This window comes from Meles meles, chromosome 8, assembly GCF_922984935.1.
Source record: "Meles meles chromosome 8, mMelMel3.1 paternal haplotype, whole genome shotgun sequence".
Taxonomy (NCBI): Eukaryota; Metazoa; Chordata; class Mammalia; order Carnivora; family Mustelidae; genus Meles; species Meles meles.
The window spans coordinates 11000817-11144995 of record NC_060073.1 but is presented as its reverse complement, the minus strand read 5'-3'; the positions used below and the strand labels follow the sequence as shown (position 1 = coordinate 11144995).

Here is a 144179-nt window from a genome sequence, read left to right as displayed (position 1 = left end):
TCCCCTTATTATGATGTTAAGAATCCCAGTCTCTGGTATACATGCAATTTTTGAGTAGTAAGTGATTTTAATTGAGTAATTTCTGAGTAAATAAAAGTCTTCTCAGGATGTCATGGAGGCAGAAGACTACTCAGGAAAAGCAAAACCTATCACCTCCTATTCTTTTAGAGGTCGAGCTTTAAGCAGGATCACTAACAATAATCGGGTTAATGGAATCTCCAACTAATTTCTTATACATGCTTCTCCCTGTCAGTCTGTTTGGTCTGTCTTTCCTAAATCCCAATCATATAAGGAATGGATAGAGGAAGACATCCTAATGAGGAGAACCAAGGCAAGAGAAACATCAATAAGATTAAATTTCCTTACTACCTATAGCCCACTGATAAATGCCTGAGACACACAGAGTGTGACATTCTTCAAGGAATTCACAGCTGCCTGAATGTTAGTGCTTTGCTGGAGAATAAAAGCGATCTTATCTTGATGACAAACAGGACTCCAGGGTCCTGTAAGTCTTCTTTAACATAGGGAAATCCCTTTAGAGACTTCCAATAGCTCCAACCACCCCCCCCACCCCGAGTTAGAAATAATAATCAGTTGCGTCTCGTAATCCCAGTACAGATCTTTCTGCCCACGGGCACTGTCCTCATGCTATCATAAAAAGCACCTTTTTGCACCAAAAAAATCTCAAAAATTTTTTCTTATGCATCCTGCTCAATGACCCCACATCAGTCCCACCATCCAATTCCCATCGTGTCTGTTCACCCTGTTCTTGCCTTTTTATTATAAAATTGTACCACCTCTCTTGAAAACTGATTAGTGGTTTCTTTTTCTTTTTAAGAATTTATTTTATTTTATTTATTTGCCAGGGGGCAGAAGGAAGAGAGAGAGAGTGCACAAGCAGGGGAAGTGGCAGGCAGAGGGAGAATTGGGCTCTCTGCTGATCAAGGAACCCGATATGGGACTTGAACCCAGCACCCGGGGTCATGACCTGAGCTGAAGGCAAGTGCTTAACCTACTGAGCCAACCAGGTGTCCCTGATTTCATGGTTTCTAATAAAGCTGAACATGTGCTTTCTGAGATAGATGTCTAGATAAAGAGAGAATTTTTGATGACGAAGAAAATTTTAAATCCTGCCAACTCAGAATCCTTTCAACAAAATGTGGAAAAGACAGAAATCAGGTTTACATCTTTTTTAATGCTAGCAAATTTATTCACAGTTGTATTGCCAGGTCTACAATATCTACAAATATTGCCCTTTTTAAAAAATCAAGGTAAACCATGAGAGACTATGGACTCTGAAAAACAATCTGAGGTCTTGAAGGGGTGGGGGGTGGGAGGTTGGGGGACCCTGGTGGTGGGTACTAGGGAGGGCACGTATTGCATGGAGCACTGGGTGTGGTGCATAAACAATGAATTCTGTTACACTGAAAAGAAATTAAATTTAAAAGATGGGGAAAAAAAGAGTTGTATGAAATATAAATCAACTGAATAAAAGGTATTGTGAAAAAAAAATCAAGGTAAAGTTGACACACAATGTTATCTTCTATTTTGTAGAATTTTGTACCCCAGGTGTACAACCTAGTGATTAGACACATCTGCAAGTTGTGGGGAAGGAAAATTTCTTCCTCTGCCATCCAAGGTCTTCCAGCTGAACTAAGAATTAAATTTACATGACACAGATAAACAGGAGGAAAAAACATGGTTGAATTATGGGTGCACAGAGGTCCACTAATAAAGTTGAGACCCCAAGAAATGGCCAAGGCAAACAGTTGTTATATATTTAGACAAAGAGGCTACCCATTTGGGATGAATTTACAGGAAAAGGAAAAAGGGCATTTCAGAGCTTTAATGAGTAAGGAATTCTAAGCAGAATTTGGGCTGAGGTAGTAGATTTGTAAAAATGTAACAAGGTTTATTTCTATAGCTTCTTCACCTTTAAAGTCCCTTTCTCAGGTGATAAGGGTGTCCTTTTACTTCTTAGGACAAGCAGGGTAGGTTTCCATATGGGAGATTTGTTCTCCACTTTCAGAGGGACAGAGGAAGTTCTGGGTGTCCTGGAAACAAGTGTTTAACAAGTTGGTTTGATTCAGAATGATCAATATGCCATTGTGGTACATTTTGAGGTGACTTGGCCTTGACCCCTATAATTTTAAGCAGACCTCACCACATGCATAACTACCACCTGTCGTAGTACAAGATTACACCACCATTGACTATATTCCCTATGCTGTGCCTTTCACTACTGTGACTTATTCATGCCAGAACTGGAAGCCTATAACTCCCACACGTCTTCACACATTTTTCAATGTTACTTTGAATAAGCATAAGCCAGTGTACCAAGTACATCTGTAAGAGCAAATACAAGTTAAAAATAGAAGGATTAATTTACCCTTTTGAAAATCAGGGAAAAGACTTCCCTCTCCCTCTCTTTCTTGTAACATTTACTTTAGAAAACTGATAAAGTCTTTCTCTGTCTCATTGAAATGTATGTACATCTTTTTTGAGACAGGGAAACCGAAGGACTCCATAAAATTCTGCTTTTTGCTCCTTTTCCTGCTTCTATTCTTGCTAGGACCTGCACCTCCACCCCACTCTGTACACACCTCAGAATGCAAATAACATATGTCCTCCTGGTAAGGGATAAGGAGTTAATGATTTCTCTAAAAGAGACTATATCTAAGGAAGGACCAGGTGAGAATGACCGGACAAACCCTTCATATGTGTATTCCAAGCCAATGGCACTAGACATCTTGACACCCAGACCCCCTGTCTTTAAGGAAAGACACCTGGACCCTCATCTTTGCTCTCACCAGTTCCTGGATACCTGAGAAGACACGTATGCCAGACCTCCATCCTCAGTAAAACACCCCAGAGCCTGAAGAAAGATGAGACTCATGCTCCTTTTATTTCTGAGTCTCCCAGATGCTCTCTTTATCTGCTCTCCTACGTCTTCAGTAAACTCTTCTCTCACTTCCTGCTGGCTCACATTTGATTTCCACCCTTCAAGAAGCCAAAGACCTTCTTGGCTGGTCTTGCAGAACCCAGTCTGGGTCCCTGTACCCAGACTTCCAGCATCATTTGAAAAACTAAATACATTTCTTGTCAGTTTTAAGACCCAGGAATGTCCTTCTCGGTGACCTGGGACCATCTTTTTGAAATACAGTCATGAAGAGAGTGCCCCTACCTCCCAGTTTCTCTGAAGGGTAAGAGTCTCACTCCAACAGGAAGCTCTCACTAGGTTGCAAAACTGCCTCCTGACAGACGAGATGACAGCCATGTGTGTCTTTGTATCTTGCATCTGAGAAACATTATTTGGAAAGATGTAAAAATTGTTGTAAGGCCTCCATTGTCATATAAATGTGATATGACTTGTCTGATTGGCAGGAACTCAGGAAAAATTTATTAATCACATCACCTTCTGATTTAATGCTTATCCAATGATGAAATGGTTCTGTTTCTCTTTTTCCTTTGTGGAGAGGTTTTCTGGGTTGGGAGCAGATTTTGTTTTTAATTATATTTCCCCAACAAGTCATAACGAATCCACAAAAGGGATTTTTAAACAGCTAAGCAGATACAATCTTTTAGATACATGCTCCCAAGAATAATGGCAACTGACCTCACGGCAGACCATTTGATAGCATGTGCATTCTTTTATATTTCACCCTAAATTTATATAGCCATAGAAATAGCCATTTAGGGGCGCCTGGGTGGCTCAGTGGATTAAGCCGCTGCCTTCGGCTCAGGTCATGATCTCGGGATCCTGGGATCGAGCCCCGCATCGGGCTCTCTGCTCCGCGGGGGGCCTGCTTCCTCCTCTCTCTCTGCCTGCCTCTCTGCCTACTTGTGATCTTCTCTCTGTCAAATAAATAAATAAAATCTTTAAAAAAAAAAAAAGAAAAGAAATAGCCATTTAGGCTAGCTAACTGCCTTTGCATGAAGGAATAAAACATCTGGTATCCCTATGACAAGCAGATGGTTACAGTTTGGAGCAAGGTACTAAGCCAAACTCCAACAGCAAAAAAATGGCGATGTTATCTTTCTTATTGCTTACATTTCAAAGAGATGGCTTTAGGGCCTCAAGAAAAATATTCCTGAGTTTTAATGCTAGCAAGAGGTCCATTTAGCCAGGAAAAAAAAATCACATACATATCAAAGGAACATAGGAAAGATTCACAAATACTAGGTTTCTCAAGGACATGATTTAAAAAAGAGATGGGAGTGGGGAAGAGAGAGGTCTATTTCCATTGGCAACAGGGAAAATTCTAAATGTTTTTATTCACCATTTTAATAGTCCTGAAGTAAGCAGAGAAGTAACATCAGGAGTGAAAACTTGGGGTAAAAATTTGAGTACCTCAGTTTTGGCCAGGGAACAGTGGAGGCTATTTCAGAGAAATGTGGAACCTACAGCTGATAATATGATACTGCCATCCAAAAAACCCTATGCTCTTTCTTGGTAGTTGGTTGAGAAAAAGTAGATGCCCCATTAGTGGTCTGTTGATATCTGCTTGTTTTGGAGATGTCATGCCCCAGATAAACCTAATATTAGAAAAAGTTGTGAATTTGGAATCAGAGTAAGCTTTTGGGGTAAGTTTAGATGTAGATAAAGAGAGCCTTCTAGTGACAATTTTCTGGAGGAGGAGCAAAAGAGTAAATCATCCATATATAGGAAAAGAGTAGGATTTACCTCAAATTATGGTTCAAGTCCTGTTACTCTACCTCATGTAGATTGCATTCTTAGTCCAGCTGGAAGAATCTGAAGGGTAGAGGAAGAATATTTCCTTCCTTATAACTGATAAAACTGCAAACTATACATTTTGTTTGAATTATCCTCTGTGTTACCTATGGTTTCCTGAGGATGTTCAGCACATTGCTTTAATGGTAGTTAGGAGTGGTTGTGTTCTGATATTCTGTCTTTTCTCCTATCCTTGCTAGTGAGCTCCCATACATCCAATTGTGTGCTCAGTTTTTAAAAATTCTTCCTTTCTTTTTGTATTCTCAGACAGAACAGTTTGAAGAAAATATACTTTTCTGTATAAGATCATCACCATTCTCTCTTGAAAACACTCATATTTGCAGCTTTCAAATTGCCTTGATCTTAGTATTTTGAACTCCTCACAATTCAACAATGAAGCAACAGACATGATTTTGCTGTTCCTTTTGTAGAACTCGACCAGAGGTTTCTGGGTGTAAAGTCTGTATTCTTTTCATTCTCTTGCACTAATTCCACAATTGCCAGACACAATTATTAGAACAATCTTCCTGTACAACAAGGGTAGTGAAAATACACAGACACTAATTCTTGAATTTTTCTCCCTCTTTGATGAAAGGTCTTAAATCAGTACAAGAATTACAAACTAGTTATCTTTCTACAAATACTGAGGGAGACTGAAAAAGGGAAAATCACACATTAGCTAACAAGCATAAGTACCCCTGAGATTCATACTTGTCTCAGAACGATCCCCTGGGATGCTTATCTTGGTTACCTAAATGGCTATGAGGCAAATATCTAGGTCAGTTTTCTATTGTGTATATGGAAAAGGTCTAATGTTAATTCGAAATAAGTGAGATCTTTTTAAAACACAGTTTAGAATAATTTTTTGTAACTTTAAGCTTGCAACATTAAATCTGCAGTAAGATAGTAACATTAGTTTTCTCTACAAAATTAGAAACGTTTCCAAAAAGGGTATAACCTTCTCAATTTATGCTCTCAATGCAGTAATCTTTACTTAAAGGAATAATATGTTCCTAAGTATTTTTGAAATTACAGTTCAAAAAAGAGAATTTGGATAAGTCCCAGAAATTGGCCTGGGGCCAAACTTATTTTCTAACAGTAGCAAATGCAGAAGATTTGCCATATGTGTAGGACAACAAGAGAGGGATTCGTGCTTTGGCCCATAGACATCATCCCATTCCACCACAGTCACAGGATGATAGCTCTGTAAGGCACTGGTTTAGATTCCATCACAGAACTTTCCCCAAGAAGCAGTACCTTCGGTTCTTTGGGACACTATACAGTAAGGTAGCTGGGTATTTCTTTCATTTATGCTAGGTTTTTTCTTTGAAACTGAGTTCCCCTGTTGTGTAAAGAAATAATTATGCAACACACTCACGAGCACCCTCCAGCCTCTACTTCCTCCCGATAAGGTGTTAAGATGGGTTAAGATGTGGACTCTGAGATAGTCTTTATCTTTTATTTTGAAACATTCAGACCTTATCACAACCTACAAATGTTGATCCCCAGAGCCTGACACACATTTTCCTCCCTCTGTCTACTGGTTATCCAAGAAGTCAGCAATGGGTTACGTGAGGGAAAATATCAGTATTAGAAAAATTGACATTTGAGAATCAAAAGCCAATTTTTCCACAGAAGAATCATGACATGAGAAGAATATAGGAGAATATAGGCGTTACATTGTCTTAGGAATTCTCAGTCTTTTAGAACTCCATTTCGCATCATCAACAATGACATAATTCCAGGCACCCTTCTCAAAAACCTGTTATTCTTCTGGAGAAGAATCTACAGGAAAGGAACACCTAATGAACCCTCGAAAGAAAATCATGGCTGGCAATTACCTGTCATTCGTCTCTGGTCTTCCCTTTTCTAATGTTCTAAGGAGGGCATGTCATATTTTACTCCTGTTGAAGAAATATAGTTGAAATCAAGATTTTCTCCCAACCATGAAAATCTCTCCACAAAAGCAGAACTAGAAGGAAAACATTTTGCATAACAGATGTTTCAATTCTTCAATTGTTCATACTCATTTCACAATCTGAGGTTGATAAGAAATACAGTTGGTCAGTATAACACTTAACCACCTTGTCAATTATTTTCCATAAGTAACATTAAAATATACACCTGACCAGCATCAATGTATCCACAGTACCTAACTGATCAAGAATTCATTGTTCCTATTCATTAATTCTATGTATCAGGTTGCTCCTTTTATAAGACACGGAAGTCAAGAGTAGAACGGGTGTCAGTCCTAGTTAACACCCATTCTTAGTTCTCAGGGAAGACCAAGAGGGGTTCAACATAGCTCCCTTGCCTTTCTATTACACTGGAAGGGAATGTATCATCGCTCTGGCTGTTGATTAGAATACAGGGGGTGATGCCCTAGTCTGATGCAGAGATTCATAAAATGAAAGGCTATGGGTGCACAGTCATGCACCAACAGCTAGCTGCTGCTTTTGTTGTTTTGTTATATTTTCTTGGGGAGGGGGGCATTGCACCTATATGAACCAAGCCAATTCTTCCTCTAAATTTCCATAAGTTTCTATAACTGAGTGCCGCACATGGGAATGCTCTTTATTGTCTAACCATCTGGGGCTAATATTCCTGATCACCTAGAAATCCTGGCTGCTAACCCCCATTCCTACCCTACACACCCCTATGATTCATGAGTAAAACTTGCCTTCTACTGCTAAATAAGTTACTAGCACCTCTGAAATACTCTGTCTAATCCATCCAGATTTTATTGTCATCCAAACAGCAGTGGAGTCATTAAATCAGGAATTCCCATTAGTAAACTAAGTGACCTGCTTTGCCATTGATAGGAGAAACTCTTAGGATTCAGATCACAACATTGGGACAAGGAGGTTCTCAGAGGACTCCTTCCTTTCCTATGTTACAAAGCAATCTGATCACTTCATGGAATGACCTTTTTTTGTGCTGCTTCCTCTCTGTTTAACTGTCTGTCTGGAATCATCAAATATTTCTCTTTTTAAAAAAATATTTTATTTATTTATTTGTCAAAGAGAGAGAGAGAGAGAGAAAGAGCACAAGCTGGGGGAGCAGCAGCCAGAAGGAGAAGCAGGCTCCCGTTGAGCAAGGAGCCCAACACAGGACTAGATCCCAGGACCCTGGGATCATAACCTGAGCTGAAGGGAGTTGCTTTACCAATTAAGCTACCCAGGTGCCCTATATATTGTATTCTTATAGTAAAGTATGATTGAGAAAAAAGAATGTTCAGAAAATCCTAAGGAAGATGAAATTCATTTTCAGTACTGTACTGTATTTGTACAAAACAAATCTGGGTACAGGTGGACGCATGCAGTTCAAACCTGTTCAAGAGTCCACTGTGCTTCAGTGTCTTCTTGTAGGGATTTGAGGAGATAGTGTTCCTAAAGTTCTCAGTGTAAAACCTATTTCACTAAGAGTTTCTACTATTCCATCTGTCCATATTTATTTCTGTAAATTCCTTCTGAAGCCCAGAAAGGAGACACGGGGCCAGGGTGACCACTATGGTTGTCAATGCTCATTGGTACCCTGGTCCTTCTCAGGTGTGTCTGAAGAGGTGTTCTAGCTGAGGTATAGAAAGACGCTGAGATGACTGAAGAGGGACCCATTTTAATGACTGATGATGGGACAATGAAGAGAACTTTAGTCAGAAAACTGGAAGGACAGGGAATTAGAGGGAGTGGCAAATAAAGCTATCAGCTAGGATAAGGAGTAGGCTAGAATTCTCCTAATTATCAGCCGTGAAGTTTGATAAGTATCACCCGTTAGGAGCATTTGCCAAAACACATCACAACCCCTTGATGTGGAAGTACAGCAAATGAGGAGCCTCCGAAAGATCAGAGTGTAGATCTTTTCCTCCACGTGGTGGCTCTGTGTGTGCCAGACACGGAAGAGAAGCAACACCTCAGGAGAACCTGGACCCCCATCTCCGTGCGCTGGAACAAACCAGGTATGCATCCCTCTTCACTCTTCTTCATGATCTGGGGCCTCTGAGGGGGTCCTTGGGTAAATGTTGGGATGTGGAGACAGATCCTGACTCTGGAGATAGACACTGGGCAGAGTGGGGCTCTCAGGGGCTAGCTCTGAGATGGGCTCTGAGCCACTGTTCTTCCTCTCCCAGCTGCTCTGCCTCCCTTCCTTGTATCCTCACTCTTGCTTTCATGAGGGTAAATTTCACGAGATAAATTTTTTTGCTTTCATGAGATAAATTGCCCTTTATCATAAATAAGCTTTCTTCTGGCTATGCTTCCCTGGGGATCCTTGCAGTAGAGCTATTTGTTTTTAAAGATTTTATTTATTTATTTGACAAAGAGATAGAGGGAGCCAGAGAGCACAAGGTGGGGGTGGGGCGCAGAGGGAGAAGGAAAAGCAGATTCCCAGCTGAGCAGGGAGCGCAATGTGAGGCGGGCTAAATCCCAGGATCCAAGTTCATGACCTGAGCTGAAGGCAGATGCTGAACAGATTGAGCCACATTCGCACTCCCAGCAGGGCTATTTGTGATAAAATTGATTATGGGAAAGTTTTCATCTCATCGAACTATTGAGTAAGAAATAGACTTTGTGTAGTTGTGTACTCTGCAGGATGGCAGAAGGGGGGAGGGTTGCTGCAGTAACATATTTTTGGACCACAAACTGGGGAGCATTAGTGTTTTTAAAGAACGAGACTCCCAGTCCTTCAATGGTAAGGAGCCATTTTAGTTACTGCACTGTATGGAAAGACCAAGATCAAATCTGGCAATTATTAGAAGCCTGGTGTGCATGCGGAGCAAATGAGTGATGAATGAAGTCAGCAGAGAGAAGTGCTCCAGGGAGGGGATAAAAATCTCCCATTAGATCCAGGAGCAAGCAAGCAAACAGCCATAAGTGTGTCCCTAGACCCTTCAAGTGGGCTAACTTGCTGTACTCTGTTCTTTTTACCAAAAGTGAATTCAGAATGTAGGCAATCATGCTTGCTTTCGATTATTTAAAATAGAGTGTCTCAAACTGTCTTTACACCTTAACTTGTCACTGAGGCTGCAGTGACATACATAAAACCGTAGAACGTTGGCACCAGAGTGATGAGCACCGTCTGTCCTCCCTCACCCTTCCCTCCTTCCCTCCCTCTCTCCTTCCTTCCTTCCTTCCCTCCCTCTTTCCTTCTTCCCTTCCTTCCTCCCTCCCTTCCTTTTTCCTTCCTTCCCACTTCATCTTTCCTTAATCTTTCTTTACTCCTTTCCTTTAAAAAAACTGACAAGAAATTTAAAGACCCGTGATGTTATACTTCCACTTAATTTCAGTAATTACTTACTTGGAAATGTGTCCTCCAAGTTTCACTCAACAAAACTGGAGAGCTGAGCACAACAAGGTTTATTTTTAGAACAGTGCTTAAGGCTGTGGATGCTGAAGCCAGAGGGCTATGCTCACCTCGCATTAGTTTTGTGACATGGAATGTGTTACTTGTCTGTACCTCAGGGTGCACGTTTATTCAATTAAAAAAGGAAAATTTGATCAAAAGTTACAAAGTAGGGTTGTTGAGATTCAATGAATTATTCACTTAATGAATTTAATGAGATTTAATATAAAATATACCAAGAGTAATAGCATGTTATTAGTATTTAACAAATATTATCATAGTATAAATGAGTAAGAGATAGGTGGGGCTAGACAGGGGACTACGTGGCTAGGTTTACACAGGGGACAAGGTGATCAGGCTCAATGAAAATCCCAGAAATTCCGAGTCATAAGGAAATCAGAGATAAGGGAACAAACCTGACCATCCTGTCCTGGGTGTCAGAGGTGGGGTCTTTTAATGGCAGTCACATAGGAACCAGGCCCCAAAGAAGAAGTAAGCCATTAAAGATGTTATTGCCAGTCCTTCCACAAACCAAGATATCACAAGAATGTTAAGGCCTCAAGCTCCCTGGTCAGTTCTAAATAAAAGACCATCAGTGGAGGCCTGCCTTGGCAACCCAGTGGGGACCCCTCTCACTCCTGAGAGCTGTACCTGCATCCTTGCTTAATAAAACTCTCTCACTTTACTCTCCTTTGTCCACAAGATTCATTCTTCAACCCCATGAGACAAGAACCTCACTCGCCTGCTTCATAAACACAAGATCAACAAAATACATAATGGTAGTGAAATTCTATGCAAAAGATGGTTTGAAGTTTCTACTTCCAGCCTGACGGGATGAGGAGGTTTACAGAGCTATCCTCAGGCAAACTGGTAAAAATTCTAAAAAAGCATTTAATATATCTATAAATGGGCATAGAGTCAATGAATAGTATTTATTGAAGGCAAATCAATGAAAACACAGGAAAAAACAAGAATCTGTGGTATTTATATCTAGACCTACTTGTTCTGTCAACCTTCCCCCAGCTGCCACTCAGAGGGCCATCTTCCTGAGAGGGACAAGATTATCAACACTTCTTATCCTGCCCCCACTACCTGTTGTGAGGCTAAGTTCCAGGTAAGTGTATCTGAAATGGGCTCCTTCTTCCTTCTCACTCCCTTGCTTGTGGCTCTTCCTTGGGCACAGCATTACTGAGAATATGGGAGTCCTGACTGCCCTACTCCAGCTCAAGAGTTGGGTTCCATACCATGAGAGGCAAGCTGAGGGAACCTGGGTTGTTACCCTACTTCATTGAGCATTTAGCTCCTAAGGTAGTGTAAGGGCCTATTTAGCCAGAGTGATTCCATCTTGGTTAAAAGGTGATTTTGTTGTTTATGCAGTAAAATTTAAACTGACCCTGCCCCCCTCCCCCACGGAACTTACTTAAAAGCAAATCCGGGAAACAAGGACAAGTCAGGCCAGGTGGAGACATCCAATCAGTAAAGCACACATACTATCTCCCTAACTACCAAAGAATGTGGGACCCGCCTTTTGGATGCCAATTCTGACCAAGGTGATAGGCTAGTTCAAATAGCTACTATAGGGTGAATTGTAATTCAATTGGCCACCCGTGTGTGACTGACCTAGCATGACTGTGCAACTTTCTCTGTGTGTTGCAAACTCATTGGCCACCTGTGTGTGGCCAGGCCCAACCGCATGGCCTTTGCTCCATATAAGTTAGTCTGTGAGGCCATGAGTGGTCGCTCTCTCTGTAAGAGGCGGCCCCCACCGGTCGGTTTGATTCTTGATACTGGCTCGAAATAAAGCTTTGCTTAAGCTTCGCTTTGTATCAGTCTCGTTCCTTTGATCACGGACCCTAACAGTAGCAGTGTCACACACCAAGAAATGTGTCATTGTTCCCACAGCACCAGAGCTATGATTTAGAGATTTTTGTTTTATTTTATTTTAGTTTATTTTTATTTTATTTTATTTTATTTTATTTTATTTTATTTTATTTTGCCTGGGGATGGGGTGTAGCTGACCTGAAAACAGAGGTCTCCAAATCCAAAGGAATTACTTCCTTTGAAGCAGAGTATGGGGAAGTTCAAGCCTAAGGGTTCTCTCAAAACCGGTGTAGGTTGTAGTGAAAGGCATCAATAGAATAACTGGAATTATATGCTGAGCTATATACTGGCTAGTTCACAGGGAAAAAATGGAAACAGACAGAAGAAGCCTGCCGGGGGCCAGAAAAAATTTCAAACACTGACAGGAAACTATCTTTTCAAAGGAGCTTGATTATGATTGCATCCGTTTGTGGAACAATTTAAAAGGCACTGTAAAGGCACTGTTCAAAACAATAGAGCAATCAGCATGCAATTAGTGGAGACTAATAGTTGGTTGAGGGCAGGGAAGGAAACATTCCCAGCAAGTCAGAAGGAAACCATGGTCATCCCAGGGTGACTGTGGGCATTCCCAATGCTGTGTTCCCTGAGGAGAAACATGGGAAGCTTCACACTAGAGGGGGAGAAATAGGCTTACTAAAATAGTCCAGCCAGTGAATGTAAAAGTAAACAAAGAAATAAAAATAGAAAGCCCGGGAGCAGTACTGTTTCCAGAAATGCATAGCATATTATATCAAATGTCCAATTTCTAACAAAAAGTTATGAGACATGCAAAGAGGCAGGAACATGTTATTATAGATAAAGAGGAGCATTTTATAGTGAAAAAAGGGTCAGTCCACCAAAAAACCACAATTATAAACATATATGCACCTAACAATAGAACATTAAGATATAAGTAGCAAAACCAACAGAAATTAAGGGGGAAATAGATAATTCAACCACCACAGTTAGAGACTCAGTGCCTCAGCCCAATAAGGGATAGAACAGCTCTCAACAGAAGAAACTTCACATAACCAACTCAACTGATGCAGAAAAGCATCTGACAAAATCCAACACCCTTTCATTATAAAAGCACTGAATAATTAGGAATAGAAGGGGGCTTTCTTAAAGGACAGCTATGAAAAGCCCATAGCTAATACCATACTTAATGGTGAAAGAGTAGATGCTTTCTCTCCAAGAGTAGGAATAAGACAAAATTGTTATCACTACTCCTGTTACGAACATTGTACTGAAAATTCTAATTAGGCAATTAGGAAATGAAAAAGAAAAAAAAAAGAAAGAAGGAAAGAAATGAAAATAAGAGACATTCAAAATAGAAAGGAAGAAGTAAAACTGTCTCTACTGGTGCATAACCTCATTATGTATCTCGGAAATCCTAAGGAATCCACTAAAAAATCTATTAGAATGAACAAACATGTTCAGCAAGGTGCAGGATACAAAATCAATATACAAAAATCACTGCAAGTCCATGCACTTGCAATGAACAAGCTGAAAATTAGATTAACAACACTATTTACAATAACATCCAAAAGAATAAAATATTTAGGAATACATTTAAAAAAAGGAGCCTAAAAGTCAATGTTGCAAAGGCAACATTCAAATGAATAAGGCATAGTTAAATGAAACATATCCTGTGTTCATGAATTATAATGTTTATATGGCTATAGCCGATGCAATACTCTCTCTCTTATAATCCCAGTTGGCTACTTTTTATTTTATTTTAAGTTTTATTTATTTATTTGTCAGAGAGAAACAGAGAGAATGCATAAGCAGGGAGAGCAGCAGGCAGAGGGAGAAGCAGACTCCCTACTGAGCAGGGAGCCCTATGCGGGGCTCGATTCCTGGACCCTGGGATCATGACCTGAGCCAAAGGCAGATACTTACCTGACTTAGCCACCCCGGCATCTCTGAGCTGGTTACTTTTTAAAAAGTTAATACACTGATTTTAAAATTCATATGGAATTGCGAGGGACCCAGAATAGCAAAACATTTCATAAAAGAACAAAGTGTAGGGCTCACACTTCAGTTTCAAAGCAATAATACAAAGCAGTGATAATCAGGACAACATGGTATTGACATAAGGATAGACATGCACACCAACAGAATAAAGTTGAGAGTCCAGAAGTGAGTTCATGTGTCTGTTCACAGTCAATTTATCTGTGACAAGAGTGCCTAAACCATTCAATGTGGGAGGAATAGCCTTTTCAACAAATAGCATTGGAAAAAATGAGAAAGTCCTGTGCAAAATAATGAATTTGGACCCTTAGCTCATACTGTAAATAAAAATGAATCCAAAATGGATTAAAAATCTAAATTTAAAAGCTGAAATTACAACACTCTTAGAAAAATGTAGGAGTAAATCTTCATGACCTTGGGCTTAACAACGGATTCTTAGAGATACAATAAGATATGACAAAAAAAAAAAATGTGAAACAGAAGAAAATAGATCAAGTGGACTTCATCACAATCAAAGCTAGGCTTTAGAAGGGACCATCAAGAAAGTGAAAAGTCACCCACAGAATAGGAAAGAAATATTTGCAAACCATATATCAGATAAGGGAATTGTATATGGGATATATAAGGAATTCTTGTATGTCAAGACTAAAAAGACAAATGACACAATTTTTAAATGTGCAAAGGAGTGGAATATACATTTCTCCAAAGAAGATATACAAATGGCCATAAACATATGAAAATATGTTCAAAATCATTAGTCACAGGGAAATGCAGATCAAGACCACGAAGCAATACAACTTTCCATCCTCTAGAATGGTTACAATCAAAAGGTTAGCGAATGTGGAGAAACCGGAATTGTCACACGCTGCTGGTGGGAATGGAAAATGGCTGACCCACTCTGGAAAATGGTTTGGCAGTTCCTGACATGGTTAAATACAGAATCATCTTATGGTCAGCAATTCTTCTCCATGTCTACACCCAAGAGAATTAAAATCATAGGGACATATAAAAATTTGCACATTAATCTTTATAGCAGCATGATTCATAATCACCAAAAAGTGGAAACAACCAAAATGCCCATTGAATGATGTGGATAAACAAAATGTAATATATCCTTAAAATGGAATATTCCTTGGTCTCACACACACACACACAAAGTCAGCACTATGCATGCTACAACATGAAATAGTTCTTTCAGGGCCATCTTGCTGCCTAATCCACACAGAACTCTTTTTCAAACCGGACACAAGAGTGACATAGTTTTATAACCTGGAAAATTTCCCAGACTCCCGATAAATGACATTTCTATGGCTCCATCATTTTCTTTCTCCTTATTTTCCCTACTTTTGCTACTAGGGGCCTAGCGTGGGCATCGTGTTGGGATCTGCTATCTTAGACAAACATGGCTTGACTTAAGACTCCTTTGATTTGTGAGCTATGAAGTCTGCAGAAACAGGAACACTATCGTCTACTTCCCTACTAATATTTCTCATGGAAGAACACAGAGTATTATGAATAGTGAGCAGTGAGTAGTGAGTAGTGAATCCAGTGCTGCTAACAGATGGTTTCTTTACAGAATGAGAGAAACTGTGGGTTCCAATGGGATAACTGTGGATATTTCCTCAAATGAAATCCAAGGTACCCAGTTAAGGAGGTCAGTAACACTTGACACCTCAGAACACACACCAAACAAACTGCAGAGATTTTTGAAGGAAAATCTCAAACAACAGGGGGTAAGTGAGGTTCAGCCAGGTGGAAGTTTTTGCTGAGGAGAGACTGGAAGTTTTGTTTAATCCTGGGTGGTCGTGGTGGCTGGGTTGCTTGGAGGTGGTAGAGTAGAGTGCTGGGAATCCCACTGAGAAGGCCATGATGGACGCCAGCATATGCCCAGAAAGAGAAGGAAATGGGTCACAGTGATGCTATTTTAGCTGTTGCCACTAGAGGAAGCAGATGCCTCTGTACTGGGCTTTACTTAAGAGCTCTTTTTTTTTTTTTTAATTTTTTATTTGCATTCAATTTAGTTAACATAGAGTGTATTATTAGTTTCAGGGGTAGAATTAGTGACCTCTGATGGTCCAGTCCACGGGTGACCTCTATGTTTGAACAAAGAATTCTCTCTTGGAATGTTCACTGATGTCTATTTTATTCTGTTCTGTCTTTAATCCAGGTGGCTCAGATTCTGATTGGTGTGACCTTCATCTTCAGTGGGATCACTGGAATTATGGTTCTCCATTACACGAGACAAAAAATCAGTTTCTACTCATTTAAGATAGGCTTTCCCATATGGGCAGCTTTATCTGTAAGCAATCTCAGCTATTCTAGAACTTTCATTGTAATGTGAGCTTTAAGGTCTATGTGTTGCAGATTCTTCTTAGATTCTAGGTGTGCAATCAGAATGGCTAAAATTAACAAGTCAGGAAGTGACAGATGCTGGCGAGGATGCAGAGAAAGGGGAACCCTCTTACACTGTTGGTGGGAATGCAAGCTGGTGCAACCACTCTGGAAAACAGCATGGAGTTTCCTCAAAATGTTGAAAATAGAGCTACCTTACGACCCAGCAATTGCACTACTGGTATTTACCCTAAAGATACAAATGTAGTGACCCGAAGGGGCATGTGCACCCAAATGTTTATAGCAGCAATGTCCACAGTAGCCAAATTATGGAAAGAACCTAGATGTCCATCAACAGATGAATGGATAAAGAAGAGGTGGTATATATACACAATGGAATACTATACAGCCAACAAAAGAAATGAAATCTTGCCATTTGTGATAACGTGGATTGAACTAGAGGGTATTATGCTTAGTGAAATAAGTCAATTGGAGAAAGACAACTATCATATGATCTCCCTGATATGAGGAAGTGGAGATGCAATGTGGGGGCCTTGGGGAGTAGGAAAAGAATAAAATAACAAGATGGGATCAGGAGGGAGATGAATCATAAGAGATTCTTAATGTCACAAAACAAACTGAGGGGGGCTGGGAAGAGAAGGGTAGGGAGAGGGTAGTTGTGTTATGGACATTGGGGAGCATGTGTGATATGGTGAGTGCTGTGAAGTGTGTAAACCTGGCCATCACAGACCTGTACCCCTGGGGTTAATTATACATTACATGTTTATAAAAATTATAAAAAAAATTATAGGTGTGTGGCATAAAGCCATACAGTAAAATCCTGATCACTTGCTTTAGGGAACTGTATTGGGTTGGGTTATTAGATAATCCCTGGTTCATCCACAGACTTACATTCAAATGTGCAAGAAGCATTGAAATGTTGAAGATGATGGTGAGGTGGTGAAATTCTTGTTTCAACTTCTCTGTTTTCCTGGACGAAATTACTGAGATGAATATCATGTTGTATGAGTGCATATGGTCCCTTGTCTGAAACTCAAAGTAACTTTATATCTAGCTCTCTCTTCCATTTTTCTCCATCTTCGATTAAAATGCTCACAAGTTTCCTTTGATTTCACCCCTCTATTTTAGATAAGGATTTTTTACCTTTAAATATTGTCAGTTATTTTCATAAGGATGTGAAGACAGCCAGGAAAATTTAGTCATGTACTATATACAATTCAATAATATGCTCTATTCAAAGCTTTGAAGGGATTTTCATAGGGAAAAAAGACCCACTAAGGATAAAGTTGGTCCTTTAGGGATGGACAATGTCCAGGAAGCAGTGCTAATATGCCCATTTCTCTCTCATGAGCAGTTTATCTTTTCTGAATCAGTGACAGTTGTGTCTCCAAAGAAGCGAACAAAATCTCTGGTAAAGTATCCATTAATTCATATTTCATTCATTAATAGTGTGTAGCCATCTCACACTCTGATACCTTATTCAAAGCCCGGTGAGCCAGAAGTTCCATGTTTTTCAGTACATTTGAGGACAAATACAAAAGTCTTTTCTTTCCACTACCTCAGATCACCTCAGGTGTGGACACAATCAGAAGCTCTCTCCGGTTTAGATAAGATATATTTTCCCCTGGAGTTTCAGAATACAGTTCTCAGGAGTAAAACTGGAGATTGACCTCAGGGTCATGAATGATGTTGATACAGAGAAAGGGATGCCTTTAGGTTTGGTGGGGGTAGACTTCTATTTGGGCCCACCCAGAGCAGGGAAGGGAAGTAACAAAGACCCACAACTCGTGATGTTGTCTATTGCACATTTTATTCAGTTGTCAATTGCCTCCGACTTCCCTTTGCTCCTTTGTAGGTTTCCATTTAATTTAAGCGGGAGGAAGAGGTATTATGAATGCTTCGTGAATATCTCTCCTGGGAAAGGGTTATGAAGGCCTGTAAGAAAGGGGAAATAGGAGTATCTGGGTGGCTCAGTCGATAAAGCATCTGATTTTAGATTTAGGCTCAGGCTCTGATCTCAGGGTTGTGGGATAGAGTCCCACGTGGGGTTCTGCTCTCAGCACACCTATTTGAGATTCTCTCCCTCTCCCTCTGCCCCTCCCTGCCCTCAGTCACGAGCTCACTCTCCGTCTCTAGAATAAATACATAAATCTTTATTAAAAAGAATGTGGAAGTAAAGGGTCCTGAATATTTTTGGTGAATGGACTTTTGTTTTGTATTTCAGATGAGAGGAAATGTGAGGGCTAACACTCTTAGCACAACTGTTTCCGGCATTGGAATTCTTCTTCTCTCCAACAGCTTAATAAAATCATCTTCCTGGACTGTAACAGAGAATTATGTCCTGGTATCAAATCAGTTGCAACTGTAAGTATTTTTCTTCTGAATGCTGAAAAGCCTGACAACTTCTGAGGCCCAGGATCAGGAGATCGGATAGTACAGGCACAAGTCTTAAAAAAAAAAAAATTCCTACACTTGAGTTTTTTTCATAATTTCTACCTAAATTTGATGTCCTTTTAACAAGAGGCAAAATATTTCCATTCCATACGAGCATTGCCAGGGCAGAAAGCCCAATATTTCTTTATCCCAGTTGGATACCTTCAGGAAAAATGGCCAACAAATGGACTGACGTTATTTATTTCTTGGTCCATGACTGTGGTGATTTCCATTGTTTACTTTACATTATTTCTTCCACAAATTTTCTATATAAATATGCATTACTTACACAATTAAAAACAATAAGTAGAGTAATATTGCCTCCAGAGTTTATATTTTATCTGCATTACCAGTACCCATGAGCAGGTCTTCTACTATACAGCCATTGTAAGGGCCTATTCAGCCAGAGCAGCCCCACCCCGACTGAACTGCCATTTTGTTGTAAAACTTAAATTGACTTTGCCCACCCCCCCACCCCCAGAGGAACTTACTTAAAAACAAGTCCCGGAAACCAGTCCCAGGTAACAAAGTCCAAATACAAGGGTGGGTCAGGCCAGGTGGAGATATCTGATCAGTGGGGGCACACACTGGCTCCCTAGCTACCAAGGAGTATGGGTCCTGCCCTTTAGGCACCTTTTGGGTGCCAATTCTGAACTAGGTGATAGGTTGGTTGAAATGTCTACTAGGGTAAATTGTCATTCAATTGGTCACCTAGCATGACTGTGCAGCTTTCTCTGTGTGTTACAATTTCAATGGCCACCTGTGTGTGGCCAGGTCCAACCACATGGCCTTTGCTCTATAAAAGTTGGTCTAGAAAGCAGGGAGGGGTCGCCCTCTCTGTAAGAGGTGCAGCCCTGGCCGGCCAGTTTGATCCTGATGCTTGGCACGAAATAAAGCTTTGCTTGACCTTCTCTTTGTATCAGTCTCGCTCCTTTAATCATGGACCCATTATTGGGGTACCATTTTGGGGCACCCAACACCATGTGAAAGAAAGGGAGATTGACTATCTAAGGAAGAAGAGAAATATTTATTATACTTGGGGAAATGTCTTTTTAACAAAAATAAGAAGATTGGAGGATTACTGGTTCTGGACAAGTTGGAATAATAGGGACTGGAAACACTACCACCAACAAAACTCAAAAAACATATGAAATATATGAATATAAAAACTCAGGAAATAGATGAAATATATGAAATAATGATTTTCAAGACACTGGACATTGACAATGACAAAGAATTTGATTCCTGGGGATGATATACAAATGAAGCAAGCCTAATGACTGTTCTCATGTACTGACTTATGAGTGTTTCTGGCCACAGCACAGGGTTGGAGAATCCAGGTGGAAGCAGGAAAACTCTCTGAGTTGAGGAGATGGGGGAAGCTGAGAAGCAGGAGAAACCAAAGCATCTGGAGTTTGTAGAACAAGCCCTGGAGAAGAGAGATCTGCAAACAGAGATAAGTCCAGATATATACAGTAGCTGCCTGTAAGGGCCTGCTTAGCCAGAGTGAGCCATTTTGTTATTTATGCAGTAAACTTAGATTGACCCTTTCCCCCCGAGAGGAACTTACTTAGAAACAAGTCTGGGAAACTAGTAAAATATGACTGACCAGCCCCTGATAACAGAGCCCATATACCAGGACGTGTCAGGTCAGGAGGAGGTAACAGAGCCCAGAATACAAGAATGAGTCAAACCAGGCAGAGACATTCAATCAGGAAAGCACCTCCCTAGCCACCCAAGAATGTGGGCCCTGCCTTTTGGGTACCAATTCTGACCAGAGTGATAGGCTAGTTCAAATAGCTACTATAGGGTGAATTGTAATTCAATTGGCCAGCTGTGTGTGGCCAGGCTCAACCACATGGCCTTTACTCTATAAAAGTTAGTCTGTGAGACTGGAGGGGTCACCTTTTTGCAAGAGACCGCCCTGGCCGGTCAGTTTGATTCCTGATGCTTGGTGCGAAATAAAGCTTTGTTTGACCTTCGCTTTGTATCAGTCTCGCTCCTTTGACCATGGACCCAACACTGCCCTTTAAATATTAATTGCAGTACTTATCAGTGCATGCTCATGAAAGAATACCTGAGAGCAGAGAAAGGAAAACCCCAAATGATTAGTGGGAACAGTACCCAACATTCACGTAAGGCCAGGTACAATGTCTGTTTCTACCTGTCAGCCTGTAAAAAAATCCTATATCCAACATGCCAACACAATAAAAGTACGTCTCACATCTAATAAAAAAATTGCCAGACATACAAAGAACCAGAATACTATGTTCCATAACAAAATAAATCAATTGAAACAGACTTACAAAGGACACAGATGTTACAATTAGCAGACAATGATGTTAAGAGTTACATTATGCTGCATTACATACTTCCAACAGTTAGGTACAGACATGGAAAATATTTTCTTAGAAGCCCCATATCAAACTTCTAGAGAAGAAAACTACTGTGTATGGGGAACCAGTTGGTGGCGCATCAAACTCTTCATCTTAGCTCAGGTCTGGATCTCAGGGTTGTAGGTTCAAGTCCCACACTGGGCCCCACACTGGGCAGGGAGCCTACTTAAAACAAACAAACAAAAAAGTAAGAAAACTATTGGGTGTTTGAAAAGAAACACTGGCTGATAGGATTGATGACAGAATAAACATTCAAGAAAATAAATACTAATAAAATACCATTAATGACCTTGAAGAAATAATATCAAAAACTTTCCAAAGTGAAAAAGATAGACATAAAATAAATGTGAATATATTTAAAAGAGCATCAATGAACAATGAAATAACTACAAGTTATTAAAGAGACATGTAATTGGGGTTCCCCACAGAAAGGGAATGTGGGACAGAAAAAAATATTTGAAGAAGTGTTGGGTAAATTTTTCCAAAATTTCTTAAAACTTGTATACTCACAGAACCCAAGAAACTGAATGAACTATGAGCATAAGAAAACAAACAAACAAGGGGCACCTGGGTAGCTCAGTAGGTTAAAGTCTCTGCCTTCCGCTCAGGTCGTGATCCCAGGGTCATGGGATTGAGCCCCGCATCAGGCTCTCTGCTCAGTGGGGAGCCTTCTTCCTCCTCTCTGCCTGCCTCTCTGCCTACTTGTGATCTCTGCCTGTCAAATAAATAAATAAAATCTTAAAAAAAAAAGAAAACAAACTATATCAAGGCACATCATAGTGAAATTTCTCAAAACCAATGATTGAAAGAAAATCTGAAAAGCAGCAGGGTGGGGGAAAAATACCCATCATACATTCAATGACAGCAGATTTCATATCAGAAACAACACAAAGGAGAACAGAGTGAAGCAAAAATTTTAAAATACTGAAAGAAAAAAAATTTGTCAATCTCAAATTCCATGTCCAGTGAAAATATCTTTCAACGTGATGGCCCAGTAAACATGTTTGAAGACATGCAAAGGCAAAAATAATTTATCACCAGAGACCTACATTACAAAAAAAGTGTTAAGTTCTTCAAGAAGAAGAAAAATATATCCAGATGGAGATGAGCATCTAAGGCACAAACACCATAAATAGTGACGATGTGAGTAAATTTATAAGAATTTTGTGTTATTTAAATATCTTTCAAAGGTAATTGACCCTTTAAACAAAAATAATAGCAATGTATTTAAGGGACTTAAAAATATGTGTAAGTCATATCTAAAAATAACAAAAGCATCCAGTCCAAGAGGGTAGAAATGAAAATATGTGATTATAGGGGTCTTAGATTACAGATAAAGTGTTATAATATAGATTGAATATAGATTATTATTTTTAATTATGTTAAAATTAAAATTTAAAAATAAAATTAATTTATGTTTAAATATATATATTATAAATCCTAAAGCAACCACGATAATAGCACAAAGAATTATATCTAATAAGCAAAAATAGGAGATCGCATGAGATCACAAAAATTTGTAATTAATCCAAAAGAAGTCAGCAAGCGGAGAAAGGGAAATAAAAATAAAGATAGGATAAATTAAATAATAAGTTGAAAGTCTCAAGGCTAACCATATAAGTGATCACAGTAAATCTAAGTAGCCAAAATGAAAGCCAGAGATGGACAGATTGGATTAAAAAAAAAAAAAAAAAAGACCAAGCTCTGTGTTCCCTATAAGAAATATACTATAAATATACAGAGACAGGTATATTGAAGTAAAGGAAAGAAAAAGACATATCATGAAAAGAAAGTGGGTCTGTAAACTACTATCACAGTAGATTTTAGAATGAAGTATACAACTAGGGATAATGAAGGTGACTTATAATGATAAAGATGATTTTGGAGAAAAAAACGAACAAAATAGGATTGAACTCATAAAATAAAAATGAAAAGAAAAATGAACTGGAACAAAATGGTTGCAAAACACATGTTTGACAAAGGACTGGCCCCTGGAGCATACATCTGAAATACAGAAAGAATTCACAAGAACAAAACACCAACAATCCAATTCAAAACTGGGCAAACGATATGAAAAGACGCTTTGCAGAGGAAAATATGGACATAGGTCAAATTGGACATGGAAAGACATTTAACGTGACTGTTCTTTAGGTAAATGCACATTAAGACCGTGACAAGGTATGACTACCTCCCTAACACAATATATAAAATTTTTAAAAAATAGTGATAATACTGAATGCAGAAAAGCTGGAGCCTTTATTCCACTGCCGGTAGAGAGATAAAATGGCACTCTGGAAAATAACCCTCAGGAAAAGAGTTTATCAATTTTCTAAAAAAGCGAAGGTACACAGTCTCACACCTGGGCATGAATCTCAGAAGAATAAAAACTGAATTCCACACGTAATCTGTACTTGGTTCTTCAGAGCAGCTTCATGTCCTCAGAGCAGCTACGTACAAAGACTGGTAACAAGCAAGTGTTCTCCAGACACTTGGAGATCAATGATTTAATCATGATACACTCATACAACAGAACACGACTCCGTAAATAGAAGGAAGGAACCACTCATTCATAAAAACAACTTCTTGGATCTCAAGAGCAGGATGCTGAGTGAAAAGCCAGTCTCCAAATGTCACATACTGTATGATTCCGTTTGCATGACATTCTCAGGATGGCAACATTATAGACATAGACAACAGATTCGTGGTGAACAGGGGTTAGCGATGGCGGAAAGAAAGAGGGATATCTTTGTGGAGATGGAATAATATTATGCCTTAATCATGGTGGTGGTTACCACAAATCCACACATGTTATACAGTCTCACAGAACCACACACACACATTACACCAATGTGAATTTCCTGGTTTTGATGTTGCACCACGGACACGTGGGCTACTGCCATTGGGGGAGCGAGGGTAAGGGTAAATGGAACCACCTTGTGCTCTCTTAGCAACTGCCTATAGCTTCCTATAATTATTTCTACATAAAAGTCGAAAAAAATGAGAAAAAGATGGAAAACACACTTTGACAAAGATAGATTGCAAATAAGTACATGGGAAGATGCCCCTGGTCTAAGTAAAAGCAGATTAAGATCACAGTTGCCAGCTACCATACATCTGCTAAAAAGGACTGACAACATTTTTGAGACACCATTTTTGGCTTTATGGACAATTTCACATCTTTCAGATGAATGACAAAAAAGCCTTCGACTCTATGAAACTTCTGGTTTTAGTAGGAGACCAGATTCAGGAGGGGCGTTTGGATCCCTTACCGTTTCTCCTTGAATCCCCTACCCACTGAAAAGATTTGCCCTTGTCAACTTTGCGTATTTTTTACTATCTGAGAATAAACAATATTAAAATAGTAACTTATAAAATGATCATTGTGGACACAGGAAAGTAACCAAGGTGATTTTTTTTAAATGCAGTCACTGTTCTGTTAAAATTCATAGGAACACTGACTTTTTAAAATTTTTTCCTCTGAAATTCAGTTCTTCTTCAAAAGCACATTATATTTTTTAAATTCAGATCCAACCTGGTGTCACCATTTTATAAAATGCGAAGATGGTCCCCTCCAAAATCCTAAGGGGAGGTCCAGGAAAGAGGTTCTCCTAAGGCCATGGGAGTAAAACCCAGCTCAATCGAATTTTATTCTCTTTAACAGGGTCTCGTGGTTATACTCATAATACTAAACTGTCTGCAATTTTCAATTGCACTTTCCTTGTCCATACTCACCTATAATGCAGATGGCGAGAGTAAGTAGCTGTTTTTGAGAGAATGAAGGTGCAGTTGATTATTGAGGGGTTTGGGCTGAGATTATTTGTATAATTTTGGAGTGGAACAAAGATGAAACAGGTGCTGTAGAATTTCTGAGGACCTCTCTGTATAGGCTGACCACACTTCCCAGCACACTGATGGATGCCTAGGATAACCAGAAACTTCCACCCATGTTGACACCATTTTTTGGTTTGTTTATGGATTCAATGATTTGTGTATTTAACACACACAGCATCCCTACTTGTGTATTGCACTGTGTAACATGGCAAGGAGACAAAAACCAGTCCTTCCCTTAAATAACTCAAAGCATGATTAGTAGTATTACCCTATGAAGAGATCGATGATACTATTGTGGTGTTTGTGCTATAAACTCAGACTACCTCCAAAATGCCTTAAAATTGTCATTTGATTTTCCTTTCCTGTAACAGATCACAAGTAGGCAGACAGTCCACACCTCCTGAGTTGTGTGGCTTTCCTTTCTGGGTAGAAGTTGCTTCTCCGGCTCCAGCTCTTTCCTTTGTGTCTGCAACATACACCCAGATCTTTGTCATGTGACCACACACAATTACAAGGGAAATTGCATAATTTAGTCGTTAGCTGGGCAGTTGTTTGTGTAAGTTAAACCGAGTTCTGCTATTCAAGGAGGCAGATGATATTTCCTATCACATTGTGTTTCCTGGCCACCCAAATGTCATGCTCAGCTTTCCTCCCCCAAACTGAATGCACTGCTTCACTCATCGAGGTGGAAAATGCTTGGAAAAATGAAAGTCTCATGCATTCTTTTTAAATTTTATTTATTTATTTTGGCAGGCAGAGATCACAAGTAGGCAGAGAGGCAGGCAGAGAGAGAAGGGGAAGCAGGCTCCCCGCTGAGCAGAGAGCCCGATGCGGGACTCAATCCCAGGACCCTGAGATCATGACATGAGCTAAATGCAGAGACTTAACGCACTGAGCCACACAGGCGCCCCTCATGCATTTTTATACTTGGCTCAAAGTCCAGGATTTTTGAGTGATTTGCCCTTTTCCCCTAAAATTCTGGAACTACTTATCTGTTAAGAAGTTATGAAGGGGAAGTCCTGTTAACTTCATTTGCTTCCATTCCAAGCTAAAATGTAGGAGTATTAAAAACAATAACAATCAATCAGTCGCACCTCACAATCCCCCTGCAACTCTTTCTGCCCATGGGGCCCATTCCTGTGCTAAAATAAAATCACTTTTTTCGGGCGGCTGGGTGACTCAGATGGTTAAGCGTCTGCCTTCGACTGGGGTTGTGATCCCCAGGTCCTGGGATAGAGCCCCGTGTTGGGCTCTCTGCTCAGCAGGGAGTCCTCCCTCTTCCTCTATTGTTCCCCCTGCTTGTGCTCTCACTCTGTCAAATAAACAAATAAATAAATAAAGTCTTTTTTCTTTTTTTTAAAAAAAGCATCTTTTGCACTAAGATAAAATTTAATAATAACAGTCTCCACTTTCAAAAACAAGTCATTGATAACCTTAGTGTTACCCATCCATAGGAATTCTCTGATTCTGAGAAGTCCAAGCAATGGTGTGGCTTTATCCTCTGCTCACTTATGAAACAGCCCTTTATTTACTATCCTCTGGGTATCGAGGAGTTTTCCCTCTTTGGGGAGTTGCTTGATTTTTGTACCTCACTTCCTGAGGGTGCAGGGAGATCTGGGAATTGTTTCAGATGTCAAGCAATTCTGGGTTTTGCAGTGATAGCCTTTGAGCTTATGAAAAGAAAATGTCTTTAGAAAATCAGGGATGGTTGAACAGTCTTACTCTCATCAGCCTGTGAATTTCATGTCTGTATCCTTGCCTGCTATTTCAATTCCAGTCCCTGTGTGTGCATTCTAAGCAGAGGAAAAGAAGAAAAGAAACAGACACACATTTATTTTAAGTGAGTCATTCAGGAGTGGTTCACAGTAATTTTTCTTACTTTGACTTGACCAAGTCTCAGAATCTGGCCGCGCAGAGATGAAAATAACCTTGAAAAATAAAGTCACAACCCTATGTTAATCAATTGAATTTAAATAAAATAAAATTTTTTTAAAAAGAAAGAAAAATAAAGTCACAAATCGACAACGGTTTGCTCAGATAAATACAAATGATTTTTTTAAAGCAGTAAGAGAGAAAATGTAGACTTAAACTCACAGAAGTATCTTTAAAAAGAGTGCTAAATACATTTTTGGAAAACACAATGATCCCCCCCTCATACATGTAGAAAATCTTAGGTATATTCGCTTGTGAAATCTTCTTTACACATTTATGTGTAGACAGACATAAAATCACACACATACAAATACATATTACATGTCTAACAGGCACAGATTAAATTTCTAGACCCTCATGAGTAGCTAAGTTCTCAGAAATAGCCAGGCTAATTCTTCCACATTCAAGACAGAAAAGAAAAGCCACAAACTCATATCTCTCCATAGTTTGTGTCATCCTGGATATCTTTTAACGGATAGATTTTCTTTTCCTTTACCTTCTATAAATTCTCTGCAAAATAAGCTGGAAAATGTTCACACACACCATGACACATATCTGGATTCCTGGATAACTTGGCAATGTAGGGACTGACATTGACTTCTACGGTGCCCACTCTGGGGCCTATGTATTAAATAACAGCAACTTGGTAATGTGGGATAGACTTTGGAGGCCAGAATATACCTTTAGGAATAGGATGGGAATAAAACTCTGAGGATTTAGGTGAAATGATTCCGAATGATGTTTTGGCTTACTTACAGCTTTCTGCATTATTTTTCCTGAAATAGGTTTCAGGAGGTCCTTACCAAGGTTTGCTGTCTCAGCTCTCATTCTACAAAAATCTTAAGAAGAAGGACGCTGTCTTATACTATAACACCTGAGACAGAAGTACAGATGTGAGGATATGCTTCTGTAACCAGCAGGCATGCAGATGGAAACTGGAAAAATAAAACAATGTAAGGTCAAAGGCTTGTTTGGATCTTCTTTTGTTGTCTACTGTTGTATCGGTCCACATAGACGATGATGCCATAATGAGATCTGATCCCTGAAATACTTCTTGTGTTTATCATAATTTTATCACATTAGTTGCATATTCCCTGTGACCACCCAGGTGGCCCACTTTCTTTTAAATGTAGTGCACACACATGTATAATCATTTGTCAGTTTAAAGACTGTGACCTAAGAGTGGGTTTTCTGAGTCTTTTGCCGACGTATGTCAGCCTAGGATAAATACTGTGAGTGCCACATGAGCAGACGTACGGCTAATCATCTTTGCAGTCAGTTTGGACAGATTCATTTATGACACAGAAAACAGATGACTCTCTCATTGTTGCAAGGATTTCCAGATCCAGTGAAAAGAGCTCCTGATCTTTATCTACATATACAAAATGACTTCCAGAATTTATTCTCAATGCAGGTAGCAGAAATGCAGAGATTATCACTGAAAGACCAGTTGAAGGAAGAAGGTCAGGACCTTGATCCTGACTGCACACCTTTCTCTAGGCTATAAGTTACTGGCCATGTGAAGACATGGGTATCAGGTGAAGCTAACTAAAACCTTTATTTAGGCAGAGAAGAATGGATGCCAATGATTTCATTCAATGAATTTGATTCCTGTCTCCATAAGGTAAGAAATGCAAAGTCTACGTGTTGATGAAGTCCAAGATTCTCTCCACAGATATCACGCAGCACCTATCCTGCACTGATAGACTGAGACAAAGTCAAGATTGCTATGAAGTCTGAAAGGGTTGATAAGATATTCCAAATCACGTAAGCTTCAATAAAGCAATGTTTTGCTAATCAACAATTTTTCATGTTAGTGGTATCAGGAAAAACACAGATAATAGGAGCTCACGTCATTGTGTAAATATAACTGCAGATTTGAGCATCTGTATAATATGTGGTTAATTTTGCTGCACATTGACTTGTATTTGATCTGTCGAGGAAGCTAGGATGAGACATTTTATCACCATTGAGAAATGCCAATCACTTATGAAGGACAGCAAGCAGTGCCAATGGAAGAAACTCACTTTGCTTAATCCTACAATCTTTCCTTTATACATGATTTTAGTTTATTTTTTAAGAGTTATTTACATTGTTTTAAAATTGTATTTAAGTTGTCTCTACACCCAACATCAGGCTCAAACTCAAGATCCTGAGATCAAGAGTCTCGTGCTCTTCCGACTGAGCCTGCCAGGCATCCCTGTATACATGATTTTAATTGGCAGGGGATTATGATTTTGAGGCCCATCCTCTTTGTGCTTAGACTTGCCCACTCAGTGTCTCTGCATTTAGATGCAAGTGCTGTCTGCTGTGATGTGATCTCAGTGAGTGTCTGCGGTCTAGAAGACTTGGAATGTGTTCTGGGACATTCTCTGCCATTTTTACATTTACCTCTTCATTGTTATTAAGCAGTACAAAACATATAAAAGTCCCCTGCTTCAGGTTAAACATCTGTAGTAGAAGCCCCTGGTGCTCAGTTTTGCCCCTACGATCCATACGCACAAGATTGGACTGGGCACAAATTGAGGAGGTGCTTAAGTAAGTGTAGATGTTTGGATGAGAAGAAGACAAAAGTAGCCTGAAGGATCCATAGGACATCAGGAGACCTAAGGCCATGAGCGAAAGAAACACCATATGCTCACCTGTTGTGTGTCCCGATTTCTCCACAGCTGGTCGCTGACTTATCTTCCAACAAGTGTGGACTTTCCATAACTTCTGTATATCATGATTGTGATGGCGTGGCTTCCCAACCTATTTAAGTTGTTTAATATACCCCTTCAATGAGCAGCTCCTAGATTTATTCTAGTTTGTGCTCTTGAAAATATATCAGTGTCTACATAGCAAAGGGGGGGCTAAACTGTCCTCAACAATATGAAGGTCATAGTTCTGTTAATGTTGGCTTTGGTGGGGCGACTAGTCTTTCCATCAATGTATTACTTTTGAATATAATGAATTAAGCATACAATGCTTATGTCATCGGGACTATCATCATGTCAAAATCTTCTTAGCATGAAGAAAGAGACACATCAGGAAGCCTGTTGAAGATTTAGGACAATGGTCTGCTCCTGTAAAACATGTCTCAGGACCACTGATCTGTACAATTTCTGGGAAGTCATTCATTGCAGACCATACTGTGACTGCTACTTGGAGTTATGCAATAGGCCACCTGTGCAGGAGTGTGATTTTTTCTGATGCATTCGCCACAAAATATACATAACAATGAAATGTAAATAATTAAAAATAAACCCTGTCCTTAACACCTTACCTTGTAGTAGGCTCTCCTGTTACTTAGGTCTTTGGATTTGGACCCGAACTACACATTGGATCTCTGGTCTCCTAGTTGCTGATTGCAGAACTTGGGACTTTTCAGCCTCCACAATCACACATACCAAGTCTTTGTAATAAATTTCATTGTCCATATTGGTGCATCTTATTAGTTCTATTTCTCTGGAGGACTCTGATTAATAAAATAGACCTGTATGATGAAAAGAAATTGAATTCATAATTGAAGGGCTTGTCACACAGAGAAGATTGGGTGGGTATGGCTTTGATGGGCAATTCTATCAAACATCCAATGAAGAAATAATACTAATTGGGGCACCTGGGTGGCTCAGTGGGTTAAAACCTCTGCCTTCAGCTCAGGTCATGATCTCAGGGTCCTGGGATGGAGCCCTGCATCGGGCTCTCTGTTTGTCAGGGAACCTGCTCCCTCCTCTCTCTCTGCCTGCCTCTCTGCCTACTTGTGATCTCTGTCTGTCAAATAAATAAATAAAATCATTTAAAAAAAAAGAAATAATACCAATAATATGCAAACACTTTCTGAAAATCTAAGAGGAAGAAAAACAGAGCTTATTTTTGAGGCAAGCAGTAACCAGGTCTCCCCCTCCCAGCCAAAACAGATCAAAATATCATAAGAAAATAAAATACATTTACATGAACTTCGATCCTTACCAATATTAATAAATTAAACCAAGAACATATTTAAAAAAGCATGTCCTAACCATGCCAGTCTATCCCGGCTGTGCAAGGTTGTTTTACAGCTCTGAGTAAAGGGCAGAAACCATATGGTCCTCCCCATAGGTGGAGAAAAAGTTGTTGAAAGAGGTCAAACTCCTTGCATAACAGAACTTTTCAGTGAATTAAAGAATACGGTACTGAAAATTCTTCCAGTTAAGAAAAGGCAGAGCAGGGCTTGCTTCAGGAGCACATATACTAAAATTGGAACAATCCAAGAAGATTTGCGTGACCTCTGCACAAGGAGGACACTCAGGTTTGTGAAGAAAAGGCAGAGCCCTCCTTTTGACAGATTTTAAGCACAAGATAACAAGAACAGGAACATTTTGTACAGTTGTAGACAGACACCAGGAGAGGAAGAGAACATCCTTTTCCCTATTAGAAGCTTTACCTCAGGTTATGATGCCTTGAAGGACGGCAAGGGTGGTGGTACAGAGATTCTCCATAATTCATGATGGTAACCATAAGTACTGCAAAAGAACCCAGAGGAGTCACAGAGTGGAGGGGATGACAGATTTCTACTTTCTTTCTAAGTTAAAGGATAATTTAGCCAAGACTATAGAACATGCAAAGGCTCCCTTATACTTTTGGAGAATATAACTCCAGAGATGTGGACAAATAACACATTACTCCCATCTTTGGATTTCCTGACATGGGCTCTATAAATATTGTGTGCTATTTTTCTATTATTATTTGTCAAGGAAGCTAACATTATCACAGAGGAACCAGTGTTGTTAGCAAAACATATGAAGTATAATTTGGGAGGCAAGAAAGTAAAAACCCCATATTTATGAAAAAATCCCATATTTTCTATTAAAGGTGAGGATTTCTATGGGCAAATCAAGGTTTTATTATAAGTCAAAATATTTCCCCAAACAGTAAGCATGTGTTTCATTAGTGAGGTCTTTGGGGAGTGGTAGGTAAATAGGAATTAAGATTTGCCCTCACACTGAGAAAAGAGTGTGCAAAGCTTTGGCACTCAAGACTGTGGCTATCTGAAGCATAGAGATAAATGATTATCTCTGTCAGCATCATGCATTTTACCCCATCGTAGAAACCCATCTGCAAGAAACACAGAGCAAAAAGATGTCTTTTAGGGTGGTGTATCATTATCTCTTCATTCTGTCTTATTGAACAAAACCTACATATACCAAATTCCCACAGCCTATAGTGTCTGATAGAGACACAGATCGTATACTGCTTGCCGCTTTGGGGGAATTTCACTGAAAAGCCTCTGAGATCGATCCTAAGGTACTGGTGTTCCCAGGTCCTGTACAGATACCGAGTTAAGACCGAATGTTGTTTTCGGACAAAGGTGTGTATTTTTCTTTTATTCTTATTTACATGGCTGTTCCTCTGGCCTGTGAGAGGGCATGTCAGTTCCATGCCAGGCCCTAAGACTCATACTACTTTTCCTGAAATTATTCTTAGGAGGAAACCATAGCCGTAGAATAATCTTATAAAAACTACTTTTTATAAAACTAGTTATTTGAGAAGGACATAAATGTCTAAGGGGATTTTTTTTTCATTAAAAAAATGCTTGACTCTCTAGTAGCAAACTTAATGTTACAATTTTAAAGATTTATAGAACCATTCCAGATTGTTCTCTAAAACCATCTCAGCCATGTAGTCATTTTCAAAAGACAGAAAAGAATTGGCCTAAAAATCATATACTATCTAGAATTTACAACACAGAGTAGCTTTCTACTAGTCTGTAAGTCTGGCTTGCTAGTATTTTTTAGTGCTGCTTTATTCAATTTTATGTAATGACATTTGACTTTTTTTTTTTTTTTTTTGGTCAATGAAAGTACTTTGATCCAAAAGGAGGATGGTCTTGATCTGGAATTATATGCTTTGAATGATCATTACTCTTGTTGAAAAAAATTATATGGCATTGAGTGGACTCTCAGTTCCAAAGACTGCTTTGTTTATCAGGTATCAATGAAAAAAAATATTTTTTAGGATGTTGATTCTACCATCATGAAAAGTGAGTTACAGTTTGTTCAGAGAAAAGTATTTTTGCTTCAGATATGACTAATAATAAGGAACAGGATTAAAGATTTAAAAAAAAACTAAATTAGATAGTAAGGGCAGTATCATACTAATTACAATGTTATCAAGAAATAAGAAAAAATACACATTTATTTTCATACTTAAGGTAGATTCTCTGTTGGTAATAAAAACAGAGATTTTGAGTATGAGAAGGCAGTAACTGTCATTGAAACAAGGGTAGGAATAAAGTCAGAACATCATGAATAATTCTATAGAAAGGATCACTGGTCTGCATTAAACAAATTCAACATTTAAATACTAGCTTTCGGGGCGCCTGGGTGGCTCAGTGGTTTAAGCCGCTGCCTTCGGCTCGGGTCATGATCTCAGGGTCCTGGGATCGAGTCCCGCATCGGACTCTCTGCTCAGCAGGGAGCCTGCTTCCCTCTCACTCTCTCTCTCCCTGCCTCTCTGTCTACTTGTGATCTCTCTCTGTCAAATAAATTTAAAAAAAAAATTAAATACTAGCTTTCAAATATGCATGATTTTTTCCATCCCATTTTCCATTTGAAAGTAATTACTACTGACCCTTGAACAACACAGGGGGGTTCTGGGCACCCTCCCTCCCCAGAGTAGAAAATCCGATATAACTTTGGACTCCCCCAAAACTTAACTGTTAATAGCCCAGTGTCGACTGGAAGCCCTGCCAGGAACATGAAGAGTCAATTAACACATACATTTTATGTTATATGTATTATATACTATATTCTTACAATAAAGTAAACTAAGGAAAAGAAAATGTTACTAAGAAAATCATAAGGAAGAGAAAATATATTTTTAGTACTGTACTATCATACTGTAAAAATCCACATATAAGTGGACTTGCAAGGTTCAAAACTGTGTTGTTCAAGGTTCAACTGTATAATGTTTCCTTTCTTTTCCTTTTTGTTTGGCCAATCTCCTCAGAATAAAAGGCTTTAATTTCTGTAGAAGAACCATCAGATTTTACAGAATTTAATAAAGGTAGGTAGAAGAAATATTTGTTTTATTGCTATTATTTTAATATACTTTCTGATAAATTTGAACATACCAGTACACCATAAAGCTAGAAATTTTTACAGTTCTAGAGGAAAAGTGAAATTCTAGCTCCATGGACTCTACCAAGTTTCCTATGATTTCACTTCAAAGAGAAATGTACACGAAATAGTATCCATTGCCATCATGATGAAGACAGAAAAGGCTATACTATTTTTTGTTTATACTCAGGATGGTCCATGTGTTCAAATAATAAAACAGATTTCTTGCTGTCAGAGAAGAAAAGCACTCCTAATATGTGGGTATTTTGCTTAACATTTCTGTAGGCAGATCATGAGTAGAAAAACAAAGATTTGAAGGCTCAGACAGATGTGGTACCGAGCCACCAACCCAGCTATGCGAGTGCAAAGATGTGTGGCGAGTTGTGTGCAGTTTGTGTGGTGAGTCAGTTGTGTGTAGTTCATGTGGTGAGCCAGTCAGGAGTGTCAAGAGGGAGCAAACTCTGAGTCTAAGAGCATGCATGTTACATTGTTGCTTGTTGAGTCAAATGCTGTTAGTTCTTAAACTTCAGAAGAAGCCTGAATCTAGAGACAGAACAAAAATAACTATGCCAGATACTACCTAGGAACAGAAGTGTAAATGAAAGAATTCTATACAGCAAAACACAGAAACAAAGTAACAAATACTTTGTTGTCTCTCCATGGGGCAGGAATACCAGGACTAGAGGGCAATATTAATTTTCAGCTGCATGGCCAAGATGGTCAACATTATTTCAAGACAAAAAGATCCATAAGACACATGCACTAAGGCTAAGATCCTCAGCTTTCCTATAATGTAAGTCTAGATTCCTTACATAGCCTTTCTGGAACTCAAGATAAGAGAGAATATGCCATTTGGACCTGCTTGAAGTACATTGCTAAATAATAAATGTTAGCTTTCCCACTCTTAAGCCTGGTGGTGGGTATTATGGAGGGTAAGTATTGCATGGAGCACTGGGTTTGGTGCATAAACAATGCACTGGAACACTGAAACACTGAAAAGAAATAAAATGAAGAAAAAAAGAATTGAAACAATTACATGGCCTAATTTCTTACATTTAGCACAGTACCTACCTTTTACTTTGAAATATTTGCGAACACTATTGCATGGAACCAAAGAGACTAATCCTTTTACCTGATCTTTCTGGTCAGCACATGCCAATCATGTGTTGTGACTCAACACCACCTGTGACTCAACATCACAACCCACAGGCTGTGAAGACCAACGGCATCAAGGGGCATAACTATGGATCTTCAACAAAGAGACCAAGCCATTCGCCAGGGCCAGTCTGGACCAATGCCTTTCCCTCAGGAGGCACAGAGCAACCTACAGAATTTCCAAAAGGGGAAGCCAGTTATTCTTGGGGTAAGTACAATGAAAGTTCTCTAGGGATTTTGAGGTGGCTCATATTCCCTTAAATTTTCTCTGGATCAAAGCTACATGATGACCTGAGAGGAGAATTTGGAGTGTTTGCAAATAATTCCCAAATCAAGAGAAAAATAGGAATTTCAAATAAGAAATCACATATGCCATTTAGCCAGATCAACAAACTGTTTTATATTTGGGAACACTGCATGAAAATTTAAGCACTGGTCATGGAATTCTCCAAATTAAAGGAATGCTGAATTATTTACAACCTCCAAATGTGGGGCAAATAATTCTAAAGCTTATTCCTCCTAACTCAAAGGCATTTTCTCATTTTCTAGGTGAGCCAAATCATGATCGGCCTAATGAATATTTATCTGTGGATTATGGTACAAGTCTTCCTTTCATTCTATGAATGATATCTAGGCCCAGGGAACACTGCATATGCCTTCATTTTCCTTTTGGGACCAATTTTCGTAAGTCAGTTGGAATCACTTTGATTTCTGTATTACTTAGGATATATGTAAAATCCTTAATAGTTATCATTTATAAGTACAAAATTCAGGGAAAAGGATTGAGAGGTATTTGGTGTCAGGAAAAAAGATTACAGAATGATGTATTCACAGACTAACTCATTGAACTTCAACATTTTACAGTTAATCATATCCGGAACTGTGTCTATTGTGTCTGGAAAGAAGACAACAAAACAAATGGTACATTTATCTACAGTTTCAGAAAATTAAGACAGGCATAGCGTACACCAACCTTTGTCTCCAAAATGATCAAGCTGTCTCCAATTCCCAGGTTTCTCTTTGCCTTGAGTTGAGATCCCAGAATGATTCCTTCCCTATTCCCCACAGGTCATGTTGTCTCTGTCCGGCTCAGATGAGAAATTACCCAGTAGCAGATAGCAACCCTGTGCATAAGTTTTATGAATTTCAATTTTATTTGAACTTTAAATAAAATGTACACATATGTACAATCACTTGCCAGTTTCAAGCGTAGAAGAACAGGTTCTGATTCTTTTTCAGATCTGTGTCAGCGTTGGAGCAAACACTGTGGCGGCCGTATCAACAGGACTGTCACTAAAAATCCTTGCACTCAGAGTGATCCTATCCCATTACTTCTTCTTAAACATATCAGCTCATTATCTCGTGACTGTAAGTATTGACAGATCCAGTGAAAAAAATCTCCTGGTACTTATCCATATATATATGTAATTCCTTGCAGACGTCTTTCTCATCACAAGTGGGCAATTGGGCACTGCTTAAAACTGACAAATCACTTGGAGAAAAAAGTCAGGGCCTCGACCCTGAGTGAGTAAATATCTCTGAACTATAAATTATTGGTAATGTTAGGACTTAAGTACATCAGGTGAGCTAAATAAAACCCTTATTTGAGATGAGACCAGAATGGTCTCAACAACAGAAAGGCCTCAGCCACCTGATCAGCATCATAAAAGATGACTTAGAAGACATCAAGTTGGTAGAACATGGATTGAACGAAACCATCCACATCAGAGGTGGGGGCTTTAGCTGACAGTGCACAGACCTCCGCCAGTGGCTTGTGAAACTGTCCTCTGCTACGGCAGACCTTCCGCCAATGAATTCACTCAATAATTGTAATTGCTGTCTTTATTAAGGTAAAGAGAAATCTAGATGTTTAGTCCATTCAGCATAATTATAGACATAATTATAGACAAAGTCCAGGATCCTTTCTAGAAAGTATCTGTTTAATAAAACCGACACTGATCTCCTTGATTATATGGTGAAAAGTACTGTAGAATATAAAGGGATCCTAAAACGTTTTAATTTTTAGACACCTCAGTAAAGCATGACTTGCAAATGTGCAGGCTCTTTACCAATGGGTTATGCCGAGAAAAAAAATTGGTTAAGAGAATCTCACTTCTTCCATGTGAAAATTATAAATGAATGAAATTGCAAATTTGGGAGTCTATAAATTAGAGTAATTATGTGTATCTCTGCCCAGATTTTATCTGAAGGTGGCCAGAGTGGGATATTTTACTGCCATTGACAATCTGTCAATTAGTTACGAAGGAGAACCCGCAGGATCCATGCCAGGCGTTCCCTTGCTCAGTCCTTCCATCTTTCCTCCCTGCGTGATTTTAATTTGCAGGGGATTTTTTTTTATGACACTCACCCTCATCATCTTGGGATTCATCATCTCGGTGTTGCTGTCTGCATTTGGATGCAGTGCTGTCTGCTGTGATATGACCTCAGTGAGTGTCTTTGATCCAGAGGACCCAGAATGCGTTCTAGGATATTCTTTGCCACTTTTACATTTACCTCTTTAAGTTTTACTGAACCGTTCAAAGCATACAAAACATCCAAGACCCTCTGTCAGGTTAGGAGCCCCTTGAAATCTGTTTTGCCACTAGCAGCCACATTTTCCACATGTACAATTATATCTTCAATAGGGACATTTACATTTCTTAATTTCCAAGCTGTAGGTCTTTTGTTCTTTTCTTGTCATATTATATTGGCCGTGACTTCCAGTAGATGTTGAACAGGAGTGGAGAGGGCAGACACAGTAGTACTGGGGGACAAGGGAGTACATTCAGTAGGTCAGTATTGGGTATGTTGTAACTGTAGGTTTTGGTATATGGCTTTTTTCAGATAATAGGAATTCCCATCTATTCCTAGTTTTTTGAGTTTTTTCTTTATCATGAATAAATAAGTTTTGTCAAATACATTTTCTGTATGTTGAGAAGATCATACGGGCTTTCATATTTATTCTGACAATATGGTGAATTGTATACATTGATTTTTTTTTTTTTGTTAAACCAGTGTTGCTTTCTTGAAATAAACCCCATCAATTCTGGTGTATTATCCTTTGATATACTTTTGGATTTGATTTGATAAGATTTTGTTAATGATTTTTGCATCTATATTGAAAGTTATTTCTATGTGTTTCTTATGATATATTTGTCTTGTTTTGGTATTGGAGTAATGCTGACCTCATAAAATAGAAAGGATTATGCTGAATTACTTTTTTCCTTAAGTATTTGGTGGAATTAGCCAGTGATATGGCTAACCAGGTGGAGTTGGTTTTGCTATTGTCATTGTAATGGTTTTGTCTATACATTAGATTTCTTTAATAGATATTAAACTATTGAGGTTATCTATTTTTGAGTCAATGTTCATAATTTGTGTCTTTCAAGTAATTCCATTTCCTTCCAGATGTTAAATTTATTTCATAAATATGTTCAAAGTGTTTCTTTATTTCCTTTTAACATCTCTGCATTCTGCAGTGATATCCCTTCTTTCATTCCTTACATTGATAACTTTTGTCTTCTATCTTTTTCCCTTGGTCATTCTCAATGAAGTTTAATCCACTTTGTTGATTTTTATTGTAACATCATCTTAATACAGTTATTTGTTAATACTTTGTTTGGTATACTTGAGCCTGATCATTGAGTTGGTAGATAATAGGTAGGTAGGTAGATAGATAGATATTCCTGAAATTTAACTATCATTGGAAATATTTTTATTTTTTGTTTTGTTTATACTTATTTTATTTTAGCGACATATAGTTAATAAGGTACTAAAGCAAAGACCAAGAGAAGTTGGTTGGAACTATGAATTTCCTAGAAATTGCTCTGAAGGAAATAATTTTATTTAGTGAGTTAAAAGAACAAATACAGTCTTTGTCAGATTAATAGAAAGAGAATGTATGGAAATAAAACTATCAGTATTGAGGATTATGGTCATAATGCTTTTGATTTTGTGGAACAAAACATTATGTATATCAACTTTGTCTGAAAACATCAGAACTGCTTATCAGGAGTTCTAGGTGTGGAAATACAGCAAATGAGGAAACGCAGAGATCAAAACATAAATTTTCCTCCCCCACACATACGTACAGTCCTTGATAGTCACAGAAGAGACATAAGCTTAAGAAGACTACAGGCTCCCACATCCCTGTGGTGGAACAAACCTAGGTAGGTTGAACTTTTTTTTTTTTCCATTATCCAGAGCACCAGAATGTACTTTTGTCTATGTTCTGAGAGGCGCAGATGTAGAACCTGACAGACACACTGGACAGAATGTGGGCTCAAAGCAGAAACAGTTCTTCCTTTCTTTCCATTATTGGTAGATACTCAGTGCCGAATATTTCAGGAATTTTTTTTTTTGTAGATAATGCAGAAAGTTTCAGTGGCTTAGACACATTTGATCTTGTCTTCATTCCTGCTTTCTGACTTCCTGATTATGCAAGCACCCTTTATGCATCAGCAGATAGATAGTAAGGCTCAACATTAAGAAGGAAGTTTGTCTCCAGTCCTATTTTCTAGCAGACCCAATTTATGATCCAGGGGAATAACTTGGTTAGAATTGTGACATTGAAATTTTTTGTTTACAGTCTGCAAGTGCAATTCAGAACTTCAAGCCTGGACATGGTGAGCCAGCTAAGTTCACGATAGTATTCTTGGTGAGAATCATGAAAGTTTTATAACTAATTTTGTAGAGGTAGAATAGAGAGGATTAGGTGGGTTTGAAGCTGTGTTAACTTATAAAAGGTAATAGGGCTTTGAAGTTAATGTTTAAGTTGAGAGCAATGTGGTAAACAAAGCTAGTTTTTGTACTGTGGAGTAACCAAGAAATACTTCACTGTCCTTCTCTAACTAGGCAACAGGTGAAAGAGCAGCATTTGTTAGAAAGATGATGACTGTAAATGTGAAAATCCTGCTCAAAATATTGAACAGTTGGGTCATCTGGGTGGTTCAGTGGTTAAGAAACTGCCTTCGGCTCAGGTCATGATCCTGGGGTGCTGGGATCGAGTTCCGCATCAGGCCCCTTGCTCAGTGGAGAGCCTGCTTCTCCCTCTCTCTTTGCCTACCTCTCTGCCTACTTGTGCACTCCCTCTCTCCCTCTTTCTCTTTGTCAAATAAATAAAGGAAATCTTTTATAAAATATATTGAAAGTTGAATGGTAGCTTAAAAAGGAAAGGCTGAATGACAGGCTTAAGATTTGATAGACTATTACAGTATATAATAACATATCTGTAATAAAAATCATTAAAGTGAATTGTAGTGAGTAAAGTAAATATTATGGTCAATATTTTGAACCTAAAATACATATTTGTTGAGTGAATGGATGAGTAAATAATGACATTTGCAGTGAGGAGTGACAGGAGATACTTTTTGGAGTCACAGTTCATTTTCCCCCAACATAGTTACTCTGAAATTTATGGCTTTCAAACACTCAAACCTGTTATGTGTGGGCTTCAGAAGGCTAAGTAAGGGATGTGTTAGTCTGCACCAGGCTTTATCTGAAAAGCAGATTCTTACTTATCAGAGCTCTGGCTCTTTGGTCCCACATCTGTAAATATGCCTGTGAATTTGGGTAAGTTATTTACCATCTTTGGATATAGGAGTCACATTTTAAGAAAATATAATAACGGATTGATGAGATACTCTTTATTTATGAAATATTAATGGACAAGACTCATCCACTAAAGAAATAGGAAAAAAAATGTTCTTGTTAGCACTTCTAGTTGTGATCACATAAGATAAATTCCTGTTTCAACTGCTTAATTGAGAGCAACTACTGTGACTAGAAAAATTGAATACTTAGGATTAATTTTAAGTGTCCCATAAGCATTCCATGTCATGATATTTTAATTTTTTCACTAGAACTGCAAAGAAATTTATACATACAAACATAATTGGGACCAGTGTACACTGCTACCTCTTTTTTTTTTTTTAAGAAATGTGGCATGGATCTCAAGAGTCAGAAGCTATGTTTTCACTTTGATCCAGGAATTTTATACATAAGCAGTTATATGATGGGTCTAATTCCATGTAATTAAAATAACAGGAAGAGAAAACATAAGAAGAAATTGTATAAAGTATTATCAAAATTAAGTTAAAACATAATAGGGAGAGTGATAGAATTCATAAATACCAATGCAATAAGGAATAAAGTCTGCCCTATTTTCCAAACTTAATTTAATGTTAACAAATATTCATAAAATTGATATAGTAGAAGATGATAAAGAAATAACAAGCTGAGGGTTTTGAAGGGGCGGGGGGGGTTGGGAAGTTGAGGAACCAGGTGGTGGGTAATAGGGAGGGCACGTACTGCATGGAGCACTGGGTGTGATGCTAAAACAATGAACACTGTTATGCTGTAAATAAACAAATAAAAATAAATTAATTAATTAAAAAAAAAGAAATAACAAGCTAATATTTTCGGGAAAAAAAGGTTAAAGGTGAGTTAGTTTTCAAGGGTGGCCATTCTGGGGTTTGCTCTACCATGGAAATTCATCATTGTTTTTGACAACAAGGGTGCATCCTAACTCCGTAAGAAGATAATTGAGAATTTACGTCACATTTATTATATCTCTGATGGTACTAGGAAAATTGGATGCGTCATTTCTAGTATCACACCTATTAGGCATAAGCATGATTATATTTTATGTTGACAAACCTGGGGCTTCAACTAATTATAGCATTCATTGTCACACAGAAATTAAAGGTAAGGTGACTTTTATATAATGTATTACCAGGTATCTCCAATTTTCCTAGCATAATTATGGATACTACTCCTATTCTCTTTCATGCTCAAAACTAACTTGGATTGGATGATAAATTACATGATACATTTAATTAAATTCAAGGGAAATGTCTTTAATTCAGATCTATTTGGCTTTATTTTTTTAAGGTTTGATTTATTTGTGTAAGAGAGAGAGAGTACAACCAGGGAGAACAGCAGGCAGAGGGAGAAGCAGGCTCCCTGCTGAGCACGGAGCTCAACTTTGTCCCAGAACCCTGGGATCATGACCTGAGCCAAACAAAGGCAGACACCCAACCAACTGAGGCACCCAGGTATCCCTCTATTGGCCTCTAAATCCCAGATTATTTTCACTCCACCATGGATATATCACTTAGATATATCACACCTCCCATGATGGGTAATTTCTTACAAGTCTGTGGCCACATGCAACTTAAAAACAAAAACAAAAACAATAGCATTCCTTAACCTGGGAGGATATCTTATAGTTACATGGGTTTTGATATTCAACCTCTGTCATCTCTCTCCTTAATTTGCGCTGTTGTTTATCACATTAGTGATATGAGTCAGCAGCAGAGACATATGAACATCACTTGGCCAGTGACTTCTCTTCATATATGATAAAGACCTCAGATAAAAAAAGCCCAGTATCTACTTCCATTATAATAAGATTAACAGTATTTGGCATATGATGGTGCATCTCTGCCGCAAATAACAGATGACCATCTATTACAGAATGAACAAGACTTTGGCTTCTGATAGGATGCCTGTGGACATTCCTCCAAACCAAAACCAAAGTACCCTCTTGGGAAAGACAGAAATATCTAGTACCCTGAAATATCTACTAGACAAGGTGGAGAAATTCCTGAAGGAGAATCTCGAAGCACTGGGGGTAAGTAAGTAGACCACTAATAAAGAATTTTGAACCAGAAGAAACTGGGGGATATATTGGGGGAGAAGGATTATTCTGGCTAATTAAGTGGTTGGGATAGAGACCCTAGGTTATGACCTGTGTCAACCATTCTGTGGGGTAGAAGAAAGACACTTTGATTAAAAGAAAGGGACCATGTTTATATGGGCATGGGAGGGGTGCATTAAAAGGAGACTATAAAAGTCCTAAGCTCTTGGGTGAGCCTCATTGTGACTGTATCTTATTAAAGAAAGTTGACCCATATGGACTGGCCTCTGGCGGGGGGGGGGGGGGGGACACACACTCTCCAGGATCTGACTCTTCTTAGCACATCTTTAATAAGATTCAAGGGTGTCAATCCTATGGATGACCATGATGTTTGGACCAAGTGATTCTCTTGCCTGAAAAATGCTCACCATTATCTTTAAAACAGATTTTGTTTGTTTTGTTAATTTTGATGGTTGGTAATTTGTTTTGTTTTGTCCCTTATCCAGATGGCTCAGCTTATGATTGGTGTGAAATGCTTCTTTTATGGGATAATTGGATTTCTTCCTCCTAATTCTGAAATGCACAGAATCATTTTCTTCTCAATTTACACAGGCTTCTCCTTCTGGGGGGCATTGTCTGTGAGTATCTCACATCCCAAATTATAATTAATCAATCATGTATTCATTCATTCATCAACTCAGCACACAACTTGTATGGCATCTTGTCAATTCTAGGATACTTGCAACAATACTTAGTGAAGACTGAATTTCCAACCTGAACTTTAATATACATCCCAATGAAACAATGCCCTGAAATTCTATTCATTGCTCTATACTATGAAGCTATTCAGTATAATCTTGTTGTTTTGCTTGAGAAAATCCTGTGTTTGACACATGGAAGAAGTGTCTCTGATAATATATAATAATATATATAATATTATAATATATAATAATATTTGTAATATTATTTGTAATAATATTTGAATCAGAGAAGCTGCTGGGGTTTGGGACATGGTACTCTTCTTAAGTCATCACGCTTTTTGGCCAAATACATTGAGAAAAATGCCATGTAATCTGAGCTCACATTCTCCCTTTTCTGCACCCCAAAGTGTGTCTTTGAATTACAGTTACTCTACTTATTTTATTTCCTCCACATTGAAGAAGTAATTTTCCCTCTGGTTTTTAATGTCCACTTCTCTTATTTAGCTAAAGGAATTTCACTGGTCATAAGAATTAAAGTATACCTATTTTACTTTAATTGTGTTATGCACACACTTTAACTGGGTCTGCTATCTTCCAAATTCTGAAGGGATGGCCTGGGAGGTGGGGGGCACTAGATAAGAAGATAGATATGAATCTGACAATGGGGTGGGAGGGTGAGTTGGAAGAAGCTGCTACCGTCCAGACACCTTTCTTATTTTATAAACAGTTTATCATTTCTGGAATTCTGACTGTTGTGTCTGCCAAGAAGCAAACAAAACCACTGGTAAGCCAACAAGTTTTCCATTTGTCATTCAGGGAGAAAATGAGAACTTCTATAACATTCTGACTTTCCCATGTGACTCCCAGTCACACAGGGGATTCATCGTTTTGTAGTACATTTATTTCATCATATAACTGTTCAGTTGGCCCAATGACTCATGTGATCATCTTATGGCTAGATACAGACAAGCGGGATCTCCTGGGATTTTAGAAATTCCGATCCCCACATCTTGTCACCATAAGAAGAATGAGTAAAGTTTTATCTAGCTATTTAAGCCTTTTTTTTATGGTATGGGGTAGCGCAATGTTAATAAAGAAAAAAGCGTGGCTTAGGCTTGAGCAAGTGGAGGGAGGAGCTAATGCAGGGTCAGAAACTAGAGATGCTAAAATGTCCCTAATGTTTTTATCCTATCCATGGCATCTCCCGATTGTGATTTGCCATTGAACCGAACTGACGATACAGGGATGATGAATGCTTCTAGATCCCAGGGCTAAGTTAAGTCAGAATTCTCTTTATAGGGTCTAGAAACCCCTGGTCTTTAATTTATAAGCTAGTAATTTCCCTTTTTTCTTTTTCAGCTGAGAGGGAATCTAGGTGCTAACACTCTTAGCACCTTGGTCTCCTTTGTTGGGATCTGTATTCTGTCATGCAATTTAACAAAAAATGGCCACTATGATTGCAAGAAGGTAACTCTCTGTTTGGACATCAAATCAGTTGCAACTGTAAGTATTATCCTCCTGAATTCTGGGAAGACTGAATGCTTATCTGAGAATGATGAAGATGAGATATGATCATTGGTATATTCGGGAACATGACAAAAATTCTTGCTTGCAGGTTCCTTCCAGATGCCTCTCTCCTGGTGTCACATTTAGAAAGAGAAAAAACTATTTCTTTACAACAGCAAAGAGCCCCAAATTCTGTGAGCTGAATTTTGAGAAAAAATGGTGAAGAAATAGAATGATATTAAAATCTGAGTCAAAATTTGCAAAGAATAATAATAATAGGCATAATAATAGATACATACATGGGCTAGGCCTTAATACAAACTTGTCCTAATATTCTGCAAAGAAGTTTTAGTGAGAAAAGTAAAGCATCTTTCCTTTGGTCACATAGAACAGCTCAATAAGGGGGTGCCTGGATGGCTCAGTTGGTTAAGCATCTGCCTTCGGCTCAGGTCAAGATCCCAGGGTGCTGAGATCGAGCCCTGTGTCTGGCTACCTGCTCAGTGGGGAGCCTGCTTCCCCCTCTGCTGCTCCCCCTGCTGTACTCTCTCTGTCAAATAAATAAACTCCTTTAAAAAAAATCTGAGTCAAAGATTAGGGTAATTTTTACTTTATCCATTATTATTTTTAAATTATTTCCTATCATAATGTTCATCATTATTAGGAAATTAAAAATAAATATTACCCAAAGCTACATGGAGAATGAACATTTATTCTGACTTGCCACTACCTAAGAGAAGATCCTTTTTTGCAATAAAGCCATGTGAAAGTAATGGAGATGAATGGTCTGAGGCAGAGGAGAAGAAACCAGTATTGGAACACTAGAGTATTGGAAGACACATTTCACTTACTAGGAAAATGACCAAAAAAATTTCACACCTTAGAGTGTATTCTAAATTAGGAAACTTTCTTTTTTTTAGTATATGTGCTGCCGAAGCGAGCACTAAATTTAGGAAACTTTCTGGTTTTTTGTTTGTTTGTTTGTTTTTTAAAGATTTTATTTATTTATTTGACAGAGAGATCGATCACAAGTAGGCAGAGAGGTAGGAAGAGAGAGAGAGGGGGAAGCAGGCTCCCTGCTGAGCAGAGAGCCCTATGTAGGGCTGTATCCGAGGACCCTGAGATCATGACCTGAGCTGAAGACAGAAGCTTTAATGCACTGAGCCACCCAGGTGCCCCAAACTTTCTGGTTTTAATTAGAATTGAATCTAATGGAAAACTAGAAAATTTTAATACCTCACTGGGGAGATGTGAACCCCTGCCATTTCTGCCATTTGTATTGAGAAGTCAGCTTTGTAAGCATTGCCAACATTTCTTTTTTTTTTTAAAGATTTTATTTATTTATTTGACAGAGAGAGAGAGATCACAAGTAGGCAGAGAGGCAGGCAGAGAGAGAGGAGGAAGCAGGCTCCCTGCAGAGCAGAGAGCCCGATGTGGGGCTCGATCCCAGGACCCTGAGATCATGACCTGAGCCGAAGGCAGCGGCTTAATCCACTGAGCCACCCAGGCGCCCCGACATTTCTGATATCTATGACAGACTAATAATAACTTCAGTAATAGTATAACTAATAACCCACCACTACCACCAATAATAATAATAATTTTAAAAAGTGGAATAATCATTGCAAATTCTGAAATGTCATCAAGTTTAACGTCCCATCTTGTATTAGTATATTCAAGAATACTGACTGTCATCTCCAGCTCTTGTTTTTCTACAGCAGCACATACATTTCTTTTTTTTTCCAAAGATTTTATTTATTTGAGAGAGAGATCACAAGTAGGCAGAGAGGCAGGCAGCAAGAGAGGGAGAAGCAGGTTCCTTGCTTTGCAGAGAGCCTGATGTGGGGCTCGGTGAGATCATGACTTGAGCCAAAGGCAGAGACTTTAACCCACTGAGCCACCCAGGCACCCAGTGCATATATTTCTGAGTTCAGATCCAACCTCATGCCACCATTTTGTATAATATAATGTGTTCCCTTTTGAGGGTCCGACATGGGACTCTGAAATAAAACTTTCCAAACTATCATCAGGGTGGAAAGTAATGTGTGACATTTTATTTCCTTTAACAGGGAATTGTGATTGTCCTAATTATCCTAACTTGTCTGCAGATTTTAATTTCACTTCCTCTCTCCATGCTCAACTATAATGTGAATGACGAGGATCTTCACTGGGTAAGTGCAGTTCTTGGAAGCATGAGGATGATTTCAACTATTTCATTAAATGACATTGTCAGTGACTTTTTTTTTTTTTACCTTTGGTAAAATGAATAAGAACAAAACTATAAATGATTCTATGGATGACCTGAGAGTTACTAGTTGTGTATTGAGCACACTTGGAAAACACAGTGTATAGTCCTCTAGTCCATACAGAAATTCTCACCCATGGGTATATATCCAAGAATTATAACATCCATTCATCCATCCCTCCATCCTTCCATCCACTGATTAATTACTATATGAACTATACTCTTCAGTGTTATGAATACACAAAGTATCTATCACAATAATAAAATCAAGGTATAATTAATTTAAAACCTGAAGGAGATAAAATACATTATTACAGGTGTATACAATTGAAAATACAATATGCTAAGAAACACAAATATAGCTAGAATTTTATGTTTTATTATCACATGTAACAAATATGGGTAATACAGAACTAGCAGCATATTTTCCCCAACCTCATCACCTGCTTCTTTTGTGTGTTGAAATTATTGCCACACTTTGTGTCAGTTAGAGTTAATTCAAACAAAATGGAAAGGTTTATGGCATCAGAACTCCCCTCATTTGAAGTATGTAACATTTATCATAAGCATTAGATTCCATCATTCAAAGGTCTGGTTAAGCAAGTCTGAATTCCTCAGGGCAGTCCATCAGGAAAGGAAGACCATGGGTGGGATGGACCCATGGGCATGGCAAAAGGTATCACCCATCGGTAGAATTTCTTCTCTTCCACCTTTTCTTATAAGCAAGAAGAAACGAGGCTTTACCTTCAATGCTTTGGAAATCTCCTCAGTTTGTTTTCCAAGTTTACCATTTACTAATTATGCTTTCCACATAACTGTCAGAGAACATTCTCTTAAACTTCTGCTGCTGCACACAAGACCGTCTCTACAGTTTCCACTAATGTGTTCCTCACTTCTTTCTGAGCCACACTGACAATCTTTATTTCGAAAAACAAACATTTGAGGTATTTTAGGCTTTCTCTATACTGTTCCTCAAAAGTTTCTTCCTCAAAGTTTTGTTACTGAAAATTTTTCTCCTCAAAATTTTCTTCAAACTTGCTTCATCCTACTGCCTAATTCCAAAGCCACTCCTGTATGCTAGGTATTTGTTTACAAATCCTAGATATACTTAGAGTCATAATATTATATTGTTCTCCCATTTCCAGCAGTACCAAAATACATAATAATTTTGTGTTGTTGCCTGACAAATTGGATTATATTATTCTTAATGGATTATTTTATAGACTTTACAGATTATTTTTTGCCCCCCCCCCTTTTTTTTACAGATTTCTATATTATTTCGCTGGAAAACACCTTCTGAAAGTATTTACGAAGACGTGTGCCCTCAAACTTCAATCAATCAAGAACTTCAACGTAAGAAAGAAACAACTTCACGTTATCCTGCAGATACTAGCAAACAAACATGAGGCTGCTCTTTTGTATTCTGGAACCATAGTGATAGCAAGAAGCTCATACTGGGACCACTGAGGCATAAATACACACATGTGAGGCTACAACTGTGTGGATCAGAGTCATAAAGATAGCAACTGGCATTTATAATAATAAGAATTTGGTGGTCACCACCTTTTTTTTGTTTCTTATGGTTGGATGTCATCACAGTCTAGGTTTACACCCTATTAAAAAAACTTAACCTAGAAATATTGATGGCTTAACACATCAGAAGTTCATTTACTTCCTATTTTACATGTTCATTATTAGTTAGCTATTTACTTTAGACCCACACTAATACAGGTTCTACCAAATAGAATAATTTCTCAAAAAGTCTTTTTTTTTTTTTTTAGTTTTGCCAAGGTAGGGAAAGAAAAAGTTATAAATCAGACCTTTGGCAATTAGATACTTTGGTCTGGAAGAAGCATGTGTCACTTTTTGCCACAGCCCATTAAACGGTCATCTTCCCAGCACTGTATGGGAGACAGGAAATGTAGGGTGACGTAAAGTTACGAAGTTTAATGTTTGATGAAAACAATGAAGGAAACGTAGAGTTTCCTGAACTAATTGTGAAAATACTTTGCATGTTTGGTCCCTCACTTTTACACTCTGTGGCTTTGGGTCTGTATCTTCCATGACTAAACATCAGTTTCTTTATCTTTCAAATGGTCTAGCTTGAGCTGACTCAGTTTAGACTGGGATATCCATCAAAGAAAACAGTAAATATAATCAAAAATATTTTTGATTATATGAAATACTATAAACTATAGTATTTCTTTAATATAGTGTTAGGTTAATTAACTATACTGCATCACTCTAAGTACATTAAGCTTTTCTGATGGTATTTTACATAAATAAGCTCATATATAAAAGCTTGTGTTGTTTAATTGGCCTACTGACAAAGTGTTACCCCATTCCTCCTGAATAAAAGAACCAAAAGTTTTCAAAGTCCAGTAAGATTAATACTATGTCTCATGAGATCAAACAATTCCATTTCTGTTCTACACAATACAATAGCCACTAGACACATTTGGCAATTTAAGTTTAAACTGTTTAAAATAGAAAAAAAAAACTCAAGTCTATTTTCTTAGTTTTAGTAACCATATTCCAAGTGCTCAGTGGTAACTTGTGGCTAGTCCAAAATATTTGAGGAGAAAGATGGAGAAAACTAAGAAGAAAAATGGACAAATATACTAATATATTTGGAGACCTCAACACTTCTTCTAGAGCAACTTATATATCAACCAGGCAGAGAAGCAATAAGGGTATGGATGACCTGAGCAGCAGTATCAATCAGGTTGATCTAACTGATAGTTACAGACTTTTCCATCCAACAACAGCACATTTCTCTCAAAATTACAAGGAATATTTACCAGTTGGTTACTTCATGTGTTGAAACACAACTCAAAAATTTAAAAGAATGTAAATCATACCATGTTCCCAGATAATAACAGAATTGTGGTAACTGGAAATTCAAAATATTTGGAAATTAAACAACTTACTTCTAAATAGTCCACAGGGTCACAGAACAGTTTTTAAAATGTGTAAAAATTGTGAGGTTTCTTTTGGAAAAGAAAAAAAAGGTGGGAGTGAGCCTGGTGGTAGGTATTAAGGAGGGCACGTATTGCATAGAGCACTAGGTGTGGTGCATAAACAATGAATCTTGGAACAGTGAAAAAAAATAAAATTACTAAAAATTTGTAGGGTTTCTTTTATCCTTTTTTTAGCACTTCTTGTGATTTTTTTCCAAAGCCAGATGTAACATATAATATCTGTATAATATCTGTTTCTATCTGTAGCCATCTGTAGCAGATATAAACTTTTATGGAAGTATATGAACATGGTACTATGGACTGGGTGTCTGTGTCTTCCCCATCCCAAATTCATATGTTGAAACTCTCATCCCCAACATGATGGTTTTTGGAGTTTGGGGCCTTAGTGAGGGAATGAGGTAAAAAGGGGGATCTGTCATGATGGAATTAGTACCTTATAAGAAAAGACACAATGGAGCTTGCTTCCTCTCTTTGCTCTCTTCTATTTGAACATACAATCAGAAAATGGCTATCTGGAAGCCAGGGAAAAACCTGACCATGCTGCTACCCTGATCTCAGACATCCAGCCTCCAGTACTGTGAAAAATAAATGTGTTTAAGCTACCCAGTCTATATTATTTTGTTATAGCAGCTCAACTAAGACACATGAGTTAATAGATGTACATATATTTCTTTGCTCTGTTAGCTGAGACAACCTAAAAGAAATGACATCCCAATAGCAACAAGCACACCTAGAGCCCAGATCTGGATTTCTGATACCATTCTCTACTAAAAAGAAACAGGGCTGTCTGATGAAATGGCTGATTTCGGGCACCTGGGTGGCTCAGTGGGTTAAGCCACTGCCTTCAGCTCAGGTCATGATCCCAGGGTCCTGGGATCGAGTCCCGCATCGGGCTCTCTGCTCTGCAGGGAGCCTGCTTCCTCCTCTCTCTCTGCCTGCCTCTCTATCTACATGTGATCTCTCTCTGTCGAATAAATAAATTAAAAAAATAAAAAAAAAAGAAAAAGAAAAAAGAAATAGCTGATTCCAAGACTGGAGCAGGAACTACATAAGATGACCCTGAGAATATGGTCGTGCCATAAAACAAGGAAATGCTTAAAATGAGACTCAAAGATGGGGTACACCTAAGGGACTCAGGAGCCACTGTGATGAAAACAGAAGCAATTTGAGCAATAAAATAAAGTAGTATTTGATTATAACCCAAGGTATATGTATGTATTCATGAATTCATACAAATGAATCATTGAATGCACAAGGAAGTGGGAGAAAATGGACAAAGCCCCAGTGCAGAATATCTAATAACTTATGTAGTTACTGCACATTCAAAGCAGTAGGTCATAACTCTTGACTCCTTGAGTCTGGGCTGCACACAGTGGCTGTAGGTATCCTTCCAAAGAGTACAGAATAAAATTCAGGAAAAAGCTAAGTTTAGGTGGAAAAAACTGAAAAAATGTACTCAGGTGATTAAAGTCAACATCAACAGTGTGTCATGTTGATAGTATGTACCCTTGATTGGATATAAGAATGATATTTTGCTTCTGAATTTTTCCTCCCCAAAACTCAAAACTCTAGTCTAATCCTGAGAAAATATCAGACAAACTCCAGCTAAGGGACATTCTACAAAATACTTGACCAGTATTCCACAGAACTCTCAAGGCTATTGAAAACGAAGTCTCATGAATAGTCACAGCCAAGAGGAGCCTAAGGAAAATTGACAGCTAATAAATGTGGTGTCCTGGATAGGATCTTAGAACAGGAAAAGGGCACTGGATAAAAACTAAAGAAATCTGAATAATTATAATGCTTAAGGTAATGATAATGTATCATTAATTTAATGATAATGTATCAATATGGTTCATTCTATATTAATATAAGAAGTCAACTGATTTGGGAGGTATGGGGACTCTCTTTACTATCTTCTCGATTTTTCTTTTTTTAATAAATCTAAAGCTGTCAGAACTAGAAAATACCTTGAATGGCCAAAGGAATATTGAAAAAGAAAGCCAAAGTTGGTGACATCACAATTCCAGACTTCAAGCTCTATTACAAAGCTGTCATCATCAAGACAGCATGGTACTGGCACAAAAACAGACACATAGATCAATGGAACAGAATAGAGAGCCCAGAAATAGACCCTCAACTCTATGGTTAACTAATCTTTGACAAAGCAGGAAAGAATGTCCAATGGAAAAAAGACAGCCTCTTCAATAAATGATGCTGGGAAAATTGGACAGCCACATGCAGAAAAATGAAATTGGACCACTTCCTTATACCACACATGAAAATAGACTCAAAATGGATGAAGGACCTCAATGTGAGAAAGGAATCCATCAAAATCCTTGAGGAGAACACAGGCAGCAACCTCTTCGACCTCAGCCGCAGCAACATCTTCCTAGGAACATCGGCAAAGTCAAGGGAAGCAAGGGCAAAAATGAACTATTGGGATTTCATCAAGATCAAAAGCTTTTGCACAGCAAAGGAAACAGTTAACAAAACCAAAAGGCAACTGACAGAATGGGAGAAGGTATTTGCAAACGACATATCAGATAAAGGACTATATATAGTCCAAAATCTATAAGGAACTTAGCAAACTCAACACCCAAAGAACAAATAATCCAATCAAGAAATGGGCAGAGGACATGAACAGACATTTCTGCAAAGAAGACATCCAGATGGCCAACAGACACATGAAAAAGTGCTCCACATCACTTGGCATCAGGTAAATACAAATCAAAACCAAAATGAGATACCACCTCACACCAGTCAGAAAAACTATCTGAGGAGTAAAAGGAAACTGGTATTCTGGGTGCTCTGTGAAGTTCAGGGATTCTGAACAACCAGCGGAAGTGACGGCGGAGTGTGCATTCGTATTCTTAAATGTATGTGCAGCCAGAGAGGAGGAGAAGTTCAGGGGGTTAAATGCAGGCTGTTCTGAGAAACAATTGCTGAGAGACGGAAGGAGACGTACGTGTAAGCCAAGAAGTCAACAGTGGTCATGAGATGTGGGGCGGAGTCAGGCAAACAAATGAAAATCAGTAAGGACATGCCCAGACTTACCCGATTTTCTTGAACCTGTGAGGAAAAGAAGAGTTTAATGATCCATTTTTATGTTGTTTATTTGATGTATTTGAATTGGGAGAGAATTCAGGAATCCACCAGGTGTGAAATTTGGCCAACAACCGCCCCGATTCTCGCCTCTTACAGCTCCTGCTTTTCTGTCTTCTATAACTTGTGGGGATTTTCCATCTGTTTTGCAGGGAATGCTGACTGGAATGGTGTTCCTCTCTGGCAGAAGGCTGCATCACTTTGTATCTCTCTATCTATGCATGCAAGGTGGCCTGTTCTGTCAACAAGGTGAGTGCTCTGGGTCTTTATGGGTTCTCTCTCTCTCTCTGCCTCCATGTGTGTGCGTGTGTGTGTGTGTGTGTGTGTGTCCTCTCTTTGTGGGGAGGTATTAGGAAGAGAAAGTGGGAAAAAAAAGAAAGTGGGAAAATGTTGTTTCATATATAAATCTTTATCATCTTTGAAGGAGATAGTACAGGTGGACAGGGAGGGAAATGGCCAACCATACTCAGCCAAAGAACTGTCCCTAGACTCTGAAGAGTCCTCTTTTTCTGATATGAAGGTCATTTCTGGTATTGTTGAAGAAGGAGGGTTAAAGCAAGAATGAGAACATAGTAGACCCACCAGGTATCAGGATTCTGAAGGAAAGTGCTGAGAGACCATATTGTTCCTAAGCACGTGGGACAACTTCTTCCCCCTAACTGCTACTATAAGGATTCAATGTTCTGTTTCCACAGGTGGTGGTTTTCTTACCAAATAATGACAACAACCCCTCAGTAGTCTCTCCTGAACATGTATATGATGAGGTCACATTTTAGTAGATCATGGTGGTTTGGCATTTCCAATCAGTTTGACCTATTAATTCTCCCTTGTTTGGCTTTTTAACACATACAACCAAGACGGTGAGAATACACCTGCCTGACTGTCCTTAAGTTTATATACCTGGGATCCATCTGTGATGGAAACACAGTATAATAAAGATTTATTTTATTTGCTGATGAGGATTTTTCTTTTGATTGCCTACCATACCATTTATCAACTTTTCAAGGAATCATAAAACAGTTCATTCTATGGTCCCCAAATCTGCATAAATAGAAATAAATTGTTTGATTCAGATTTTCTCGTATCTGTCCACGCTGTGCCAAACCTTTCACAGGAGACAAAGAAATGCACGTTGGTTATTTCCTATTCCAACATCTCTGTGTGTCCCTATTTTTTTTTTAGATTCTGCCCCCCTGGCTGAAGATTCAGGACATTTCTACTGCCAATGAATTCTTAGTCAAGGTCAAGCAAAATATAACATATTTTTCTTCCTGGGTTCCTTGATACCCTTCTCAGATACAGGCATTTTTAGGATTCAGAATAGCCCCACAAAGCTCTTTAGATCCTGATTCCTAGAACCATTGCATATATTACATGGCAAATGTGAGTCAAACATTGAGAAAAGAATTAAGATTGTGCATTCTGGATTGTCTCTCAGGCCTAATATAATCATATGGGTTCTTAAAAGTAGAGAACTCTTCCTGGTTGTGGACATGGAGGTGACACGACAATGAAAGAAGAGTCAGAGATCCAGTGTGACAAGGGCCTGCCCCACCATTGCTAGCTTTGAAGGGGCTGGTGTCAGGGAATGTGATTATACTGGGCCCAAGAGACAATTCAGGAGACTCTCCCTATTTTCATCTTAATGAATTAATTAATTATATTTAATTAACCAAATATATAGCAATTATTTTTTTATTTTATTTAATTTAACATATAATTATATTTTATATAATTATATTTTATATAATTATATATAATTAAATATATTAATTTAATCAAATATATAATATTTATTTATTTATTTATTTTTAGAGAGTGAGAAAATGCCAGTTGAGTGGGGAAGGGGCAAAGGGAGAGGGAGAATCTTGGGCAGGCTCCCTGCCCAGCATGTAGCCCGATACGGAGCTCAATTTCACAACCCTGAGATCATGACATCAGCCAAAATCAAGAGTCGGGTGCTCAACTGGCTGAACCACCCAGGTGCCCCCTCCCTATTTTAAAGTCAGATGTAAACAATCCTTAAGAAACAATCCTCACTCATCCTGTTTGAGGAGCCACTGGTTTTCCTTTCAGTTAAATGATAGATGATATAGATGTAGACTGGGGGAAAACATAATCATTAAAATCAATGTGTTGGACCAATAATCTTAAGTGAAATTAAGGGGGAGAAAAGGTAAAATTGGACTCATAACTCACATTATACAAAAGGCAATTCTGTATGAATAATGGTTTTAGAAAAGAAAATCATTACAATGTCTAGAAGGCAGTGTAGAATGTATTACTATGTTGAGGCACAGGAAAAGTTCTCAAACAAGATGAATAGAACTTGCCTGAAAGTATGTTTCATTACAGTAAGTGCAAAATTAATTCTTCAATTAAAAAGAAACAATAAGAGAGTGAAAAATCAAGAAGTAGCTTTCTAAGGCATAATTGCAATACACAAAACATCAACAGGCTTAATATGTAGAATCTTTTTTAAAAAAGATTTTATTTATCCATTTGAGGAAGAGAAAGTGAGAGAGAGCATGAGCAAGAGGAAGGGTAGAGGGAGAGGGAGAAGCAGACTCCCCACTGAGCAGGGAGCCCGCCGGTGTGGGACTCGATCCCAGGATCATGACCTGAGCCGAAGGCAGATGCTTAACTGACTGAGCCACCCAGGCATCCCTATTGTACAGAATCTTTACAGACTGCAACAAATCACTTTTTTAAAAAAAGAAATAGAAAGGGGTAAAAAAATATTAACAGGGATGTCATAGAAGAGAATATGCAGATAACAAAGAAGCACAAGAAAATCCACCTTATCAGTCTTCAGGGAAATGTAAATTAGGTCCATAGTGGGGGCACAATTTCCTGCCAACTACAAAACCTGATGACACCACCAGCTGAGGGCTACGATGTAGATTAATGTGAACATTTATTCTTATTTTGAGGGAGACGTTTGATTTAAAAAACACTCTGGGTAACAATTTTAAATTTTCTCATAAAGTTACGTACCATATTTTCCTAAGAACCAGTTCTTGCTCTCCCAGCTATAGACCCAAAGTATACCTTTGGGTTTTGTTTATTTATTTGAGAGAGAAAGAGGGAGAGAAAGAAAGGACAAGAGGGTGTAGGGTCAGAGGAAGAATCAGACTCCCTGCTGAGCAGGGAGACCAATGTGGGGCTCGATCTTGGGACTCCAGGATCATGACCTGAGCAGAAGGCAGATGGTTGGCAACTGAGCCACCCAGGCACCCCCATCCCTGAACAAAGGTATACTTGTACACATGTAGACTAGGACTCAGGCACCAAAAGGTATTTTTTAAAGGTTTTATTTATTTATTTAAGAGAGGGGAGAGATTGCAAGCTGGAGGGAGTGGGAGAGAGAATCTGAAGCAGACTCTACACTGAGCACAGAGCTCAATGGAGGGTTTGATCTCACGATCACAAGATCATGACCTGAGCTGAAATCAAGAGTTGGCCACTTAAACTTCTGAGCCACCCAGGAGCCCCACTGAAAGGTATTTTAAAGCAAGGATGGTGAGAGCATACAATTGAAATAATGCAAGCATCCCACTGAACGTGATGGATAAAACACACACACACACACACACACACACACACACACACACACACACATACACACACACACTGCCTAGAGAGAGAGAGAGGACAGTATGTATGTGTCCAGGAACATTATAAGGCAATGAACATGAATGAACCAGAACTCCGTGTGACAACCTCAATGAGTCTATTTTGAAGGGAAGAAAAGGAAGGGCGCTAAGGGGACCGAAGAGGGACCTGCTAGTCAGAGAAGCAGAGTAATGGTGTGTATCATCATGGGAGGATTCTCAGACCAAGGAGAGAAGGGATTCTGATTATTTCTGAAAATGGTAATTAGGCCTAAACAATTAACATTTGAGCTTTCTTCATTATTTTTCTTTTTTGTTTTGTTTCCATTTTCTTTGGTTAAGCCAGTTACAAGAATCTTTTTCTTTAAACTTTTTTTTTAAAGATATTATTTATTTATTTGAGAGAGAGAGCCAGAGAGAGCGACAGAGAGCAGGAGCAGGGAGGAGAGGGAGACGTAGGCTTCCTGCTGAACAGGGAGACTGACGTGAGGCTTGATCCCAGAACCCCATGACCTGAGCTGAAGGCAGACGCTTAACTGACTGAGCCACCTAGGTGCCCTTTTTCTTTAAATCACCAGCCCATGATCTTTATGAGAATGAATGTGGCATTTGCAATACCACCTCCTTAAATGGTTCTGTTCACATTTCATTGGGATAAAGCATGTTGAAGGGGGTTCTCTGTTTCCTATGAAAAGCTAGTATTGTTGTGTGAAGAACAGTGCATGGACAGACTCCCCCACAACAGAGTCAGGTTTGAACAATGTCGAACTACATATGAGTGGTGTGACCTACAGCAGATCATGTCTTTGCTAATCCTGAATTACCCATCTATAGAAAAGGTGTAGCTACTAGGGGGTGTGCTATGGCTGGAGGGTTGCTTTCTCTTCTATGGTGTTTCCTTCCATGGGAGGAGCTCCACCAGAGCATCAGTCTTCTCCATCGCTATCTACTTCCGCAGAAAGGAAGACGCGGTGTGGTACGTTTGGGAAGAGGAACAAGGCGTAATATAGACAGTCACTGCTCCCTCTGGAAGAGTAAGCTGACTGCAAAGCTTACAAATGTAGTACATGACCGTGGCTAACCTTGTGTGGGCCCTTCCTTGCCATGACTTTGCATGGTTGTGTCATTCTGAGACCCACTCTTGGGAAATCTAGAAGCCACCAGTAATAAGCCACATGGGCCAGTATCAGGCTTCGTGATCTCCTGTTTTACTCTCTCATTTTCTAAAAGGTGAGAAACATGATGAAGGATGATAAACAATATTTACTGGGTGTCCCTCAAATCTCAATCCTTGGTGCTTAAGTCAGGGCCCCTGAAAAGGAAATAAAACGAATATCTTGTGTCACAGAATGATGCCCACAGATAGAAACTTCTTGCAGGGGCATGGAGGATGGACTTACACTTTTGCTGTCCTAGAGAGGGGCCTTGCGGGGTTTCTACCTTGACAGTCATTTAGCACATAAGAGCATGGTCCCTTGATGAATAGTTACATCTGTAAACTATAAAAGAACTGATAGGAGATATTTATAACTATATCTCTATCTAGCTGTGTATCTATCTAACTAACAAAAGAGGAGGAAGAGTGGTTTATGTTAAAGAATTGACTCACATCATTATGGAGGCTGGCAAATCCAAAATCTGCAGGGTAGGATAATGGAGGGTCATCAGCTCTACTCAAGCCCCCTAATTTAAATGTTAAGCTCATCTAAAAAATACCTTCAGAGACAACTAAAAGAATGGTTTGACCAAATATTTGCATACTGCAGCCTAGCCCAGTTGACACATGACCCATCACAGTAAACATGTGGGAGGAATTTCTCAGTACAGAAACGAACTCACCATGCCAACAAAGACAGGAAGGTATCTGCTGCTGCAGGATGAAAAGTGTTCCCGAGTAGGCTTTTACATACTAAGGAGTAGAAAATTATTCTATCCTGCAGTTCAGGAGAGTCGTCTGTGTCTCTGGAAGCGCTGGTGAGCTTGTAGTTCCAACAGGCATTTTCGGGTCTGGGAAGGCACCAGGGAGTAACGTGCACTGAGAAGCAAGCAGAATAGGGCAGACCGACTGACCTTGAAACCCCGAGGTGTGTACAGAGGCTCCAAAGTCCTACTCAAAGATTATGACTGGCATTTCTAAAGAGTACACTGGTTGTAGGTAGGCTGATTGGCATTTACGGTTTCCTGAAGAAATATGCTGGAGAGAGGTTGGTGCTCAGTCTCTAGGGGAAGGCTTTCTGACGAACACAACCTTCTAGCCTCTCTGTGTCAGAGATGGACAGGTGCAACTCAAGCACCTATTAAAATGTGCTTCTACAAAGAAGACGAATTTAGAGGCACACAAAGCACAAGGTGGCATAACAGTGATATACTGCCTTTGTACAGAGACATGGGAAGAAAATGCTCCTCAAAGCCTGGGGCATGCAAGTGTTAGGAAAGGCAATGTCTTGGAAAAGTCATGGTGGAAGCATCAGGAACTGCATAGGTCCTTGAGCCAAACGTGAAGCAAGGGTTTTAGTTTAGGAATCTGCTGAGGGTGATTCTCCAGCTGAAACAAGTGACACAGTCCGGAAGCCATCATCATGGAAGGCAGGTTTCACGGTCCTCATCGTCCCTTGTTAGAGAGATGGAACCATTTGTGGTGGTGTAGTGTTGCGAATGGCAGTTCAGAAGAGGTAGGAGGGGCCCTGCCCAGACACGGAACCTAAAGACCATATCGCATGGTGGAAACAGAAGCCAGAACTTTCTGTTCATAAACCTTAAAGCAGATGTAATGAAAGAATTAGAAATTATTATTTTTGTAGTGGGGGAGGCACAGAGGGAGAGGGAGAGAGAACATCTCAAGCAGGGTCCATGCTCTGTACAGAGCCTGACGTTGAGATCAGGACCTGAGTCGAAATCAAGAGTCGGTTGCTTAACTGACTGAGCCACCCAGACGCCCCAGAATTAGAAATTATCGTAGTAACCTGGATCCTTCCTAACCCAGGTCTTTTGTGTGCATCCAGAATTTCTGCTCAAAACAAACAAACAAACAATATAAAACAAAACATTCCTCTATGCTTAGCTAACAACTTTGGTCACTGGATGGCAGGAGCAGGTCCGCATCAGAAACTGAGTCTGGGTCTGGGAGAAGCATGCCAGACAAGAATGCAAAATCCTCAGTATGAGAGCTGAGGCAAGACTGGGAGTTCCAGAGAAAGGGAGAGGTTGACCTGACAAAACCAAGGAATTCATACTTGGAGAAAGGAGAGGGACAGCTCTGAGCAACGCCTGGGTAGTTCTTACACCAGTTTGGCACAGTGATATCAGAGCCATATATCCCTGTGTGAGCGTGTGGGCATGACTTCAGATGCTTGGACTCCCCCAGAAGGACGAAGGGCCACCATCTAGGAAGAGGTCAATCGATTTCTCCTTTCATATCCTGTCTCAGAGCAAATCCAAGAGCAACTTCTAACTAAGCCCATACTGTTATTTTTTTTCCAACTTACTGAAGTGAAATTCACATAAACTAAAGTTAACCATGTTAAATTGAAAAATTCAGGGGCATTTAGTACATTCACAATGTCACACAGCCATCACTCTTACCTGGTTGTGTCACTCCAAAATAAAACATGTACCCAGTAAATTGGTTCTCCCCCATTCCTCTCTCCCTCATGTCCTGACGGCTATGGGTCCACAAGCTGTCTTTGTGGTTTTACCTATTCTGTAGGTTTCATATGTGTGGAATCAAAAGATATCTACCACATTTTGTGTCTGGCTTCTTTCACTTAGCATAATATTTTCAGCTCATCCATATTTTAACAGGAATTTAAATAAAGCAGAGAAGAGGGCAAAATAGGAAGTCAGTATCAGGCCTGATGTCATATAGGCTAATACTTACTGAGTTTTTAGTATATACCAGGATCTGTAGGTGTATAAAGTACCTTCTAGACAAAATGGCCTTCATAGACAAAATCTTGTTTTTCTTCAAAATAGCCTTCTGATTTAGGTCTACTATAGTCCTCATTTTAGAGACCATGGAGATAATAAGTAATTTCTAAGATCATAGATTAATGGCACCAGCTGCCAGTTTGAGTCTCGTTCCTTTAAAATGCATAGCCCTTTCATACTAAACTAATCTATTCCCATCTTTACATGTGTCTAGTATCTATCTAATGGGCATAGATGTCTTATCTCTGTTTTACATTCTCGCAAGCCAGGTGACAAGTCCTTTTTATCTCTGAGCAAATCATTCCTGAGATCAGTATGTACATATGCCTATTATTTGCTTCCTGTAATAGGATAGGAGCCAGCCGGATGGGGTTTATATGCAGCCCCACACTGGAGTCAAGGCTGTAGGAGACAAATGGACAAGGAGCTCATCCCATGTTGATCCAGGGTCTCCGCAGTGAACCTTGTTAGCTTACAGCGCAGGAAGTGGCCGTGATGATGGCCCTATGGAGTTCCATTATCCTTGTAGACCAAGGACTGCTGCTATATTCCTTGAATATACATAAATTAGAATAGGAGGTGATGGAAAATACACTCCCCCCCCCCCCCCCCCCGTAGCTGCTGTTGTTTAATTCAGAGGTCTCTGACCACTAGGAATCACGACTGGAAGAGATGAAGTAGACTGCCTACACTCAGAGATCCTAGTTTTTAAAACAGGTACATGGACTGGGTGGGGCTGTTTCCTTTGATGAGTGGAGTATGTTTTGAGAGTGGGAAGGAAGGGAGCCATTGGGTAATTTTGTCACCAGAATTATAGGTGGCAGAGGAAACTGGTTCTTGCCGAGAATCTATTTTGCTCTCCATTCTGGACATGGACTTTAACTCCATTTTAGCAACTGCTGCTGGTGACTCTATATCATGGCCACATTCTGGAACATTATTGACAGTAAGGCATGCCAGGCCATGGGCAAGAACTGTCATGGTGACCTCCGTTGTGCCTTTCTTACAGTTTGCTGCATATGCATACAGGGTTTTAAGGAATGACAGAGACCAGATGCAAGAAGTTAGGGTCACTGGATCACAACCTGGGGGAAAGCTGCCTCTGGCCAGGGGCTCCCAATGTGAATTATTATGCCTGAGAAATGAATTTCTATGACATGTAAGGTGTTATACTTCCATGTGTCTGCTGCAGGGTCTATGCTCTTCACACCACCTTCTACTTTCTGTATACCTGGCACAAGGCACTTAACTTCTTTGGGTTTCATTTTCCTAATTGGTAAAAGGGTTGTTTATAGAAACTGTCCTTGAAAAAAAATGTGAGGATTAAATAATTTAATAGATTTAAAGTATTTAGGACAAATCTTGGCATGTACTAAGCATTAAATAATATTAATCATTATCTCTTAAAGAACCCTCATTTGATCTCCAGAATGCTAGGGCTTCAGAAATAGCCCTTTATTTGTTTTGTCTTTTTATTTTTTCTCTAGTAATTTTCATTTCGAAAACATTTCCTATCTTAGACATACAATTAATAAAAAATGAGCTGTAACTCACTGGGACCTCTGATCAATGGTGTGTTTTACTTTTAATTGAGCTGTTGTTCTTTTATCTTTATGAAAGATCAGATTTCTTGATTTCTTAATGACCAAGGGTGAGGGCAGGCCCTGGTCTGAGGGACACTCAAAGATAGAAGGTACCTAAGAATATTAGTGAGTTCTGTTTACTTGGTTGTGAAATGGTCCCTAGCTAAAGGATGGCATGACTTGCTCGTGAGAGTTAATCTTAAATATTCATCTGACATTCACAGTCAGATTAGGCCCTAAAAGGGGAACCTTCCAGGGTACCTCATCTTCACTAAAGAACATGGAAGATTTGAAAATAGCATTTGTCATCTAGCCACTGCAGGACTGGGGAGAGAATCAAGCTAATTTCCAATTCTTACCCTTAGGGAGTCAGTAACATGCATAGCAGAGACCCACACAGAGTGGGGCAGAGATAGTTCTCCTCGTATTGTCTGGATATTTGTAGAATAGCTGTTCTTCCTCTAACATGAGATGATTTGGGGAAATTAAAGTTAGGTGTGGTAAGATCTCACCCTCTAGATCGGGGAGTGGATGGGTTGAAACCTGGTAGAACCTTCACTGTGGACAGCTAGAAACACAAGACTGAGCAATCTGGGTCTAGTAGTAGGAAGACTTGAAGCCTCAACTGTTACTTTTCAAGACTATCCAAACAGATTGTAAGGCTGTCTCACATGCCAGGGAAGAGCATATTCTTAGTTTTACAAGTGACAGGGGCGATTCACGAACTTCTGAAAAGAAAACACTGATTCTCGTGAGAGTAAAGGCAGCTAGAAAAATTGTCTGAAGAACTGGGTCTTCATCCAGCCATCTAGCCATCTCCATCCAGCCATCTAGCCATCTCTATCCAACCATGTAGCCATCTCCATCCAGCCATCCAGCCATCTCCATCCAGCCATCTAGCCATCTCCATCCAACCATGCAGCCATCTCCATCCAACCATATAGCCGTCTCCATCTAGCCATCTAGCCATCTCCATCCAGCCACCTGGCCATCTCCATCCAGCCATCTAGCCATATTCTGGAGGAACTGTCCTCAAGCCTGCTAATAATGTCTTAAAAACAAAACAAAACTTTTTATTGACATATAACTGGCATATAAAACCCTAGTTATTTTGAGATTACAATTTGAAAAGTTTTGACTTACATATACAATCATGAATCATCATCACAATCAAGATAATGAATGTAAACCTCACTCCCCACAAAGTTCCTGTCCCTCTTCACCCCCATGCCCATCTCCATAAATCACTCATCTGCTTTCTGTTCCTCCAGATTAGATTGCCATTTTAGAACTTTATATAAATGGAATCATACAGCTGGTAATTTTTCTGTCTTCTTTCACTCCACGTAATTAAATTGAAATTCACCCATGTTGCATTGTCTGTGGACAGTTCATTCCTTTTTAATTGCTCCGTGGTAGGATTTCACTGTTTGGATATGCCATAATCTGTTTATCCACTTACTTGTTAACAGACACTGGAAGTGTTTCCAGTTGAGGGCGATTACAAATAAAGCTGCTATTGACATTTGTGTCACAAATGTCAATAGCAAGCCTTTGTGTTAACATATACCTTTGGGGGCGCCTGGGTGGCTCAGTTGGTTAAGCAACTGCCTTCGGTTCAGGTCATGATCCCAGAGTCCTGGGATCGAGTCCCACATCAGGCTCCCAGCTCCATGGGGAGTCTGCTTCCCCGTCTGACCTCCCCTCTCATGCTCTCTCACTCTGTCTCTCTCTCTCAAATAAATAAATAAAATCTTTTAAAAAAATCAAAAAACAAACAAACAAACAAACAAAACCATATACCTTTATTTCTCTTGGGTATCTACCCAGAATGGAATATCTGGATGATTAGCAGGTGTTTAAATTTTTAAGAAACTGCCAGAATGTTTTCCAGTGTAATTGGATCATTTCACATCCCCACCAACCGTGTATGGGAGTTTCTATTCTCCGTTCTTGTTAATACTTGTTATGATCAGTCTTTTTCATTTTAGCCATTCCAACAGAAGTATAGAAGAATTTAATTATGGTTTTAATTTGCATTTCCTAACAACTAATGATACTGAGTATCTTGTCTTGTGTTTATTTGTAATCTCCATGTCTTCACTGGTGAAGTGTCTGTTCAATTAATTTGCACACATATTATTACTCGGGTTGTTTGGTATTTTGTTGTTGAGTTGTTTTTTTTTTAATATTTTAATTATTTATTTAACACAGAGAGAGAGACAGTGAAAGAGGGAACACAAGCAGGGAGAGTAGGAGAGGGAGAAGCAGGTTCCTTGCTGAGCAGGGTGCCTGATGCGGAGCTTGATCCCAGGTCCCTGGGATCATGACCTGAGTGGAAGGCAGATGCTTAAAATGACTGATCCACCCAGGTGCCCCTTTTACTGAGTTCTGAGCATTCTTTATGTATTCTAGATACATGACTATTATCAAATATATGCTTTACAGATATTTTCTCCCAGTTAGTGGTCTCTGTTTTCTTAAAAAATACACCCTCGAATCTTAATCTCAAAACCTGCTTTTGGGAAACCAAACCCTAGATAGCACCTTGTAAAAAAATTTAAAAACGCTGTGATACACAGTCACCAAGAAGAAAGCAACACTACTTTTAAAAAAATCATTGAGTGGTAGGGTGATTAAATTGGCATTCAGTTAACAATGAAGTTGCATTAGATTTTTATTGTATGTCATACATCAGAGTGTGGTAATTTACACTTTGTATCTTATTATATTTTCTCATGTTCACCTTGACACAAGCAAGGAAGAGCTGCTACATTCAGCAATCAAAGGAACTTAGATTGGACCCAATGCTGGACGGTATGCCACTACTTATCCAAACTATTTCTATAAAGATTTTTCACTTGAATCAATTGTCAAGCAAGAAGGAAGTACAGTTTCTAGGAAGAAGCAAGTGGGTAACAACAAATTACTCTGTGAGACCCGAGAACTAATATTTGCTTAAAAATGGTAATAGATCATCCAAATGAAAAAAAGAAGGTCTATTCATCTATGGAGTGCTCATATTAGTACTTGCTGGTCAACTATGAAATAAAGCACATATATTTATAATTGTGTGTGTGTGTGTGTGTGTGAGAGAGAGAGAGAGAGAGAGAAATTACATGATGAAATCTGTGGGAAGGAGGGTATTTGTAGGAGATTCCTAACAGAAAATCTGTCTTTGGTTGCCATCATGGATCCAAGATGCCCCGGTGTGGTAAAGATGATTATGATGGTGTCTCGCAGATCAGAGTGAACAGGATCTATATCTTGCAGCGCTAAGTCTTCATAAATTTCAGGTTGAGTCAACAAATCTTGATAAGGATCTTCAGAATGTGATCTGATCAAGCAACTTAGTGCAGAAACCTAGAAATATGACATCATAACATTAACAATTATTTCACCCCAATTTTCAGTAACTTTTGTCTGATCTTGTCAATTTATCCCTGCAATGCTCTAGATAGCTCATTGATTCTCAGCTGGTGGTACTCCTACTCCCACCCCACCCCCAACCCCGGCAGGGGATATTTAGCTATGTCTGAAGACGTTTTGGTTGTCAAAATTGGGGGTGGGAGACATTGTTGACCTCTAAGGGATAGAAGCAGGGATGGCGTTAAACACCTTACTTTGCACAGATCATCCCCACCATCCCCACAACAAGTAATTATCCATTCCCAAATGTCAGTAGTGCCACAGCTGAGACACCCTGGCCAGCCAAGATGTTCACGACAGCCGAGGCAGAGATGGGACAATTCCAGCCATATCTGGAACCACTGTAAAATACATTTTTCATTGATCTTGTTGGGTATTTATGTAGTCAACAATCTATGCCATGATCTATAGAAGTTTGAGGAAGAGTAAGAGAGAGGGCCATTCCAAAAAAATAATAAAATGTTGTCCATGAAGGAGTACTTGGGTGGCTCAGTTGGGAAAGCATCTGCCTTTAGCTCAGGTTGTGATCTCAGGATTCTGGAATTGAGCCTCATGTGGGGATCCCTGATCAGTGGGGAGTCTGCTTCTCCCTCTCCTTCCATTCCTCCCCACCCCCATGCTCTTTCTCTCAAATACATAAGATCTTTTAAAAAATGTTATCCTCACTTATTTGTGGAGCATAACAAATAACATGGAGGACACGGGGAGATGGAGAGGAGAGGGAGTTGAGGGAAACTGGAAGGGGAGATGAACCATGAGAGACTATGGACTCTGAAAAACAACCAGAGGGTTATGAAGGGGTGGCAGGGGGGTGGGGGGGGTGGGAGGTTGAGGAACCAGGTGGTGGGTAATAGGGAGGGCACGTACTGCATGGAGCACTGGGTGTGATGCCAAAACAATGAACACTGTTATGCTGTAAATAAACAAGTAAAAATAAAAAAAATAATTAAGCATAAAAAAAAATGTTATCCATGAACACAGGGAGATATGTCCCTCTCTCTTTCATCCTAGGGACATGGAAACAGAAATATTGGTATGATAAATTTGGTGGGGGGGAGTCACAAGGCCAACCATTTTTGAGGGCTTTCAGAATCTCTGACATGTGGCTATGTGAGATATATACACATAGGAATACGTAAGTACACGTGAGCACAAGAACATGTCGGCATGTAGATGATTGATGGGATAACATGGAAAACCATGAGGTGTGGAATTACTATTTAAATTATGTGTTCCCAGAGTTATTGCATCTCTTACTTGACTGCAGCATTTTCCATTAAGTATTTATTTTATCTATGTGATTTTCACAAGTTGAAGACCTGGGTAAAGCCACTGTTTCCTTATCTCACAACCCAGTAAATATAATACATGTTCAGTATATTTTGGATGAATGAATAAGAAATGAATGTGGAATGTGTGAGGGAATGAGGGAAACTGTGTAAATCATGAGGAATGAAATGTTTCTACAAAGAAATAGGTAGAGATAGATTGTCTGGTGAGTGTAACACAGAGCCACAGTTGTCTAAATTCATCAGCTCCCTGTCTTCCCATTAAGAGGGCTTTTGGAGGTGGTTGTGGTGGTGGTTTTGCCATCTCTATTCCACCAGAGATGGAAGTTAACAGCACCTATGATTCTCTGAAATGCTTTAAATGCTCCCTCATCTTCCCAATAAAAAAAGGCTACTCACCCAGCTGATCTCATTGCCATGCACAGTATAAGTGAGCCCACAGAGCAAGAAGGAAATAAAAATTTGCACACAAGTCACTATCATTTGAAAGATCACGATAACCTATGGAAGAGAAGAGGAGCAGGAGCTTAGATTTTCCCACTTAGCTTTAGCCTGCACTGTGCTCCCCTCGGTTGCCCAGGGGCAAGGGTTAGTGGATATTTTGCAGAACACTGCACTCCCTATCCAGGATACGCACATTCTCTTCAGACAGAAGACTGGACCAGACACAAACCTTGTTTCAGTGAGCACCAGACATAAACTCCTACAGAAACAAATGTGAGCTATGGGAGTTCTAAATGGCAAAGTTCTGCAAAAAAACTCCCTTCACATTCCAGAGTGAGTTACTGCTATTTCATCCATTTTGTCCCATTTATTAGACAAACACTGACTAAGAACAGGCCAGGATTTCTGTCTGTCTGTTTCTCTCTCTCTCTCTCTCATACCCACACCCACGTATACACAGGCATACACATACATATACTAAGGTCATGAGATTCAACTTTACTCGCAGAAAAGATGGATTTACCAACATTCCACTTGTCTTTTAAATTAACATTAAAAGGATGCAGAACAGCTCCCAAATTTTATATCATTTTGACTATAATTTGTCTACTTTAACTAATTTTAATCCATAGGCTAATTTTCAATTAGTGTTTCAGATCAAGTCTCTCTTCTCTGACCTATGAACAATAAAAGACTGTTCATAGATTAGTGGGGATGGGGGGGAAATGTTCATAGATCAGTGTGCCTGATCTATGAGAGATCAGAGAGAGAGAGAGGAGAAGAGAGAGAATTTGGAATGATAAGAGTATATGTTTTTCAAATGACACACTCACACAATTCTTCAATTCTAATACCAGGTTTTTGTTTCCTTTTTAAACAAAATTCATGATTACATTTGTTTGGTTTTTCCCCCCCTGTTACTTTTCAACCTTGAGAAACTTCATGGTAGGCTTTAGTCCCTGAGGACTAATGGAACTGAAAGCAAGCATCACAGGTGAAAAGACCATCCAACAAAATAGTACTTACACTTACAAAAGTTTTAATCAGTGAACAGTCATGTAACTCTGAGCATTCAGATAAGAATACATCAACTAAATTCACTGAGAGAAGAACTATCCCAGTGCTTGAAAGTAGTGTGCTAATAATGTTAGCTCCAATAGTCACTTCAGTCTGCAAGAGAATAGTGCATTTATTAGAAGTACTCAGAGCCTTTGTATTTCCGGATGCCGCTTCTGCAGTATCCTTGAGTCACACCCTGGCTCCATGGGCTAGTGTAGGTGAGCCTTCATAAGCAATCCAGCCTCCTTACTGGAGCGGTTTGCTGGCAATCCATCTCACACCAGAGAAGGAAATACCTGGTCCTCCTGAAATGAAAGGTCATGGACAGAGCCAACATGGTGGGGGTTCTGTTTGCTCTGATATCACTGTAGGAGTGGTCTCTAATATGTCCACCTGAATTAGAAGCTTCTGGAATTAGAAGCTCCCTGATACAAACGCACAAACATTTGCACCATCCTCCCCATTTTAGCCTTCCAAAATGTACCTCTTCAACCATTGTGATGGGATCTGTATGTAAAGACTCCCTTACTTTGCTTCTTATCAGATTTTTTAAAAGTGTTTGCTAAAATTCATATAGTTGAACACTTTCTTCTCCTAAAAAAAGCTAAGTATATGCCTCATATGCTAAAGAATTAATAGATCATTGAAGAAAAAGTTTGCAAGGTAGTCAATAAAACAGACTGGAAAATCCAAATTTTGTGTTGGTTTAGCTTTGTGTAGAGAGTCAGAGCCAACTGTTCTTATTAACTCATGAAATGAGCAAAAAGGGAAAATGATACTCACCAGAAATTTTGTTTGTTTTTTTGTACATGAGATGGTCAAAGATCCAGACATGATGAACTGTTTGTAAGACAGGGAAGACATTCATGGGGGAGAACTCTTTCCCAACCACATCACCCACCACCACCCTGGATGACTTACCCTGAACCCCACATCTCACCCAGTCAATATGTATATTCTGACAGAATATTCCTAAAGAACAAATCATTGAACTGAATCAAGTTGGATCTGAGTCTACTTTGGGCATACGGATGGAAGAATATTGATGTGGACAGAAGGTGAGGCAAGGGCTCCATGTAGATGCCATCAGTTGTGACAAAGTAGGATGGGAAGAATGATCCTGCCCTACACACCCCCATCCTAATCTATGCAAACATATTCCAACCTGAAAGTTCATTTGCATTCTAATGTATGCCTGGATCATCTCAGTTAAGTATGATCTCTCCTTTCAAAGGAGGAATCATGGGACTCGAGCATTTTTTTATTTTGGCCAAACACTTGCAGTTGGTCCTGAGGCTACTTTTGTCTCTCCTACACATTCCCTATCTACTCAGCACGGTGACTCTGCTTTAAAAAACAAAAACAAAAACAAACAAACAAACAAAAAATCTCAGCTGTTGTCTATAAAAAGAGAGGATAAACTAATTAAATACATTTTCCCCTTTATTTATAATTTCCAAATAACTTCTTTGGTTCCCAAAGTAGTTCTAATAGATATACTCACAGACGCTCCAGCCCAGAATGGGTAGCCAATATAAAAGCAGAATAAAAGACTCCTGTCCTTAATGTACCAGTAGAAAAAGATCTCAATGATGCCAGCTAAGAAGCATTTCAGACCAATCATTATCTGATCTACCCGGAGGAAGAAAAACAGAATATAGGGGTGAAGTAGAAACTCTTCACAATTAGAGACATCTTTCCTCGGATCTCAAGATCATATATGAATCACATGTGATCTTTTCCACCTTAACTGGAAAATAATCCTTGGAAGAGAATCCAAAGAAATTGTATTGGTTTACCAAGCCTTATTGATGGATATTACCTCATGAGGATATTACGTTTGGGAAAAACATCCCATTTGATCTCTGGGAGCCCAGAACACCTTCATCCCAAAATATTTGACCTAATGGTACACCCAAATATATTGTCCTCACTCACTTCTTACCTAATCTTATGAATTGGCATGAAATAATTTATCCCAAATAAAATTACAGACCATGTTAATTTTCCATACTCACCCCCCAATGTCTACAGGACTAATGGTAACTTACAACCAGGGATTGTAGATTCTTTTTGAGGAAGTTATCCAGCTTGCTGGGTAGATGTCCAGAGAATCAGATGCGTCTGCTTGTCCCACCTGCATGCTTTGAATTTCATTTGTTGAAATGCCTTCAACAAACCCACCGGTGCCAACGACATCTCTCATTCTGTAAAAGACCACACATAGTCAGAATTCTTCATCAAGCCCCACGACACTCAGGGTGCAGAATGCTACACACATTTCTGGAGGCATTTCGAAGAAAGCAGCTGCACACTTCCTGGTACTGAGAGGATCATATATATATGTTTAAAGATTTTATTTATTTGACACAGAGAGAAAGACAGCCAGAGAGGGAACAGAAGTAGGGTTAATGGGAGAGGGAGAAGCAGATATCCTGCAGAGGAGGGAGCCTGATGCAGGGCTCAATCCCAGGACTCTGGGATCATGACCTGAGCCGAAGGCAGATGCTTAATGATTGAGCCACCCAGGTGCCCCTGAAAGGATTATATTTCATAGGAAAAGAAGACACTGGCAAAAGGTATCACCTGTAAAACTTGTTCCATTGGCTCCCAACAAATCTATCTGAAGGAGATGATAAGCAACCCTTGCTGGAGGCCTGGAAGCCTGGGTTCTGAGGCCCTGCAGGATGGAATCAATGAACTATGGGATTCTGGAGCACAGTAGTGGGAGACAGGCAAAGACAGGTAAATGGGTGCCATTCCCAGGAATCAAGGATGCTCACCCTTGCAAAGGATGAAATCTGATTGAAAGGATGCATACCGTAATGTCAGGCACACCCTGGCAAAGATCTCAACTCTCCTAGTTATTTGTTCTGGAGCTTCGGAAAATTCATGTACATTCTCCGAGTTTCTTTCTTTTTAAAAGATCTTATTTATTTGAAAGAGAGAGAATGAGAGAGAGCACAAGATATGGGAGGGTCAGAGGGAGAAGCAGACTCTCTATGGAGCAGGGAGCTGTATGTAGGACTCGATCCCAGGACTCCAGGATCATGACCTGAGCTGAAGGCAGTCGCTTAACCGCTGAGCCACCCAGGCTCCCCCATTCTCCAAGTTTCTATTCTTCATCTTTCTATTCTTCATCTATTCTAAATCTTCTTTGTGATTGAGGAATAGCAGTGTTTATCTCACCTCATAAGGACTTTATGATGCAATGTTATTGAGATAACTCATCAGAGCTATTTAATAATCAGCAATATGAGGAATGTTTCCACTTAATTTCTTTTCTCCTCAGAACAAGAGCAATTTTAAGCTTTCCTGTTAATTCTCCCATATCATTGCCTAAAATTTCAATATGATCAATTTTTAGAATAGAACAGAATGGATCTCACTCTACTGGCTTTTCCTCTAAGCCTAAATTATTATTTTTTTTTTTCTTTAGAACGCTACACTGTGTTTTTTGTTTGTTGGTTTGGTTTGGTTTGGTTTTTCTTTTGAGAGAGCGAGCGAGCGAGTGAGTCCATGGTTGTGGGTGAAGCAGAGGAAAAGGGAAAGAGAATCTGAAGCCTGATGTGAGGCTCAGTCCCAAGACCCTGACATCATGAGCTCAGTTGAAATCAAGAGAAGGAGGCTGCATTGACTGAGCCACCCAGGCGCCCCAAAGCTATACGATTTTTATATACTTAACATGATAAATGCATTATAAGACTTTGAAAAACAGAGAAAAATTCACGCAAAGTCAGATTAACTACACACAACTAACGACATCAGTTTCCATTCCATCTAAATAGTTGTTGATATATACATAAATGGTTTTTGAGAGCTTCATTATGGTTTATGTGCATGCTTGTCTCTAAATTTTTTACACTTAGCATTATATATTAAAAATCTTTTCAGGTGTCTTCTAATCATCACTTTTACATCTGCACAATGTTTTGGTAAAAAAAAAAAAAAGGTATAATTTATTGAGCATTCTCAAGATGCCATATATTTAAGTGACATTTTTGTTATTGTAAATAAATACCCATTTAACATTAATATTTATAAAATTTCCTTTTGTGGGATTACTGCATCAAAGTGTAAGGATTATATAGCATGTGTTACACATCCCAAATTTCATGCCAAGAAGACTTTCTCTGTTTTCGTCGTCACTAGAAGTACCTGGATTATTAGGTTATGATACCCTCACTGAAACACTTCTTTTCTAAAGATTAAATCAAGTATTGACAAAATATTTCAAACTAAATGTAAAACATAGTGGCAGTTTTTTTCTTCTTTTTCTGGCTGTGACATTCTAGCAATTTAAGATTTTCTTTATCTTTGTTTCTTTAGCATCTAGACCATCGCTTGGCATCTAGTGGGAGAATAACCTTTACTTTTTAAATGAATTAATGAGAAACAATGAAAGGAAAATATTGCTGAAATTCTAAAATGCATACTCACCTTTTGGTGAAGAAGATAATTTTATTTTCCAAAACTCTAATTTCAAAATAAAACACTGCCCTAACCTGTGTATGAGTGCATATGCATGTGGTTAAAATTTTTACAGGGATTAGAAGGGGAAAATAATGATTGTCTCTGAGTGCAGAAGAGGGGGAAAGGGGCTGAAGGCTCAGGGCTAAGGCTTCAGCTCTGCCTCCAAAGATTTATTTATTTTTATTCTGTAACATTGACGCAAATGAAGCCAAAAGCGGTCTGTTGACTCTGGGCAGTAGGTGAAGTATTTGTAACAGTGTTGTCTGTGTGTACATCCTTACTAAAGAGATAACAGCTAGAAAATACAACAACCAAATACAATACACCAACCGCTTTGTTGGCAGAGAAAGGATTTCCTGCTCCTTGCTCCCCTCCCTGGGTCCTCACTCTGCAAGCCTGGATCTGATCCCAATCCAAGGATTTTGTGTATCCCCAGCCCAGATTCATCACAGAATCATTGCCAAATTCTACCAGAATATATGAAACTGAAAATGTTCTGCACCTACCTTGATCTCTCTCCCAAGCTGCTGGGCTTTTAAGCAACAAGCTATCCTGGTTTGCAACTTTGTGTTTCATCTCTTTCACCCAGTTGCCACCCTGCCTTCTGCCCTGGAAAAGGATGGTTATGGTAGAATTGTTACTCTAGACTTCTTCATTTCCAGCTTCTGCTTACATATAGGGGCAGTAGAGATAAGCAAGCCTTAATAGTATTGGAAGATAGTTAGCAATCTACCAAGCTCGGAAACACAGCTTCCTGGACTCTTCTGACCATACATATCCTATCACGTGGTTTTCATTGGATTCTTTTATTTAGACTCAAGCTCCCTGGCTGACATTTACATTAATGGTTCTGTTCTTGATCTTGTGATGTTCTCAACGTGCTGCTATCAAAAAGATAACTTCAAACCCTGGCCTCTTCCCCAGTACTACATGCTTTTTCTCCTTGCTGAGAGGACATTTTTGAAAGGTTTAAAATGTTTCCTTTCCCTTATCTCCAACATCAGAGAGCAGTATAGTCAATGGCGTTCAGAATTTCTTCTTCTAGTCCTTACATGACACAAGGATCTACTTATGTATTTTAGAATTTTTTTTTTAAAGGAAGCTGAGAACTGGATCAAAGATCACAAGGCTTAGTCAAACCAAGTCTATGATTAGTCAAACCAAGTCTATCAAACGCCTGCCTGTGTTGTCAAGTTTAATTTCAGCGCGCCTATAATCCCCAGAGCTGTTTTGGGCGGAGAACCTGCAAAGTGCTGACCTTGGTCAAGGCATGAACACATTGACTCATTGTGTTGCTTTGTAACCATGGGTCTGAGGAGATTCTGGGCTGTTTGTGCCTGTTTGTCAGCATTATTTACTGATAACAGTGTGACTGGTGATTTGCACATTGGCTTCAGGGAGACCACAGAATGTGTGCTGTTGGGGCTGATTGCATAACATGCCCACAGGACAAGCCAGGTATAAGAAGTCCAACCACCACTACAATTTTGGGCTCCCTGGTCCTGAGGTATTCTGCTGGGATTCGCTCTCAAAAACAGAATGTGCATTCCGGAGGAAAGGGGAAGACAACAGGAACTCAAGCCTGGCATTACAGACTGTGAGGCAGTTCTTAGCTGGAACATATATCCTTAGTTTAATGCTATTGTGATATCATGTCCTATCCCTCCAATAGATCCTAGTTGTACACATAGTCCTACTGGGTCCTAGGAATCTTCTTTACAAATTAAACCCTAACTCTTTCCGTTGGAACATTGGCATCAGAAGTGACATGGCATTGAAGACCAAGATTCATCTTTAACTAAAAATATTGCTCGGGATTTATTTATAGAAAAAAAGGATGTTTTTGATAAAGGGGTTACAAGAGTGGTTACTGAACCACTGTGGCGTGAAGTAGCACAGGTTTTAAAATCAGTTACTGATCACAGAACTTCCAGGTATAATATGGAAATGATAGAAACTTGACCTTAGGATCTAGCAAAATGAATGAGTAAGAAACTGCAAAAAAGTGTTAAGTCAGCTAAAAATTCGTTTTTAGCGTTCTTGCTTAGCAAAAACAAAGGTGAGTTTTTCCCTTTTTGGCCAACAGGAGGAGTGCCAGTCAAAGGAATCCGGACAACCCACACTGATAAATTGTCTCCATCTATAGGCTTTTGAGAATTTAGCTTACAATGGATTAAAGGAGACATGCATCCTCTACATTCAAAAAAGGGCATGTGCTCTGCTGTCTCCCCTTTGCCTTATGATGGTCAGTGGCTACTGAAGCCACAGAGACACTGTAGAAGCTAGTGGCATCAGAATTGTTCCACAAAGACTATGAAACAAGCTCCCAAGTGGGATGCCCCTTGCCTAGGTTATGGCTGATACGGTGATAACAGACATCCCACCAGAACGGCCCTCTTATTTGACTTTGTCATTGTGACCTCAGGAAGATGGAAGATGGAAGATGGCATATTTTTCTGTAGCTTTCTTTCCTTCTAATGTTTTGTCTGGGTTTGGTATCAGGGTAATCCTGGCTAATGGAATGAGTTGAGAGTGTCCCCCTCCTTTCTTTTGTGAAGAAATTTGTCATGGATTGTTATAATTTTGTCTTTAATTATCTGATAGATATATTCACAAGTGAAGCTATTTGGGTTTGAGCTTTTCTTGGTGGCAAAGTGTTCAAATATTATTTCAGTGTTTTCATTTGTTATACATATATTCATGTTTTCTAATTCTTTTGGATCAGTTTTGGTAACTTATGTCTATTTTATAATTTCATTTACTTATATAAATTGCTGGCATGAAATTGTCTGGAATTATATTTAATGCCCTTATAATGCTTTTAATTTTTGTGGAGTTGGTGGTGGTGTCTCCACTTCCATGACTGATTTTGATAATGTGTGTCTTCTCTCTCATTTGCACTTGGTCTGCCTAGCTGATAGTCAACAGTTTTGCTGGAATTTTCAAAGAACCAACTTTTGGTTTCATTGATTTTTCTTTATTATTTTTCTGTTTTCTGTTCCTTGATTTTTCACTCTAAACTTAATTATTTCCTTGTTTCTCCTTACTTGGGATTTAGTTTTCTCTCCTTTTTTTTTTTTCCCTAGTTTTGTAGGAGGGGGCTTAGGTTATTGATTTAAGACATTTTTGTTTCTGATATAAGGACTTAAAGCTATAAATTTCTTCTAGGCCCAGGGTTTTCCATCTCCCATACATTTTGATATGTTTTCTTTTCTATTCAATTTAAAATATTTTAATTTTAAAATATTTTTAAATGTTTTAAAATATTTAAAATTTTAAATTTTTTAAAATATTTTCCAATTTCTTTTTTTGATTTCTCTGATTCATTGTCAATTGAGAGGTGAGTAATTTAAATTTACAGTTATGTGGGGGATTCTACAATGTCGTTCTGCTATTGATATCTCATTTAATTCTGTTTTGTTCAGAGAACTTACTTTGTGATATTTCAATCTTTTAAAATTTATTGTCTTTTAAGTTCTAGCATGTGATTGGTATTTGTTTTCTATCGCTGTAGAAAAATACATTGTTACCAATATTAGTAATAATTGTAAATTATTAGTGTTTTATATATATGTGTGTGTATATATATAATATAAAAATACATTGTTACCAATATTAGTAATAATTGGTAAATTATTAGTGTTTTATATATATGTGTGTGTATATATATATAATAGTATATATATATTTGTGTATGAGTGTATATATATATATATATGTATATATGTATATATATATATACACTCATACACAAATATATATATACTATTGTGGTATCATGTCCTATCCCTCCAATAGATCCTAGTTGTACACATAGTCCTACTGGGTCCTATGACTCTTCTATAATCTATATATATATTTATATTTATATATAATTATATATTAGTATATTTATATATTATATATCATAATATATATTATATATTATATATATAATTATATAATATATAATTGTATATATTATATATTTATATATATATGTGTATATATATATATATAATATATACAATTATGTATACATAAAATAATTGGTAAATACATTATTATCAATACAATATTACCAATTTTGTGGCTTAACATGATCCAAATGGGTTATCTCACAGTTTCCTTGGGTCTAGAGTTGAGCATGGCAGGATGGGGTTCTCCGTCCAGGGTCTCAAATGGCTAAAGTCAAGTGTTGGCCAGAGCTACCATATCATCTTGGGCATGGGGGCATCTGCCAAGCTCATTCAGGGTGTTGACAGAGTTTAGTTCCTAATGATGCTGGGAATGAGGTCCCATTTTCTTTTGGCTGTCAACTAGGGGCCTCTGGGAGGCCATCTGCCATTTACTGCCACATGTCTCTCTCCAAGACATGGCAGCTGCCTGTCCCTGATCTCTAGACCCAGATTTAAGTGCCTTGTGTGATGAGGCTTGGGCTGCTCAGACAATGTCCTTGACTGACCCCAAATCAACTCTTAGAATATTAATTATACCCTTAAAAGTCCTTTTGCCACACAGCATAATTCTGGGAGTGATACTTGATGATATTCACTAGTTTCACTCAAAACCCATTTTCACAAAATGGGTGGAGGGTTTTAACAGTATACTATGTTTTATATATTATAATGTTTTATATATTTATGATTATTTTTATATATTATAATGTTATATTAATATTATTATTTATTAATATATATTATATTTTGTTAAGTTTTTTAAATCTATGCATCAGGTTAAGTTGGTAAATAGTTTTCAAGTTTTTTATTTTCTTCTTGATTTTTTGTCTAGTTTTTCTATCAGTGATTGAGGATAAAATATTGAAACCCAATATTGCTGAATTCTCTTTTCAATTCTATCAGTTTTGCTTCCTATATTTGGGGACACATTTATTTACTCTTGTTTCTTCCTGCTCTGTTGACCCTTTTATCATTATAAAATATCCCTCTTTCTCTCTAAAAATGTTTCATATTAAGTATATTTTATTTCACATGAACATAGCCCCTCCAGCACCCTTATGCCTATGGTTTGTGTCTTTTTAAAGAAGCAAATAATAAGTAATTTCTAGAGGCGCATTGTCCCCGCCTCACTGATCACATGTGCAGACAAGTTTGCGGGTATGATTTCGTGCTGTCAGATTAGCTGCCTACAGGGAAATTCTCCAAGGATACCGAATTAGTACACTGGCCTGCCTTTTCTATTTGGGGGAAAAATATTTCTCTTTATCACCACTGGGTGTCAGTAGAGTCACGTGTGGCGGAAGCTCTGAAAAGCCATTACTTCTAAAACCTTCCCTTATAGCAAAGGGAAGAGAAAATAAATTACTGTGGTCTAAGATTCCCTATTTAGAGGTATACGGACTCTCTTGAAGAAATGAGATTATGAGATTAATCAGTTTCCAAATTCTAGAGGTGGATTGAGATTAAATTTGATTAAAATTAAAATTAAAATTAAAATTGATTCGAGGATCAGAGTGGTATAGGGAAGTTGGGGGAGGGGTGGAAGAAAATAGAAAATAAAACTCAAGTTAACTGAGCATCTTCTATGTACTAGATAGATATAACGGTAAGCACTTCACACACGTGTTTTCAATACATCTTCATATCTCAACGTAGATGGCAGTCTCATTGCACTCACACTAGAGGGGCATGTGTGCTTAGCAGTTATGTTGAACCTATGGTGAGAACTGACTTTTGAGGGTTGCCTAAAGGGCTGGCTGCCTTTTCTGAGAAAGGAGTCAAAGCTAGGAGAGGCCCAGGAGGAGCTCCAGCACTAGAATAATGGAAGTGGTGGGGTGGCGAGATGAGGGTACGGTGGAGTCAACCCTGTGTGGAAGGACAGTGGCCCCATGTTTTGACAGCCCCACTTAGGAGTGTCCACTGGGGTGTTCTCAAGAGAAGAAATCATTCTCTCTCTCTCTCTCTCTCTCTCTCTCACACACACACACACACATTTATCTCCTACATTCTTTCAGGCAGAGATGAGGGTTATTTATTCTTGCTTAAATAGTTCTTAGTGCCCTGAATGGTGTTTCTCTACCTTTACAAGTCATCAGTTTTCCCCAGTTGATTATAAATTCCCTGAAGCCAAGCCAACATTCCATGTTACTCACCTTTGTAAGCCTGGCATCCAGTATAGTGTCGGGTAACCCCAAAGTCCCCATAAATGTTCGATATCCATAATAAGCAAATAAAGAAGAGGAATGGTGTAGAAATGTGTGCATAGGGAAGGAGGGCAGAAGAGAGGGAGATGATAATGAGGAGAGAGTTTGAAGAAAGAGCTGAAAGCTCCAACATCCTACTCTCAGAATGAAAAACAGAATGGGGAAACTGAGCATCAGATCTGACACAGTGGGTATGACCCTGACATAGTGGGTCAGGGCAGGGAAAACATGAGAAAATCTTTCAAAGAAATGGGGCTTGTATAAAATTAGGAGAAGTCTTTCAACACCAGCATGTGAGCACGTGTGTGTGTGTGTGTGTGTGTGTGTGTAGGCTTAACATTTTTGCTCGAACAATTGTTCTTTCTTATCTTGAAATCAAGAAAAAAATGAACTGGCTATCTCTTAATAAATATTCTAGTTAGCCTTTGTTTGCTTGTTTCGTTTGCATAGCTGATGAGGGAGAAGGGAGTTCAAGTTTAGGTTTATATCTATCACTGTTGACTCACTCAGTATTTAAAAGGAAAAGTTAAAAATAATGAGTTTCCAAAAATGTGTAATGATGATTTTTTGATATTTTTAATAAGAAATATATATATATGTTTAGCCTTCCTTCCAGTTCCTGGAACAAATCTGTGGAATTTCCTAAGTGATCGAGCAGTAAAGATGTATTTTTTTATATTAATGAATTGACTTTGGGAAAGACCTCAGAGAACCTAAGATTGGGTTGCAGAGCCCTCCAAACAGAGGAACCAACCTTACAATTAGTGGATTGTAACTTTTAGTCCACCTGCCCCCCACCCGCAACATCTAGGAAGGGAAGAGAGGCTAAAAATTGAGTTTAATCACCAGGGGCTAATGATTTGATCAATCATTTGTGTGTAACAAAGCCTCGATAAACTGCCAAAAGGATAGGATTGGGATAGCTTCTTGGTAAACCCAGGGAGATTCAGGGAGAGTGATGCTCCACACCCCTTCCCATTCCTTGCCCTCTGTTTCTCTTCCATATGGCTATTCTAGAGTTATATCCTCTTATACTAAACTGGTAATCCAATAAGTGAAATGTTTCTCTGAGTTCTGTGAGCCACTCTGGCAAATTAATTGAGTCAAGGAGGGGGTCTTGAGAACTTCCATCTGTAGCCACTGAGCCCTTAACCTGTGTGGGGTTTGATGCTATCTCCAGGTAGATGGATAGTGTGAGGATTGAGTTAATGGCTTGGTGATTTTGAAAAAACACACATCAATCTCACAGGGGTTGCTGGGGGGAGGTGGGGTTGGGAGAGGGGGAGGGGGCTTATGGACATTGGGGAGGGTATGTGCTATGGTGAGTGCTGTGAAGTGTGTAAACCTGGCGATTCACAGACCTGTACCCCTGAGGAAAAAAATACATTATATGTTTATAAAAAATAAAAATTAAAAAAAAGAAAGAAAAAACACACATCATAGAAACTGAATAAAGATTTTATTTTGAAGCTAGTTACTCACACAGCTCCTGAGACTTAATTGTGGGGGGCTTGTCTGCAGGCTATAACAAGGATAATCACGTGATGCAACACTAGTGTCTACCATGAAAGAGTCTGAACACCACCATTACTTGGTGAACTCCCATTGACAATTAAGGAGGACAAGAAGGGCTTGTCTCCTTTACTTCACCATGACCCCTGAATCACAGTTCTGTCTAGTTTCTTGGGAAATGTCTGTTTAGCAGTCTAGGCAGTGGTAATTTACACATTTGTACTTTTCCTAATGGCAAATGAAGAGACCCCCCCCCATTGAACACATATATTCAAAAATAAGAAAACAAAGATATATATTTTCAGTGTTCATTATATAAAAGTCTACATTTCAGAGAATTCAAAATTTGCTTTCTTGAGTTGAGTTTCTTTGGTTGGTTTTTATATAGCATCATAAAACCAAATTCCTGATGAATATTTCTCCTAAGAAGTCAATAGTTCTTCGTATCCAGGGTCAGCCTTTAAGGGTTTTGCCAAGGGTACGCCAGATTTATTCTTGTAACTCTGCGGCAAGAAAAGCACACTCTAAAAGAAACAAAATATGTTAGTTCTTTATGTTAGTTCTTCAGACTTTACTCAGGTTCAGCTTCATATATATACATACACATATAATAGATATATATTATATATATGTTTATATCTACATTTATATCTAGATATAAATATCAATGTCACTTCCTCCATCTTTGTGTGTGTGTGTGTGTGTGTGTGTACATATATATTACAAGATGAATATAGTATGTTGTTAAGTTCTTTAAATAAGTGTGGCTCAATAGTCATTCTGCTTTCTGTAATACAAACTGGATTAATTATTAATTAATTAATTAATAATTTATTAATTAATGCTCTATGCATTAATTAATGCTTTTTATTTCAGTGAAATGAAGCCACAAGTCCATGGTGGTGGTAGAGTGCTGTCCCATGGAATTGGAAACAACTATTTTTTTAGAAGTATCTTTTAAGTGAGAAAAGAATTTTAACATCACAAGAAGGGGGCAACCCATGGAACGGGAGAAGAAATTCGCAAATGACAGTACAGACAAAGGGCTGATATCCAAGATCTATAAAGAACTTCTAAAACTCAACATATGCAAAACAGATAATCACATCAAAAAATGGGCAGAAGACATGAACAGACACTTCTCCAAAGAAGACATACAAATGGTGAACAGACACATGAAAAAATGTTCATCATCATTAGCCATTAGGGTAAGTCAAATCAAAACCACATTGAGATACCACCTTACACCAGTAGAATGGCCAAAATTAACAAGACAGTAAAAAATGTGTGTTGGAGAGGATGTGGGGAAAGGGGAACCCTCTTACACTGTTGGTGGGAATGCAAGTTGGTGCAGCCACTTTGGAGAACAGTGTGGAGATTCCTTAAGAAATTAAAAATAGAGGGGCGCCTGGGTGGCTCAGTGGGTTAAAGCCTCTGCCTTTGGCTCAGGTCATGATCCCAGGGTCCTGGGATCGAGCCCCACATCGGGCTCTCTGCTCCGCTGAGAGCCTGCTTCCTCCTCTCTCTCTGCCTGCCTCTCTGCCTAGTTGTGATTTCTCTCTGTCAAATAAATAAAATATTAAAAAAAAAAGAAATTAAAAATGAGCTTCCCTATGACCCTGCAATTGCACTACTGGGTATTTACCCCAAAGATACAGATGTAGTGAAAAGAAGGGCCATCTGTACCCCAAGGTTCATAGCAGCAATGGCCATGGTCACCAAACTGTGGAAAGAACCAAGATGCCCTTCAATGGACAAATGAATATGAAGAATGAACATAAGAAGATATGGTCCATATATACAATGGAGTATTATGCCTCCATCAGAAAGGATGAATACTCAACTTTTGTATCAACATGGGTGGGACTGGAAGAGATTATGCTGAGTGAAATAGGTCAAGCAGACAGGTCAATTATCATATGGTTTCATTTATTTGTGGAGCATAAAGAATAACATGGAGAGGAGAAGAGAGTTGGGGAAAATTGGAAGGGGAGATGAACCATGAGAGACTGTGGACTCTAAGAAAGAAACTGAGGGTTTTGAAGGGGAGTGGGATGGGGGGGTTGGGTGAGCCTGTGGTGGGTATTAAGGAGGGCATGTATTGCATGGAGCACTGGGTATGGTGCGTAAAGAATGAATTCTGGAACACTGAAAAGAAACAAAATTAAATTTTTTTAAAAATCACAGGAAGGGAAACCAGAGCTTAAGGACATGTAGCAAATCCATTCATGTACGCAAATGCCCTTGATCAAGTCAAGGCTATTAGAGAGACTAGGTGTGGTAGAAAGTGTTCCTGTCTGATAAAGACACAAACCAGGTTCTGGGGACCTGAGCACAAACTCATACACAATGCTGAGCAAGTCATTTAATTTCCAGGTTTCTGCGTTTATAAAATAGAAAGCTTGAAGCAGTCAATTTTTCAGGTTCAACCATACCATTTTGTTCACCCGCAGCCAGTCAGCTACTCAATTGCCATCTGCATTACTCATCAGTCTTCCACCCCTATCAAGCCATCTCTCATGTGTATCTCGTACCCAGCAACTGCTGACCCTTCTGCCACTCTTGCTGACGTTGCTCAACATAGCCCAGAACTGGAGATATACCTGGCAGGACTCAGGGAGGCTGGCCAGCACACTCACCCCAGTGAAGTTGGAGTGAGCCTCTTTCCACCAAACCACAGCAGCGAGCACGGCCAGGCAGAACTCCAGCGCCGTGCAAATTAGCATCACAGACAGAGTTCCCTGAAATTCAGGAAATACAAGGTTGGTGGTGCTTGAGTCAACTGATACCTATCATGCCTTGTTCAGTGTTGACCGTAGAAGTGAAGACTGCCTCAACCCTCAGAAGATGAAGGCACAACATCTTCAGCAAGAGAACAATTCTCCTTCCCAGCCTAGTTATTGGCTTTCATTTAATCCCTTTGCTTATTTATTCCCTTGAGAGGCAGATGAGCAGAACTACATCAGCTACACATAACCCACTTTGTGCATTGTTTCTTATCCCACTGAGACATAGTGTGTGAACCTGAAGTCTCCACATTTATCAAATGTGCACAATGATTATTTCCTTCTCAGAGATACCTGAGAACAATGAGGTTTTGACCTCATTGGTGCAAACCCTTTGTAAAATTCAACATTTTGAATGGGCTGGATGGGCTTCCTTAGCCCTTCTTAATGTCAGTAAGAGAAAGAAAAATCTAGGCAATAAACATAGAATAAACAGAGCGGCCTCCATTGCTAACAACCTACGCCAACTCAAAAAAGATACTATGCCAAGAGACTAGGCTCTACCATTTCTGTCCCGAGGCATCCTTCATGCAGACCTGGCAACCTGATAGGACAGGAGAGAAAATGTGAGTGCATAAACCTCTAGCCTATTTGTATACAGTTCAAGAGGCAGTACAACTTGTTTACATTAATTAGAAACTGTCCCAGCAAGCAGGTGTAGTATAATCCCTTTATTTATAAAGCAAAATTATCCCTCATGAATTCATACTTTATCCATTCCACAAATCCCTCCCAAACTTCTCCCCAGAATTTTTCCCAAGGTGGGGCTGCCTACTTCATGTGTTGCATTAGACCAGTTGCAATCAACCTCATTTGCATGTACCTTTTCTCACTGTAATATCATGAACCTGGGGAGAAGCGTCTGGGGCCAGGTCCACAAGGAGTGGTGTGCAAGTGCGCGCTTGACTAGCTCTGTTAGCATCTGGCCATCCTCCAACTGTGCCTTGACGTAACTCGCTTTTGTGATTGTGGTACAGCAGACTGGCAGCAACCTCTTTAATCATATGTTGCCTGGGTCTTTCTCAGTGTTTTCTGACCATACACGTATGCTTTAATGCTCCAACTGAAGACATTATTTCTATTAGCCAAACTTCATTCTTTTCTTTTTTCCAATAACGGCAATCATAGTCAGTTCCTATTCTCCACCTTCCTACATCCTTATTTCCCAATTTAATAAATCTCACCCTTATAAGTTATCACAAACAACAGTGATATTTCCTTCTCCCCTGATCAGTCCTATTCATCACTGTGATCCCCGGAAGGAGGAGAGCCTCATCTCTGATGCCATATTTCCTACTTTTTGCTTCCCAGTGCTGGGCTCAGTTAGCCCAGCACTGAGTTCACTCAGACTGAGTTAAAGCCCAGCACACAAACTTTCCATGCTTTTTGACCACTTGGGTCTTCCTGGTGTCTTTGCCTTTCTTAATTTACCATTCCATGTGCCAAGATTTTTGGCTGGACAAACTCCTATTTTGTACCTCTAACAACAGAATTATTTTGATTATTAAGAAACTCTATCAACAGTAAGTTTTCATTCTTCATCATCAACTTGATTTGACATTTACTTTTCCATTCCCTATCACTGGTATGTAATCCCAGAGCCTAACCCCTTTAGCTCAGCCAAGCAGTCCCCTCCCATTCATATAGCCCCAGACTTCCCCCAGATGCCCAAACCAGAAAGAATTAGATCCTCACAAGAAGGGATAACAAAAATCAAGGATTTCAGAAATCTCATAAGATTGGGAAACCAGTCTAAAAATACTTACAGCCAGAGTAGTTTTGGCCATGAAACATTCATTCTTAACATATGGGTGCATATAATGGTAAAAGAAATCCCCTGTAGGTTCTTTGTCCTCTTTGTTCAATTCGCACTTCCAAAAGGCAGGATCCAAAGCAGACAGGTTGACTGAGAGGAGAATAAAACCCACAAGAGCAAACAGAGAACCCAGAATGTTTGCAGCCACACTGCTCTGAGCCTGAAAGACAAAGGCTGAGTAAGAATCACCGTCAATGACCAACATGTGCCTCTTATCCCTCTTTGCCAATGCACTGCAAATTTTTTTTTCTTATTTTTGTCCCTCGGGGGATCTAGCATCGGTAGACTTAAGCCAGGAGACATCTTCCCTGGTACTCAGCAACATCTCTGAATCTAGCAGGTAAATCTTGGCTAAGTACATGAATGTATGAGATGTTTCTCCCTAGGCAGGACTTCAGTAGGTGGCAGAGAATATTGCTCTTCCAAATTCTTTGAGACTGAAAGCAGGGCTCCATGGGGCCATACCTGCAGAATCCCCAAAAGAGTAAGATCAAAGGCGGATATGATTTCTCCCTCCCCCGACTCCTTCAGAAACCCCTCAAGGAAGCTGTCAACCACACAATGCACGCTATGAAGCATGTGCAGATGAAGCAAACTATTCTTCCTAGCATATGACTCTCTTAAATGCACACATATTCCCAAAGATGAGTGTGGGAACATAGTCCTCAGGCTTAGGTGAGCCCTGGAGTGGACAGGCTCTGGTGGTCACAGGCAGGGCTCCATACGAATGAGTGTAGCTGGACTTCTAGCCCCTGGTCCAAGGGTGGTGCAACACGTTAGCAGCAGTGTGAGGTAAAGGATCAGACTGGATGTCAGGAAACTGAGGTCCCTGTGGTAACTTTGCCTGAGACCCTCTCCATTTTATGGAGTGCTCAGTTCCCTAATTTCACTTCCCTCTCTGGTTTCATTTCTACATTTATAAGGTGAGTGAGAGGAATAAATAAAATGATCTCAGAAATATGTTCCCTTCTACCCCAATTCACAGAAGGGAGAATTGATCTAGGATTATCCTGAAATCTCTATGTATGGGTAAGTGTAGTCCAGGGCACACCCAATAACCACAAATTAGAATATTACATAATCCCATCCAGGGGCTCAGCAGTTGGAGCTTTGGGGCACAGAAGAGAAGAGGCAGGGTATTTTTCTCCTCCAAACCCAAGTTTCCTAAACAATGACTCCAGTATATTCTCCTTGGCCTCCTGACCGCCAGCAACAGTCATGACTTCCAGAGGATATATTTATTAGAATGATTTAGGTTTGCTCTGGGACAGCATTCTTCCCCAGGCTCCAAAAGGGCTGGTATCATGTGTGACCACAGTAGAATTTACTACAGGACAGATGACTCTGGTGGGCCTGAGCATATCCCAAACGCACACCCTATATCCTTGAGTTTGCTGCCCTATTCACTCCGGTCTTGTACTTCTCTGAAGTAAGAACCCCATAAGCTTCCCCCCCAAAGTCTAGAAACATTATTCTTGAATTGTGCTACCCAACATGGTTGTCACTAGCACCATGGACTCCTTGTATTTAAAGTAATCTTTTTTTAATAAAGTAATCTTTAAGTAAAATTTAAAATTTAAAATTCAGTTTCTTGATTTCACTAGCCACATTCAAGCTATCGGTGGCAATGTATGACCACCAGCCCGGGCAATAAGACTACCCTCCTCTCTATAATCACCAGAAGTTCTACTGGACAGCACGGATCCAGCAGTTTGGAGGATAAGTGATGGTTCCAAGTGATCACTCTCTAAATTCTGATGAAAAAAAAAAAAGAGATAGATTGACATGTCCTTGAGCACTCTCTCTAATTTCCTGCCGTCTTTAGGAAATGTTTGTAGGCAGAGTTTCCAAATTGAATTTCTGTGCAACTGTCTTATATGTCATTCTCACCCATGACACCCAACATCAGACTATTTGAGGGGTCTAGGATTGAGTGAAGACTTGGTGAACATTTACAGATTAGAAATCATCTCCCTATAACACAGCTTTCCTCTCCCTGTCACTCCCAGTTCTGGTTTTCCTGGAAGAGTTGAATGCAGGTAAAGTTGTCTTCTTAGCCAATACCAATGACTAATGACAACTTTTAGGACCTGAGGTTCATACACAAATCCAAGAAAAATCATAATTTTTAGATTAGATAGATAAAAGAATGAGAGATAAGTCCTCACATGAATAACATTTTGATTGGGTGTTCTCAAGGGTTTGGACAGATGGGCTTACACAGTGAATACACAACAAATAGACCTCTTTATAATGCTGTCATCTTTTTTGTCATTGAAGATCTAAAATTGAAGGCCAGTTACCATGAAAAGGACATTATAAGGAGACAGACTTTTTCCAGAACAGATTCCTGGGAGCTGATCTAGGGCATAATACAACACCCTGAATGAAGAGTGTGATTAAGGGTACAGTGGTTGGAGGAGTGTGCACTGGACAGGAATATCAATGAGCCAAGTTCAATTCCTGACTATGCCACATGCCTGCTCTGAAACTCAGTTTCCAAATCTGCAAGGTAAAGAGATTGATCTTGAAGAATTCTCCTTCAATTTCATTTCCATCCATGAGTTGTGGGTTTTGCTTCTCATACTCACCAAAGGCTTAGTTGACTTTTTCTCCACGATGATTGATAGAAATCCAGAAATGACAAACTGTTCAGAAAGGAGAGACAATGGTAAGGTCAGTTTCTATGTACAGGTGAAGCTACAATGATATTATCATAGTGTTTATGGGAAACTCCTATGGAAACAGTCTTAGAAAACAATTGACCAACAATGTAAGGCCCAATTAATTATAGAGACGTGACTCTTTTTCCCACAGAGTATTCAGAAAAGCATGAACAAAGGCAGATACAAGTAAGAATCTATCCCAGTAACCAAAATGAGGACCTTATGAGCCAGGAAAAGACGTGTTTTTTTAATGACAGAAGGAAGTTTTGGAGTTAGACATTATGTAGAGAAAAATATGAAAGCAATGGTACAGCAAAAGAAAAGAGTGAGGACAGTTAACAGATATGGGAGGACAGAGACACACATGTTAAGTTGGTGGCTCCCCAGTTTAGGTGGAGTGGTGGCTGAGATCAGAGAGAAGACAAAGCTGGACACAGTGAATCATTAAGGCTGTGTTCCGAAAGTCAAAGATACTACTTTACAATATTCATGACCTAATTGATTTGGGACAGTGAAGTAATAGAAAATCCTTTAACAATGGCAAAACAGGGAGAAAGAAAAGTTGTAGATCCCACAGCCCCAGCATTACGTACTTCAGATCTGCCTAAATAAGCCTGGGTCTTCAAAATGGAATGAGGTGCCTCTACCAACATGGGCTGTGTTTCATGACTTGCTCTCGAAGAGTAGAGTATGGAAAGAGGAGGGAAGAGGTGACTCCACAGCAGAAGAACCTGCCAACTCCACCTCAGCCTCAGGATTAAGGTTAACGTGGTCAGTGACAAATCATGTTGATAGCATTATGTCCTCAATAGGACACCTCACCTCTGTCCCTTCCACCTGGAAATCCATCACAATTAGTCTAAATATGAGAAAAAAGTATCAGGTGAACCCCAATTTAGGAACATGCTAAAATTTAAAAAATCCTGGCCAGTGCTACTCAAGACCACCAACATCCCCAAGGAGAAGTCTGAGAAAGTATAGGGTTGCTGAAGGAGACACACTGGTTAATGTAATGTAGTATCTTTGATGGGACCTTAGAACAGATAACAGGACAAACTCATGAAATCCTCAAGGATTTCTTCCTCCTTCTCCCTCTGCCCCAACTTCCCCCCATCCTCCTAAGGATCTCTACTCACACACGAGGCTCCTATGAATGGGTAAGCAGCCTTCAACAGGGTGGAAAGCGTCGGGGCAAATTGTGGAGAAGAGGGAACAGATACCAAAATAATTCCCAAACTCAACACCATCACCCCACACAGGATCTGGATAGTCTGTTGGAAGAAGAAGGGAGATGGAGAATTAACATCAGCATTTGGAAAGGCAAGACATCTTTCTCTCTCCGAGGGTGGTCGTGCATTATCACTCTCTGCAGGACCCCAGCAAGGATACAGACTTTGAAAAGCTCTGGAGTGAGAACTCTGCAAATATACTTTGGAAGAGCTGTTGCTGTGCCACAGACAACTACTGTCTCAGGACACTTAGCAAGCATTCAGCAAGTCTTCAGGCATCTCTGGCTCTCTGCCCTTGCCTGCCCACATGGCCACGGCTCCCAGCTCCCTGCAACACTGTTTCCCCTGGCTCTCTGATTCTGTTGCTATTAACTCTCTTTCTACCTCTTATGGGAATAGGGGATATCTGAAAACCCTCACACTGTCTTATCCCTGGTGGTGTGGACATGTCTGCTTACATTCCCCAGACTCCACTGGACACAATAGAGAGCCTGGCCCTCTGGCCAGTTCCGAGTTCTGTGACCCTTCCAGTCCATGTCCCTGTAGCTGAGGATCTTAACTTCCAAGTGCCCAAGTTTTCCTCCTTGAAGTCCACCTCAGACACTTATGGCTCTGCTAAGATTTACCAAGCCAAAGTTTTCCAAACATTATGTCCCACAAGCCTCATAGTAATCCACACGATCACATATTAGAGGCAAGGCAATCACTCCCACTAGGTTGTGCAAACTTAGATCATATAAATGCAGAGATGATTCCAGGAGGCAGAGGTCTTTAATTACCTCCAAGTCCTAGATATAGTCCTCCCTACCTTCCTCCTTTTGCTCCACAGAGCTGCTGCTTCTTCTTTTTTAAAAAATATTTTATTTATTTATTTGACAGAGAGAGAGAGAAAGAGAGAGCAAGCACAAGCAAGGGGAGAAGTAGGCAGAGGGAGAGGAAGAAGCAGGCTCCTCGCCAAGCAGAGAACCCAAAGTAGGGCCAGGACCCTGGGATCATGACCTGAGCTGAAGGCAGATGCTTAACCGACTGAGCCACCCAGGCGTTCCCACAGAGCTTCTTTAATAAATCATGCACAAGAGGAGAGAATCCAGCAAAAGGCAAAAATCTCTGTTCTCAAACGGGAAGGAGAAAAAAGGGGAAGGAGATTTGTTTGTCCTATAATTTGTGGTGAGGGAAAAATTCCCTTAAAAAATCACATTATTAAGCATGCAGTTGGCAAACACAGAAAAAAATGTACCTAAAATATGTAATTATTTACCATTACTTTATTGTTATTATTATTATTATTAACATATATTATTTGCCCCAGGGGTACCATTACTTTTGTAAAAAAAATAGATATACAGCTTTTTGTATGCCAATTATTCCTCAATAAAGTGTATTTTTTAAAGAAAATTTTGAGAACCGTGCTATTGTAAAAATACAGAAACATCAACAAAAAGTGAGTTGATCAGATTCAGAATAGGAGAAATACACTTTTCATATCATCTTATGTCTGGGGAAGGTTCAGATGGCCCTCCAGGGGGCTTCCATTGGTCTGCCCATCAACCTGGAATTCCTCAGGCAAAGTTTAAGAGCCTCTGTGCTCACCGTGTAGTCCCAAGACTTTCCTGCACCCCTTCCCCATTCCAGTCCAGCAAATTCTTAATTGGACTTACCCCAAGAATTTTGACATCTGCCTTTAGATGTTTCTCTAGGCTGTCTTGCCTCTGGTTGGTGGGTTTGGGATCCTCCGCTTTGGGAAAGTTGATGCCATTTGGTGTCAGAACTATGATGGTCTGATTGGCCATGGGTTGTGATATGATGGTCCCACTAGCACTGGAAAAGAAAATAAATTCAGCTTTTTAAAAGTATAGAGCTCCCAAGTCTCCTCAAACTGGGAGCCAGTATTTTCCCATTAGTCCTGACTTGATCTATCCTTTGGGAAGGAAACGGACAGCATAGAGAGCTATGAAAAGCACGGAAATTTGGTACCATGAATATTTTTTTAAGATTTTATTTATTTATTTGACATAGAGAGAGAGGGACATCACAAGTAGGCAGAGCATCAGGCAGAGAGAGGAGGAAGCAGGCTCCCCGCTGAGCAGAGAGCCCGATGTGGGGCTCGATCCCAGGACCCTGAGATCATGACCTGAGCCGAAGGCAGAGGCTTTAACCCACTGAGCCACCCAGGCACCCCACCATGAATATTTTTTTGCACAGTATTTAGCCCAGTCTATTCATTAGAGATAAGAGACATATCACAGGGAAGCAGAAGCACCAGTCGTGAGAGGTCTCAATGTGCAGAGGCAAATGGTCACAAAAAACTTACAATATGTAGCAATCTCTCTTTCTTCTGGTTCTACCTGCAACAACTGAATTGCCAAATATTCCGTGGATTTCCCTTCCAAACTTCCCTACCAGTCATGAGACGCAGTAAGGGTTCTCTTTGTCAACGTTTTCCTATTCGGGCTCTGCACATCTCACACTAACTGTTCATTTTCTCTTCCAATAAATTATACTTGCCAGGACTGATCCTAGGTATTTTTTATTGTATTCTACTGGACATTATCCTGTAGTGTCTTTTTTCTTTTCTTTTCTTTTCTTTTGAGTAAGCTCTACACCCTACCTGGGACTCGGACTCATGACCCTGAGATCAGGAGTCGTGCTCTACTGACTGAGTGAGCCAGTCCACCCCATCCTGTAGCTCCTTTCATCTTTCAACAACTCTGCATGTTAGTTCTTTAGTTAGCAAAACCATGTCCTAGTTAGGGAAACTTGGAATCAGAAAGTTTATTACGAATGGAAGTAATACCCGCTTTTCCTGTGTGCTTACAAGAGTTAATGCTGAAGAAATATTTGCAGTTATAATGTTTACTCAGGTAGGTTCACACAACTGGGGAGATGTAAGAACTGGGACGGGACCCCAGGTCTCTCTGAATCTGAAGCCTTTGCACAATTCATGAGAGCACGCGACCTCTTCGTCCATCCCACCTTGCAGCAGTAGCCTGTGCCTGCGTTGATTCAGGGTGAAGTAGCAGCAGCAGCAGGCAGAAATATGGGAACAGGACCTGGAGTCATGGAACCCAGGTTCAAGGTCAGGCCCTCGGTTTGCTGGCCTCAAGGACCAGTACCTGTGATATTAGCTCTATTAGCTGTCTTAGCGGCAAGCTCAGCTTGGATCTCTGTTTGCAGCACCATTCTCAGCCCAGGGACTGTCCGGTTTGCACAGGGCCCAAAGAGGTAAGAATTATGCTCCCATTAATCACATGACCTCAGGGAAAGGGCCCAAGATCACACAGAAAACAGCAGAAAGTATTCAACATGCTACTCCTTCCCTCTTCTCATTCTGTTTCCAAAATACTCTCCTGCCTCTTAACTTCTTTCCAGGAGCTTCCAATCAAATCTCCCGCAGGGAGGCACAGCAGGGGAGTGGGAAGTTTAAACCAGTCTCTCACCACTGCCTACCTGTGCCCGTGGACCTGCTGGTTCCAGCCGAGTGCTCACAAACTCCCGGGAGGCGGTGACTCTGGGCTGTCACACAGTCCTGTAGAATTTTCTACTCGTCTTCATCTTTTGAAAGTCACCAGCCCTTCCTTAGTCCAGAGTTTCCAGCCACACAGGATGTGATACTTACAGATCGTAGATTTGTGAAATGTGTCTGCACTTCCTTTTTTTCCAAACTCCTAGCATCTTCAGAAAAGTCACACGTAGAACCACCTAATGGCTGGGAGGACGTGGGATTCCTGGAGCTCTGTGTGGGCATTGTAAGCCCAATACTTACTAGCTCTGTTATTAAACAAGTCTGTGTTCTTCTCTGTGACTCCGTTTTCAAATCTCTTAGATAGGGAAACAATATCAACACGGGAGATTTGTTATGAAGTTTAGAGAAAATGTTTATAAAAGGTCTTTCACTGCTTCCAAGGAGCATTCGATAATATGTAGCTAAAAATAGTAACATTGACTGAAATAGTGATATTGATAAATCTTAATATTCAATAATATATAGCTAACCATAGTCTGACTACACTGCTTTCGAGGAGCACTCCATAATATAGAGCTAATAATAGTAATAATAGAATACAGAAAGAAATTTTTTTTTGAGGTCATATTTGCATTTTATTTATTTTTTCAGCGTAACAGTATTCATTGTTTTTGCACAACACCCAGTGCTCCATGCAAAACGTGCCCTCCCTATTACCCACCACCTGTTCCCCCAACCTCCCACCCCTGACCTTTCAAAACCCTCAGGTTGTTTTTCAGGGTCCATAGTCTCTTATGGTTCGCCTCCCCTTCCAAATTTTTTTTTTTAATAAACATATAATGTATTTTTAACTCCAGGGGTACAGGTCTGTGAATCACCAGGTTTACACACTTCACAGCACTCACGATAGCACATACCCTCCCCAATGTCTGGTACTTATGTATGTTTTTCTTTTTCCAGTTCCCTGGGCTCTGGACAGGCTGAACCAGCCTCTCACCGTCCACTACCTAGATACCAGCTGCTACAGAATTATCTTTCTTCTCTGGCTTCTCTCTCTAACAATAGATCCCTGTCCCCCGAAAAAGCTGGACACCTCTAGGAAGTGGTGAAACCAGATGGGGGTGCATAAACTTGGCAAACTCACACTTGGGACAGTTTTGTGAAACAGGTCCTGTGCGCCCTCAAGCCCTCAGGTGGGTGTTCTTTGGAAGCCAAATTTGATACGCCAGACAAGGATACTGACGCCAAAGCCAGTCAAGAAAGCTGAACGGCCCCATCCCATAAGCTTCCTCCTTCCCTTGGGGGAGTGCCAGAAGGAACCTGGGAACACACCAGGACGATCACTGTCACCTCAAGGGGACGTGGGTTCTGCACGTAACTCCATACTTCAAAGTAAAGAATTAAGAAACACCATTAGTTCCCAGGACCAGATGGCACAGATTACTAAATGCAATTCTCTTTTCTTAAATTCTAGAGATGAGTAGAGAGAGGGCACGGACCGGCTCAGAAGAGGTGGAAGAGCCACAGAAGAACCTCTATCCTCTCGCTCCTGAGCTTCTGGTGTGCCTTCTCCTTTCCCAAGGTGTCTGCTGGAGTTTTCCCATCATGCCCTGTGCCCTTATCACCATCCCAGCAGCCAGTAAAAGAGTGGGGTACAGCTCTCCCCCAGGCTTTGACAAAGAAGGAGCCTAGCCCCATAAGGGACAACCACAACCCCTTTCCCTTCAGTGGGATGTGGTAATAACCAATTAAATCTACTGACGAAGCAAAAATTCCCTCTACAGTCTGTCTTCCTCTCTTACTAGCATAACTTTAAATGATCTCAGAGGAGTTATAAGGATTGCATGAGATTACACCTCAAGGTGCTTGCTACAGAACTCTACAGACGAGTGGCCCAAAAGGGGTCTATCAACAGTCTTTTCTTAACACCCCCCCCACTCAAACTCCCAATTCCAATCTCCCTCCCTGCTTCTCTCTCCCGCTCTGCACCCTCCTCCTTCTTTTTCTGTTTTTGGGGGGCTTCAGTAATATCTGAACAAGAAGCTTCTCTCTCTATTCCCATCCCACCTTGACTATCTGTTGTTTCCAGAGTCTGAACTCTGTCAACCCAACCTGGAGGGAAGGGGATAACAGAGTAGTTAACACCTGCAGTTAATAATTTAGGTTTCTCTAAAGAAGCACTAATGAATTTCTGATTTGGGTAATTTTTTGTTGCAGGGCAAGGGGTCCTGTCCTGTGCATTGTAGGATGTTTAACAAGATCTCTGGCCCCTGCTCACTAGATGCCAGAAACGCTGCCCACCCCAGATGCGAGGTCACCAAATATTGACAAATGTTCCCCGATGGAGAGGGGACAAAATCTCCTCAATGAGAACTACTGATCTAGAAGCATAAAGTTTTTCTGTGACTTCTGTGTAAAGGCAAACATGCAAGAAACAAATCATTATTGTTCTTTAGCTCATTAATTCTTTAGTTTTTATTTTTTATATATTTTTTATTTTAAAGATTTTTATTTGTTTATTTGACACAGAGAGAGAGATCACAAGGAGGCAGAGAAGCAGGAGGGGGTGGGGGAAGCAGGCTCCCCCCTGAGCAGAGAGCCCAATGTGGGGCACGATCCCAGGACCCTGAGATCATGACCTGAGCTGAAGGCAGAGGCTTAACCCACTGAGCCAGCCAGGTGCCCCTTTAGTTTTTATTTTTAATTGTGGTAAAAAAAAAAAAAAACGCGTAAAATTTATCACCTTAGTCATTTTTAAGTATACAGTTCAGTAGTGTTAAGTATGTTCCCATTATTGTGCAACAGATCTCTAGAACTTTTTCAGTTTTTTTTGTAAAACTGAAGCTTTATATCCATTGAATGACAATTCCCCATTTCCTCTCCCCTCAGCCCCTGGCAACCATCATTCTGGCTCTGTTACTATGAATGTGACTACTTTAGAACCTCACAACCATAAAATCATATCTTGTTTGTCCTTTTCCGACTGGCTTCTGTCACATAGCATAATGTTCTCAAGTTTCATCTGCATTGTAGCATGTGATAAGATCTCCTTGTCGAAGGCTGAATAATATTCCATTGTATGCATACGCCACTTGTGGTTAATTCATTCACCTGCCATTGGTACTGGGTTGTTTCTTTGCCTGTTGTGAATAATGTTGTTGTAAGTGTGAGTATGAAACTCTCCTTCTCCTTCGGGTCAGTTCCTCAAGATTTATTTTGGTTTGGTTGAGCCATGCTTTCCTGTTTCTCTCCATGTCTTGGGATCTTTTGGTGAGATTTGGGCATTTGAAAACCAAACCAAACCAAACCAAAACCAAAACCACCTCTTCCAGTCTTTCATACTGGCTTCATAAAGGGGAAGACTGTTGCCAATCAGCATGGCTTGAGATTCTGGGGACCTTTCCAACATTTTCTGGAGATGCGTCTGCTCTGGGCAAGTGTGTGTAAACCTCCCAGTTAAAGAGGTCTGCCTGCTTCTTCTCTGAAACCCACACATTCTTCCTCTTCATCCGTCTGAGGTACCACAGTCACTCTGGAGTTGTGACAAGCCACAGTGCTTGCTACGTTCTTAGCATCCCCCCAATCTCACATCCAAACTCTGCCAGTTTGCCTCAACACTCCAAATCCATGAGACAGAAACCGATCCTACTGGTAGCCCCTCAAAAATCCAGAATGCTGGACACGTGCCTCTGGGCCTCTATTCTTCTTTCCCTCCTGAGGAAAAAGCTCGAGTTGGGAGTTTCCTCCCCATTATATCACACTGTGCCAGGTGGGTAAAGAAAATATCACATTTTCCCCATCCATTTAGATGCATTTATTCTTGGCTATGGGCTTGTCTAGTGTGCTGTGACTTCTTAACTGGTCTCCAGAGGGCTTGCAAGGCATTTTGGTCCATATGTTGTTAATTTGGTGTCTCCATGGGAGAATAGGGGCTTGGGGGCTTCCCATTCCACCATCTTGCTGATGTTACTCAAGTTAATTTCTTGTTATATTATTCTGTCTGCTAAGAGGTGGAACATCTCCCTATTACCTGTGGCAGAATCTGCAAAGCAGGTGTTTAATATAGTGATGGAGAGTTGGCTTGGGGAGTAATTTTGGTTATCAAAATTTATTTTTTATCATTTCATACCACTTATCAAAGCATTTTTTAAAATCATATCATATCATTTATCAAAGCAGGTTATCCAAGGATCCACTTGTAAAGTAAGAAGGCCCAAACTCTTTGGACCCAAAACAACCATTGGGTCTTATTGTTTTAGCTAGGTCCCCCATCTGTGTCTCAACTTTTGTCACTGACCCTCTGTCCCCTCTCTTCTCAGGACCATAGGAATCTTCCTAAAGTTGCCAAAGACATCTGTTATTCTCTTAATTATCATGACTACTCCTTCCATTCCATATCCCGCTTTGTTCCTAAACAATAGGAACGCTTCTCTTTCTGAAGCACTTATCCTAACTTCTTTAGTGGGATCTGAATCTTTGTACTTTTGGAAAACAAAAGCTATAAACTAGTAGGCAGAATCTCCTTTTCCTTTCTCCATTTATATATGCCTGTACTTCTCCCCACCATTTCCTTACCCCCCAATTAATAGGTTATCTTAAGGAAAAAGCTAAGAAAGTCCCAAAATGCTTGGACTGAGACAGGAAAAACAAATATTATCTTGCAAGAATTTTAGTCTTGCTCACAGTCTGTGGAGAAAGTGCTGTTGGGCAACAGGAAGTCTGCAGCTGAAAACACAGCCTGACCACCTGCTCCAGCCTTCAAGATGTTTGGAGAAGGAAGGGCCAGAGCCCAGCACAGGCGAGTTCATGGCATAGACTGAGATGCTCCTACGTGAGGAGTTTCTTCCCATAACAGAAAAGAAGCCTGCAGTGGGCAGCAAGGAAGGGGAAAACTGTTTCCCAACTGAGAATTAAGTAGACTGAAGTGTACAGGATCTTTTTGATTTGAACAAACAGGCCCCTGACTTGATCCCTGTGGGCATTAGGGTGTTCCTAAAGGGAAAAAAACTTGTTTGTTATAGCTAAGGAACAGCATCAGGTCAATTGCTTTCCATTTGTGTCCCATATATACAGGAATCTATTGCGTTTCTGTATACTAATAATGAAGTAACAGAAAAAGAAATTAAGAAAACAATCCCGTTGTTTAGAATTGCACCAAAAAAAATAATAAAATACCTATACAGGTGAAAGAGCTGTACTCTAAAAACTATAAAGCACTAGTGAAAGAATCGAAGATGATGCAAACTAATGGAAAGATATTCCATGCTCATGGGCTGAGAGAAAAAATATCGTTAAAATGTCCATACTACCCAAAGCAATAAACATATTTAATGCAGTCCCTATCAAAATAACCAACAGCTTGATTCATAGAACTAGAACAAATAATTCTAAAATGTGTTTGGAACCACAAAAGACCCTGAATAGCCAAAGCAATCTTGAAGAAGAAGAACAAAGCTGGAAGTATCACAATTCCAGATTTCAAGATATATTAGAAAGTATTAATCAAAGCAGAATGGTATGGGTACAAAAACGGAAGCGTATAACAACAGAACAGAAAACGTAGCCCAGAAATAAATCCATGCTTATATGGTCAATTAATCTTCAGCAGAATATGCAACGGGAAAAAACTTCTTCCACAAATGGTGTTGGGAAAACTGGACAGCAACAGGCAGAAGAGTGAAACTGGGCCATTCTCTTCCACCACACACAAAACCAAACTCAAAATGGATTAAAGGCCTAAATGTGAGACCTGAAGCCATGAATATCCTAGAAGAGAACACAGGCGGTAATTTCTCTGACATCAGTTATAACAGTATTTTTCTAGATAGGTCCCCAGAGGCAAGAGAAACAAAAGCAAAAATAAACTCTTGGAACGACATCACAATAAAAGTTTTTGCACAGCAAAAGAAATTGTCAACAAAACAAAAAGACAATCTACCGAATGGGAGAATATATTTGCCAATAAAAGGTTAGGATCCAACATATGTAAAGAACTTCTACAACTCAACACCAAAAAATCCCAAATAATCCAATTAAAAACCGAGCAGAAGACTCAAACATACATTTCTCTAACGAAGAGTTACAGATGCCCAGCAGACTCATGAAAAGATGTTCAACATCACTAATTATCTGGGAAATGTAATTCAAAACCACAATGAGCTATCACCTCATACCTGTCAGAATGTCTAAAGTAAACACACAAGAAACAAGTGTTGTTGGGATGTGGAGAAAAGGGAACCCTCATGCACAGTTGGTGGGAATGCACACTGGTGCAGTCACTATGGAAAACAGGATAGAGTTTCTTCAAAATATTAAAAATCCACTACTGGGCACTCACCAAAGAAAACAAAAACAATAATTTGAAAAGATATATGCACCTGAATGTTTTTTGCAGCATTATTCACAATAGCCAAAACACAGAAGCAACCCAAGTGTCCATTGAGAGATGAATGGATAAAGAAGGTATGGGGTGTGTGTGTGTGTGTGTGTGTGTGTGTGTGTGTGTGTAATGGAATATATTTATATTAACATCCCAGTGTGGGGGAAACTTTGCTTTAACTGAAATATACAGATGGTTTAAACTGTGCTATGTCAAACTAACACAAGATCTAGGCTAATTTTCTCATGAAATAATAAACATTGGGACATAATTAGGATTAATGTATTTGAGAGCTTCTTACAGTTTTGTCTTCCCAAGAAAGATAAACATTTAGAGCTTGATCCCAGAGTTTCTGTGGAACTACATGCTGGATTATTATATGAATAAATTTGGTGATATAATTATGCTAGTAAGTTATGTAGGAGAATGCTATTCTTAGGAGATAGGTCCTGGGTATTTAGGGACAAAGTATCATGATGTCAAGCACTTGCTTCCAAATGATTCGGCACTCTATGCATGTACGTGTGTATCTGTAAAGTGGTTTTGACCCCATTTCAACCTGTGTGTGGGAGGGGGTTCCCACACCACCAGGCAATTCTTGCACACCAGCAGGTGTTCTTCAATTCAACTCAATTCTAACGCTATCTACTTGGATACAGCATCAGATTCCATAGGTTATGGGCTCAGTCCCACAAAGCCAATTCCCACCACAACATATGATTTCAGATGCCAGTCGTAATTCCAGATTGCTGCTTGTGCTTCTGACCCACTACCTACAGATTTGCAGATTTGATCCACCGCCTTGGGTGTGATTAATTAAACTCAGAAGCATTTTACAAGGTGACTCAGAATAATGCTGGGATTGGGACACTGACCTCTGCACAGTTGAAAATTGATGTATAACTTTCACCTCTGCAAAAACTTAACTAATAATTGCCTACTGTGGGCCAGAAGCCTTACCAATAATGAAAATGGTGGATTAACACATATTTTGTATGTGTGTCATGTGCTGTATTCTTACAACAAATAAATAAATAGAGAAAAGAAAATGTTATTAAGAAAACCATAAGGAAGGGAAAACACATTTACAGTATGTATTATAAAAAAAAAAATTCCATGTATGGGGCACCGGGGTGGCTCAGTTGGTTAAGCATCCAACTCTTGGTTTCAGCTTAGGTCATGATCTCAGGATTGTGCGATTGACCCCACATTGGGCTCTATGCTCAGCATGAGTCTGCTTGTCCCTCTGTCTCTGCCCCCACACCTGCTTGCACTCTCTCTCTCTCAAATAAAAAAATAAAAAAATTTTAAAAAGCCGTGTATAAGTAGACCCACTCAGTTCAAGCCTGCATTGCCCAAGGGACAACTGTTCTTACTAGAATGTTTTTAAGATTTAATTTATTTATTTGACAGAGATCACAAGTAGGCAGAGAGGCAGACAGAGAGAGAGGAAGGAAGCAGGCTCCCCGCTGAGCAGAGAGCGTGATGCAGAGCTCAATCCCAGCACCCTGGGATCATGACCTGAGCGGAAGGCAGAGGCCTTAACCCACTGAGCCACCCAGGCGCCCCTGTTTTTACTAGATTACTGATTTATCACAAAAGGACATGACTCAGGAATAGGCAAATGGAAAAAACACATAGGGCAGGGTGAAGGGAAAGGGCTCGGGGCTTCCCTGTTTTCTCTGAGCATGCCACTTTCCCCAAACCTCCACGTTCACCAACCAGGAAGCTATCCTAATCCTTTCCTTTTTTTGTATTTTTTATTTTTATGGAGTCCTTATTATTCAGACATGTTTGATTGGCCATTATTGATTGATTCAACCTCCAGCTCCTCTCCTCTTCCTGGAGGTCAGAAGGGTGGACTAAAAGTTCCAACCTTCTAATCATGCGGTTGTTTCCTCTGGTAATCAGCTCCCTTCCTTAGGCCTTCCTAAATTCTCTAAGTTCCTAAGTTCCCTAAGAACGTCCGAGTCATCTCATTAATATAAACCCAGTCGGTGGAAAGTGGCTTGTTACAAATCACAAGACACCCATTTCACCTTTATCTCTCTGAAGGGATTTTAGGAACCGAGGACAAGACACCAAACATTATAACAAAAGATGCTCCCATTTATCTTATCACTCAGGAAGTTCCTAGGGTTTTGGGAAAAGTGATTTAGGGAACTGTGAATGAAGACTGAGTATATATAGGAGAAATACATTTTGGTTATCTGAGTGACTAAATAATGTACTTCTACAAATTACAGTCTGTGTGTTCCTGCATAGTCAATAATATAAAATATTATCTATAGTAGACAGATAATGCCCATCTAGTAAACAGTGCCAGGGACAAATATGTTGTCCAACAGAGTGGGTTTATTGACTCGTTGCCACAAGTGATAGTGCACACATGAGAGCTAGGAGACACCTAATCAGAGGAAACAATGGGATTATTTTAGGATTTGGGAAAAGGTGGAATTTAGGTAAACTTTAGATGTGGTGTTTTGATTGGCTTCACACAAAGCAGAGCTGTGTATATGGGGGTTACCACCAAACCTGGGTTAGAAGTAGATTCAGAGTCCCGTTTCCTTGGAAACCAGAAAGTTAAGAAAAAAAAATGTGTCATGTTGAATCCCCAAAGCCCTTATGTGAAGCTCTGCACTGGTGATTTTTGGATTTGTTTGTTTGGCTTTTTTCCTTTCCTTTTAAGCTAGGAATGAAAACTTAAATGCTAGTGTGACTTTTTGATCCTGCACAGACAGCCTGGAGAAGATGATTAATGCACAGGTCAATTTATTTGTATGTTACGTAGAGGTAAACCTCTTCATATGTAATCTATCTGCATGAAGATGAGGAGCACCTCTTTTGAAAATTAACTTTCAATAATCTTAGTCCAAGTTTCCAGGAAACAGAGCTGGAGACAGGGATTTAATATGGATATTTTAGTTGGAGGAACCTCAAAATTGCATAAGTCTTAATATAAAGCTTAATGGGAAACACAAAGGGAGCACAGCTTGTTAACCCCTCCTAGATCAAAAGTTAGAAAAGTGAGGGCACCCACAGGCACACAACCCTTGAGCTCCGTTCTAGCCATCACACCCCCAGGGAACCATCCTATTGACTTCTTAATACCACTGATTTGCTTGTCCTGGTTTCGGTGTCTCAATAAATAGAATCATAGAGCATGTACTCTTTTGCGTTTGCCCCATTAAAGAAGAAAAGTACAGGGGCACCTGGGTGGCTCAGTTGGTTAAATGTCTACCTTGGGCTCAGGTCATGATCTCAAGGTCCTGGAATTGATTCCCCCTTCAAGCCCTGTGTCAGGCTCTGCACTTGGCAGGGAGTTTGCTTGTCCCACTGCCCCTTCCCTGCTCATACACTCTCTCTCTCTCTCAAATAAATAAATAAAATCTTTAAAAAAAACGAAACCATGGGCCCTGAATCAGTCATTTATGTTAAGGCCCCATGTCAGCAAACCAATACTTAACATCTAAGTGCAGTTTCAACCCCAACCCCAGAAATGGAACCTCCAACCAGTCAACATGGAATTTCCTGGTCGGCACTAGGAAATTTACTGATAGACCACTTCCATCCCCCTTAAGAGGATGACCTTGTCTAAAAAATGCATTCTTTGCTAATAATTTTCTTTTTCTGGCCCTTCTTTGTCTTCAAAAGCCTTTCCTTTCTTGCAGCTCGACAGAGCTCTTTTCTATCTGCAAGAATGTTGCTGCCCAACTCATGACTGGTTCAATAAAGCCAATTTGATCTTTTAAATTCCTCTGCTGAGTTTTGCTGTTTAACAGCCTTCTCTTCACTATTATTGTCATGTTGTTGGGTAACACGTAACCCCCAAACAGGAATTAAATTGAATGTGTATCATCTCTCTTGAGTTTGTGGGTCAGAGGTGTTTAATATGGTAAAGGGAAGCTAAATATAAGGGGAAAATGAAGTTTAGGGATGATGCCAAGTTTTTATTGTCACTTTAACTGAGGATTCTGCATTGAATACATTAGAACTGCCTTTTGAAGAGTAACTTTGGAAATAACTAGAATGTCAGTTCTGAGGTCATGGACAGCCTGGTTAGTTCATTGCCAGATAGTAGATGCTCAATAAATATTTATTGAATAAAAATATGGTAGAGATGAGTCAATTTGCTGCTGTACTGGAGAAGCTCTATCTTTATCGCTGGGGATAGCTGAATGTCTGGACTTTGACTCCCGGTTGAGACAAGAACGTTGGAAATCACAATGTGCTGTTTAGAATCCCAAACTACCCGGCTGACCCTTCTATCATTTTCTTTACTACTACTTTGCAAAACTAACCTAACTCATTTCGTAAGCCTGACTTAAGTACTTAATGAGACATTGAAAGATTCTTGCACAAATCTGAGCAGTTTAAGCCAGAGTTAGCATGGTTTGTGCCTCTGGTTGGGTCCATGAGGAGGATGTGCTGTGGAATGTCTCCAGTGCTTGCTTGTACTTTCTCTTGCTGCATCGTGTTTTTTGTCTTTAGATAAAAGTCTTATGTGAGAAAACTCTCTAGAGTCTGGTGAGCCCTTTCAAATATCCAAACTCATGAAACAAAACTGATTCAGGTAATCTTACTAATAATAAAGAAGAAATGATATTTGCAGACAAGAGATAATATTTGCAGACAATATTTGAATCGGTTTTCTCTTTGGACCAGATGTCTTACGGATAGAGAAATTAAAAAGTACTTGAAATATGAAATCTGCTTCACTAGGTCAACTAAAACAATTTTTTTTTTAGTTTTTAAATTTATTTAAATGATCTCTACACCTCACAGGGGGCTTGAACTCACAACTCCAAGAACAAGAGTTGCATGCTCTTCCAACTGAGACAGCCACGTGCCCCTAAAACAAGTTTCATATAAAACTTCCATAGCATTGAATTGAAAGGTGAATATTTGAATTGTATACACATAATGGATTTATATGCAAATTTGTATCAATTGTATCACAAAGTCACCCCTAGTTACAAAATAAATTTGATTAGAATGTTATTGAGATAATTTAACTAAGTACTAAATAACTAAATTTTGTAGTCTAGATATAATTTTCATTTGGTAAAGACAGTCTTTATCAACAACAAAAAAAGAAGGACTCTGGTCTTACACCCAGAACTTGCCAGGGCTTTATAACTTAAGGAAAAAATACACACACACAGAGTATCCTTAAAATTTATTTATATATATATATTACATATATATTATACACATATATATATGTATGTATGTATACATGTAATATGCAACTCGGTCATCTTGAGACCTTGATATGGACATAGCTTCTGTGGCTTCAAAGTTAAAGGTAAAATGGAAAAATTTTCATTGCTCTCCGTCATCTTTAATCAAATTTGGGAGGGAAGGAATACTAAGTAGAAAAAAAACAACTGAAGGAAAAATCAGTTTTCAAAGGTAATCAGTATGGTGCTCTGGTCTGGCAGCCAGGCAAAGGCAAACAGCCTGGATGACAGCTGGGCTTCAAAGCACTATGAGGTGACTGACCCCCAGCTTGCCCTTGACTCTTCTCCTCCTGACAGTCAACGCCCTTGGCCAAGCTGAAGAAGTCCACTCAAGATATGGGTGATTCTGGGGCGCCTGGGTGGCTCAGTGGGTTAAGTCGCTGTCTTCAGCTCAGGTCATGTTCTCAGGGTCCTGGGATTGAGTCCCACATTGGGCTCTCTGCTCAGCGGAGAGCCTCCTTCCCTTCCTCTCTCTCTGCCTGCCTCTCTTGTGATTTCTCTCTGTCAAATAAATAAATAAATAAAATCTTTAAAAAAAAAAAAGATATGGGTGATTCTGGTGAAGCTGTCTGTGTTAGTAGAGAAGAATTAGAACAAGCTGTTCGAACTTTTCATTGGGGGAAAATACCACACGTTGCTAAAATTGACAATAAAAATGGGAATAATCAGGTAGCAACACAGAGACTTTTAGAACTTCCTCTGCCTGATCTCCACACTTATTGGACATGAAGAAAAAAACGTCTAAATTTTAGCCCCTACAAGTTAATCAGAGTTAGCTTTTTAGCCCTACAAGTTAATCAGAGTTTGCTAAGTTAGTGAAAATCTAATGGGCTGCAGTAACCCCCAACAAATGTCGATCAGTAAAAAACAAATTGCTGACCTTGAAGAGGTTCCAAAAGGAAACCAAACATATTATCAGCTTTGTTAAACTGTATCTCAAATTTAGAAGTCATATTATTTCCTTATCCATCAAGAAATCAAAAAAAAAGTGGCTTCTTATATCTTTTCTGTGTTTATAATACAGCTATTTAAAAAATAAAACCAAGGAACATATTTTGATTAATTCAAAAATTTAAATACTTGCCCTTTGTCTTACTGTGTTACCACTGTTTGTATTATGTGAGAACAAAAATCTTTGAACATGGATCAAAACTGTTGGGTATTACTATATAAAGGCATTGGAAAATATCAGAACTTATGTATAAAATAACAACTGAAATGTGCAAGTGTCTTTTATGAGTTGTTTCTCATGAAATCTAAAGAGAGTGACTTAAGAAAACGAGCATATGAAAATTGTTATACTTGAACTTTATGGTTGAAGATTTTAAATGATTGGGCAAGTATTAATTAGTTGTCCTCTTTAGATATCCTTAAATCAATTTTAAATGTTGGAAAAGGGAACAAGAAATACAAACATATATGTTTATTGGTATTGAAATTTGGAAAAAATAAATTCTTCCTGTCATCATGGAACCAGACTTACTCTGTATACCACTCTGTGCAATTACAAAACTAAAAACAATTCTAAACAACTACTTTCAGACATTGGACAGTAGTCACTGCAGGGCTTACAACATGAAGAAAATGGAAACAAATGGGAATATAACAACTGGTCTGGTTCTGCGTGAAGAATATATACAACATATATTGTGTGTGTGTGTATCTCTACTTCTATCTATATATCTATCTATCTATCTCATATCTTCTTTATCCATTCATCTATTGATGGGCATCTAGGTTCTTTCCACAGTTTGGCTGTTGTGGACATTGTTGCTATAAACATTTGGGTGTATGTTTGCTCCTTCAGATCATTACATTTGTATCTTAGGGTAAATACCCAGTAATGTGATTTCTGGGTCATAGGGTAGCTCTATTTTCAACTTTTTGAGGAACCTTCATGCTGTTTTCCATAGTGGCTACACCAGCTTGCATTCCCACCTTTGTGTGTTCTAGGAACCCTTGTCAAAGATCAACTGATCATAAAGGCATGGATTTATTCCTGGGATCTATATTCTGTTCCATTGGTCTGTGTGTATTTTGTCAGTCCTATACTCTTTTGGTGACTGTAGTCTTGTAATGTATTTTGAAATCAGAAGATAAAATGCCTCCATCTTTGTTCTTCTTGTTCAGTATTGCTTTGACTATCTGGGATCTTTTCTGGTTCCAATTTTTGTATTGTTTTTTTCTATATCCATGGAAAACGCCATTGAAATTTTGATGGGATTTCATTGGTTCTGTAGATCATTTTGAGCAGTATACACATTAAGACATTAATTATTCCAATCCATAATCACAGGGTGTCTTCCCATTTACTTGTGTCTCCTTCAGTTTCTTTAATCAATGTCTTATAGTTTTCAGTGTACAAATTTTTTTTTTGAGAGAGAGAGAGAGAGTGCGTGTGTGTGTGTGTGTGAACAATGAATGAAGTGGAGGGCCAGAGGGAGAGGTGGAGAGAGAGTATATAACACAGAGCTCGATCTCATGACCCTGAGATCATGACCTGAGCTGAAATTAAGAGATGGATGCTTAACCAACTGAGAGCTACTCAGGCATGACTTCAATACACATCTTTCAACACCTTTGTTAAATTTATTCCTAACTATATTATTTATTTATTTTATTTATTTTTTTTAATATTTATTTTTATTTGTTTATTTACAGCATAACAGTGTTCATTGTTTTGGCATCACACCCAGTGCTCCATGCAGTACGTGCCCTCCCTATTACCCACCACCTGGTTCCTCAACCTCCCACCCCCCACCCCCACCCCCCTGCCGCCCCTTCATAACCCTCTGGTTGTTTTTCAGAGTCCATAGTCTCTCATGGTTCATCTCCCCTTCCAGTTTCCCTCAACTCCCTCTCCTCTCCATCTTCCCATGTCCTCCATGTTATTTGTTATGCTCCACAAATAAGTGAGACCATATGATACTTGACTCTCTCTGCTTGACTTATTTCGCTCAGCATAATTTCTTCCAGTCCCGTCCATGTTGCTACAAAAGTTGGGTATTCGTCCTTTCTGATGGAGGCATAATACTCCATTGTGTATATGGACCACATCTTCCTTATCCATTCATCCGTTGAAGGGCATCTTGGTTCTTTCCACAGTTTGGCGACCATAGCCATTGCTGCAATAAACATTGGGGTACAAATGGCCCTTCTTTTCACTACATCTGTATCTTTGGGGTAAATACCCAGCAGTGCAATTGCAGGGTCATAGGGAAGCTCTATTTTTAATTTCTTCAGGAATCTCCACACTGTTCTCCAAAGTGGCTGCACTAACTTGCATTCCCACCAACAGTGGAAGAGGGTTCCCCTTTCTCCACATCCTCTCCAACACACGTTGTTTCCTGTCTTGCTAATTTTGGCCATTCTAACTGGTGTCAGGTAGTATCTCAATGTTGTTTTAATTTGAATCTCCCTGATGGCTAGTGATGATGAACATTTTTTCATGTGTCTGATAGCCATTTGTATGTCTTCGTTGGAGAAGTGTCTGTTCATATCTTCTGCCCATTTTTTGATATGATTATCTGTTTTGTGTGTTTGAGTTTGAGAAGTTCTTTATAGATCCTGGATATCAACCTTTTGTCTGTACTGTCATTTGCAAATATCTTCTCCCATTCCGTGGGTTGCCTCTTTGTTTTGTTGACTGTTTCCTTTGCTGTGCAGAAGCTTTTGATCTTGATGAAGTCCCGAAAGTTCATTTTTGCTTTTGTTTCCTTGGCCTTTGGAGACATATCTTGGAAGAAGTTGCTGTGGCTGATATCGAAGAGGTTACTGCCTATGTTCTCCTCTAGGATTCTGATAGATTCCTGTCTCACGTTGAGGTCTTTTATCCATTTCGAGTTTATCTTTGTGTACGGTGTAAGAGAATGGTCGAGTTTCATTCTTCTACATATCACTGTCCAGTTTTCCCAGCACCATTTATTGAAGAGACTGTCTTTTTTCCATTGAATATTTTTTCCTGTTTTGTCGAAGATTATTTGACCATAGAGTTGAGGGTCCATATCTGGGCTCTCCACTCTGTTCCACTGGTCTATGTGTCTGTTTTTATGCCAGTACCATGCTGTCTTGGTGATCACAGCTTTGTAGTAAAGCTTGAAATCGGGTAACATGATGCCGCCAGTTTTGTTTTTGTTTTTCAACATTCCCTTAGCAATTTGGGGTCTCTTCCGGCTCCATACAAATTTTAGGATTATTTGCTCCAGCTCTTTGAAAAATGTCGGTGGAATTTTGATCGGAATGGCATTAAAAGTATAGATTGCTCTAGGCAGTATACACATTTTAACAATGTTTATTCTTCCAATCGAAGAGCATGGAACAGTCTTCCATCTTTTTGTGTCTTCTTCAATTTCTTTCATGAGTGTTCTGTAGTTCCTCGAGTACAGGTCCTTTACTTCTTTGGTTAGGTTTATGCCCAGGTATCTTATGGTTCTTGGTGCTATAGTAAATGGAATCGATTCTCTAATTTCCCTTTCTGTATTTTCATTGTTGGTGTATAAGAAAGCCACTGATTTCTGTACATTGACTTTGTATCCTGCCACGTTACTGAATTGCTGTATGAGTTCTAGTAGTTTGGGGGTGGAGTCTTTGGGGTTTTCCATATAAAGAATCATGTCATCTGCGAAGAGAGAGAGTTTGACTTCTTCCTTGCCAATTTGGATACCTTTTATTTCTCTTTGTTGTCTGATTGCCGTTGCTAGAACTTCTAATACTATGTTGAACAAGAGTGGTGAGAGTGGGCATCCTTGTCGTGTTCCTGATCTCAACAGGAAGGCTGCAAGCTTTTTCCCATTGAAGATGATATTTGCTGTGGGTCTTTCATAGATAGATTTTATGAAGTTCAGGAATGTTCCCTCTATCCCTATACTTTGAAGTGTTTTCATCAGGAACGGATGCTGGATTTTGTCAAATGCTTTTTCTGCATCAATTGAGAGGACCATGTGGTTCTTCTCTCTTCTCTTATTGATGTGTTCTATCACACTGATTGATTTGCGAATGTTGAACCAACCTTGCAACCCAGGGATGAATCCCACCTGGTCATGGTGGATAATCTTTTTAATGTGCTGCTGGATCCTGTTTGCTAGGATCTTGTTGAGAATCTTTGCAACCATATTCATCAGTGATATTGGTCTGAAATTCTCCTTTTTGGTAGGGTCTTTGCCTGGTTTGGGGATCAGGGTAATGCTGGCTTCATAAAAAGAGTCTGGACGTTTTCCTTCTGCTTCAATTTTTTGGAACAGCTTCAGGAGAATTGGTGTTATTTCTTCTTTGAAAGTTTGGTAGAATTCCCCAGGGAATCCGTCAGGTCCTGGGCTCTTGTTTTTTGGGAGGTTTTTGATCACTGCTTCAATCTCATTACTAGATATCGGTCTATTCAGGTTGTCAATTTCTTCCTGGTTCAATTTTGGGAGTTTGTAGCTTTCCAGGAATGCATCCATTTCATCTAGGTTGCTTAGCTTATTGGCATATAACTGTTGGTAATAATTTCTGATACTTGTTTCTATTTCCTTGGTGTTAGTTGTGATCTCTCCCTTTTCATTCATCATTTTATTAATTTGGGCTTTCTCTCTTTTCTTTTGGATTAGTGTGGCCAATGGTTTATCGATCTTATTGATTCTTTCAAAAAACCAGCTTCTAGTTTCATTGATACGTTCTACTGTATCTCTCGTTTCTACCTCATTGATCTCTGCTCTAATCTTGATTATTTCCCTTCTTGCATGTGGAGTTGGTTTGATTTGTTGTTGATTCTCCAGTTCTTTAAGGTGTAGAGACAGCTGGTGTATTCTGGATTTTTCAATGTTTTTGAGGGAGGCTTGGATGGCTATGTATTTCCCCCTTAGAACCGCCTTTGCTGTATCCCATAGGTTTTGGACCAAGGTGTCTTCATTCTCATTGGTTTCCATGAATTGTTTAAGTTCGTCTTTGATCTCCTGGTTGATCCAAGCATTCTTAAGCAAGGTGGTCTTTAGCTTCCAGGTGTTTGAGTTCCTTCTGAACTTTTCCTTGTGATTGAGCTCCAGTTTCAAAGCATTGTGATCGGAGAATATGCAGGGAATAATGTCAGTCTTTTGGTATCGGTTGAGTCCTGCTTTGTGACCCAGTATGTGGTCTATTCTGGAGAAGGTTCCATGTGCACTTGAGAAGAATGAATATTCTGTTGTTTTAGGGTGGAATGTTCTGTATACGTCGATGAGGTCCATCTGGTCCAATGTTTCATTCAATGCTCTTATTTCTTTATTAATTTTCTGCTTCGATGATCTGTCTATTTCTGAGAGAGGCGTATTAAGATCTCCTACTATTATTGTATTCATATCAATATGACTCTTTATCTTGATTAATAGTTTTCTTATGTAATTGGGTGCTCCCATATTGGGGGCATAGATATTCACAATTGTTAGATCGTCTTGGCGGATAGTCCCTTTAAGAATTATGTAGTGTCCTTCTGTATCTCTGACTACAGTCTTTAGTTTAAAATCTAATTTATCTGATATGAGAATCGCTACTCCGGCCTTCTTTTGCGGCCCATTGGCATGAAAGATGCTTCTCCATCCCTTCACTTTCAGTCTGGGTGTATCCTTAGGTTCAAAATGGGTCTCTTGTAGACAACATATGGATGGGTCCTGTCGTTTTATCCAATCTGCAACCCTGTGTCATTTTATGGGCGCATTTAGGCCATTCACATTGAGAGTGATTATTGAGAGATAGGTTTTTATTGACATCGTGTTGCCTTTGAAGTCTTTCTGTCTATAGATTGTTTCTGTATTTCTGTTCAATGATATTCTTAGGATTTTTCCTCTCTTATAGGACCCCCCTTAATATTTCCTGCAGTGTCGACTTGGTGGTTGCATAGTCTTTTAAGCCTTGCCGGTCTTGGAAACTCTTTATCTCTCCATCCATTTTAAATGTCAGTCTTGCTGGATAGAGTATTCTTGGTTGCATGTTCTTCTCATTTAGTACTCTGAATATATTTTGCCAGCCCTTCCTGGCTTTCCAGGTCTCTGTGGAAAGGTCTGACGTTATTCTAATGGGCTTTCCTCTGTATGTAAGAAGCTTCTTTGTCCTAGCTGCTTTTAAGAGGGTCTCTCTTGAAACAAAATTCCCCATTCTAACGATAAGGTGCCGTGAGGACTTTCGAGAATCTAAAATCTTGGGAGGAAATCTTTCTGCCTCTAGTACATGAACGTTGTTTCCATTCGTGAGATTGGGAAAATTTTCACAGACAACTTCTTCCACTATATCTTCTAGACTTCTTTCTTTTTCTTCCCCTTCAGGGATTCCAATAATTCTGACGTTGGAACGTTTCATGGCATCGTTTATTTCCCTGATTCTGTTTTCGTGGCTTCTGAGCTGTTTGTTCCAGGCTTCCTATATTATTTATTTTGATGTTATTATAAATATGATTGCTTTCTTAATTTCTTTTGCATTGTTATTATTAGTACATACAAATATAGCTGATTTTTGTATGTTGATTTTGTATTCTGTAACTTCAACAAATTTGTTTATTAGTTCTAGAGATTTTTTGGTAGAGTATTTAGAATCATAACATTTAGATGTTAGATCATAACATCTAAAAACAGATCATTTACTTCTTTTCCATTTTATATATCTTTAATTTCTGTTTCTTGCCTAATTTCTCTAAGATTTCAAGTACTCTGTTGGAAGAGTAGCATCCTTTTCTTGTTTCTGATCTGAAAAGGAAAGTTTTCTGCTTTTCATTATTAGCTGTGGGCTTGTCATGTATGGACTTTATTATGCTGAGGTACATTTTTTCTAAACCTAATTTGTTTTTTTTTAAGTTAACTTATTTATTATTTATTTAAATAGCCTCTATACCCAACATGGGGCTTGAACTCATAACCCCCAGATCAAGAGTAAAATGCTCTACCAACTGAGCCAGCCAGATGCTCCTCTTCTAAACCTAATTTCTTGACAATTTTTACCATGAAATAAAGTTGAATTTTGTCAAATTCTTTTTATATACCCTAACTGAAAAGCTTCTGCACAGCAAAGGAGATAACAAAATGATAAGACAACCTATGAAATGGAAGAAATATCTGCAAGACAATTCATCTGATATATGCATTGGATAGTTAATTTCCAAAACATATAAGAAATTCAAACAACTCCATAGCAAAAATACCTCAAACAGAAAACAAAGCAAAACAACAATCCAAACTCAAATAACCTGATTAAAAAAGAGGCAAAGGACTTAAATAACATTCCTCCAAAGAAGTTATGATGCAAAAGGCAAGCAGGAATGAGAAAAGATGGTCAACATCACTAATCATCAGAGATATGCACATTCAAAACCTCAATGCAACATCACTGACACCTGTTAGAATGGCTGCTATCAAAAAGCCATAACACATGTTGATGAGGATGTGAATAAAAGGGAACCTTCATGCGCTGTTGCTTGGAATGTGAATTGGTACACCATTATGGAAGAGTATGTTGGTTCCTCAAAAAATTAAAAATTAACTACTGTATGATCTAGCAATCTTGCTTCTGGGTATATAGACAAAGAAAATGAAATCACCATCTCCAAGAGGTATCTGTGCTTTTATGTCCACTGCAACGTTATTCACAATAGCCAAGGTATGGAAACTGGTTGTGTCCACTGGTGGATGAATGGATTAAGAAATATGTGTGTGTGTGTGTACATATGGAATTTCAGAGTTAGAAGGAAATCCTGCCATTAATGACAACAACAGGTTGAGCCTGGAGGATGTTATGTAAAATGAAGTAAGTCAGACAGAGAAAGACAAATGTCGTATGTCTCACTTACATGTGTAATTAAAAAAATTCAAACCCATAAAAGCAGAAAGTAAAAAGAGAGTTGTCAGAAGCTGGGGAGTGAGGGACATGAGGAGATGGTGGTCACAGGACAAAGTTTCAGTTACGCAGAATGAGTGAAGCTCTGGTGATCTAATGTACAGCATGCTGACTACAGTTAATAAAATGTACACTTGAAATTTGCTAAGAGAGTTGATCTGAAGTGCTCTAACCACACAAAAAGGAAATAGAAGAAAACTTTGTGAGGTGGTGGGTATGTGATAATCATTCCACAACATACACATATATCAAAATATCACATTGTATCCCTTAAATACATGTAATTATTATTTGCCCATTATACCTCAATAAAGCTGGAAAAAAGTTTAAAAAATAAAAGTTAAAGGAGAAATAAAATGTCCATAAACCTAAGGAATAGCACAGAGGACCACAGGGGAAGGGAAGGAAACCTGAATGGGAAGAAATCAGAGAGCGAGACAAACCACTCGGGACTCCAAGAACAAAACTGAGGGTTACAGAGGGAAGGGGGGTGGAGGGATGGGGTAATCAGGTGACGGGTATTAAGGAGGGCACGTGTGATGAGCACTGGGTGTTACATGTAACTAAAGAATTGTTGAACACTACATCAAAAACTAATGATGTACTATATCTTGGGTAATTGAACATAATTTTAAAAAATGCAATGATAGTATTTCTATCATGAAAATGTTACTTCCTCAGAAAGAACTTTCCTGGTTACTGTTTCTAATGTCTACCTCATGCTGAGCCCACTAACTTGCTTCATCATCATAGCTTCTAACAACACATGAAAATATTTTGACTGATTATTTACATGTTCAACTATGTCCTGCCCTGTCAGTTTAACCTACATGAGAGAAAGCACTTCACTCTCTGGATGCCTGCCCATCACAGACACTTTATAAATATTGTTTAATAAAATGACAATGAATGGATATATATACAAATACATATACATGCACAAATGTATTCGTGTGTGTGTGTGTATTAAAACTTCTATGGTTCAGGCTGTGCCAGCCAGAGTAGTGGTTGCTCTACCTATTTTATCACAAGTCTATGAGCCATGTGATATTTTACTGAAGAGAAATAGGAAACACAGAGACATTTCATGGTATGTCCATGGCAACTGGGAGAGATGGAATTTTTGAGATGAAAAGCCAGGGTTGTCTGATTTACAAGGCCCCATTGTTTCCCACCACACTATATTTCCTGATGTCATCACTTAGTTTCTTCTAAGTTTCATCTGTCTAGGAAGTAGGTAGTACATGAACTTACTGCTTCTAATTTAATTTATTTTTGCTCTGTGATAAATCAAGTGTATTTAATGAGCATTCAGAAAATACCATGTACTGCACAATCACATATCTTTACACATAGTATCACACTGGATACATATTTGATTAAGATATAATCCTGCCCTATAGAAGAGAGAGAATGGGGTGTAGAGAGGGGAAAAAATTGGGGGAGAGAGAAAAAGTAGGGAAGGAGAGAGAAAGAGTCCTTATATACATACAAGGACTGAATATACTACTAGAAGGTATTTCTATGGTAGAAGAAAAACAGGAAAAGGAAGGAGAGGGGAAAGCTGTGCATCTCAATGTTCTGAAGGTAAAAACACCTTGCATTCCCAAAGGCAAGAGAAGAAAGTCAAACAAATAGGAGGAGTACTGGCCAGGGAAGCAGAAAAACGTAGTCTTTAAGGAGCCCTCATTTCAGCAATGTCTTTTTGACCTTCTTCTGCTGAATTTAATTTACCAACTTAACGTCCTTATATAAAGTTCTGAAGATGGTTAAATTTTTTTTTTCTTAAGAAAGAAAGAGCATAAGAGGGGAACGGCAGAGAGAGAAAGAAAGAGAGAGTCTCAAGCAGGCTCCAGGTTCAGTAAGGAGACTGACATGACTTGATCTCATGACCTTGAGATCATGACCTGAGCTGAAATCAAGAGTCGGCACTTAATCTACTGAACCACCCAGACGCCCCAATGAACAAAAACTTTCAAGCACCATTAACTCATTAAATGCATGATTTATTTATTTAATTTCTGCTATTGTTGATAAAGAGCTAGTAAAATGAGCTGTCGAGATCTTAGGGGAAAATGAGAACAACACTTTGAATCATATATATGCCAAGGTTGGATTCTGGTACTTTCCCACATGGAGTTCTTGCACAACTGTCAAGATGGATTTTCTGGAACATTTTGTTGTTGGTCTGTTGGTGGCATCAAACCTCCTGGAAGCGGTGCAGGAAATACAGTTTCTGCCATGTGAGGATTTGATGGCATAATCAACATAACCTGTGAAGTCAATCAGAGTGCTATAGGTGAGTTAGCCAAAAAAACCACACAATGGCATCACTATCAGAGTCTACTCTTTCTTCTCGGAATTTGGTTTCTATATTAACTTGGTGAGGTTTCTCTGGCATTCTGGAGCTCAGACTGGATCTTGGAAAAACATGCAGTGATAGCTCGTGGCTGTTTTTGTGACTCTGTAAGTGGACTGATCTTACAGATGGATGAGTGTGCACAGCAAGTTGGAGACCAAAGTGTTAGGGAAAATTTAGAGCTCTTCTTCCAAATCCAATTCTTTATGCTGATGGCAACAAGATATCCAAATCATGATTTGCTGGCCATGACACAGTCATTGCAAAAACCACAGAGACCCAGAAAGGCAGGAACCATCAGCAAACTAAGGAAAATTCTGGTCTTTCTTCCACAAACTCAGTGTGAAATGGAGTATGCATGTGTGTGAGGGCTGGGGGAGGATAGAAATAGGAAGAGATGAAACTTTGGCCTTAATGCCTCAAAGACACTGCTGTTCTGGATTCGCCCCAAGAGATTTGTGGGAGCAGCTTTTCCCAGCTCTGTAACTCCAGGAGCAGAAGGGAACACAGGCCTAGATGTTACGATAGGAAGGTTGCTGAAGAATTTGCTCCCTTGTGCAGATGATTTGGTCAATGAAAATAAAAATGTTTCACTTAATGAAATTACAAAGTCATCAGGAATTGCTGAAAACTCTAACTTCTAAGGTCTTATAATGCAGAAGTCTGCAGATAGGGTTAGTCCAGCTCTCTTCTGTGGGGCAGGAGATGCAGTGTACTATGGAAGTCCCAAAAGAAAGTAAACAGGCACAAAATGGTAGAGAAGAGCAAGAGAAAAATAATCTCATCAAACTATTACTGTTTTAGGATTTGCCTTTGGATAATAAAACTATGAGCAACTCTTGGCATTTTAATTCAATTCTTGGAAGATATCCTTGTCCTATTCTTCCCAGTGCCTCTTGGTCTCTTCTCTTTTCCCATTTACCAATTGTCTCTATGTGATGCTCTTTCAGTGGCCAGGAGGGTCTGCTGCAGGTCTCAGGGTAAGAGATGGGCAGGTATGCACACATTGGTAAAGAAGTTTGAAACCCTGACTTTCTTTAGTAGCCCAGGGAAGGTTGCTATGATAGGATCATGAAGCAAAATCTGGCTCTCTCTGGGGACCTCTCCATTGTGAAGTATTTTCTTTTTTTTCTTCTTAATTTATTTATTTTTTTCAGCGTAACAGTATTCATTGTTTTTGCACAACACCCAGTGCTCCATGCAATATGTGCCCTCCCTATTACCCACCACCTGTTCCCCCAACCTCCCACCCCCGACCCTTCAAAACCCTCAGGTTGTTTTTCAGAGTCCATAGTCTCTTATGGTTCGCCTCCCCTTCCAATTTTTTTTTTATAAACATATAATGTATTTTTATCCCCAGGGGTACAGGTCTGTGAATCGCCAGGTTTACACACAACCATTGTGAAGTATTTTCTGATCTGGACTAAGAGAGGAAGCCCTTAGAGGGAGTCAGGATGGAGAAAATTAATTTGTCTTTATTCGTTGTGGGAGGCAAGATGCTAAAAAGACACCCAGTGCCCCTATGTGATACCCACTGCTTGAAAATGAGTGGGAGCTATGTATATGATGGGATATCACTCCTGTGAGTAGGTTACTGAGCAGTCGACTTTGAGTTTATCAAAAAGGGCATGACTCTGTAAACATTTTTCCAAAGAAGACATACAGATGGCTAATAGGAAAAGGTGCTTAACCTCATTCATGATCAGGTAAAGGCAAATCAAAACCACAGCAAGGTACACTTCACAAATATGTCGGAATGGATACTATCAAAAAAGACAGGAGACAAGAGTTGGCAAGAATGTGGAGCCTGTTGCATCATTGATGGGAATGTAGATTGGTGCAGTCACTATAGAACACAGTATAGAGGTTCCTCAAAAAATTAAAAATAGAAATAACACATGACCCAGTAAATCCACCACTGGTATTTACCCAAAGAAAATGAAAACACTAATTTGAAAAGATACATGTCGCCCCATGTTTATTGCAGCATTATTTACAATAACCAAGGTACAGAAGTAATTGCAGTATCCATCGATAAATGAATGGGTAACAAGACGGATGTATACACCTCAGCCTTAAAAAAGAATGAGTTCTTGGGGCACCTGGGTGGCTCTGTGGGTTAAAGCCTCTGCCTTTGGCTCAGGTCATGATCCCGGGGTCCTGGGATCGAGCCCCGCATTGGGCTCTCTGCTTGGCGGGGAGCCTACTTCCTCCCCTCTCTCTCTGCCTGCCTCTCTGCTTACTTGTGATCCCTGTCTGTTAAATAAATAAAATATTTTAAAAAAAGAATGAGTTCCTATTATTTGTGACAATATGGATGGATTTAGAGGGTATTATACCAAATAAAATAAGGCAGAAACAGAAAAATACCATATCATCTCCCTTACATGTGGAATCTAAAAAACAAAACAAACAGAACAGATTCTTGAATACAGAGAACAAACCGGTGGTTGCCAGAGGGAAGGTAGGTGGAGGGGGTGGGCAAAATAGATGAAGGGGGTTAAGAGGTACGGATGTCCAATTATAAAGTGAATCAGTCATGAAGATGAAAAGTACAGCGTGGGGAATATATTCATTGTATTGTAACAACCTTGCATGGTGACAGGTGACATCACAGAGAGCACTGGGTACTGAAAAGAACAGTCAAATCACTCAGCTGTATACCTCAGTTTAAAAAAGGACATTATTCTGGGTAGATTAGACCTAATCCTATGAGCTGTTTAAAAGAAACTTAGAGCATCAGAGGTTTTTGCTCTCTTGCTGGCCTCAAAAGTAGAAGTCAATTGTCATGAGTTGCACAGCTGAAAGGAAATCAGTTCCACCACACGAGCATGGAGCGGGGGTAGAGGCCTCAGCTGCGACCGCAGCCCCAGCCAGCTTCTTGATAACAGACCCTGAGCAGAGGAACCCGCTGAGGTGTGCCCAGACTCTTCACCCATGGAAACTGAGAAGTGACGAATGTGTGTTGTTGAAACCTCTAAGTTTCTGGACTGTACTACATGGCCACAGAAAACTAGCACACTTGACTTTGAGGCAAGCCCAACACTTACCCCCTCAGGATGGCAGCAGGTTACTTTGCATCCGAAGGCAGAAAGGGACACAGCAACGCAGAACTCTAGCATACTTAACAGGATCACCATAGCCTCCAAACCCTAGAAACGAATTTATAGCCAGGAAATGTGAGAGATGGAGATGACAAGATGAAAAATACAGACCATCTGGTTACAAGGCTAAACCAGAAGCACTGGCCTGCTGTCAGAAAAACTGGCTCCTCACGGCAGTCATACGCCGTTGGCCAGTGTGGGCCTGTTGAATGCCACTTATCCTCTCATTTTTTTCATTAATGAAATAACCACTTTTCCCCACCCTCTACCTTCCAGTGCTATTGTAGATACAGAATGTGATAGCTCTTTAAAGGAGGGTAAGGGATCATAAAGATAACTTGGGTTTTTCCAACACCAGACATTCCATAGAGTTGACACAATAATATCATCTACTATCTTGGTAGTTATACACAGAGTAATAATTGGGGGCAGGATATTAAAAGACCAAAGAGGTTCACATCTTAACCTCTGGAACCTAGGGATATGTCAAATTACATAGCAAGGGAGAATTAAATTTGCAGATTAAATTAAGGTTGTTTATTAACTGACCTTGAGATGGAAAGATCATTCTGGATTATCTGGGTGGGCCCAAAATAATGAAAGAATCCTTCTAAGTAGAAGTGGGAGGCAGGAGAGTCAAAGTCCAAAAGAGATTTGAAGATGTTGCCCTGCTTGCTTTGAAGACAGGATGGGATCACAAACCGAGGACTGAGGGCAGCCTCTGGAAGCCGGCAAAGGCAAGGAAACGGATTCTCCCTTACAGTCTCCAGAAAGGAATGTAGCTCTGCAACACTTTGATTTTAACACAATGACAACCATTTGAAACTTCTGACCTCCAGAATTGTAAGATAATAAATTTATGTTGTCTCGAGTCACTAAGTTGGCAATAGTTTTGTTACAGCAGCAGTAAGAAGCTAACGTAACAATAAAAACAAAGTTAATCAGTCTTTAAGCCATCTCCCCAGAGAACTGGCTTTAGGTTTCATCTTTAGCCAAAACATATGGTCAGATTTGAGAAACACTGGGCAGTACTCTTACTCCTAAAAATCTGAATTGGAGGCCTGGGATTCTTTGGTCTAAATATTCTCTCTTTCTCTCTCCATGGACGGGCATAGTACCTATCCCTAACCTTGTGGAAGTGTCAATAAATCAGAGCCCAGGACACAAGTGGCACAGACTCAACTGGGCCTTCAGAATATTGGCATTCGTCATTAAAAAAAATCTATTTACTCATCTCTTCAACATACGATAGCCTCTATGTTTCAGGAATTGTTGTAGGCACAGAAGACAGAGCAGCAAATAGAACAGATGATTTCCCTAACCTCAAGGATCTTACCATCTGGTGGGGTAGCCCAGGAACTGGCAGACCTTTTTCTGTAAGAGGCCAGCTAGCACATATTTTGGGTTTTACGGGCCGTAAGATCTCTGTCATAAATACTCAGTCTCTTAGAGTACCAAAGCAGCCACAGACAATATGTAAACAAATGGGTGTGGTTATGTTCCAATAAAGCTTAATTTACAAAATACAGTGGTCCGGCTGGATTTCCAGCAAAAAATAGTTTGAGCAAAAAATCTGAGTTTGAGCCATATAAAACCATCGTCTTTCTAGACCAAGCAGAGTTGATCATTGGCAATGCCATACTGTTCTGCCTAATGATTCCAAGTAGTATTGCTGTCCTCTTTCCTGCAAAGAGCTCACCTTTCCTAGCCTCTTCTTATAATCGCACTCAAAAGTAAGGTCTTAGGTCTTCATCAACCTCCAGCTGCTTTCCAATATTTCTAAACGTTTCTACTCGGAACTCCTAAAGGTAGAGGCCTGGTCTCCTTAAGTCTCCTGGAGTGCCAATGCTAGGACCAGGAGTATAGTATGGGCTCACAGACCTGTGGACGGACTGTGCAGGTGCCCAGGCAGGAAGAGACCCGAGAATTCAGATCCCAAGTAACCCTTATGGATTTACCCTCCAAGGACAGGCAGAAAAAATGTTCACAATAGGCATCTGTGACTACTTCTGGAGAATGTGATTGAGATTGAACATGGAACTGGCTACCTTATTTAGAAGGCTTCTTGTTAAAAAAAAAAAAAATCATTACGGACTTCAAGACAGCAACAGCAGAATAGTAAAGCAGGTGTAGGTCTCTTTTAACTGGTAAGACTGTGTGTCTGCACAGGTCCCATGCCCAGGCAGCCAACCCCATGAAGTCGGTCTGTTCCACATTTTATCCTTAGCACTGTACTCTGACAGACTGCAAATGGACAGAACTGCAGAAACTGAAAGTAGGCTTCTTCTTCAGGATATCAACACAGAACAATATAAAATATAGATATGGATAGGGACACTGGAGGCAGGAAAGCACAGAATCTCATCTTGCTTCTGCCAATTCCCAACTGCATGATCTTGGGGCAAAAATGAAAGCTGTCTGAAGGAACTCTAATATTTTGAGTAACAGGCAAGAAATAAGCTTTGCCTACTATAAGCCACGTTAGAAACCTCAAGGGAAGTATGAATTAGTTTAGCAGACGAGATCGGGCGCGTTCAGGGTGGTATGGCCGTAGACAGTTTAGCAGAGACAGTCAAGGGGTTGTATTGGTGTGATGATGCAGCACTCAGAATTTATCAAGGATTAGCTGGGAATGAAGAAGAACCATAATGAGTCTGGAAGAATGTTGAGTTTCCATGTTTGGGCACAGATAAGAGATGGTGAGACAGAGAACTAAGCAAACAGCACGGAGAAAGGCCAGAAGGAAGCTTGCATGGAGGGGAGACAACAGGAAACTTTGTGGTGCTTAGAATGGCTCATGGACTTTAAAAAAAAATTTTTTTTAGACTTTTTAGGAGTAAAGGTTCAGCATTTTGTCCAGGGCTGTATTTCAAGAGCACTCCCTCCCTACACTTACCCAGAGGCCCACAGCTTCACAGCCTACAATATCTTGTGTTAGTGGCAATTTGGAGAACTAAAGACATTAGGATAACACCTAAATGAGGGCAAGTGGTACAGAGAAGTAGTGATACACATAATGGAAATTGGGAATTTGTCAGGAGCTGGATGTTGAGGCCCAAAGTGCTTAATCTTGCAAGAACATTCAGAGATGTTGGGGGTGGGGGGAGGAGGTAATGGGTGATTTGCTACTTGCTGGATAATGTTCAAGACAATTTTATTTTACTATTAGAGAACCAGGAAACTCCACCAGGGAGCTCCGGGGACACAGAGGGATTGACATATTGGCTCCCTTTTTAGACTGGACAACAGAATTGTTGTTTTGAAATTAAACAGAAAAAAATATGCAATGTGCTTAGTGTACTAACTAGTAAGAGTAGGTGTTCCATAACTATGAGCTTCCTTCCCACTTTCCCTCATCACATATGGAGGAACAAAGAGAGAGATGAAACATGGGCCTGGCTCCAAATACAAGATTTTCCTCTTCAATCATTTTCAATTTCCCGAAATGATTCATTCATCAGTCAGGAACTACTGTGTGTTGCTTTTGCTAGAGCCAGAGCTCCTGTGACTTGCTTCCATCACAGTACCCCAGGAAAAGAGGAAGCACTCACCATGAAAATGTACAGGGACATGAAGCAATTCTCTGTCTTCTCAAATGTGCTGCAGTGAAAGAGATTGTATCGGAAACTATTCAAGTGGCTTGCAGTGGAATAGGTCCCAAATGCAGCCGCGACAGCGCTGGAGATGTTTAACCCCAGGCTACTTCTGATCTAGGATGGAAGGAAAACCAATTCAGCAATCTAGTGGTATCCCCAGGGCTCACCTGTGGAGTCACCAACAGGCACTCCACACCCTCACCTCTGTCCCCACTGTCCAACTGCTCCATCTTGACTACCATACTGTTTCCTCACCGGTCTCTCCCCTCACAGCTGCCCACACACAAACATGATCCATCCTGTGGTTTCCAAGCTTGAATCCTTCAGACAACCCCCACACACAAAAGATGAACTCTTTTTTCCATGCTAACTAGACAGTTCTGTCCGTGCCCATCTCCTGCCATGCTCTGTGCCGGGTGCCTGACTGCGGGTTATTTCCCAAATCTGGCCTCCACATTTTTTGTGTATGACCTCCCTCTGCTCTGTATTCCGTTCTTGCATTCTCTTCCTTTGGAGGCTTATTGTAAGAATGAAAATTCTCCAAGAAAGCCTGAGAGGTTGAGTGTGGCTGTAGCATGAGGGGGAAGTTAATGGTCATAGCTGGACCAGATGCTACGGAGACACACAGGTCAGATTTGGAAAAGCCATAAAGATCATGCCCCATAATCTGATCTTTATCCTTTGGGCAAAGAAAATGCAAATATGGCCTTTAGGGAGCAAAAACATATGTTGAGATCTGGGCTTTTAACTTTTCTTGGCTTTGTGAAAGACCTGTTGGCATGAGAGTTGTGTTGTAAATTTGTTTTTCCTTATTTAATAGCCTTATTGTGAATTTCTTTCATTGCAAGCCAAATGAAAATCCTTTCCATAAGCAGTTGGAATACACATTTCGGTTAATAAATCAACAAATATTATGCCCCACCTACACTTGGTGTCATCATTATGGATTAGATCTCAAGCTACAACATCTGTTTGGCCAGTCCCATTAGACATTCCTTTTCAGGAATTCTCTGTATTTTCATAAAGATTCTCTCAACACTGCCTTCCCAAACTCTTCATGGTTATATCAGTAATTTCATGAGCAGCCAATTTTTTTATTATAATTTCTTCTGATTTTTAAAAAACAAAACCCCTCTTGTACTCTGGCAGAACAAATACTTGATTAGTTCTTCTTCTTTTGGGACAAAAATAAGCAAACAGATTAAAAGGAAAAAATAAAGGAAATATTACTCACCAGAACTTTTGTAGTTTTAGTTCCTGCTACAATTGACAAGGACCCTGAAACAATAAACTAGTAACAAGAGAAAAAAAATGTGGGTAGAAAAGCTTTAAACAAGTATTTGAAGTCAAAACTTAATAAAACTTACCCCTAACTTTGATAAAGTTGTTAAAAAGATCGATTATATTGGGAGAAACACAAAAGATTGTAAATAACTCTCCTCTTCTCCCAGAAACAACAGAGAAACTCTACCAGATGGATTCACAGGAGAATTTTTCAAGCCTTTCAAAAAAATGTCTAATTGCAATCGTATTTAAACATTTGAGGCCCTTGAAATACAAAGAAAGCTCCTAAATTCCCGATATGAAGGAACCCTAATATGGTACCAAAATTTAATAAGATTTTAGAAAAGAAAAGAAAGTAAAGATCGTTTTTACTTAAAACGACTATTAAAAGTTATAAACAAAATAGTAGCAATGAAAGTTTTTAAATTCCTTATTAGATGCTGATTATTTTTAAAAGTTTTTAATAATACACGATTCCATTTGGTTCCATCAGTTGGGTGATTATTTTCCATTTACCTAAAACAACTAGAATCAAGTTGATTGGATTCCACCTCCCCCCGCCCCCACCTTAAACTATCTGACTGTTTGAATTTCTGGGTTTGCTTTCCAATTTGATTTCAGGAGTTTCAAAAATTGTATCTTCATATCAAACAAAGACTGATCTAAAGAAACAGCTTGGTCAATTTCTTCAAAATATTTATAAATTCAAAGACATGGAGATGGTAAAGGTTAACTAAGTCACCTCCAGAAAAAAATAGCAGCAAGAATCATCCCTTATATTATATGAAATGAATCATGACTATGTGGGATATTCCTTTAAATGTCCAGATTTTTAAAATACTGAATAGTATTATAATTTATAAATACAAATTTAAGGAGAAAATTCACATCAAATTATTATTCATGTTTACAATGTTAAGACATTTAATAGAATTCAACACTATTATGACTTAAACATTCTTTATAAGATATAAAGAGTTTCATCTTCCATACATAATGGAACATTCGTCTTGGCCTGGAAGTCTTTATCGTATTTAATGAGGAAACACTAGGGCCATCTCTATTAAAGTCAAAATCAAGATAAAAGTGTAGATGAACAGATATTACTCTTAGTATATTAACCGAAATAGCTATGTAAGAAAAATATTTGAGGAAAATGTTTACATTTACTGCTATTTAAATATGAATACATTATGCTGAGGATCTCCAAGAATATCAACTAAAGGCTACTATAAACTTTAAGAAAAATTAGTAAGGTACATGGAAGAACATTATATACAGAAATTATATATAAATACATATGTGTGTGTGTGTGTAAAGATTTGTTTAACAATTTGAGAGAGAAAGAGGGAGAAACTGTATGAGGGGTGGAAGGGGCAGAGGGAGAGGGAGAGAGAGAATCTCAAGTAGACTCCTCACTAAAGGCAGAGCCTGATGTACGGCTCAGTCTCATGATTATGAGATCATGACCTGAGTTGAAATCAGGAGTCAGATGCTTAAATGACTAAGCCCCCCAGGTGCCCTTGTATTTCTGTGTTTAAAACACAGGATTTACTATCACAGCAAAAAATATATTAAGTTTCCAAGAGAAAAAACCTTAACAAGGACTATGAACAGTGTATGTGAGTAAAACTTTACGGTGTTCCAAAAGCCCACAGAAGAAAACCTGAACAAATAGACTCATGAGGGAATAATTTTATAGCATTATGAGAAAGGACATACAGTTGTACTGGAAACTAAATTGTCAATATTTGTGATTAGTTCTTGGTATTGGTGGTTGTACTGTATAAGAGAGTAAAGGGAAGCACTTCACAGATGAAGTTTGGAAATAAGGTTGGAAGAATAATGGAAGGTCTCAGCAAAAATGTTCCACCAATTAAATAAAGACTGATCTAGTGGGATTCCTATGATGGTTTGAGTGATAGTTCAATTGACAAACATAGCTCCCGTAGCTCCTGGAAATCTATGGAACCTGTGTAGAGGACATAAATTATGAGAACTGGTTTCCAAAGTAGTGTTGAAAAGGAAATTAGGGGTGCCTGGGTGGCTCAGTCGGTTAAGCCTCTGCCTTTGGCTCAGGTCATGATCTCAGGGTCCTGGGACCGAGCCCTGCGTCAGGCTCTCTGCTGAGCAGGGAGCCTGCTTCCTCCTCTCTCTCTGCCTGCCTCTCTGCCTACTTGTGATTTCTCTCTCTCTGTCAAGTAAGTAAATAAAATCTTAAAAAAAAAAAAAAAGGGAAAGTAAAGGGGAAGCAGAACGTGTGAGTGGCTGATGTCTGCAAGACTGAAATCAGAACGACTCTGTCTGAGCCCGGATTCCTGTACCAAATAAAAGCATGATCTTGAGCAAATCACTTAATTTCTCCAAGTCCCAGTTTTTTCATCCACAAAATGAGGACAATGGCAAATCCTTTCTCAGAAGTCTGTGATGGTTGCACAAATGGAACTGAATACATAAATCACTTAAAACAGTGCCCAGACTATGGTAAGTGTTGAATAAAGCCATTATTGACATTAGTATCATCAGACGTGTAAAGCATGGTACAAATGCCCAGAAGTAACACAGTGTATACTGTTCTTGCACTTCTTCTGTAAACAGGCAAGGGGGAACAAAAATCCAACTCTGTAATAAAACTCTAAACTCTCTCATTCTCAATGTTGTAGATGAAGGGAAATCCTATAATACTTGAATAGGGTTTTCTGGTTCTAACATAAACTTCTTTTTCCTCTTGTCACTTGATACTTTGCGTTCTGTTTACATTCTTAATTTGCAGAGAAACTCCCTTGTATTTTATGTTAAGGGAAAAGATTTAACTTTCTTAATTTCACTTAATCTTATTGTTGTTAAATTTATGAAACAAAATTTGTCTAATAGCAGCTCCATTTGTTAAGATGGGATTGGGAGGGAGACAAACCATAAGTGACTCTTAATCTCACAAAACAAACTGAGGGTTGCGGGGGGGGGGGGTGTTGGGAGAGGGGGAGTGGGGTTATGGACATTGGGGAGGGTATGAGCTATCGTGAGTGCTGTGAAGTGTGTAAACCTGGCGATTCACAGACCTGTACCCCTGGGGATAAAAATACATTATATGTTCATAAAAAAATAAAAAATAAATAAAAATTAAAAAAAAAAGATTTGATACCTGATTATAAATTGCCTGCATACCAGCCATGTCTCTTCTTTCTTGTTAATGAAATCCTCATTTTGTTCATGAGGTCAGTGAGCCCTTCCCAGACTAACTGAGAAGTGAATTTCAATTAGTCCAAGCCAACAATGGCAAATCCATTACCTTTGCCCAGAGTTGGTTTAGGAATATGAAGGATTTATGCACACAAAATATTTATGAACAATGAGATGTATCCAGTCTGACACGACACGCCAGCCATCCTCAGTGAGGTCCTTGCACTCCTGAGCTAACCAACCCTGGTAATGACTAGCCACTGGGTTTCTAGTTGTGAAGCAATCAATGCTTTCAATGTTTAATACATTCTGTTTGGGTCTTTTGCTATATGCTGCTGTAATATACCATACTAAATATTTAATCTTCCCAGCTTTCTATGAGTCTTTTATTATTATTCCTATTTTAAATGTGAGAAAATGGAGTCAAAAGGAGATTAGATACCTTTCTCAAAGTTATAGAACTACAAAAGAGGGTTAGGTATGATTCTAAAGCTCAAGACATTAACAACGAAGTTATGTTTTCTCCAACGATAGCAGAAGGTATTCTACTCACCATCAGCGACCCCACAATTTTGTACACCTCATGCTTTAACAAATAATGATACTCATTGACTGAAGACATGACATAAATGTTTATTATTCCCAGGCTGAGGTTCATCACGGCAATCAGGATCTGCACAACCTAGAAATGATGAGGAAAGTAAAAACTGATTATCTACCACTCCCTTTCCAACCATTAAGTTCCCCCTCTTCTCCATCTTCTGATATGATAGATGGTCTTGGTATTCTCCTGTCGTTTTTCTTTCATATAAAGAATTATGGGTATATTAGCTTACTAAATTGTCTCTTGGGATATCCATCCCAAATGTCCCAGTCATTTTCAAGGTAAAAAGAATGAACCAGGACCTACCCAGAGGTGCTTTACTGACCCCTGTGGTGTTACTCCTACCACAGCTCTTGCTCTCCTTTGTTCATGCTCAGATGGGAGTGACTCAGAAATTAGGAAGCAAGGAAAAATAATGTGAAGGAAGGAGCATGTGTATAGGTGAAGAAAAAGAAAAGAGCAAAATGAGTTTTTCTTGGCATCTAGGGTCTAAAAATAGAGGCATTAGAGTACAGTTATCCCATGGCATAAAAGGGATACAAAGTGTCATAATGATTTGGTCCCATTGGTTTAAAGCTTGGGCTAGAGATCAACTTCTGTATTCACTCCCCTTCTACCTGCACTAATCTGTCTTTCTTTAAACTGTCCCTTTCTTTTAGGCACACTCACCTGAGACTCTGGACAGAAATGCACAGAGAATCAAAGTATTTTCATCCTCTGAGGAGCAGTCTGAGAATATTTCCCAGAGACAGTGACAATGTGCGGTAACCAGCTTTCAGAAAAATCTGTTGGATGGACACCAGCTAGTGTACATGTGGCCTTTTCTTTTGCTGCTATTCCCTGCTGAAGTTAAAGTTATCATGGATGACCCACAAACTTAGAATAGATCCGAAGTCACTATGTTTTAAAGACAATGAGATTAGAAGCATGATGTAATAGAATATTGTACCATTTTTGACTAATAGGGCCTGAACATAGATACCAATGTCTCTAAGGCTGGCTGATGTATTACAAGGTTAATGGGACAGAGTATTTATCATTAAAACGATTCAGCTGTGAGTTTACAACACAACTGGTCTACTTCCAGATCTGCAACTGACTTACCCCGAGGACTTTAGGTTCCCCCTTCAAGAACTTCTCTGGCATCCCTTTCCACTGATGTGGGTATGGAACAGCAGACTTCTCTGGCTGGCACACACCAGGGCCAGCCCCTGTGGTCCCTTCTAGTTCTTGTGTGGTTGCCATGGCAGCAGAAAAGGAGCTACAATAAGAAATGTAATTTAGGATGAGGTCCTATTAATGACAGGACAAACTGTGGTCTACATTTCCTTGCTTTATTAGAACAGCTATTAGAACATCTTTGCAAAAATGTAGTTATTGTAGACATCAGCCAGGAAAGTGGAAGAAACATCTTAAGGAGAGAAACAGAGAGAGAAAGAAATGCCACGTGTCATCAAGGTGCTAGAAAGTGCTGAAGAGAGAGGAAATCTAGATAGAATTGAGGTGAATATGCTGGGCCCCTCAAATATACGAAGTTTGTACTCAGATTTTATCTCTCTGATTGTAGCCATTTCCCCTTCGGGTTTTTTTTTTTTTAAGATTTTATTTATTTATTTGTCAGAGAGAGCACAAACAGAGGGAGAGGAAGAGAGAGAAACATTCCCTGCTAAGCAAGGAACCTCATGAGGGACTCCATCCCAAGACCCTGGGATTATGACCTGAGTTTACGCTTAATCCACTGAGCCACCTAGGCGTCCCACCTTTTCCCCTTTGAAAGATAACTTTTATAATAGGAGTAAACTACACAGAATCATCTGTGTTCCCATTGATCGTAAAAGTGTTTTATGGTCTCCCTTTTCTAGTTGGAGCAGAGTTATATTCTCAGAGCTGGAAACCTCCTCCAGTTTCATCTTAATAAATTCTTTTAATCTTAGATTTTATCCTATAAACTTTGGACTTTGTGGTTGGAATTTATGATCCTGAGTCATAATCCTGGCACTGAGAATTTAAATCTTTTGCCCCATTTAAATGTTTTAAAACCTGACTTGCCAATGCATGGCAAGGACACATAAAATTATTTTCCTGAGGCTCAAAGCACAAACATAATACTCTTGTGCCACTTTCTCTCATCAATCTAGTAACCCCAGTCAGGTTATGTGGAAGTGAGCTTAAAGCACCGGAACACTTTATCTATTCATTTGAATCCATGTTCAGATGTTGCATGGCTCACATCCACAAATTTTGAGAGAAGTGAAACTTAAGACTTTGCAAAGCCACGATCAATTCTGATTCCATTCATGGTTCGGTGAGGCTCCGTCAAAGCCTTAAGCTTGGAGATGTGTGCTCTTTCATTGGTAGCACAAGATCAAAGAATGTTCTAGTAACACATATTTTTTCTGGTACTGGGAAAGAATTCCTTTTTCTCAGGAAAGGATTATTAACCTACATTTGTACTCCATAGGTTAAGGGAACTGCATTGTTAGTTATCTAGCGAAAAAAAAAAAAACCTGCCCCCCCCTCAAAAAAAGAATCAATCTCAGAGACAGGCAGGGGTAAACAACCTAAATGAAAATAAATATTAATCATTTTAAAACATTAATTTAATTTTAGTAACAAATGTATTCAAAGTTCTGGAAAGCAGTAAAATGAAAAGTACAAAATAGTAAATCATAAAATAATAAGTGAAGTAATAACTTTAAAAATAAGATGACAGGAAAATATAATTGGTAATTCATAAGGAATACATAATATGAAAGAGACTAAAACAGTTAAGATGAGGAAGTAAATAAGGGGATATAACCAAGAAGTCAGTGTTTCTTCTTCTGTTCTAGAATATTTCCAAAAGTAATACAGAGAAAGAAAATTAGAACTCCATTTTGAAACTGGGACACAACTAAAATTACCATAATTCAGATGAAGTAATTGTTAAAAGCAATGAAGACTGAATGAAGAAGAATTTTGGTGAAATGCAGAAGGAGTATCAAAGAAGCAGGACACTACACCACAGATTTCAGAATACACTTATCAAAGGCAAGAGGCTCGCTGAGGTATAAAACACATGCTCTTATATATAATCCGGAGAATGAACACACCGGCTGACAGCTGCAGCTTCCCTGGGCAAGTATAGTTCTGAGACATAAAAGGTGGGAATAGCAGAGAAAACACACCAAAAAGCCACTTTTGTAGGAAGTCATCTGCCTGAATAATTTTTACACTGGAGTCTGCAAAGAAGGCAGCAAGTCTTCTTGCCAAAAATCGCCAAGAAATCCTACAGATTGGAAACATCTGAGTATATCATCATAATCAAAGGTCACCAAGTGTACAAAAACCAAGAGATTTACTTAAATGAGGAGCAACAAATGTTTCAGATATTATGATAATCAAATACAGAATGTGTAATAAGTATTGATGAAGTTTTCAAATAAAAACGGAATCGCAAAAATGAGAAAACACAGGTAAAGTGCCGAAGTGACTTGACAAATTTCAAATGTATAGAAAACAATGTCGACATTAAAAAAAAAAAACAAAACTTGGTTAATGTGTTACACAGCAATGGACACAGAAAAGGAAATCCGTGAACTGGAAGATAAATCTGGAATAATGACCTAGAAGTCACATAGACAAAGAAATGGATATAAGAGAAGAGATGTGAAAAGATTAGAAGTACGGAACTAAACATTTGAGATGTGTATAGAGTCCTATAAAAAGAGGAGACAACAAAGAAGTAACATGGGGGGTTAGGGGGATAGGAGAAGAATAAATGAAACAAGATGGGATTGGGAGGGAGACAAACCATAAATGACTCTTAATCTCACAAAACAAACTGGGGATTGCTGGGGGGAGGTGGGGTTGGGAAAGGGGGAGAGGGTTATGGACATTGGGGAGGGTGTGTGCTATCGTGAGTGCTGTGAAGTGTGTAAACCTGGCGATTCACAGACCTGTACCCCTGGGGATAAAAATACATTATATGTTTATAAAAAAAAAAAAATTGGAAGGGGAGGCGAACCATAAAAGACTATGGACTCTGAAAAACAACCTGAAAGTTTTGAAGGGTCAGGGGTGGGAGGTTGGGGGAACAGGTGGTGGGTAATAGGGAGGGCACGTTTTGCATAGAGCACTGGGTGTTGTGCAAAAACAATGAATACTGTTACGTTGAAAAAATAAAATTTAAAAAAAAAGAGGAGACAACAAATGGAGGATAGGTGAAATTAGCAATATGTGAAACTGACAGACACAGATCGTATAACATATACCAAGCCATTTAATTTCAAAAATTTATATTCAAACACATCATAGTAAACTTACAAGATAGCAAAAAGCAAAGATGATCTTAGGAGTAGTAAAAACGAAAAGTCTGATCCCATGCAAAGTGAGAGCAATTAGACTGATAAAAACATAAGCCAGAAAGCCATAGAAAAATATTTTTCAAAAGCCTGAGAGGAAACAATGATAGACCTAGAATTTTGTTATATGCTCTAAAACTGGGCTTCAAGATCAAGGGTGACATGAAGACATTTCAGATAAGTAAACCCTTGATGGCATTTACCAGCACTGGCAAACAACCACCAAATAGAACATTCACTAAATAGAACTTTCAAATGATGTGCTTCAAAAAGGCCAAGGAAACAAAAGCAAAAATGAACTTTTGGGACTTCATCAAGATCAAAAGCTTCTGCACAGCAAAGGAAACAGTCAACAAAACAAAGAGGCAACCCACGGAATGGGAGAAGATATTTGTAAATGACAGTACAGACAAAAGGTTGATATCCAGGATCTACAAAGAACTTCTCAAACTCAACACACACAAAACAGATAATCATATCAAAAAATGGGCAGAAGATATGAACAGACACTTCTCCAACGAAGACATACAAATGGCTATCAGACACATGAAAAAATGTTCATCATCACTAGCCATCAGGGAGATTCAAATTAAAACAACATTGAGATACCACCTAACACCAGTCAGAATGGCCAAAATTAGCAAGACAGGAAACAACGTGTGCTGGAGAGGATGTGGAGAAAGGGGAACCCTCTTACACTGTTGGTGGGAATGCAAGTTAGTGCAGCCACTTTGGAGAACAGTGTGGAGATTCCTCAAGAAATTAAAAATAGAGCTTCCCTATGACCCTGCAATTGCACTGCTGGGTATTTACCCCAAAGATACAGATGTAGTGAAAAGAAGGGCCATTTGTACCCCAATGTTTATTGCAGCAATGGCTATGGTCGCCAAACTGTGGAAAGAACCAAGATGCCCTTCAACGGATGAATGGATAAGGAAGATGTGGTCCATATACACAATGGAGTATTATGCCTCCATCAGAAAGGACGAATACCCAACTTTTGTAGCAACATGGACAGGACTGGAAGAAATTATGCTGAGCGAAATAAGTCACGCAGAGAGAGTCAAGTATCATATGGTCTCACTTATTTGTGGAGCATAACAAATAACATGGAGGACATGGGGAGATGGAGAGGAGAGGGAGTTGAGGGAAACTGGAAGGGGAGATGAACCATGAGAGACTATGGACTCTGAAAAACAACCAGAGGGTTATGAAGGGGCGGTGGGAGGGGGTGGGGTGGGGTGGGAGGTTGAGGAACCAGGTGGTGGGTAATAGGGAGGGCACATACTGCATGGAGCACTGGGTGTGATGCCAAAACAATGAACACTGTTATGCTGTAAATAAGCAAATAAAAATAAATTAATTAATTAAAAAAAAAAAAGAGAGAAACATGAGTCCCAGAAGGTTGTTTTTTGATGCAAGAAGGAATGGTTAGCAAAGAAATTGTAAACATGTATGCATACATGTTGTTTGTACAAAATAAGACCAACAATATTTGATTCATTAGGTGAAACATAAAGACAAAATAGAAAACACTGGACTCCCCAAAAAGCAAAATTTGGGATTGGGATGATAAGAACTGGTCTTCTAATGTCCTTGTGCTCTTTGGGAGATGGGTGAAGATAGTAAATGTAGATTTCTTTCTTTTCTTTTCTTTTCTTTTTTTTTAACCTTTTTCTTTTTCTTTTCTATTTTTTCAGGGTTCCAAAATTCATTGTTTATGTACCACACCCAATGATCCATGCAATACGTACCTCCTTAATACCCATCACCAGGCTCACCCATTCAATAAGGGTGAAAAAAACAAGAGTTACTGATAACGATAAGAAATGGTTATGTAATTTTTTTCAATAAAGAAGGGAAAATGTTACAAGAAAATGAAGAAAGAAATGTAATCTATCCACCAAAAAGGCAAGAAAGGAGATAAAATGAACAGAAAAATAAGCGAGACAAACGGAATGCAAAAACTATTGTAGAGGACTAATCACCTCCAGTATTGTTTAAGGGCATCTGAAAATCCTCTCTTCTTTAAAAGCATTGAGATCACACTGGGAAGATGGTGAAAATCAACTTTCCCGGAACTCTAGACATTAACCAAGATCTTGTAACAATCAAAAACATTTAATTAGATAATCTAGCTAAAACTTTGTCAATTTTGTTGATCTTTTCAAGGAACAAACTCTTGGTTTCATCAATTCTCTCTATTGTTGTTTGAACTTAATCCTATTCCTAGTACCCTTTCCCAATTCTGTGGTAGCCCTGAAAACTAGAAGGCTTAGAACCATGGCAGCTACAGAAACTGGCCACTTAACAGTCTGTGAATTAAAATGAAATAGGAAATCCTTAAAAAGCCCCATCCCCAGGGAATTGTCACTACTTGACCTGTTTGGAAAACATCTGGAAAAGCTCTACACATAGATCTTGTCTTTACTTGATATGTATGACTCAAGGCTCATTCAGTGATGGCAGCCTTAACCCCAAGGTGTTTGTCAAAAGCAACTATCAGAAATTGTTTAATTCACAGATTCCTGAGGCAGTGATAGAGTTGGAGTTAAAAAAAAAAAAAAAAGCTGGATTAAAAAAAATAGTTAAAAGAAAAAAACGGGAGTGAGGTTTCTGCAAGGATCTTGAAAAGTTCTTAATATATCCCTGGGAATCTAGAAGGCCATATATGTGTATGTTGTATGTGTGCCCAGGAAAGACCTGAGAAGTTCCTAATTCCTCAACTATGGCTTATCTCAGAACTCTGTTCAAGGAAGAAGGAAAGGCTATAGAGAAAGGAAATACAGAGTTATAAACTACCAGAGTATTAAAGTTTGCTCAATGCGTGCACACACACATGACTTAAGACAAAATGGAAGGAGACTTATTGGGGGGAGGAGGATCTTAAAGATACCTGTTAGATCAGTAGCTGACCACTAAACTGAATCAAACAGAACTTCTAATGTGCACAGATTACACAGAATATAGACTTCACAGAAGAGATCTGGCAGTCACTACACAGCAACAGCAACAACAACAACACAGCAATGACAAATAGGCACAACAACAATGAATACTTGGAGTGGGGTATTCTTTGAAAGGATAACAAAACTGGAAAATCATTAGCTAGACTGAACAAGAAGAACTGTAAGAAGAAATTACCAAAATCGGGAATGAAGTCAACATGATAACCAACCTTACAGAAAAAAAAAAATTGTAAAAGACTACTATGAACAACTACATGCCAATAAATGAGATAACTTAGATGACACAGTTTAATTCTTGTAGAGACACTAATGAAACTGATGATAGAAGAAACATGAAAGCATCAGAATCCTAGAGGAGAACATAGGCAGTAACCTCTTCGACATCAGCCACAGCAACTTCTTTCAAGATATGTCTCCAAAGGCAAAGGAAACAAAAGCAAAAATGAACTTTTGGGACTTCATCAAGATCAAAAGCTTCTGCACAGCAAAGGAAACAGTCAACAAAACAAAGAGGCAACCCACGGAATGGGAGAAGATATTTGCAAATGACAGTACAGACAAAAGGTTGATATCCAGGATCTATAAAGAACTCCTCAAACTCAAACACACAAAACAGATAATCATATCAAAAAATGGGCAGAAGATATGAACAGACACTTCTCCAATGAAGACATGCAAATGGCTATCAGACACATGAAAAATGTTCATCATCACTAGCCATCAGGGAGATTCAAATTAAAACCACATTGAGATACCACCTCACACCAGTTAGAATGGCCAAAATTAGCAAGACAGGAAACAACATGTGTTGGAGAGGATGTGGAGAAAGGGGAACCCTCTTACATTGTTGGTGGGAATGCAAGCTATATAGATCTATAACAAGCATTTAAATTAGGAAATTAAAAATTTCTTGTAAATAAAAGCCCATGCCCATATTGTTTCACTGGTGGTTGTATTAAGCATTTTAAAAAGATTCAATAACCCCTCTTCAAAAACTCTTGAAAAAAAAAAACTGGAAGAGGAAGGACACTTCGCAATTTATTGTTCAAGGCCAGTGTTACCTTGATATCAAAATCAAGAAAAGACATCATAAAAAAAGAAAACCACAGATGAATGTCCTTTATGAACAAAGACACAAAACTTGTTTAAGGATCCAATTCAGGCAGATATGGATCTCACCGAGTCCTCTGGTCTGAGTGTTCCCCAGCCCATTCTGTAGATGAGAAAGACACTAGAGCAACAGCAGAACAAACTTTCTTCTCAAGTGCACGGTCTAGGATAGACCATAGGTGTGGATACAAAGAAGTCTTAGAAAATTCAAGAAAATTAAAATCACACCATGTATCTTCTCTGACATCAATGGCATGAAGCTAGAAATCAATAAGAGGAAAACAGGAAAATTCATGAACATATGGAAATTAAGCAACATTCCTGAACAACCAATGGGTCAAAAAAAGAAATTAAAGGGGAAATTTTTAAATTTCCTGAGACAAACAAAAGTGGGAACACAGCTTACCAGAACTTGTGGGATGCAGCAAAAGCAATTCTGATGGAATTTCACAACGGTAAACACCTACATTAAGAAGCAAGAAAGATCCCAAATAAACAAGCTAACTCTACCCATTAAGGACAAGAAAAGGAAGAATAAACCGAGTCCCAAGTTAGCATAAGAAAGGAAATAGTAAAGATTAGAGAAGAAATAAATGACATAGAAAATTAAAAATGATAGGAGAGATTAACCAAACTAAGAGTTGGTTTTTTGAAAACTCTAACAAAACTGACAAACCTTTATCTAGGTTAACCAAGGAAAAAAGAAAAAGAACCCAAATCAACAAGGTTATGCATGAAAAAGGAGACACTACAACTGATACCACAGATTGAAAGGATCATAAGAGACTACTATGAACACCTATACACCAAAAAACTGGGCAACCTGGAAAGACATGGAAAAATTCTTGGAAACCTACAACTTACCAAGACTGAATCAGGAAGAAACAGAAAATCTGAAAAGACCAACTAGTAGTAAGGAGAGAGAATCAGTAATGAAAAAATCTTCCAACAAAGAAATGAATTCACTGGTTAAGTTTTACCGAATACTTAAAGAATTAACACCAATCCTTCTCAAACTCTTGCAAAGAATCAAAAAGGGGGAAATTTCAAACCTCATTTTATGAGGCCAGCATTAGTCTGATATCAAAACCAGGAAGGGCACTACTAATAGTGATAGTGGAGGAATATATCCCTGATGCATGCTAAAATTCTCAGTAAAATACTAGGAAGCTGAAATCAACAACACATTGAAAGGATTGTTCACTGTGATCAAGTGGAATTTATTCCTGAAACCAAAAATGGTTCAACATATGCAAATCAATGATACACCACAGTAATAGAATTAAAGAAAAGAACCATATGATCATCTCATAGATGCAGGAAAAGTATTTGACAAAATTCAACATCCACTCATGATAAAAAACTGTTAACCTGGTAGACATAGAAGAACATACTCAACTTAATAAAGGTCATATACAAAAAGCCCACAGCTAACATCATACTCAAAGATGAAAGTTTGAAGCCTTTTCTTCTAAGATCAGGGACAAGACTAGGTTGTCTACTCTCAGCACTTCCATTCAATATGGTACTAGAAGTCCTAGCTGGACCAATCAGGAAGAAACATAAAAATAAAAGTTATCAGAATTGGAAAGGAAGCAGTAATATTGTCTCTATTTGCAGATGATATGATTTTTATATTTAAAAAATCCTAAAGACTCAACTAAAAACCTATTAGATCTAATCAGTGAATTCAGGGAAGTTGCAGGATACAAAATTAATATATACAAAAATCAGTAGCATTTCTACCCACTAACTGTGGAATTTTTTAAAAAGAAATGAAAAAATTGATCTCATTTATAATAACACCAAAAACAATAAAACACTTATGAATAAATTTAACTAAGAAGGTAAAAGATCTATGTTAAAAACTGCAAGACATTAATGAAAGAAATTGTAAGCACATATAAATGGAAAAGTATTCCCTGTTCAGAGATTGGAAAAATTAATCCTGTTAAAACGTCAATACTACTGAAAGCCATTTATAGATTCAATGCATTGTTTATCAAGATTTTAATGGCATTTTTTATAGAAATAGAAAAACACTCCTAAAATTTGTATGGAAGCACAGAAGATTCCAACTAGCCAAAGAAAAACTGAAAAAGGAGAACAAAGAGAAGGCATCACATTTCCTGATTTCAAGTTATACTATTAGGATTTAGTCATCCAAACAGTGTGGTGCTGCCATAAAAACAGACAGACAGACCAACAACAGAATTCAGAGCCCAGAACTAAACCCAAGCATACATGCTCAACTACTATTTGACAAGAGAGCCAAGAACACTCCAAGGAGAAAAGACAGTCTCTTCCACAAATAGTGCTGGGAAAATTGGGTGAACACAAATTGAAGAATTACACTGGACATAAATCTTACACCACTCACAAAAACTAACTCAAAATGGATAAAGACCTCAGTGTAAGACCTGGAACCATAAACTCTTACAAGGAAACATAGGAGTGAAGCTTTTGACATGGGTCCAGATGATGAATTTTTCGATACGACATCTAGAGCACAAGCAACAAAAACTCTTCAATAAACAAACAGGACTGCATTAAACCAAAAAGCTTCTATATATCAAAAGAAACCATCAAGAAAGGGAAATGCAACCTATGGAATGGGAAAAAGATATTTGCAAATCATATATCTGATAAGGGGTTAATGTCCAAAATACATAAAGAATTCATACAACTCAACAGGAAAAAAAAATGGGCAAAGGATTTGAAAAGAAATTTCTCCAAATAAGATATACAAAAACCCAATAGATACATGAAAAGATGCTCAACATCACTAGCCCTTAGGGAAATGCAAGTCAAAATCACAACGAGATATCACCTTACACTGGTTAGAATAGCCATCCTCAAAAAGATGGGAGAGAACAAATGCTGGAGAGGATGTGGAGAAAAAGAAACCCTTGTACATGTTTGGTGGGAATGTAGATTGGTACAGTAACCATGGGAAACAGTATGGAGGGTCCTCAAGAAATTAAAAACAGAATGACCATATGATTCAGCAATAACACTTTTGAGATGTGCAAAGGAAATGAAAACACTAATTTGAAAAGGTATCTATCCCCCCACACTCATGGCAGCATTACGCACACACACACACACACACACACACACTCACACACACACTGGATTATTATTCAGCCATGAAAAAAAAAACAAGGAAATCTTACCATTTGCAACAACATAGACAGAACTTGGAGAAATTATGCTAAGTGGAATATGTCAGGCAAGACAAATATTGTATAATATCACTTACATGTCGAATCTTATTTTTTTAAAAAATCCCAAACTCATAGAAAGAGATCAGAACTATGGTCACTAAAGGTGAAGAGTCGGGGTGGGGAGAAATGGCAGAAGCTGGTAAAAAGATGCAAACTTCCAGTTATAAGATCCATAAGTACTAGGGATGCAACGTAGAATGTGATGACTATAGTGAACATGGCTACGTAATGTATAGGAAAGCTGTTAAGAGAGTAAATCCTGTAATTCTCATCACAAGGAGAAGTTTTTCCCCTTTTTTTCTTTTTCTTTTTATTGTATCTATAGGAGAAGATGGATGTTAGCTTAACTGACCTATCATCATTTCACAATGTATAAATGAAATGATCATGCTGTACTCCTTAAAGTTATACAACGATATACATCAATTATTTTTTAATAAACCTAGAAAAGAAAGAAAAAAAAACTCAGTTATTTCCTTCTTGCACCATAGAGGCCAAAAGTATTGTAAAAGTAACTACTGGTAATTCTTAGTCCAAATAAAGGTGTACTTTAGTGTACTTCTTTTTTAATGCAAATAAATTTCTGTGTTCACCTCTCAGACTTATCTTCAGACTCAGGATTTAGGTGATGTTGGCCCTATCTTGTCAAACATCCCTGGTGGTTCTTCCTCTATATTTAATAAGACTTTAAGTTTCCCACAAGCAAACACTGTATTAAAAATAACACTTCCAAATGTCTCTAATGATCTTTCCATATTCTGTGGTAACATATATCTGGTCCTGGTAATTTGGGGCTGATGCTCTGGTCCTTCTAATGAACTCTGACTATAAATTTACTTAACTGCCTCCTTCTTTCCTGCCACAGAAATCTATGTGCTAATTGCCTAGGGAAGACAAATTCCTCAAGGATAAATACGTGTTTGCTGTCTAGGCCTGGACTTCCCTATTTTCAAATACAAAGGAAACCAAAATAACAAAAAAGTTTGGATAGGTATGAGGAGCATTTCCTCTAGATTGGGGAAGACTCTGAACTGTAGTATCACCATATTATTTGCAACATGTGTTGGGCTGTTGACAAGTACAGTGTCTTCCTGTTATTGTTGTTCCTGCTACAAATGTGGAGAAACCTAGAAAACATCCCACTTTTCTTCTACTGATGTCCAATCTTCTTAGGGGTGAGTACTGCCACCCACCTCTTGTTTCCTACTGTTTTATCACCAGCTCCCTCCTGAGTCCCAACTGCCCAATGAGGGAGCATGACAATGGTCTTGGTCAAACTTAAAAAATAGAATAGAGGCCCAAAGGAGGCCTGACCTTGGACGGTTGATTGAGGATGATGATGAGAAAGTAGAAACCGGGACCTGGGCAGGGAAAAGGTCTGGACTAGGAATTGAGATGTCTGGTTTCTAGTCCTGGTTCTCTTACTGACTAGTGCAACTCTGGGTAAGTTATTTCTTTTCTGTGGGTTTCACTGACCTCATCTGAGGAAAGAGTGCATTAGGCACAATTGCCTCAAGCTTTCTGATCTCAAAGATGCCAAGAATCTACAAAATCCCTTTCCTCAGTGGACTTCCTCACAGGTATCTTCAGTCTGTGGCGTGGAATCTCGTGAATGCTGCCCCGGAGTGGTTGGAGAACTAGGTCAGACCACAGTGTAGCCCAGGGCCTGCATAAGACTGGGAACCCCACCTTCGCCTGACAGCATCTCCACCAAATTCTTCATGTGGCAGGCCTTTCCTGACTGCTGAATTATAAAAATGGTGTCAGAGACAGAGAATAAAGACCACGAAAGAAGGAGACTCAAGAGTACATGAAATACTTAGTGAAAAAACATAAAATATTGCTTTCGGTTTCCTAAGAGCCTAGGGATGTAGGGATCAAACATAACTGTGACCACCTCACCCAGGCTCAGCCTCTAGGAGCCTGTCCTTACCACCATCCTCTGCAACAAAGAATGTTCTCCAACCCCCACCCCCGACATACACTTAAAGGTGCACTAGACCCACCCCCAACCCAGAATACCAGCTCATGCTGTGAGAAGTAACTTGATCCTCTCTCATTCCACTCCCAGTCACCCTAGAACAGTGGATGAAAAACCCATCAGCCCCAGAGCCTAGGAAGGCTTGCCCCTACCTTTCTTCACACAATGTCTGCAGTGCGTCCTATGAGTGCTCTGGGCAAGTGCCTTCAGTCCAGATAAAACACTTGCCCCCACTCCACACCTCACTCAGGTCAGTTCTGCATTCCTCTCCTGCAGTTTTTCTGAACCCCAAAGGCAGTGCTGAGTATTTCTGAGATGCACAGCTGCTTCCTTTTTTATGTCGGAAGTGCTAACTGATTTAGCATCCTTAATACGGGTGTGGGTGTCTGTTGTGAAATTTGCTGAATGAGCAGTGACTGCCTCATACATTCTTTTATAGGAAAATAATAGCATGTGTATTACCGTGTGTATAGTCTATAATGTGTCAATACTGTGTGTATTGGTGGAAATCAGTGGCTGAGGATTTACTGTGGGTCAGACTCTGTTCAAAGGTCTTTATATACACAAACTAATTTAATGACATTTAAACCTCATTTGAGAAGCATCTCTTCACAGCTTCACACATTTTCACCTGCTCTCCTCATCTCCCTAGAGAACTGCATGTTACCCTTCTATACAAAATTTAAACATATTATTTACACAAAAATCCAGCATTAGGGTTGAAGGCCTGTAAAATGGCAACAAGTTGATTGCATGGCAATAATTAATAAGACACGTTTCTTAATCAAAGAGAAATCTGGTATCATAGAAAGAGCCTGTGATCTAACTAAGACAAAGCCAATTCAAACCACTTATTCATAGCCTTATTATTTCTCTGAACATAAGATTCCTCGTTTGTAATATGAAATCAATACTTTATATGGAGGAGAAAGCAAGTGGTGTTCGGTTCTCATTCAGTAAACATTTTCTTAAGGAAAAATTGCTTTGAGCCATCAGTGTGCTCTGTGCTGCAGGTAAAATGGTGAAAAATGATACATGGGCCTGTCCCTGAGGAGCTTACAGACTACCAGGTACATGAACAAGTAAATATACCACCATAATCCAGGGCAATCAGCACTCTGCAAAGTAGAGTAGTCCAAGAGAGCTAATGCAAGGATATGTTAATCCAACTCTGGAGATGCAGAGGAGACTTCCCAAAGGAGCCTCTAACTGGGGACCTGATGATCAGCCAGGACAATGAAAGGAGAGTTGGGGGTTGGAGGGTATTCCAAAGAATCAGTAAAACAAAGAAAAACCAAAGGGCAAGAGATATCAGGGTGCATTCAAGAAACTCAAAGAGCTTCAGAATCACTTGAAGAAGCTATAACATAGTCAGACAATTCAGGGTTTTCCATCAATGACCTTCAGGACTTCGGATTTTATTTTACTAATGAGATTTTATAAAGTCTTCACGTTAGTGAATGTAATTGTATCTATATCTAAAACCGATTAGATGTTTACTATGTGTCAGTCCATATACTTAAGATGTATGTCTACTTCAGTTTTCATAAAAGCTGGAATTGAAGCTCAGAGATGTGCAGAGTTGATGTAGGTAAGACTGTAATCCAATTTTGCCTACTCAAAAGACTGTGTTGTTTGGAATCCTCTGGAATTACCATTCTCAAAATGAAAAATAAAATTTTTCAGAAATATTGTCACAGGTGCCATGTAGAGAAACAACAGGAAGAAGAGAAGTCACAAAGTTAGGCTCATGGAAGCTACAGTTATACACAGAATAGATGGTGGTTACTTCAATGGCCACTGGTGCTAATGAAGGCGGAGAGAAGTGAATAGGTTTGAAAGATGCTTAGGAAGTAGAAATGGTTGTACTTCGTGGTAGAATGGACGTGTAGGATAAAGAGCAAGGACCCGAAAAGATGACACTCAGGTTCTGCTTCAGGAAACTGAATGAGTGATGGGACCATTCTCCAAGGCAATAGACATGGCCAGGGACAGAATGACAGGGACAAATAGTAAAATCTTAAGCATGTTTAAATGCTTAAAAGCATGTTTGGATTGTATCAGGACCTTCAAATAGGGTTGGCAGTCAGGAATCAGATACCTGTCAGGAGCCAGGGAGTGAGAGCAGGCAATTGTCACAAGCGGAAGGATGAGACCACCCAGGGTTGCAGGTGAAGACAGGGAATACCGAACTTTGAGAGAAGATAAAACCACTATCAGCTGGAGTAGGAGTTCCCGGAAGGAAATAAAAAGAGAGCTATGGAAGGTATTAGGAAAAAGTGCATCACAAATGCCAAAGGCTACAGAGAGTTCATGATGTCACGGGAGAGGCTAAGAGGCTGGACTAAGGACAGGTGTCCATCTCCTCCAGCTTGCATGGAACGACAAAAAAGTTAGACACAACATAACTGTCAAGCAATATTGAAGAATTATGGAAACACAGTGAAGAGTAGAAATGAGACTTGACAGAGAAACATGAATAGAATCTCTCTACCCCAAAGAAAGCAGATAGGACCACCACAGAAGTCAGAGCAAACACAGAGAGTTCAGGTTCAGTGTCAGAAGCTGTAAAAAATAGGAGAGTAGGGCAGAGCCTGGGGCAGCTATTTAGCTAAATCATTTTTAAAATTACGTTGGAAACATCTAGGTCACTCCTCCCTTTCTCCCTCACCCAGGTACTATACAGCAGTGTGGTGTAGCCCCAAGCCAAGGTTTGGGAACTTTTTTCTGAGCAAAATTACCTTTCTGCTTTAGGCAAATACATAGGATGTGAGTACCAGATCTCGGTAAGAAGCAGAACAGAGGCAGAAATAATTTCAAACCTTCAAAATAACAGAAGAAGAAAAAGTAGGAAGAAGGGTATTATGGAATTGGTACTCAAATGAAAGTCCTGACTATCCCCTCAAAAACTAGGATTCTGAAGATGGAGACTCAGAGGGCACTTTTGTCTAGAGAAGTGGGTGCTCTCCCCATCTAAGTCACCATCTTCCTGCACATATGACCTGGCTTCATGCTTACTTCTCCCTCAAAATCATCAGATGTAGGCTGTGGTGAGCAGAATGTATATTCGCTGACATGAAAAAAGCTATTACCGGGGCACCTGGGTGGCTCAGTGCGTTAAGACTCTGCCTTCGGGTCAGGTCATGATCCCAGGGTCCTGGGATCGAGCCCCACATCGGGCTCTCTGCTCCTCGGGGAGCCTGCTTCCTCCTCTCTCTCTGCCTGCCTCTCTGCCTACCTCTCTGCCTACTTGTGATCTCTGTCTGTCAAAAAAAAAAAAA

At 39.2% G+C, this 144179-nt stretch overlaps 3 protein-coding genes, 1 long non-coding RNA gene and 1 other non-coding gene across 5 annotated transcripts; 3 read left to right on the top strand and 2 right to left on the bottom strand.

Annotated features, from left to right (window-relative positions):
- The first annotated feature begins 31039 nt into the window (after positions 1–31039).
- Positions 31040–31148, top strand: LOC123950161. Its single transcript, XR_006820158.1, has one exon. It is a non-coding gene; the product is annotated as a U6 spliceosomal RNA (small nuclear RNA).
- Positions 31149–32058: 910 nt separating this feature from the next.
- On the top strand, positions 32059–34710 carry LOC123949016. The gene is made up of 3 exons (XR_006820010.1): positions 32059–32176; positions 33817–33873; positions 34595–34710. It is a non-coding gene; the product is annotated as an uncharacterized LOC123949016 (long non-coding RNA).
- A 4508-nt stretch (positions 34711–39218) lies between these two features.
- LOC123949015 (high affinity immunoglobulin epsilon receptor subunit beta-like) lies at positions 39219–54126 on the top strand. The gene is made up of 9 exons (XM_046016287.1): positions 39219–39250; positions 42558–42714; positions 43227–43358; positions 44149–44205; positions 44781–44924; positions 46994–47095; positions 48435–48522; positions 53408–53504; positions 53951–54126. The coding sequence occupies exons 2-9, from the start codon at positions 42559–42561 to the stop codon at positions 53991–53993; spliced, it is 819 nt and encodes a 272-aa protein (XP_045872243.1). The 5' UTR covers positions 39219–39250; position 42558; the 3' UTR covers positions 53994–54126.
- A 26533-nt stretch (positions 54127–80659) lies between these two features.
- Positions 80660–92839, bottom strand: LOC123949268 (membrane-spanning 4-domains subfamily A member 6A-like). The gene is made up of 7 exons (XM_046016647.1): positions 92672–92839; positions 90883–91042; positions 89132–89266; positions 87921–87977; positions 85280–85489; positions 83367–83468; positions 80660–81251 (listed from the first exon to the last, which is right to left on the bottom strand). Exons 2-7 carry the CDS (start codon positions 91012–91014, stop codon positions 81150–81152), a joined length of 738 nt encoding a protein of 245 aa, XP_045872603.1. The 5' UTR covers positions 91015–91042; positions 92672–92839; the 3' UTR covers positions 80660–81149.
- A 22307-nt stretch (positions 92840–115146) lies between these two features.
- On the bottom strand, positions 115147–141213 carry LOC123949128 (membrane-spanning 4-domains subfamily A member 4A-like). Its single transcript, XM_046016471.1, has 7 exons — positions 141051–141213; positions 128373–128529; positions 127218–127346; positions 123435–123491; positions 122156–122314; positions 118551–118652; positions 115147–115414 (listed from the first exon to the last, which is right to left on the bottom strand). The coding sequence occupies exons 2-7, from the start codon at positions 128511–128513 to the stop codon at positions 115295–115297; spliced, it is 708 nt and encodes a 235-aa protein (XP_045872427.1). The 5' UTR covers positions 128514–128529; positions 141051–141213; the 3' UTR covers positions 115147–115294.
- Positions 141214–144179: the final 2966 nt, after the last annotated feature.

Bases quoted from the DNA above. Each gene is read 5' to 3' on its own strand.
- LOC123949015 (XM_046016287.1), top strand. From the start codon at position 42,559: ATGAACAAGACTTTGGCTTCTGATAGGATGCCTGTGGACATTCCTCCA. The intron at 43,359-44,148 runs GTGAGTATCTCA...TTTTATAAACAG, and splicing joins CCTTCTGGGGGGCATTGTCT to TTTATCATTTCTGGAATTCT. The intron at 44,206-44,780 runs GTAAGCCAACAA...TTTCTTTTTCAG, and splicing joins AGAAGCAAACAAAACCACTG to CTGAGAGGGAATCTAGGTGC.
- LOC123949268 (XM_046016647.1), bottom strand. From the start codon at position 91,014: ATGGCCAATCAGACCATCATAGTTCTGACACCAAATGGCATCAACTTT. The intron at 89,267-90,882 runs GTAAGTCCAATT...TTCTTCCAACAG, and splicing joins CAGATGTCAAAATTCTTGGG to ACTATCCAGATCCTGTGTGG. The intron at 85,490-87,920 runs GTGAGTATGAGA...TTTGTCTTTCAG, and splicing joins AAAAGTCAACTAAGCCTTTG to GCTCAGAGCAGTGTGGCTGC.
- LOC123949128 (XM_046016471.1), bottom strand. From the start codon at position 128,513: ATGGCAACCACACAAGAACTAGAAGGGACCACAGGGGCTGGCCCTGGT. The intron at 127,347-128,372 runs GTAAGTCAGTTG...CATCATTTCTAG, and splicing joins GGGAACCTAAAGTCCTCGGG to GTTGTGCAGATCCTGATTGC. The intron at 115,415-118,550 runs GTAAGTGTTGGG...TTGACTTCACAG, and splicing joins CCTGCTGCCATCCTGAGGGG to GTTATGTTGATTATGCCATC.